This window comes from Alosa pseudoharengus, unplaced genomic scaffold (assembly GCF_046254945.1).
Source record: "Alosa pseudoharengus isolate Yale_2024_CS ecotype anadromous, Long Island Sound unplaced genomic scaffold, YU_APseudo_1.1 YU_APseudo_1.1_scf_5, whole genome shotgun sequence".
NCBI lineage: Eukaryota > Metazoa > Chordata > Actinopteri > Clupeiformes > Clupeidae > Alosa > Alosa pseudoharengus.
This window is the reverse complement of record NW_027468837.1, coordinates 11,810,664-11,954,842: the sequence shown is the minus strand read 5'-3', so window position 1 is coordinate 11,954,842 and position 144,179 is coordinate 11,810,664. Positions and strand designations below refer to the sequence as shown.

The following is a 144,179-nucleotide window of genomic DNA, read 5'->3' as shown; positions in this document are numbered from 1 at the left end:
ATTCTTTATCTTCTACTGTCCTTACTGCTTAGTTGTGTTATTATATACTTTAATTACTCTTTCTGCTGTTAAAGAATGTGTTTGTGTTGTATGTATGCTGCTGAGACCTTGAATTTCCCCTGGGGATCAATAAAGTATCTATCTATCTATCTATCTATCTATCTATCTACCTTCCTTACCTTCGAAAAATAGCTCCGTAGGCTACAGTTGAAGCCCAGTCTGCCTCAGTGAGAATCCTAAACTTTGTCTGTGTTCAGTCTTCGATCCTGATTGGCTGCATTCGTGCTAACTAACAAATCAGACAGTGTAGTGGGCGGGACAATGCGCTTGACCACAGAGTAGCAAATGCAGGGAGTGAGGGACGCTTTACAGACAAAATAGCGCGTTTCATTCTTTATCCATTTCAATATCGGCTTATCGGTGGAAAAAATGACCGATACCAATTATTATAAAAATGCTAAATATCGGCCCTAATAATCGGCCAGGCCGATAATTGGTCGACCCCTAATAGACGCCTGTCTCTAATACTAGCCGGTGCAGTTTGGCAATTTGGGAAAATAAAAAGCCCGGGTTATTATTTTGAGTTTTACAGTAAAAACAAACAAAAACATGCTGTTCATTGACTTTAGTTCAGCATTCAACACGATAGTACCTCTCGCCTTGGTCACAAAGATGAAGGCCTTAGGACTGAACACCACCCTGTGTCACTGGATATTTGACTTTCTCACCAACCGTTCACAGGTGGTTAGAGTGGAGGGTCTGACATCTGACACATTAACCATCAGCACTGGTGCTCCCCAAGGCTGTGTTTTGAGTCCACTGCTGTACAACATCTACACACATGACTGCAAAGCCAACAGTAGTCATACCTCGATCATCAAGTTTGCAGATGACACAGTGATCTTGGGCCTGATTAGTAACAACAATGAACAGCTCTACTTGGATCAGGTTGATGAGGTGGCATAGTGGTGTCAATCTAACAGTTTGACACTGAATGTCAATAAAACCAAGGAAATGGTAGTGGATTACAGAAGGCAGCAGCAGAACTACAGTTACACCCCACTAATGATCAGCGGGCAACCTGTAGAGAGTCACAAGTTTTAAATACCTTGGTGTCCACATTACTGAAGACTTAACATGGACTGTTAACACTCAATATGTTCTGAAGAAGTCCAGACAACGACTCTACTTCCTTCGTCAGCTAAGGAAATTCAAAGTTTCTACATCCATCATGAAGGCCTTCTACACTTCAGCGGTTGAGAGTGTTCTAACTGGTAGCATCATCACCTGATATTCCACAGTTAGAAATTGTAGTACTCTGCAGAGAGTAGTGCGCTCAGCTGAACGTGCTATAAGAACTCAACTCCCTGCTCTACAAGATATCTATTCCAGAAGAGTACTCCTAAGAGCCCAAACGATTCTGAAGGACTCTTCTCATCCTAACAATGGATTATTCCTACCGCTGAAATCAAGAAGACGCCTATGTAGTCACAAAGCCAGAACTGAGAGACTCAGGAGAAGTTTTTATCCCCAGGCCATCCAAACTCTGAACTCACACTATACTGACTTTGCACACATTCACTCCTCAGCACTCTCAAACATTTCCCAACCCTGAACTCACACTATACTGACTTTGCACTCATTCACTCCTCAGCACTCATGACCCCCCCACCCCCCCCCACACACACACACACACCTACATGACTTTTAGCACATCCCTCTCCCTATGCTACAGACCTTTTATTTATTTTCTTATTTCATCACACATCAAAACACACACACACACACACATCTGACTTTCTCCAACTTTTGCACATCTCCATAGAACTTTTTATTTTTGATTTCTCCTCCCATCTATCTACCCATGTCCTTGATTGCCTAGCCTTTCGGCCGTTTTATTTTTAAAAACGGAGGGGATATAGGCTATCAGTTTTTTCCTAATAGCCTACCCTACTACGTATCTCTTAGAAGAAGGATGGTTCGTGTGTTTTCTTCCTACACCTCATGGTAAGCTATTTCATTGCTCTGATTGGTTAGGTCTATCCAATTGAGTGCAGAGGCATTCCCCCCCCCCCTGTATCGGTTGAAACACGCCCCATAATTACGTCCCAATGGAGCAATATCAGACTCATATTCTGACTAGAATTGAGTAGGACTACGTCAGGCTATAATAGATGTGTCTGGCCATAGGTTCTGGACAAAACATTTGTATTTATCTTGAATAGTTTTTCCTACAACATGGATTGTTATCACATTACTAATTCATGGTCTATTGCTTGTCAAGGTGAAAGGTAATAGTCTAAGGTAATCTGATCAATCATGACTACACACACACGCACACACACACACACACACACACACACACACACACACACACACACATTCATATTCATATCTTATTCCTGATGGCGTCATTCATAACAGGAACTCTTTTACCTCCCATGCCAATACCATTCCCTGTCCACTGATGTAAGCTGCCTGGTTCATCAGTGTATTATACCTTCGGTACTGTTCAAGGGGGCTCCATTCTCTAAAATATCAACTCAATAACACTGCAAGGATGAAGCACATTTAGGTCAGAGAAATGGTCTATCTGAACTTCAAATCTGTAAACAGCATGGGGGACAGGCAATCAGGGGAGACATCAGGATTAGAATGAATTGCTACATGCAGGTAATACAATAGGGACGTCTAGTTTTTATGTCCATAAGTTCTCATTAGCCTGAAATGGTAAGATTTTCAAACCAATTTCCTCTACAGGTTCCGAGTAATGGGAGAGGTTTAAAAGCATGATTAAAGGAACGTTCATGAAAAGTGTCTGGAAAATCTCTTTAAAAAAACAGCAGGTTATTTCTACACTTCAAAAGTGTTTCCATTGGATGAAATAAGACAATGGTTTTGCTAGCGGATTATGTTTTTATATGAGATGTTTGATGTTGTGGAGGTTATCATATAAAGTAGGCTGGAGTGATGAGTTATTAGAATGGTGAATGGGCCTTTCAAATGTTCTCGTTCATATGGATGAGGTTAGCGTATGCGTACAACACACAATAATACCACCCTGCTTCGCTACTGATCCAAATCAGTGAAACATTTTATGTTCTGCTCTAATCAAAGATGTCTGGGCCTTTGTAGCACATGCATCTCTGTGCCCTGTAATATGGTGCCCTTTACCGTCTAACACAGACCGTCTGCAAAGATGATGAAAGGTACAACTGTGAAACACACATAGCAGTGAGAGCAAGCTTTCTGGTGTTAACACAAAGTTGGTTAAGTATTAAAATCCATGTCTTAATCTTTGAGAATAATAATTCTCAATGTCACTTTTCAATAATCATAGTATTTCATAATATAATAATACTTTTCAGCCTCTTATCTGAACATAGTTATTCGCCAGGTGGCTGATTTGAAATCCAAGAAGCCTCTTTGCGAAAAACATGGATTATGTCTTCAGAAGATTTGTTTAGGTGTGTTTGAGCCACATAATGAGTGTGAAATACCTTCATTCGTGATAACAAATGGGAGACAGTCTGCTGATAACATATAGATGGTCGTGATTATACAACTAATCAGAAACATCAGTGAGTCCTGGCATCCATGACAATGAGGAGACTCATGTAGCATTTTGATAAAGCAGGTGTCAAAACAGTGTGGTGTTTTCATTAATATGCAGGTAATACCTTATATCCCAAGAGTTACCTGTCAGAATAACCAGTCAGAGTCATTCCATGTGGCACGCAGATACTAATTACAGGATATCCACCAGCAATGGAAATGTTCATGAAATGAAACAGGAGCATGCTGGCACTTGGTAGTGTGCAAGTTGGGATAAAAAGCAGCGTGAACTGAAAGGGGCACGGAAATAATGGTAAGAATAGTAAAAGCCTATGGTACTGGCTTGAGTGACTCATTTAATAATAATGCACTTTTAGAGAGAAGTAAAAGATTTCCTATCCAGATAGAAAATGACATGATTATTGCAGGCTTACTGTCTTCTTGGTTTAGTTTATAGCACTTTATGGTACATTAAAGACAAAACCTGAAAAACAGTGTTTTGTGAAGCTTTAGGTGTAAGCTTTTAAGTTAGCAAAGATGCTTGAAGACAACAAATACAACCCAATGCAACATATTAATTGGTATGCCTCTGCCTGCTATACCTCATATACCCTGGACATAACTCAACCTTGACCTTTGATTCCATGGCATTGAGCTCTTCATCACCTCAACGTAGCATTTATGATGAGAAAATATGTGGACAAAGTTGAAATCCCCAAACATGGATTGAAGATTTTTAACAGAGTTGCTTGAGCAATATTGCATGCAACCTTGACCTTTGATATTATGACCTCAAGTACATAATCAGTTCATTGAGCCCTTAGTAAGCATGCCAGCTTTGATTAGGATCCCTTGACCTGCCCAGATTCACAGCATGGACGCACACAATGCTTAGACAGATGACCAAACAGTACGCCTCCCCCTCCTAATTGATAAAGAACTGGGGAGCACTCCGACCATAGGAACTCACAAACTCAGAGGGGGGCTTTCTGAAGTCATACCTGGCACAAAGCCAAGTGCTCCATTTTTATTTGCAAAACAATGAAGCAAGACCACATTCAATGTCAACAAATTATCCCTTGTTTTGAGTTATATATGATGAAAGTGGTGTTGTGCACGTGTGCCAACCTGCCCCATGCACGGGGTTGGTTGGCACATGTAGTCGGGGTTGGTTGGAACACCTATGTTATAGTCCTTTGCAGTACCCCTTTTGCTTTTGTTTGAAGGGCTCATCTAGATCACTGCCTGTAGGGCTTTGCTGATGTCTTTCCTGTGTGTTTTTCTTCAGTAGGGCCCACCGTCAAGACCAATTTGGTCCCTACCGATTTTTTTTTACTTCAAATGTTTAAAAATGTCTGAAATACTTCGAAATGTAAAACTATGTTCAGTAATTACAATAACAATGCTAAAATAAAGATTGATGATGTTTTTATGTGTAAAATACAAAGTTTATAGATTTGTCACAAAATAGCCATAGGGAATGTATGTGCCAACTAACCCCAAAATCAGTGTGCCAACCTGCCCCGCCCACATTAGGTCAAACTTTTTTGCACAAATGCTGTTAGCCTGCTAATATCAGTCACCTCAGGTTTTCAAACTTCATTTTAATATATAGATGAGTCCCCTAGCAATCAATTATAATGCATATTTTTTATATATCCCTAACTATTACCCTTCTAGGATGTATTTAGTGGGAGGTGCATATTCTAAGTTTTGACACTACAAAATTAAAATGTTGTTCTCACCTAAAGGGTTAAAGGAATTATCCGGAATAAAATGCACTTTAGATCGATTTCCGGATGATTTGGGGGTACATACGTTGAGTTGACATCATTGCCATTGCCGCCACCTTGAGGGGAAAGTCCGTAGGAGTCTTATTGCTGAGTGTGTTGTAACTCGCTCTGGAAATTCACAATTTCGTCGCCGTTTTTTTAAAAAAAAAAAACATAGTCCAGTATTTCTTTCGAAATTGAAATGGAGTTGTATGGACTGGACTATGTTTTTTTTTTTTAAAAACGGCGACGAAATTGTGAATTTCCAGAGCGTGTTACACAGCAATAAGACTCCTACGGACTTTCCCCTCAAGGTGGCGGCAAAGATGGCAACATTTCCGGAAAGGTACTGGCTTGATGAAATTCATTCTGGACTCTCTATTCGACCACATAAAGACCTCGGGATACTTCGGTTTGGCTTTAGTGACCCTCTACTCACTACCACGTAAGTGTTATGTTGTTTGGAACTGTAGAAGAGGTATAAAAATAGCGTTTTGTAGCGGCGCAATTGAAATGCCCCGCTCACTTCCAGGCTACGAGTTGTGACTGAAAACGGTACAATCGAACTTTCTCAAAACACATCCGAATGACATAATTTTTATGTCAACTCAATGTACCCCCAATCATCCGGAAATCGATCTAAAGTGCATTTTACTCCTGATAATTCCTTTAATTACCTGGAGACCAGTTACATACGTGAGTTTACTCTACTCAATAAGGCTGTCAGTTTAGTGTTGGAATTTTGTTGCAGCTCCCTCTAGTAGCCTGGATATTAATAGTGTTTCAACCTGCCCCTGTTCCAACCAGCACCGGTCTCCCCTACAGTAGGTGTTAGCAGAGAATGTCTAATAAGGGGAGAACCGCCACTCTCGGGAAACTTCCGGTTTCTGAACTGGTTGCAGTTCCTGTTCTGGTTCCACATGAGGGCGCTCACGAATAAGTGCAGAATGAATGGAGGTCTATGTAGCTGTACCCCTCAAATCCACTTTTCTCGGGATATAATTTTTTGGCCAGAAATTGGAATGTTGCATGCGAAAGAGGGGGCAGAGAAAATATACACCGCTGAGTATTATATTTTTTGAGTCACTTATTTGTTCTAAAAAGCCTTTCAAATGCGTCAATGACGTCATTCATTAGCAGCAAGCTAGTGAGTTGTGGGCAACAACGACCCAACCTGTAAGAAATCGAAAGGACGTAAGTACTCGTTCATTCAACTTTTGACCTATAATCCATATTGATCTTGCAGAAACCACAATCCAATCTTCGATTTGTCAACGACAACCAGGTGAAAGAGACACATTTAGCCGTCTAGCTCCATAGACCCCCATTGTTTTTGCACTTATTCGTGATCGCCCCTAGCGGAACTGCAGCAGATTGCAGGTACAATGGAGTTAATAGGGAGTGATCCGGCTCTCCGTAAACGGGCTCTGGTATTAGCCTCTAATTATGAATTTATGAGTGTATTACAGTGAGAATGCTTGTTGGTAGACAACACACTCCTGCTGGACATCTGAATTTCCCCTGCGGGGATGAATAAAAGTATTTATCTATCTATCGAATTTGAACTCTGTTATTTACCAGGGTGCCATCTCAATTTTTACCCTTCACATTGGGTGCACCCATCCACCCATTTTAGGATGTGCCTTGTGCAGAGTGGTTGGCCATTGAGCAATCCATTTTGAAACATTTTAATTAGACGAGCAACAGGGGACAGACTCTGGCTCATTCTAGTGGGGATTCGTCCACAACTGGATAATTAAACTTGGAGAAAGTGTGGCTAGAATTCACATCAGCCCTTCCGCCAGAGTTGCCAAGCTGGGGCGAGTCCCATGAGCAGTCAAACGATCATGTCCTCACCCGTGGGACACAGATGGTGAGGCAGTTAGCATAACTGCTTCTCTGAATGTTTGATTAGCAAGTGCTAAATAATTTACCAAACAAATACATGTAGGAACACAGTTCATCTCCCCCATGGCCTTGTGTAGGAGGAGGGAATGCAAGTTGTCTGGGTGGTGGTGGGTTGAAATCAATATTTAAGATGCCATGAATGGTGGATGCCTAAGGTCTAAGAAGGATGATCCTTTAAATGCTTTTGAAATTTACCCTTGTGCTAACTTGCTAAGCTAACCACGCTCAAGTATCCAGACAAGCACCTAGTGCTGCCCCCTGCATGCCTGGAGGCTTCCAAGGGTAGTCCACTGTGAAGTTCATTGTGAGGTCATTGTGCACATCTCAGGTGCAGAACAAAAAACTGTCAAGAAATACTGAAACAGAGGGGCGCTGTGGCACAACTGGCTACATGGCAATACCACAATTTGGCCCAAGTACCCATCGGAACCCGGGTCATTTCCCGATCCCACCCCATCTCTCGCGCGCTCACTCGCTTCCGGTCAGTCTCTCTCCACTGTCCTATCTAAAATAAAAATAAAAGTCTGCACACTTCTCGATTCTTATCTTTTGTGTGTTATTTTGTCATGCTTGGCTTGGAATAACGTCTCAAATTCACCACTGTGAAGACACTACAGCTGATAATGTATCTCTTGTTGCAGTCTATATAGAATGCATGCAGTTTATGGATCCCAGTAATGAAAACGCCATTTTTCAATTTCAGAAGTATACTCCTACTTTGTCTTTAGGAACATGCCTTGTAATAATGGTATATAGCCTTGCATGGATACTTCTTCAATATATGGACTGAAATGTATCCACTTTTGACTTGAGAGCAGAGCGCGCTAACCCAACATCACACCTCCCACCATCACAGTCTCATCTCTGTTCCCATTCTGTAAATGATTCCAAGCTCAACATGGTCTATTAAAGGAGACATCAGAGGTGATACATTCTTTGCCGTGTGTAGTTCCAGGTCCTAAATGCCTTTGTAATGAATTCCTTGAACACTTCATTCATTAACACTGCAGACCTTCCTGGCCCTTTAGGAGTTGCAAAGTGCTGAAACAGGCACCGGTAATGTGCTCCAGTGCATTTGGGGAGAGTATTAGGTAGATTTGGCCTGTGGGCTATGGGAATGATGAGGGCCATTTATGAAGAGTTTTAATGCTGCAGATAGTGCAACTTCTGAAAAGACCAAATCAAATTCTCTCTCTCTCTCTCTCTCTTTTCTCTCTCTCTCGAAAAGGAAGAATGCTGACCTGGTTAAACACAAGTTATAACCTCAAGTTAGTTTAAAACTTATTGAGAGTGCAATAATATCCACGGTGATGATGATGATGCATGGTCTGAGGGACTGAAAGTGGAGATGAATCAAAATTGAATACGGCAAATAATTATGCAGACACACCACTCTCACACCACAGAGATGGCTGCACACACAGCACACAGAGTCAAATGAAATAACTTTCAGAACCCTTCAAAATGCTAAGTTTAAAGATTACATGTCAAACCAAGAACAGAGGAGGGCATTTTCTCTGTTTCATCATTCATCTGCATGCTTTGATAACAGGGAAGCATAATGTGGTTTTCACAACTATTGATAATTGGAAATTAATGAACCTTAAGAAACCACATTTATAAACCATTATGAATGGATGAACCTTTCTACAGCAAAAGGGGACAAATTTGTACAGATGAACATATATGTTCTATTCACTCCCACAATCCATTTGTCAGAATGATCAGCATGCTTTCTTAAGAAATTAATACATTACACCATGCCTAACTCACAGGGTATCACAAGGCATTGCCTGTTACATACATAATTTTTCTGTACGCTTCAATGAGGCACGCTGACACACATTTGCCAACATGAGCAGAACTGAGCACATCATTTATTCTAGAGTGCTAAGGCATTGGTTGTTTGTTTGAGAAAAATACAGAAACTCTGTCATAACAGCATGTTGCAGGATGTGTAAGTATATTTACCATATGACTTTGTGGGATATGAAGTGGTTTTATTATTTCCTTGAGCGTCATTGTGAGTGCCAAATAATTTGCATTGAATTGAACATTTTATTTATTTTTTCATTATTTTAGGTCAGTGTGTTTTTTTCAATGTGTCTTTCATTTTGTACAGTATGCTCCTACTGCCTGTCGGCTGGGAAGGGCTTGAGTGACCTTTCCCACTGCTATGAATTTCACACAGATTTACACTTCTCTCCCTAGTCCACCAACACTTGCCGATTTCCAATACAGAAAAGGTCACAGCATGAGCCTTTGAGAGTTACACATTCTCACCCTGCAACTGTTTGTTGCTATATCAGATGTGGTCTGGGTAATCACAATTCATGGGATCTCAGAATCTCTGTAGAACCAATCTGAATGCATGTCAAACACGGCTACATTCCACAGAGCTCAACCGCGTTGCCGAGGGGAATACCTTATTTATAAGGCGAGGAGACAATGGATATGAGAATGAATCATGCAAATAAAATATCAAAATAATACATTGAACATCCAAATGCATCACCATTTTATTTCTCCAGGTTCTTCACAAAGAATATTTGATTAATTCATACTAATTCAAGGTCCTCTTTTAATCCAGTACACACAGATGTTTAGTGCCAGGAGTATTGTGTAACTCTTATGCAACGATAATGTCTTTTTCCTCTCACAAGTCTACCATTTCATGTTGAAGGTCCAAGTTTGTTATTGTTGTAGTGCAAAGTCATGGAAGATTTTAAGCAGTTCCCATGTGACTATCTGGAGTACGCTGTGTGTGAGGATTACTTTCTCCTCTACCCTATTGTGGTGGAAACAAGCCAACCAGAAGCTTGATCAGTTTTTTTGGAACGCTGTGAAAAAAAACGGTTAAATCCGGAGAAGATATGAAGGAAAAGGAGCCAACACCCCAGTTTGAATCTCGTTAAGCCACAAATTCACTCCCAAAGCCAAGGCTGAAAATAAAACAACAGCCTTTTATCTCTGTATGCAAGGAGAGGTGGGACAGACCATAAAACAAGGTAAAGCAGAAACATATACACTAACAGTTTGCACTGGAGTGGGAGCAGAATTTTTAACAATCACTGCAGGGCTTTATGTTTTGTGAAAGAGGCAATGTGACCAATTAAAGTTATTTGTATCTCCCCAAAATAAAGTAGAGAATTGCAAATTGCACTGAAAGCAAACAAGAGAGTAGCATTTCAGCTAAGTAATGATTCATGAAGATAAACCTGGAGGCCAAACCAACACTCAGTTTACAACAGCAAAGTGTTGTGATGTATGTAAGTGATCGCCACAACATCTCTCTCTCTCACTCCCTACATATGGGATGCTTACATTCTCAGCCTGATATGATAAAAATGCACAAGATGCAATCTCATTGCCCACAGCACATCACTCAAGGGGACAGTGCTGTGGCCTTTCTGGAAGCTAACGACCCACAGCTTTTAGCGTCCTGCAACCATCAGCATAATTAGGTTCAATGGCGGTGTATGACCCTCCTTTTTTACATGCCCTTGAAAGTAGTGACGCTTATTGGTATTGACAAATGAGAGAGGTGGATAGAAAGTGATGCAGTGGCTTGGATGCATGGCATCGAAGAGTCTCTTACACTTATGATTGTATTCCTTTTCTACGCCCTTCCTGGGGCCCTCCTAAATAAAATAATCTTTTTGATTGCCTTTCAAATCTGGCATGCTTGCCCTGTAATTGCAGGAGGGAAGAAGCATAATGTCCAATAGGATATTGATACTGTTCATTTACTAGGACTGCTTTGCAGCATGTTCTCCTTAGTGTGTGTGAGGTGAGGTGTGAGTATCTGGAGGGGAGCCCACAGTTCAGGCGAGAGCTTAATCTAGCAAATCAGCCTAGGGCTTTCCGGGTAGAAGGTATTCATCTACTGCTACTCGGCCGACAAGGACAGCATTGGTGCAGTCCAGTTTTTAATTTTCTGGTGCATGTTCACCTCTACTTACAGATTCCTCGAGCAAAGTAAAAGTTATTCCTGGGCTGACCGCTACCCTGGCCTCTGAAATTCTGCACCTGAGGATCCACTTATCCTTGATTTGGTGCTCGTCAGGGACAACCCCAAGACCCTCATCCATATGTATTGGTTCATGCATGCAGCACTTTCACCAAACCATCGTTTTAGGCCACAGAATCTGCTTCCCATGAATATAATGCTAGGAGGGTGGCTTTGACTTGAAATGTGGTTAAGGAGTCAGTTGTAAGGGACTGTACAGAGTAACAATACAAAAGTAGCATGTTTTATCTAAAATGTCGGACATGAGAATAAAAGACAGAAACATTAAATGCAAATATGTGTGAATTTACAGTAGGCTAAATATGTGTAATATTTCTATGTAATATTTCTATGTTGTATGATTTGCATGTTATATTCACAATGTTTGTATGGCTCTCTATGGCTCTCATCTCCGATTGGTTGAATTAGACTGTTGCATTCGTTCTAAATAATGGATTCTGAACCTAAGTTGGGTTTCCCATCTGGGTTCGGAAAGCAATAACAACTATTAACACCTCATGCACAAATAAGAGTGAGATCGCTTTGGGGAAGACAGTCACTCACAATGAATATTCACAGGTGGTAAAAAAAAAACCAACAACCACGCATTTACAAGACCGTAGCATACACAAGAAAGAAATCTTGCTTCTGTCTGATTAGCAGTGCTGCTGGTAGTTCTTGAGAAAATGCTCCTTTTCAACAAGTGATAGTTCATTAATTATATGAATGAGAAAGACATCTCTTGAACAAAAGGAACTAAACATATAGTTTTACCAGTCACATAGGATAAGCACAGCAGTACAAGCTTGAAAGTAATTTGAAGATGGAAACAATGGATGGAGTGATAACATGGCCACTGTCTGGGGTTAGGGTCTGGTCAGTCATGGTTGAAATAATCACAAATTTGACTAAATTTCCATTTCATGGAAAATATATGTTCATTTTGAATTTGATACCAGCAACACGTTTAAAAAAAGTTGGGACGGGGGTAACAAAATGCTGGAAAAGTTGTGCAATGATAAAGAAAGCAAAAGGAGGAATGTTTCATGACTAATTAGGGTAACTGGCAACATGATTGGGTATGAAAAAGAGTATCCCAGAGAGGCAGGGTCTCTTAGAAGTAAAGATATAGGGGTATTTACTCTGTGTAAACCTGTGTGGACAAATGATGAAACAATGTCATTTGAATGCTTCTTAACATGAAATTGTGAAGTATTTGGAGAGTTCATATATAATATCATTAAAATATTCAGAACCCAACATCTATGACGGTGTGGATGTGCATTAGTGCTTACAGCATGGGCATCTTGCACACTTGGCAAGATACAATCAATTCGGAATTATGTATACAGGTTTTGAGCAACATATACTGCCACCCAGGCAATGTGTTTTTCCAGGGAAAACCTTGAACATTTCTGGGAAACAATGGCAAATGGCATATTTCAACAGTATTTCTCCATAGTGGAAGAGTCCAGGTGCTAAAATGCTTTGTCTGCAGTCCAGACCTGTCAAATTACTGTAGGTGCGAAGAAAAAACATGATTAAGAATACCTCATACTGTTGAGAAAGTGAAATCCTATATCAGGCAGGAATGGGACAACATTTAATTCTCAAAACTCTAACAACTGGTCTTCTCAGTTGCTAAACATTTACAGAATTTTGTTAAATGAAGAGGTGAAGCAGCACAGTGGTAAACATTCCCTGTCCCAACTTTTTTTTAAACATGTTGCTGATTTGCTGCTAAATATGGGTTGCTGATTTTGCTGCTAAATATGGGTTTATAAGACTTGTATGTCATATTCTGTGTTTTTTTTGCATTTTTTGCATTTTACACATGTTGAAATCATTGGTTATTCCATGTTTAATACAAATTAGACTTTGATTTTTACTTGTCAATCAACAGAATAAAACAAATAAAAATGCTTCTGTAACTCTGAATGCGACTTCTGCATCTGTCAACAAGTAGTGTTGCCCACTCTTCCTAAGCAAACTGCTTCAGCCGTCTCAAGGTTGAAGGATGTGCTCTGCAGATTGCATGCTTCAGGTTTTTGCAGAGATATTCAATGGAGTTTAGGTCTAGACACATATAAAGCCATTTCAGAATAGTCCATGTTTGTTCCTTAACCATTGTGGGTGTTTTTAGCAGTGTGTTTGGGTCTTTAACCTGTTGGAGGAAGCGTGACCTGCGACTGGCACTAAGCTGTCTGACATTGAGCGGTACGCCCTGCTCCAGGATGCCTTGTAGTGTTGAGATTTCATTGAACCCCATTCAGATTTAAGGCCTCCTGGGCCAGAGGCAGCAAAGTAGCATCAAAACAACCGAGCCTCTTCCATTTTTCAAAATAGTCATGGCGTTCTTTTCTTGGGACACGTTCACTTTTTCGTCTGTGGACAGAGAGCTGGTATGACTCGCCAAAAAAACACTTGCGTTTCATCAGTCCAAAGGACATTTCTCAAGTCTAACATTTTTCCAGTCTGGCTTTTTTATGTTTTTCAGTGCAGTCCATCACTTAAATTCAAGAACACAATACATCTATAATACCAATGAATAAGTTGAAACAGGTAGTTTTAAACATCACTATTATCCAGTAATTGAGCTTTGTTAGGGGTACCAACAAATCTGTCCAAGCCATTTTAGAATGTTTTGTCAAATAAAAAACAAATGATACATGAAAAAATTGCTTTGAATTTCATCACCTTTACTGAAGAAAGGAACATTTTCTTCAATAATCTTTAAGGGTACCAACAAATTCAGCCATGACTGTAAAATACTGGTTATTCATACAGTTATGTAACCTGCTCGAAGACCACATATCCTTGCAGTTTTATAACAAATGACACCTTGACGTTTTTTTTTTTTCTTAATTTCAAATAAATTGTCTAAAAATGTACACCTCACTCACAAGTCATATCTGAACACATAGAAGCCTTAGTAACAACAACATGGGAAAAATAAACAAGTGTTTAAAGCGTTGAAAATAAACTAAGGTTAAAGGCTTAACAGGAAAATTCTAAACATATGCTGTTGTAAATATTCTGCCACATTGCAAGACACATTGCAAGAAAACATTCAAAAACATTCAGACATACTCACATGTTCATGGCATCCATCACAGTTGTGTAACATGACAATGGATTACAATGCAGCTAGTGGTACCAATTGATTTCCATTGCAAACAACAGGGCAGGGAATGAACAAGAAAGTAGACAAAGGCTGATGGCTCTTCAAAGACAAATGTTGAAATGGGTACTGGACAGCACTGGCAAAGGGTCAGATAGATTTCAAAGAGGCAGCAGGATCCCCTCTCTCTACTCAATTGTCCAGATGGACCATTGAACCATTAGCCAGTCATTTCTCATTCCTTTTGTTGTGGTCACAGTCAACTGAAGCTTCCGGAGACCTGGGATCTTCCAGATTATCACAGGTGCTGCTCGGAAGTCAAAACAGGCATGCAAAAAAACAACCTGCTCAGTTGGCATCCAACGGTTATGGGCCGTCTACACTTGAGTTTGTATGCATGCAGAAACTATAATATGGATATGCAACCTCCACAGCCTGTGCATTGTGTGGATCTTCCTACCTGAAACTAGAAAGTTGCTAGGCTGGTAATTGCCTACACAGGGCCACTAAGACAATGGCAGAAGTGCCGTTTGTCATGTTATGATTTATGTGCGATCAAAATGATTTTGGAAACGTTATGTTAAGGTCAAAAAAACTGTTAAGGGTGCCTTTAAGTGCCACTGAAAGCCTTCTGTGTTCACCTTTCATATTTTGGCCTATTTAGGAATCTGAGGCTGAAGGAATAGCCCAATTCAAAAATTCAAAAATGCACAGATGTCAATTCCTTTCCATTTATTCAGTCCTGAAATTCACAAATATTTCTGCTTTCTTCAACAGAAAAACAACATGACAAATAATGAAAGCACAGTAAATTGGCAACAACCCATACTATTCAATGCAATGCCAAGCATTTTCATATAATGCATATTCTAGCAATATGCAAACATTTCAACACAGCAGCACAAAAAATAACTAATCAGTTGCCATATCAAATCAGCTAGGCTACCTAGTGGTGTCAAATACATTTTTGAAAATATTCTTTCACTATATTTTCTCCAATTCATCTGTGTATTTTAGACAGGTGTCAATATCGCAAAGTGTGAAAATATTTATTTTTATAAAGTGAAAGTATGGCAAAGCAACCTGCTCCAAGCATATGGCTTCTGGCAGGTTTAAAATTGAAAGACAAGGTGATATTTCACTCCATAGTTCTTCCATTTGGCAAATTCTGTGTGTGTTCCACTAGGTGTTGTTTACTTGTATCTCTTTGGGAAGGTAAGTTATTAACCCAGGCATTCCTTTCAAATGGAGGAGTAAAGCTACAGGCAATTTGCCCACACAACACTCAGTTAAAACACGCACTGTGTTTTATTTAACATCTGAGAAACATGATTGAGGTTGACCCCCCTGGTATTAATGCATTGTATTGCGCATTGTGTGTCGTAAATTAGAGTGTGTTGATTGTGAAGCAGACAACTATCATGTTTTGCACCACACTGCCAAGTGGCCTGCAGATAAGGCAACAAAACTGAGGTTTATTAAACCATAATAGTGGTAGGAAGGCTCAGAGAAGATATTTTGCTATTTAGACAAATGAGCAACCACTTCAAGCTATGTGTCCTCATGTAGGCCTAACATTGACAATACCAAGGTACTGCACCATCAAACTGACTACAGTATAACACCTTACAATTACGCTGTTGTCAAGCTATCAACATGTTCTTACACAGCTTGAAGTGTATATGTCATTTATGTATTTTTCATCGGTTTGCCTTCTTTGATCAGCCACTCTGGTTTTATGTCAAGCTAAAATTCGACTGAAGTTTTTTAGGTCCACTTGCAAGTCCTTCAAAGTCAGGCTCCAAAGAGGAGACTCTGTCGACATGTCTTTGTTGTGACACTTCTGAGAGTTACGTTGGGATGAACCACATCAACCTGCTTAGATAAAAATGACAATTATTGGCTGAAAGAACAATAGGTTGTTTTTTTTGCTTTTGGGAGTCAAACAATAGGGCATAATCAACGTTTTTTTCAACATTCCTTTCATATTGTTGTGTTTGTAGTTTTTGTTTGTCAGATGACGACCCAGTCCCTAAAATCAGGGTGAGGAAAAGTTGGCTTTCACACGCCAGCTTCAAAACAATTAGCAATTAGTACTTCTTTGTCAGTCTTCCAGGCAGCAAAACAACCTCATAAATGATTTGGTAATGTTTGGCAGAACATGCATCTAGACTTCATTTCACCACTGAAGCACTGTATTTCAATTTGAAAGAATGTTTTAATATCGACTATAATAATTTGTATCAGACAGCTTAACTTCATGGACTGGAGTGTAGGACATCACCGATTGCATTAAGAGTCTTCTACAGTACAGGCTGAGAGACAAACATGTCTCTTAAATGAAGTGATATGTGTGAACAAAAGAAATGTTCTCTGTGTTATACTTGACCTCTCTCTGCATTTGCATTCATCATTTGAATCTAATGTCTGACCTCTGGACCTAGCCTGCATAATTGTGTCTTGAAGGCTGTCTCTCGCTTATCAGTAAGGACATGAGCTTTTTTTTCTCAGAGATAGACTGTTCTTCCTTGTCTTAGCCATATCTGATCTTCACCAACCTCTTTGAGATGTCCTTTCACTCAAGATACCAACCTTAATCTAATTTCAGACACTGAAGCCTTTATGGAAAGTAATGTGCTGACGCAGCATGTCTAACATGATTTATGAGCAGGGTTTAATTGGGTGTTTTGCTTACCTTTACAATATTGAGAGGTTGACTCATTTTAATTAGAGAGCAGGGATGAGAAACTAAACATGTCAGAATTCCCACACTTTGCGTCAGACAAGTCAGACATCTTTCAGGCATGTATGGATGCTGTATATCAAGGCACAGGCCTACCGTAAATAGTGATGAAAAATGTACAGTCAAAAAATGAAAGGACTTCCTGTCGCATACTTGTCCACCCCACACACACACAAACACACACACACACGTTAGGTTTCCCCAGAGGATTATGCAACAATTAGCTATTTGGGTCATGGCGAACTCTATGAATATGTAACTTTTACAGTAGGGCCTCTCATTTTACAGTAAAATAATGGGTGCCTGGAAGATCACAGGCATGCGTCTGCCTCCATTCTGCACTCGTTTGCATACTGCATATCCGAGGGGATAACATGAAACAGAGGGATATAAAAAGGAATCAACGAACGGTTTCTCAGACAAAGATTCTTCTTAAACATGAGCATGAAACTAGAGAGTCAAGTGAGAAGGTTCTCTTTGTTGGCTTCAGCAAGGTGATGTTAAAGGTTTTAATGGCCTGTTGAAACGTCAGTGTGTGTGTGCACAGTCTGCCTAGGTCAATTTGAAATGGTCATCACATCAAATGCCCTTCATAGCCAGTCAATAGAGCACAGCAAACGCGGGGCTCTGGGAATCTGGGTCTTAATGACTCTCCCACCCTCACTGAGGATCAGCAAGACTTGAAAATAGCCGCCCATGTTTTGCACAACTTTGTTCATTCTTTTCTCCCAAGCAATGGCCACTGACCACAAATGAACCTGTTAAATACAATTTCAAAACCTCAAAGGAATTTCTTATACTACTGCGAAAATTCTGAAAGCAAAGGAGCAATGAAAGCGATATATTCTGCGTCACAGAAATGTTTGACATGATTGTGAATGCAGCAAGGAAGTAGGCCAGTAGAGGTATTGACATAGTTCACGCTGTATGGACATTTCAACTAAACCAGTGAAATGAAGCTTTTTAGTTCATGTTGTCGCATACTGTATTCAATCAGCTCAATTGGTCTCCACCAGAAATACTTACTTGCAACATAAGAAGACATCTGGGTTTTAAAGGCATAAAGGAATCACATACCTGTCATGCTTCTTTCATGTACGACTGCTACAGTGCAGAGCCTTGCTGTTATTATTCTGTTTAGGCTAGAGAGAGAGAGAGAGAGAGAGAGAGAGAGAGAGAGAGAGAGATATAAGCTGTCACTGAGGTGTTATTGACTGTGCACAGCAGTGTATAAAAAAGTTTTGCAGACTCTATCAAACCAGATGTCTTTTAAAACATGATGCTCGCAGCTTTTCACACCCACAAACCTTTAATTCTTTCATTTTTTATGAGAAAAGGTACTGTGCAGCTTTTTCTTTTTTTTGGTTAATAGATTCAGACTTTGGTGTGATGTTTTTCCTCCTACCATGAAAGACTGCCAATAACACAAACAGTTAGAAGCACTCTACTAGGGGAGTAGATAGGACACAACCTGCATGTGGTATTCAATATATGAGTGTTTGAAAAAATACAGCTGCAGTTTGCAATCATTTATAACTACTTTTGATATTAATAATACTGGTGTGAGGTACAGTGTAACATCAGAATTGAACTATGACGAGACTGCGGGATAATGAAATAATAGGCATTTTCTTGCATCACATATTGGTTAAAAGGGCAGTCTAGTATGCAGAATGTAATTATTTTTGCTCAAAGAGATGTATAAATAGCAATATTTATTCTCATGAACTTAGATGTGGACATCAAAGGACACCCAATATAATAATAAAACTTAAAAGACACTTCATATCCTCCACTTCAAAGACAGTGGGGGTTTATTAGCACTTCTCTATCCTCTTTGCATTAAGAGACTGAAACACTGAGCTGGTCAGCATTCTTTAAAAAAAGAAAAAACAGCATTTTGGGAATTTTCTTCTTCTAAAAGTTTCTTAAGCCCTGTAGCCTACTATGACTAACTATTAAAAATCTCAGTTTCTATGGCAGACACTGGATGAATTTCAACAGATTCAAACACCAGACACCTTCAACCTAGCTCAGCATGTACAAGGGCCGACACACTCTCCATGGCTACACCCTCAAACTTGTCATCACAAAGCACCACAATGTCTCAGTAGCCATTACTATTTCTGTGTATTCTTTGATATGTCTATGTCTATGTCTATGTATATAATAATAATAATAATAATAATAATAATAATAATAATAATAATTATTATTATTATTATTATTATTATTATTATTATTATTATTATGTCCCCCCACACTCAGAGGTATGGAAGTAGGAAAGCAAAATATTAATGATGAAGAACTCTCTTTCAGCAGGAGCTTTCACAGACCTCAAGTCAACTATCAGACGCAGTAGATGATCTACCAGGTCATTTTAATTATAAACATTATGGGTGACATTGCCCCATTACAATTCAAGTCACTGACAAACAGATACCATGGAAACCTAATCCAACAGTTAACCCTTAGAACCCTAAGCTGTTTTTAGGGCATTTTCACTACCTTTATTCATAAGGATTTATTCTGGTCATTGTAAGTGCCACACACACATATTATATATTGTTTTTTTCAGCAGAGTCTAGGCTATCCAGATAATTTCATGTATTAGTACTAGCATTGATTTTATTTTGATTTTTAAAATATAAAAGCGTATTATAAAAATTCTTATATTTCGACATGTATCTCACTACAGCATGCTCATAGCTCTATGTGCATTTCATGTGTGTGTAGGGCAGACTGTCCTGAATCGGGCAATATAATTGCCATGTTGGAGGGATACTCTGGGGCTGAGCAATTTACAGAAATATGTGGTTGTGATTTACGGAAATAAATGCCATTTTTTATTTAGTGATGAAAAATGACTTTTCTGCGCTCCATATCTGTGACACAAACTGATCTGACCTAACTTGACCCGAGGTTGTGTGTTAGCCTGCGTGCCTATGGTGTATGCACTCATAATGATTCTCAACTTTTTACTGCATTGCCATGAACAAAGTAAAGGCAAAAAAGGTGTTTCTTTGTTGAACAAATTGGGATGCAGTGTGAGCCTTGAATTGGATGCCATGCAGGAAATTGCTAGGATCTCAAAACCGGATTATGAACATGCTTTGCCATAAAGAAACACCTGATAGCGTTGGATTATAAACATGCTTTGCCACAAAAACAGACAAAAACGTGGGGTAAGTCCAGCTATATGAAGTTATTATTTTGCTGTCACTTTGTTTGTTTTAGAACCCAGAAGGATGTACTTGGTATCAAATGATAGCTCTGAGTGTCCGCTTTCATCTGACATGCGTGGCATATCTATCCGATCACAGGTCCGCGAGTAATTCAAACGAGATGGGTGTGCAGCGTTGATTTGTGTACATGACGTTATTATTTTGCAGTCACTTCGTCTGTTTTTATAAGACAGAAAGATCGATATACATGGTACCAATGGATAGCCCTAGACTAGACGAAACCAAAACTTATTGTGAGGGGAAGACGAAACCAAAACTTATTGTGATAAACAGAAGCAGCAACACCTGCAAATGTCAAAAATTCAGTTGGAAAAATGCAGAAATTTATTTACAGCATAGGTAGACCCACATACATTGTATCCTGACTGTTGGTGCTGTTTATTGTCAGTTTGTAAAGTTTAGGAGTAGGAAGTAACGTTAGGAATCTCTGATCAATGTGATTGGTAAGGCTGAACCAATGATTTCAAAGTTAGTGCCTGTCGCGATGCAAGTGTTGCAAACGTTTCCCAATCGAGAGTTACCAGACTCTATTCACTTTGTGAATGAGTTTGGATATTTCCAGGCTAGAGAAGCTAACAACCCCATCATAAAAAGCACCTTTTCTTAACTACAAAATGCAATTCAGTTCAGCAATGCGCTTTCAGTTAGGTTCCGGGCCCATCATAGCATTGAAACAGCTCTTATCAAGGTTTTAAATGAAATTACCTCTGACAAATGCAAGCAAATCTTCATTCCTAGAATTACTGGGCCTTAGTGCAGCTTTTGCTACAGTTGATCGCAACAGTTTTCAACACAGACCAGTGCTTGGGCTGGGTTCTCAGGTACAGTTATCAACTGGCATAGGAAAGGAGCTTCTCTATTGCCATCGGGGACTGTATTTCTACTCCAACATCCTTAACCTGTGGTGTCCCCCAGTTGTTGATTTTAGGGCGACTTATATTCACCCCCCCCCCCCCCCCGACCCATGCTCCCACTAGGACAAATTCTCCAGAACAACAATCAGATTTCTTATTGTAGCTACGCTGATGACACCCAAACCTACTTAGTCCTGTGGCCTAATGACTACTTTCTTCAGCTAAACAAGAACAAAACTGAAGTAATCATAATTGGGGGAAAAAGGAAGAAAGGCTTATGGTTGGCACTCTTCTGGAAACCAAGCATCTTAAAGCAAAGGACGCTGTTAAAAATATTGGTGTCATAATTGACATTGATCTAAACAGCCAAATGAAAGCAATAACCAAATCATCTTTTTACCACCTTAAAAACATGGCCAGGCCAGCCACAGGGCAAGATCAGACAGGGGGTTTGCAGCTTGTAAAACTTAAGATGCACTGTGTTTGAATAAAAACGCAAATGACGTTGGGCACTTTTCTGCTTCGACTTTAACTTCTTTCAATTCGAGCAGGCAAAAACGCAACAGGCACATAAACCACGAGGCACCCAGTGCGCTGAAGCCGCATGCAAAACACCTACAAAAACAACAAACAACAAAACAACAGAAAAAAAGATGCCTCTCACTGCAACAACAGTGTCCTGTCTGATCATGCCCTCAGAAGTCTAATGGCACGACGCGACTTAGAAAAAATGATTCATTCCAGTAGGGTTGACTACTGCAATGGGCTTTTTACAGGATATCCCGAAAAGACAATTAAGCAACTCCAAGTGGTTCAAAATGCAGCATCGAGGGTCTTATGACCTCTCAGATCACATGAGAGACAATTGTAAGTAAAAACCCTCTGTCAGAACAAAACGTGGTGAAGCAACAGTTAGCCAACGTCCAGAAGACATAAAATATGCTCCAGTTATGCTACCAATTGTAAATTAAGATGTAAGACAGAACTATTCACAGTTGCTTTCTCCTAATCTGATAAAATGTATTTATTTATTTATTTTTTATCTATTGTTTTATTTGTCTCTCATGCTTTCATTTCTTATTGTTTGCTACTATCTGTTTTGTGACGGTGTAAAGCACATTGAATTGCCTTTGTGTATGAAAGCACTATATAGGCCTAGGCCTATATGAATAAAATGGCCTTGCCTTGCCTAAACAAAGATGCTGAACACTGTCTAATGAACTATATAAGTGTGATGGATGGCTCTCAAATGTATTAAGTGATAGAATTGACATAGCAAATTACATAATTTTTCTTCATTTAACTGAGTTATTCAACCATAGTGTGAACACTTACTTGAAAATTAGCATGTTTAGTGCTGACATAAGTAGTGGCGTAGAGTAGAGGCCGGAGCAGATATCTGCTGTGAGAATATAGTTGTGGTGTCAAGGAGTATTGAGGACTGATACTTGAATAAGATTAAGCAGAATCTGTTGCAGAGAAAGAATGTAAGTGAACTTTACAGAGAAAGACTTCCATTTTTGCTTTTCTATAAAGATGAGATTACTGGGTGTCTGTGAATCTGAGACATTGTTTGTTACAACATAGTGTGGGAGGGAGGGGTCGAGAGTCACACACACACACACACACACACACACACACACACACACGCACACCTAGCACATACACACACACATAGCACATACACACACACACACACACACACACACACACACACACACACACACACACACACACACACACCTAGCACATACACACACACACACACACACACACACACACACACACACACACACACACACACACACATACACACACACACACACACACACACACACCTAGCACATACACACACACACACACACACACCTTTCATCATTGAATTATGTTTTTTTGTCTGTCAAGTCAAGGTTAAAGGGTCAGACGCTTTTCTTTAGATTAAGACGTTGTACATTGAAGAGTGTTTTTAAAGTGGCACATAATTAGCAACAAACCAGCCTCACAGCTGAATCTTTGCGCATGGTGTCTGTCGTTAGATTTCTGAAAAGATGTTCTGCCTTTTCATTCCTCAGTGTTCCGTCATTATAATTTGATGGATTTCTTTTTCTTTTTCAAACAAAAGTACATTTATCTCTGCATCAACATGATTCCTGTTTTCTTGATAATCAAACCCTGTGCACCTTTTGACAACTTGCTATGGTAAAAACACACGTTGTTATTGGCATCTCAGCATTTCCATACCAAATGATTTGGGCCCCGGTTTCACCGGAATTTGGCAGAAATCCAGAATCGTCTGTGGCTTGCTGTCAGTGTCTGAATTAATAGATTCATCTACTTTTTACTCATATACATTTGGTTAATGACTACAGTAAACATATATGGGACTAGACCATCTGGCCTAATTAACATTTTGTTTCCAACCATTAAGTGTCACAAGCGCTACATGTTTTGGCTTTGGGAAACCGAGATATTTGTGAATGTGGAGGCTGTTGTACGGAGTTTAAATAAAATCTTTATCACTTGGGAGTTTTCTCGATAAATACCAGCTGCATATGGTCACCGTCAGCCTTGCCAAGGGAATTCACGGACTATCAGACAAGCCCAGGTGCAGAAGCTCTATCTGTAAAGATGAACAGCTTGGGCCTTACCTGTTCAGCAGATGGAGAAGAACTCTCTCTGGGTAAACAGGAGAAACTAACAACAGCCATTACAATCTGGAGCCTCCTCTTACGAGGGCTTCGAGTGTGTAGGAAACAGGTGCAGATGAGCATCTCTGACAGAATCAAGACAAAGCCATCTCATCAGCTTCCTTTATGGTGCCATCATATTTCTCCTTATGCAGAGTTTCTTTACTCATCCATATGCATACCATGAGAAAAGACAAATGCAGGTGAATCACTGACGAGGCTGTGCAGTGTGCACTGGCCCCTTTTTAAGGGAATTCGGCCAATATAGCAAAAAGGAAGTCGACATTGCCCACTTCAGTCAAAATGTAACAGCAATCCAATAAACTGTAATTATAATGGCCAATTAGTAATTAGAAATAGTTTCACATATTTTTGGAGTTGTATTTCTCTTTTGTGTTTCTTGAACAAGATTTCACAGCTTGGTTTGACACATTTTCAGACTGCCCCGGCCAGTGATATGGGAGCATGCGGCACAGATGAAGTTGCTTCTGTTCTAATTGGAGTATTTCACTATTTCACAAATCTTTTTCATTTGAACTCACAAGGACAAGATTAAAGCTTTTTTTCAATTGTAAGTGCTAATCAAAAGCACTTGGGTTAAATAATCCCAATAGTCATGTTAACAGATTGAATAAGTAGGGGGTAGATTAACTTAATGAGCTTCCCAAATAAGCACACTGTGCACAGATTTCCAAGATTACACTCTTTGATGTATAGTGAGTCATTAGAAACAGGTAGAGGGATACTTAAGCTCATTAAGTCATGGAGAGAGAAGCTTTTCTAAACTATTAATAAACCAGCTTTTTTTCTAAATAGTTGCGGAGCTTCATCAGCAGGTAGGTGTGAGAAGTCAGGTATGCTTGCCTTTCTTGTACTAAATCTTTCTGTCATAAATAAATTGTATTTCATGAAATTCTCAATGGTTATATAGACCGTTTGAACAGCATTAACAACCAAAAAATGTGTGTTCCTACAGCATTTCTGATAGCACAGAAAACAACATTGAGCTAATGGTACTTGGGGACAAAAAACAAACAAAAAAATAGGGTGACATTTTATAGAGCATTTTGCTAAAGTCTGATGCAGTTTTTATTTCAAAGTATCTGTGTTTGGTTTGAACATTTCACAGGACGCAAAGGCTCGACAGGAGCAAAGAGGAGGTCAGAGATGGAAACTCTAGCTTCAGAAGGCCAATTATGTGTTGGTTCTACCCAGAACTTCACTAGTTAGCTGATCTAACTGGTTGTAGAATTGTGCAAATTAGAACCAGCTGGTTTAGCGAATGTGTGGAACAAATACAGTATGTCGTAGGATTCTTCTTTCTGAAGCCCGAGGTTTTCACCTCTGAGTGAAATGCTGTGTGAAATGCACTTTTCTACTGCAAACTGATGCACTGCAGAATGAACCCTTTATGTCCTCCACCCTGTGCCTCATGCTCTGCCTCTGGTGATTGGATCCATGGGCTCTAACGCAGATGGCCTCTTCTGTTTCACAACAGCCGCTGTCCAAGGTCCTGAAGCCGGCTGGAGGACTGCAGTGCTGAGCCTCCCTGAAGTGAGAAAGGAAATGCTTGAGCGCAGATGACAGGACTCTTAGGCACAAGGAGTGTTGTTGACCACTGAGTCCCACCATAGCCGTGGCCAGAGGGGGGACGCGGTGGTTCGGAGTGTTCCGAGGGAACTCGGCAGGACTCAGCGACAGCTCTGAGAAGAGACACTGAGAAAAGTTCCCATTATCATCCCACAGGCGCTCAGGAAAAATGGTCCATAACAAACGAGTGTGTGACTTGCCCTGATATATGGGCTGCGTAAGGAGGTTATTTATCTGCCTAAGAGAATGGAGCACGGTGTGTCTTTTGTGTGGTCGTTCTTGGGGGTTCTGCAACGAAGCACTTAATTCACAATGTGCTGATTATACAAAACATAATGGTGCCATCGGGAAAAATCATTAATCATCCTTTTACAAAGCCAGAAATACCAGCGATCTGAATTACATTGAGTTATCTTAATCACCTTTAGCTAGCTGTCTTATGTATTCCTGTATTTCCAGGTGAGGACCTAGCTCTGCATTGTTGCAAGTAAATCTAAGCACCTCAGTGCATTTGTGCAGCAGCAATTTATAGATTTTTATTTATCTCTGAGCGTCGTCTCCCAACTTTACATACTCTTTTTGTTTCACAACGTTGTTTCTCTTCAGCTTGTTTTTGCAAAGTTTGGTAAGTAGCTGCATGAGCATAATACAACAATAAGACAATGTAATGAAAAAATGCTATCTAATCCCCTCAAAGTATCTTCTCAAAATATCTTCCATCTTCTCTTTGTGTTCTCTCTCTCACGGAAATGAACCAAGATGATACTATTCCACACTAATGCATATATAAAGCATGATTATGTGAAATGTTTTTGTTTTGGAAGACTTTAGTTTAAAGTGATCCTAGATAACAAAAGAATTATCTTATCAAAACAAATGCAAAAAAAGGGAGATTCATTAGTATGGTAAGCCTATTTCATGCATGATTATGTGACCGACTCAACATGTTGCCATGGTGCTTAGTTACGTGATCATGTCTGAATGGATATTTATTTCATTTATTTTCCTTAATCAGGACGTTCTATAACAGGCATTCTCCACACTCTCAGGCAATGTGTACTGGGGACAGAGTGCTTGAAGGGCATTCATGGCCACTGATAAAAGTGATGACCAGATGCCGCATTCCTAAAGCGGGATAAGACAGATTGAAGGGCAGGCAGACAGACAGGCACTCATGGACACGGATGGTCATTTCAGGGAAATTTAGATGACATGGTCAATAGGGCTGCCCCTCACCCATCGCTTGTCCTTTAAAAAAAGAAGAGTATGGTCAGGACAGTACAAGTAGAAGATTACTGGAAAAGGTTGTTTTAATCTAAGCATTCAGTTTTTGGCTCCTTGTTGCATGACTACATGGTGAATGGTGAATGCCACTGATGCATGAGGCGGTAAGCCATCCATTGACATCAGCCTTCATTAATACCCCAACTCTACACATCTCAAATACTTTTATTTCACAAAAATGATATCATTAAAGAGAATAAAAACATAAGGGAGAGAATCATACAGTGCTAACTCGTCAGGCCTTTTCCATTCGTAAGAGAGAAACACATGCATATAGTATGAAGCACTGTTGGTGATGCATATTGTTTTATTATACTGTTATGAATTAGGGCTGTTTTCCATGAGACTATTATGCAGAAAAGGCTGTATCCACCGCCGGCTCAACCTAATGTACAGTCAGCCTCCCAAACGGCTTTTCCTGCTGTGAGTTTGTGATTGATGGGATACCACATTATGGATGCATCACAATGCAGAACACCCATTTCAGAAGACCAGAATCTGTATTTTTTAAAATTTACTTTCAGGAAACGGGAGCTAAAAAACTTTTATGTGTGTGTGTGTGTTTGTGTGTACAAGACCTGCCATCAGCCCACATTCCATATCCTATGGCCACTTTATTCAGGTATAAATAACATGTATAACCTCAAAGCTTTCATCAACGTTCTCCTTGTCTTAAATAAAATGATTTGTTGTGAGGTGACTGTCCGCGGTGTGCTACCTGGCCCTCTCGCCTTTATTGACTGGTTGTCCTCAATGAACTGGAGCTCTGATTGATGCTAGGAAAGTGGCTGCTGTGTTGACTGAATGCGTGCCCTTTGCATTCAGCTGAACTAAGCCAAGGTTGAGCGAAACGCGTGCTGAATGCTGCTTCATCTGCCGATGGTCACGATTCAACAGCAGCTTTGTTCTCATAGAGGCCATGATACAGTTCCACGTTGTTGCCCAATGAAAGGAGTGGATGCTAAACAAACAGAGACAGACAAACACTCTGCTGCCATGTGATATCATCGGCACTGGATTCATATTGTACATCCAAGAAAATGCTAAAACATATCAACAGCTCAGCATTATTCATGCTGGGGGATTTCTGTTTCTCTGTACTTCAATATGGCAATGGGATGCTTATGGGATTCCAGTTGTCACAGTAAGGGTTTATCAAGAGCAACAAACAGAATCTGTCACATAGCCTATCTGGTCAAATTAAATGTTTATCTAAAAATATAAATAAATACTAATTGAGGAAGAACGAGCCAGCAATGGTCCCTGATTTGTATTCAAAACAGAATCTTATAATGACTCATAAACCACAAGCAATCATATCCACAAGCACGTCTTCAAAACCCAAGGGCATCTCAGAAGCAAATACAGTAACAGGAGGTCTCTCACTGCTTCCCTATTATTTTTTTTCTATACTGGAACAGCAGCATGGAGAACAGGCAAAAATGAAAAGACCTTCAATGAAAAGGTCTCGCTGTAGATGTCATGTTGATGGTCTGCAGAATGCAAAAACAAATACACAGGGTCAGGTCCATGGTGGAAGGCCACAGGCTCTTCACATCTAAGGTACAGCTAAAGGAGAAAGCTAAAGCATAAAACCTACCTAATATTTGAATAGTTAAGGACCTGGGAAACATCTAAGCCTCTAAATGCGGTGTGTGTTAAACATGAACGCGATAAATGATTAATAAGGCAGACAAAAATATGATCTGATAAAAAAAAATACAAATCCTTTCCCCCCAAACAAGGCTAATTCTCTACTGCATTCTCAAATGCATCTCCAAACATGCCTATAGACTTTCTGGCTCTCGGTTTCAGACAGAGAGGAGATTAATTTCAGTCTGTTTAATTCAGCTGTTTTCAGGCAACGAGCGACTACAGTGTCCCCTCTGACTCCTCCACACACCGATCACAGTACCTTTAAATAATAAACACTGCGAATGGAAATCATCCCCTGCCGAAATTATGCACTGCCTCTGAAAGAGGGGGGGGGGGGGGGGGGGGAGAGAGAGCCCTGTGCACACTGCAATCACAATCTGCATTTAGACACATCATTGATTACACAGGCCTGTGGATAGTTGATACCACCGGGAATTGGGGGCCGGAAAAAACGAAGAGTGAGAGATGGAACAAACAAGATTAATAATAGCCTGGCAGTAGTAATCCCGTGGGCCGGGGTGCTAACTACTTTTGACAAAAAGGAAGGGTTCTTAGCTGCAAATGAATTGTCTATAGAGGTGATGCATGCTGGAGAGGAGGGTATATGGGGGCAATAATGAGCTGAGGGAACAGTGGGGCAGGAGCATGTGCTCTCTCTCTGGCTACATAGACCACACAGGGGAGACTGACATATGCAAATCAAATCAGCTTGTGACAGTTCTCATCCACACCTTTACATTGTGTCTCAGTTAGGAGAGAGGACATCCTCGGGGGACTATTTTTTTTTTTAGATTAGATTAGATTGCGTATGTGATTGAAAAAGGAAAAAGGAAAGACAAATGCTCACATGGTCTGATCTCTGATGTCATGATGCAGACTGTCTGCTTTTACACAATAAAACAGATGTTAGGTTTAGATTGAGTCATTTCAATTTCACACATGCACACCAGTTTCCCACCACTGGCAGAACAAGACTGCAACCATCCATACAAGATCATGTATACATAATGCATTTGCATTGTTGGCGCTCTGTTCACTGTGCATGCATCACGAACATCAGAGGGTAACTATACGGTGTAACAACTCAACAAATAGCTCAGCAGCTGCATGAAAATACTGCAAATGCAACCTGGACCCAGGAAGATGTATAATGCTTGACAAATCTGTCATGATAATTACATACGTAATTGGACCAGCCATACACAGGTGATTTGCAACATTACAAAATAATGCAACTTGTTACATTACATTAACGTGTTACATTACATTGTTACATTAGGTTAAAGTAAAGCAGTACAATGCTTTGGCCATGTTTTTCATTCAACCATTGACTGCAAGGTCCTTCCCAAGATATAATGCTCCTGTATTCTCTGTAGATATTTGTTTTTGTGTGCAGTTGAAATCAATGTCTTTGCATGGCTGACACAGTTATCACTCAAACACAGTTTTCTTTTTGTGAGGTACTCATTTTCATGTTGTGAAGGCTACTGTCTCTGACATTTCGACATGAAGGACAGCTCAAACCTTCCAGAGTCTCAGAGGGCAAGGCAAAACAAGTTTCGATCGAAGATTTCATATGTGATTTGATTTACGTGAACAAAAGCGAAAGAAACTTTAGAATTGTATGCCATTTGTTGTACATGTGTAAAGTAAAATCATGCACCACTGTAAACCCAATGGGTTTTAACACTACAACTCCAAAATTATTGAACAAATCCAAAATGGGCAAGTCCAATTAGTCACGATCATGTGTCAAACTTTCAAGCTAAACTGTTGTTTTCTCTTGTTTTGCCCACCTCCAGGTCCCTATATGTAAAGCCTTGGGGTCAGTACCAACAACTTTTCAGATTGAGCCACAAACACAGATATAATGCAGTTACTCCATGCCGCCTTATTTTAAATCATGGTCTGTGACGTTGATCACCAATGATCATTGAAAAATCTGAAAATTAGTTGTGCCCCCAAATGCACTCAAATCAAAATCTAATGAGACATTAATACTTTCTAATTGATTGAACATCATCATGTATTTATTTTACGAGACTATTTGGCCTATTGGCTGTGGAGTAAACAGACTCAGAGCGCCTGTGTTGTGGATCAAATTAAGAGATCAAACCTCCGGCCAATTTAGCCATGCAAATGTGCACTCAGGAAGCAGATCAAACAGCATAAATCAAAATCCGACAGCACTCAGTGGCACGTTGGCTAGTTATGTCACATTTTAGCAAAAATAAGTCTCTATTCATGGGAAATACACATTTCATCCACACATGGAAAAAATCGGAATTTTGACCAATTTCATGTCTGACACATGATGTGAACTTCTGGGTACTCAGATTAGTCTGACACAGGCCTGGTGCCACTTTATGCCAAGTGGTTGTTCTCTGGGTATTTCTCTTTGATAAAGGCATAGCCGCCAGTGGAGTGAATTTGTTGATCCATCCTGAAAAAAATTGGCTAGAATAATACAAATAGTGCAACAACTGTTCCTCCTGTTAGGTGTTTAGAGCTAATGTAAAGGATATTTATCCCCATTGGTCATTTAGCCGAAATTAACACCAGTTCATCATCCTCTATGGCTGAAATATATGGGCTACATCTGTATTGCTTTATGACGTTTGTGCTAGTTGCATGTGTAGAGTTCCGAGGCTATTTTTGTTTCCATGTTTAGAGGCTGCTGTAGATGTACTGCTATTGGTGTCTGCCTCGGACAGAAATGGCAGCTGGTGAGTTGTTATCAAAACTCGACCTGTCAAACTCATTTAACTAAACTGAACCTTATAGGCCCCACCACGGACCTCTGTGTACACATTCAATTTAACTGCATGCAAATCATGCTTTTATATAAATACACGCTGTTTTTACAAATTTAACTTTATTCAATGCTTGTTACTGATTGTGCACAATGTTTCATAAGTATATTGGCTCTTTGTTGATGAGCAGCTTAAATTAACTTAATTTTGTTGAGAAATTCAGGAGTTGCTATGCTTTATGACATTAGGTGAAGTCAAGTGCTCAAGGCAAGAGATGCATATGTCATGCTGACGTCTTATCAAGAACAAAAGAGAAAGTCCACAAGGTTGACAATAAAATATACAACTACCACTTATGAAGAGTCTTCTAAAGCTACACTTGATGCCAGTGGGAACAGTGTGAATCGTGTTATTTCGGTGTGATCCCACATTTTCAATTAGCATGCAGTTTGGATTACAAGCTAAACTCTATTGTACCTCAATGCACAGCTGGTTTCATAACTTCAAACCGCTGAGAGTATATCTGTTCATACGGATCAATGTCCACTGTGGGTAATTTAAAAAAGTTGAGGTTTGCCACTAATTAAATGGAAGTGCTGAGAATTATGAGCTCAAAAGGTGACTTCACGTGAAGTCTCACACAGGAAATGGAGCAATTTCACAGAAAGCTTTCTGTAATTTTAATTATGCAACAGTCTGGATTGGCTTTGTTTGACTGCTAAGTAATGCAAAATGCTTTATTTATCTATGGAAATACCGCTCACACATGCAAACTAACTTACCCCTTGCAGGTGTGATTTCACAATGTTCTTGCTTAAAATGGAATGACTACTGGACCCATTGCAGGTAAAATATCTTTCCTGTTTCACTGCCTCTTGAGAAAAATATTATATATGAGAAATATTTTAGTTTCTTCTTGAAGAGCAAGTTGGTGAGGTAACTTAATGAATATTTTATCCTCTGTCCCAGTTTTACATTAATGCAAGTGCACTGTACACTTATCTAAAATGTGCATAAAATAGTACAATTAGCATACAGTATTTGGCTCTTTAGTTTAGGGGCTCTATAGCGTGGATGTTTTTATTCTGTCTTTATTCTGACCGAAGTATTTCTGACTCACAACATTTCATTTCATTAGATAACTCATATATTTTGCTGCTCACCACACATTAGGCTATGCAGCCTCATATGTCTAATACGTTCTTGGCTCCAAGTCTAGTAGGTTCTACACTCTCAGAAAAAAAGGTACGCAGGGGTACAAGTATTAAACCTTCAGGTACCAAATTGTTCCTTTCAGTTTGTTGTACCTTGAAAGATACAGGACTGAACCTCTGTGATACAATGTTGTACCTTTCAAAGTACAAGATTTGTGAAAGTACATGTTTGTACCATATGATTTTGTACCCATGAACTAGAGCTATTAGTCATGCGTCAGCCAATCAGATCGCCAGTCCTGCTAGAACTCTCGACCTCGCCAAAAATAAAAACATGGAGGATGATTCTGAGAAATGGTAGAGGATTATACATTTATTTAAAAAGTTGGGCTAGATTATGATTTTGTTTTGAAAATGAGATGAGAAATATGGATTGAATAGTCTAAAAATCCTGTTTTTACAACAAACAAATTTGTCAGGAGTGAGGTTGACGATGTGTGTACTGTACCAGCTAATAAGTTAGCAAGCTATCGTCAGCGGTCATCAGTCAACGCAACGGACAGTGCTGCGTACTGCAGGCGCCGTAGCGTCGGCACGGGCGTCAGTGTTTGGAGTGTTCCATAAAGATTTTAACGGTCGGTGCCGTGGGTCGGGCTGAGCTGAGGCAGGGAATCTGAATGATGTCTCTTGCTGCGCTGACAACCGAAGACCTTCTGCAGCAACTTTCTAAAGGTGGATTGGACGTAACCGTAAATGAGAGAAAAAAATTCATAGGTGAGTAAAGTAGCTTTTTTAATAATTGTCAATAGCGTTAAACTTTTAACAGGACTTCGTGTGGTATAATATCTATCTAGCTAACGTTACTAGATGGAACCTAGAAGCTAGGACGAGCTGCTAAGGTCTCTTAGCTCCCTGTCAATCTGATTTATGCATGCATTAAGTAACATTACTTAGTGCTTTGGTGACATTTTAGCGGATTTGGGATCATGTCAAGTGTTAATTTAAGCCAATGTTAGAGCTAGCTAGTTGGCTAGGTAATCAGTCGTGGTCAATGGTAGAAAAGTTATAGCTAACTTGGGAAGCTATAGCGCTACATTGGCTACCAGACTGGTTAGCTAGCTGACGCCACATGCTTTTGGTAGAATTAACGTCAACTTCCCAGGCTTTATGTAACGTTAGTTTCCTGTTTTGGCTCTCATAAAGATGTTGAAATAACTGCTATACAATAAAAACGGTAACACAATGGCAATATAGCTGCTAATATTGTTTAGTTAAACATCAGTCATACATTGAGAACTTATGATTGCATTTGTATAACTTAGTGTTGGTAGCATCAAGGCCGTTTCAGTTCATCAGTTAGCCAGCCACGTGGTTGGTGAAGGCTAGCGCTGACCTTGCTGACTTGATGGTTTAAGTTCAATGGTGAATTAATGGTAATGGTAATTTTTCACAGGTTAGTTTAGGTTCTGTTCGTGCAAGGGATGTGAGTTTGTAGTGTCTAACTAGTTATATTAAATGCTGTTTTGTTTTTGAAATTGTTTTGTTTTTTCTTTTTCAGAATATGAAGTGGATGGGGAAACTGTTAATGGTGGCCTGACGAACCTTATGATTTCCCAGCTCTTTGAGGGGTTCTTCAAAAAGCAAGTAGCAGTAAAGTTCATCAACCTGATCTCTCAGCCGAAAACAGAAATTTGCGATGTTGCAGCTCCTGCTTCAATGTCTGAATCAAGGTGGGTTTTTAACTTTTTTATCTTTGGATTCTTTGCAACAGACTGGATTTCAATAAACATATTAACTGTAGAGAGCAATAATTGTGTCTAACTATGGTGTGGTGTATTTACAAGCCTTGCACATGCAAAATGGTGCCCTTTTTTGCTGTAAACACCCTTTGTTTCATTGGTTTTGTTTGAATGCAGGTATTTGGATGTATGCAGTATGATCTAATAACTTTGTGCAATTGTAAACATTTTAAATGAATTTGTTAGGTATCCTTCCGGTGAAGATTATGTGAAGGCTGCCAAGGCACTTGTTGCCAAATACCCTTTCTTGAAGGACGTGGAGGGGAATGGATATGTAAGTGTTTGACATTGAAGTGCTTTAGGAATGCTTTCAATATATTCTGATGTTTTCTGTTACTATTCAATAGTCTGTTGTCACTGTGCTACTAATGAAATGATATGTTTATGTTTACGGTATATATATATATATATATACTTGCAACAAAATATCATCTTGTCATGCAATGTAAAGTAACCCTTGACAATCATGGTTTTGCATAGCATACGTTGCACATGTCATTAAAAAGGAAGTTCAAAACTGAACGATCACCTCTTGGATGAAGAACAGGTCAAACAGTTCAAAGCGAAATTTGGTCATCGCAAGGGCAAGTCCAAACAGACACTAAGCCAGATAACATGTGAAAGAAGATGCGAAATGGTAGGCCTCCTGTGGTACAACAGTATTTGCAGCAGTGGTAGGACTCTAGGTTATAGAGCATCCCAGTAATGTGTGTGTTTGTGTGTTTGTGAACTTGTACACAATAGGATCATGAGTCTGAAGGTCCTGTTGGCGAAGATGCAGTCTCAAATGATGCCCATGTAAAAGTCTCAACCAGATAGTGCCATTGTGGAGGAAAAAATGAGGCGCACATTTCTCTGGAGAAGATGCGAGTTGCTACAGGGTGGAATGTCAGCTGTTGAAGCCGCCAACAAGTATCCCTTCCTGAAAACACCTTTTGGGGTATGTTTGAAATAGTTTGGTCCTTCATACACTGTGCCCTATAACAACTCTTTTGTAGTTCACTTTAGAAGTGTTAAATATCTGAAAAGGAAAAGACCAAAAAGAGTAAATAACATATAAGGAATGCATTAATAGTAATATTTGAAAAAGATCGAAAATGACATCGAATCGAGGATTTGGAGAATCGTGACACCCCTAAAAGTAACCTCTTGTCATATTGTGTGATATGTTTGCCATTGTTAATCCATTGTATTTATACCTCTTCTCGTTTGTAAAACCTAGAATTCTGAGCTGCCTTGGTGCTCTTACCAACCATCTTCAGAGAAAAACTTGAGCACTACATTTCACTGAATGATGTAAGTTTTACCATTCATCTTCATTTCCGAACTTTCAGTTGTACAAAGTTAATATGAAATTCCAAAAGGAGAACATTTTCTTTACTCATTTTAGTTGTGTTGTGTTTTGTCTGTTTAGGGAGATCCAGCTACACCTTATCCGACTGCAGATGCCTGGCACATCAAACTGGAGACAGGTTTTCAGCGAGCGGCGACTCCCTGCAACTATCAAGGTGGATGGAACGGAAGTCTGCACTCTCCACTCTCTCGCTCTCTCCACACACTCTCGCTCTCCACACTCTCTCTCTCTCCACTCTCTCTATACACACTCTCTCTCCACTCTCTCTATACTCTCTCTCTCTCCACTCTCTATACACTCTCTCTCTCCACTCTCTCCACACTCTCTCTCTCTCTCCACTCTCTATACACACTCTCTCTCTCTCCACTCTCTCTATACACTCTCTCTCTCTCTCCACTCTCTCTATACACTCTCTCTCTCTCTCCATACACTCTCTCTCCACACTCTCCTCTCTCTCTCTCTCTACACTCTTTTTCCTCTCTCTGTACACACACTCTCTCTCTCTTTCTTTCTTTCTCTCTCTCTCTCTCTCTCCCCACACACACACACCAGCCCTACTGTATCAAACAAAATTAAACTTGTTGTAAGTAAACTTGCAAAATGTATGTCTTAATGTCGTAAGTGGCCAGAATGCATCTGATTTAAAAAAAAAAAAAAGCTCTCTGTCTGTACCCTGTGATGAAATCAGATTTACTGTTTTGTATTTTTATACAATAAATCTGTTTTTTTAAAGAAAGTGTTGTTTTTATTATTTATTTACAGTATGTCCAGTAAGGGAACCTATAAGTACCTTTAAAGGTACAAATCCACTTGTCTAAGGGAACTTATAGGTACCTTTAAAGGTACAAATGGACTTGTCTCTGTGGTGGTACCTTAATGGTACAAATACTGTACCCTCAATGATACAAACCTGTACCATAGAGAAAAGGTACAAAATAGTTCCTGAAGGTACAGATGGGACCATTGAAGGTACAAAACATGAGGGTACAAATATGTGCCCCTTTTGTAAGGTACTGCTCTGTACCCTCTAAAGGTACTGTCACAGAGACAAGCGTTTGTACCTTTTAAGGTACTGAGCGGTACCATTTTTTCCGAGAGTGTAAGATCTATGTCTAACTTCCACGTTTAGCCAAGTTTAGCTAAGTTCAAAGTCAGAGAGGTTCCATGTTGATAATGGCATGCTATGATCTTTTCAAAGTTCTCTTGAAAGATTGAAATATAGATCCATCAGAAGGCTCTATGACTTGAAATCTTTCCTGCCTTACTGAAGACACTCTTTGTAGAGAGGAGACTATGAACTATGAATATCTCTAGGCTAGCTGTCTGCATTTTGACAACTGGTCCAGCTGTTGATATCTCATATGTTGCTTTCTACCACTACCACAACTGATCGACTATCAAACCCGATCAAAACCACTAGTTTGACATACTTAGTATTTCAATTGGTATGACTGTAACTGTCTGGATCTAGTTCAGTAGTCACACTCACTCAAGGACACACTCAAAATGCTCATGTTTTTGTAAGTTTACCAATTCTAAGATGGCTCAGTATTTGGGCTAAAACATCTATTGGTTTGATTGTCTTTGGCTACATATCCAGCACTAAACAAAAGCATTTTTGAAGGGAGGCATAAAATGGTATCAATCAAGGAAAGAAACACAAGTAAAGGGACTAATCCGCAACTGAAAGGCTGGAAGAGAGACAATGTGTGCTTTCGCTGTGCATTTTTCGAGCTGAGCCAGCACCACATCCCAAGTGACCGTCGCTTCCCAGAGCCCAGTAGATAAAAACTAGAGGCTCATTATCACTCCAAAGTTAATTAGACTCTTTCAAATGAAGCTTGGCATGCCAGACTGTGATGGGTAATTGTGTATACTGATTAACAGATATTGTGCATGCCAAAAACAAACACTGGATCATTGGTGTGTGTTCTCTTGTGCATATGTGTTTTGTGTGTGTATGTAATGATAATAAAAAACATCTGATAAGAGGCCCTAACAAAAGAAAATTTGCCACATCATTAGCAGCTTGATTTAGATCAGGTAGCCTCTTACAACACCCTTTTCATGCGTTTAATTTGTAAATTAAATTGTGCATTGGGAATAGTTTACGCTGGGAACTGGGAATTGAATCAGCACTGTAGTTGTATGATCTGGGCTTTAAATAAAATAACATTACCGGTACATGTCGCAGTGAAGAACTCCACTGATGGCTCATCAAAAGGAATATGAGACATACAGTGTGTGATTGTGGTGTTATTGTTTATTAAACAATAAAATTGGCAAGGTAACCTCATACCTGATATAATACACTGCTGCTTCCAGCTAATTGAATGTATTCACACAACCATACAAAGTGGAAAATGACTGGGCATGAACACCAACAGCACTGAGCTGCTGCTGCTGCGATTCTAAAAAAACTCACAGCGTAGACCTCTGGGAAACGGAGTTGCTCTGGTATGTCTGATATGCTGTTTACCATGTGTGGATGCAGACAGAGTACTAGACAGAGGTTGAGAAGTGCTGTCGGATATTTGTGCCCATGGGAGGCTGTGTTCACTTTAAAACTAGAGCAAGATTGTCCCTCGGAGTCATATTGGGTTTTGTCATTTTCAGGGCGATTTGTTTATTAAATGTCACTTCCCATTATTTTCTATGGCTTAATGATCTACGACAGCAATTAACATACTGAATTTAGGACAACAATGTATATGCAAAAAGGAATTATGTCTCCATGTGTGTTTTTGTTCGGTTGTGGCGGGTGTGCTTGCTAGTGTGTGGTCACAGTTCATTAAGGACTATGCAGACACGTTTTTTAAAAAGTCAGTCTCAACATACAAAAACAGAAGAAAAGCAGATGCACTGTGCAATTAATGCCACCTCCCTATCGCAACACAACGCTACAATGTGAGTTTGGGAAAAAAGCAATTGTGGGTGGTTTTCATAGCCCATATTCCCCAGGACATAGATCAAGGCATATTCAGCGGTTCTCTGTTCGCACAGAGAGCCAAAAAACAGTAATGAAGAGTTGATCAGACTGGCAGCATTTGCAGCGAGGGTTGGCTGTGGGTCACATCACACCATTCTAGTCAAACACACGCCTGCCTGGGCCTCAGCCACACAGACTGTGCCTCACACAGACCCACTCAACAGACATGAGCACTGGCAGAGGCTGAACCAGAGGGCAGGACACACACACACACACACACATACACACACACCCCTGCATTCTCTTTGGGTTGAAGCTGTCACAGCCACCACCAGACAGGGCCTTGATGAGTCTGCAGGGAGGAGGAAGCTCACAGCCAAATTAACATAATGTGACAATAAATAAATTATTTTCTCATAAATCACATCCTATTCAGGGCATCACTGAATGCATCTACATAAATTGTTTTACACTGGTAATGATGGCCAAGTGCAAATAAAGCACCTAATGGGATATCTTTTTAAATAACAACAATGTCTAAACAAGTACAGTAGCCTGTGTGAGGTGCTCATTTTTGAGTCAGACATGTTAATTGTAGTATCATTCTAAACATCACAACAGTCGATAAACAATGAGAGCCGAATGTACTTTAAAACCAAATGGTTAGCATTTGGCATCTCTGCTGGAGAAACAAAAAAAAATCACTGATAATTATCTAACCTGCTGCCATGAAAGAAAGTCTTGTAAAGTAGAAATGTAATGATTTGTGACACTGTCATAGCCAATGGCTCAGTTAGAGTCTTCTGTAGCTCAAAAGCAAGACAGACGGAGATGCAAACTTTGAGCATATGCTTTTTGTCACACCCTATCTCATCCTGAGCACCTTTCTTAGCCTGGATGGCACACTAACAGACTGAACCAATTGACAAAGGGATGTCCACTGTACTGTAGACCTGCGCCATAGACATGTGTTGATGGAAACAGACATCTAAGCGACTGCATGGACTGTTTGTGGCTCTGGGGATGTGGTAGTCCTTTGGAATTAAGGGGTTGTGAATACTTTAAAGGGAAATCTAGTTATTATTCATGAGGTACATAGCACCAGGAGAATCAGTAAGAGGGCTCTCTCTCTCTCACACACACACATACACACACACACACCACGCACAGACACACTCAATAAATGCACACACAATACACTGATGACGTAACCTATCGAAAATCAGACGTGTTACGGGGTTCTCATTCGACAGTCAATCAAATCCTCAAGCGAGCGGTGATGTAAGAAGACTGTAAGCTTGCTGTGTTGTGTTTTATTCATTCATTTCTTCTGACGGCTTTAAGAAACCATTTGGTTGTATTGATGTTGCCTCTTTTTTGACTGCACATCCATTACGAAGTGATTATATGCCAATATGTTCATTCAGCCGGGGTGGAGATAGATTCATCCCACACATCATTTCATTCTTTCTTCCAAAATATTTGATTTTATTGACAGAAAACAATCAAAATCAATTAACAATATAAAATATGCAGAATCAGTATTACCGTATTCTAAACTGCAAAATAACCTAAACATATTTTAAGGCCTGTTTGTATGTTAACACCATGAGTATTCACACAGCCTTTGGAATATGTTACATTCACCATAACATTAATAAGTATATCTTTTCCATAAATATTCATTAATAGACAGATGACCTCTAATAAAACAATAACAATGTTAACAAAAAGCTGTGTGATTTCACCCATTCCCAACCTGATTTTGATGGAGAAATAGAGAATCAGTTGGTTTTGTGGTGAATAAAACACTCCTTTTCTCCAGGCTGTCATGGCAGTATGTATATGATTTGGAAGGATAAAGGCAGTAAATAAAGGGCAAAAGGCCCATCCCTCAGTAGGAGGGAGTAGTGGACACAACGGTGTGCACAGTGTACCTGAAGAAAGGGTGAAAGGTTTCTGTTGAAATAGGCCACTCTCTCTTTCTTTTTTTCTTTCTCAGTCTCTCACCCTCTCCCTTGACTACAAGCCCTGGAGGTCTGCAGTCTGGGGAATTAGTCATTGTCTGACTGGAAGAGTGGGACGCAGACACATGACGGTGGCGGCGGCGAGGGGAGGGAGTAGCGGGTGAGAGGAAAGCCCCTGCCTGCAGCGCTGACTGATGGTGCTCACACTTGACTGAGCTTGCAACAAGACGTCCATGCCATGCCATTTCCTAATGCACACACACACACACACAGCTCTGTGTTTTGCCAACAAGTCACATAACTGTGCCTCCCTGGGGGAGTGACTGGGTCACGCTTGGTAAAGAGATTTAATTCTCTTGGAGGTCCCTCTCGTCCACATTTGTGGATTTCCCTCTCACTGGGTTCAAGTACACTCATGTCTGTATTTCAATGTGACACAACAAGTTAAGCATGAAGTTTTTTAAATATGTGATACTGATTTGCCATGCATGTTTAAGCATGGATTTATTTACCATGCTGCATGCATTATAGAAAAACATTACATTGCCAATACCCAATGTGTTTGTATGAGAACCAGGAAATTTGGTTGACATGCGTCTGAAATCTACTTTTTGGAAATTCCTGTGCTGCATTTCACTGCCAATACAAGTGCAGATTCATGCCAACTTTTCCCAGCTACCGTGTATATGATCTTATGGACGATCACAGAAGTCTGTATGCAAATTATAGGATTTACCAAAGCCAAATCAAAGGATTACTGGTTGAAATGTTGAACCCCCCTCCTTTCCTTAATGTAAAACTTACCCACAGTGTGTTTAATATGATAATGCATAAATTCCATGTAGCTAAAATGAGCAATGTTATTGCTTTATTCGGTAACACTTTACTTGACAGTATCGACATAAGAGTGACATGACACTGTCATGAACACATGTCACTGTCATAGCACATGAACCCTAACCCTAATCCTAACCTCTAACCCTAACTTGTTATGACAAAAACTGAATGTCACTTAATAACAAGCGTTATGTCATAAACATTTATGACTTGTTTATGACATGTTCATGAAAGTGTCATGTCACTCTTATGTCGATACTGTCTAGTTAAGTGTAACCCTTCATTCTTTCTTTCATTTGATTATTACTAGAGCAATTTTAAACAGTCAAAGCAACACATTACAAAATTGACAAAGCATTGTTAATTAGAGGAAATGACACAGTGATTGTATGTACTGCATGTTAACATGCTAAATAGACATCATCAACAATGCACTCCTTGATCCCCCCTTCTATTTTACACTCCAAAGGCAAATTACAAAATGGCCATCCTTATAAGGGCATTTAGCATTACATCTGAAATGTGGCCCTTTTTATGTAATTCTTTGGGCTGAATTATATTTGCAGAGAGATTCTACCTAAAGGTCATATTAATTCACTCTGAGAATTCGTTGATTAATGTTTCATCTATCTATTGGCTTTGGGTGACCTTTACAGCATATTCCTCCACTCAGACAGCCTATTTACTGTGGTATTTGATGAATCATTCTGATATACATCCCATGCAATAAAGAGACATACAGTACATACACTGAGTCTGCACATATGTGACAGTGTAAATAAAGACATCTATGGCAGGAAGGTAGGAGACCTAACTATTTTGTTTTTGTCAAAATAATGAGGCTTCACAAAAAGTACCAAATTACCGTTAGAGAGCCACGTTCTAATTCCTGATGACCTGATGAAAAGAATATGGTGTCTTTAAATTATACATTTAGTTTGACTTTTCAAACATAACTATATTGCCTTATCTTTAACGAAGAGAATATGCCCAACTGTATTGCGCTCAGTAAGGGAAGCGACAGTCATCACCATCATCAGCAGCAGCAGCAGTTGTCTAAATGAGACACACACCAGCTCAGCGCTCTCCCATGCTCCACTCTGTTCCACGCCACAGCCCTGAGTGTCGCACCGCATCCACGCTGACCCTCAGTGACCCCATGTCCACGCGTCACCTCTCCCACACACTGCTGTCAGCGCACACAAATCGTCAACACATCTCTACTGACAGTCACAGAGGCAACACTCCGCCACAGCAGGGCACCACACACTGGCCTCGCTCTTCACACACCTCTGTCAACAGCCCTTCACTGAGCTGTCTCCCACAATGTTTCTGCCAGTCTCCCCTCCTGAACAACATGGGGGATTGTGATCAGCTTTTGAAGTGACTTCTCCACCGGAACAGTTCGCCCTGATGACTGTTGTGGACATACAACGTCCCAGGTTCCCCAGCAAAAGAGCTGTCTCACAGCGAGTGGATCTTGTTGTACTTCACTTATCCACAGGCGCAGGCATCCATTCAGACATCTTAGCATTGTAGCTGCTCTAGGATTGCTTGAGTCTTATGCCTCGAGCAAATCCTGAAGATACTTTGGAGATATATTAAGTCTGCCTCATAGGAAACATCTTGTGAAACTCAAGCGTCAGTGTTTGACCCATTTGCCTGGGTCCAGTTATCCAGTTACAACTTTTTTGATTTCACTGTCCACTGTGTCACATTCAGCCTGTAATTCACCAGCATCCTTTTCAGCATCCATCTCAAAACATTTTGTTCTAACTCAAGGCATGCTACTTCAAACATAGCTTATTAAAATTGCCACCTCTTAACATCCTGGTAAGTCCTTCAGCTCAGCAAAGCAACACTGTTCAGCTAATATCCTAATTATAACCACCATACTCGCTTGTGACATCCATCTTCAGTGCATGCTGTGTCATTAATTGACTTCTTTGTGGAGAACACCTTATTAGCACTTGAATACCATTGTTGACTACAGCTGTTTTACTTCTCCCCTTCTAACACTGAGGCGATATATCTGGTCTTGGAAATGGGGATTGCATTACAGGGACACATTACAGTAGGCTCTTTTAACATCTGGACAAAACTGTTCTCCATCTAGTGAGTCTGAAGAAAACGAAAACAAATGTATCACATGACACCAAACCTTCAAAGCTACATTGTCATCACAACAACAAAGGGGTCAGACTTTTAATATTACATCTGTATGCTGTTATATTGTTTTTTAACAATTTCTGGTTGAGAAGCAAGAGAGTATTTGTCTAATTAAATGCATTTGTTTTACAGTGTTGCAAGGTCGTATTTTGTATAGCCCTTTGTAAGGATTTACAGTTTACCCTGTCTGAGAACATCATATTGCACATATGTGAACATGATGATCTTATCAATATAACACTCAAAGGTCCATGCTGTGACCTCACCCAGGGGCAGGAAACAAACTGTGGTGCAATAACACCAATCAAGTGTAGTATCGGTATGGGGGTAGGCCACTGAGAGCCATCCCAGGCAAGGGGGATATTTAATTGTCATACAGAACAACAACAGATGGCCAATTCATTTAAATTTAGAGGAGGGACTTTAAAACAATATATATGACAAGTTTGAGAAGCTCAGGGTTCAGTCAACAAGGTCTGTGCCCGGAGTATGTTTTTCACAAGCTCCGTGACTGCTTTTTAATGAAATAAATATTGAAGGTGCATTAACCTTAGAAACATCATTTTTTTCTATGAACACCCTCCTGTTTTCCTTACACAGCTTCCAAAGACTCTGGAGATACAATACATTAATACAATCTTGTTTTTTATTGCCAATGCTTTCAGAATGTGCTTTGTAAAAAAAGCAAAGCAACACATTATCTGCCAATTATATATGGAAGGATATGACAGGTAAAAAACCCAGGGCATTCAGTTTAAAGTACAGATGCTGGTGATGATAGCAAAGCAATAGTATTCATAATTAGGTGCCATATCAAAAGCCAGGCTATTTTCACTATGGAAGCGCTACAAATGAAAGCCTTCTAAAAATGTTTTTCAATTGTCTTCATTTCTCTTTATGTTTCTTCGATGGACACATGATGATATAATACGTATCTACATCAAACATAAGCTATATGTGGAGGCAAATCATTTGACAGTCATTATGTGGCTTATTTAGCTTATTTAGCTTGTGTGCTTTAAAATGAATTAATTTACATTAGTATATAACAGTCTGGATTACTGTATGTACGCCATTACATTTATACACTTAACTGCCACACACACAAACTAAAGCCGTAAAAACAGTTATAATTCTGTTGTTCAAACACATCTGCTCAAACTCTCTTCCATCTAGTGAACAGTGGAAACACTTGAGCTGTCTGTCTGACCTAAAACCACTTTAAATCCACCAGAAAATTTATGAAATCTGAAACATCTTGTAAACAAATTAAAAGCGAGACTGAACCCAAATTAAAATGCAACGTTAACATTATTAGATTATGTGCATTAGCTCCACAAATCCACATTAATCTTGATGATTTTACATTTCTGCTGCAGTCGCTGAGACATAACCACATTATAACCTAAAGATGAAGTCAATCCCTCACATTAATATTAATCAGATACCCACAAAAAAGTATTATTCTGGTAGATGCAGCCAAGCTGTGACAAGCAGATGTTTAATCACAAAAACCTTAGAGGCCTTGGTAAAGGAGTCTGTGTGGTGCTTGATGATGTGAACTAGGGTGCTAACAGGTCTATAATTAAAAAACTGACACATAAATTTCTCTTATGCAAAATATTAAAGAACATGCAGCATGAGGCGAGATGAGACAGGTAGACATATGTTAAAAGAAAACATATAATACCACAATGCATGCAGAAGCACTGCAGTTGAACAGAAAGAATTAGAGAAAAGGAGAGTGAGCGAGACAGAGAGACATGATAATGATAATTGCAGACGATGTCACAGTGTGACATAGTGCTGAAAATGAAGAAAAAAAAAGCCATTATGTTTTCACCCCTGTCATATGAGAGAATGTTGATTAATTTCTCAGGGGAATGCCTGTCTCAAATTAGTACAATCTCAGAGAATCTGAGGTAGGAATAAGACCTGCCGGTTTGACGGTGAATAATTTGCATCAGATTCATCATTACAGGCTGGTGTGAGATTGGGCAATCAACTGACAAGCAGGAAGTGAAAAAATCAATCAAGTGAAGTGAGCCTCTTGCTTTCAGTAATATTTGTTAATTTCATGAAAGAGGTTCTTGCTATTTCTCTGTTTGGATATGTTGCTGATCGGATCATAAACGACCACTGCACGAAGAGGATTGTCTGAAGAATTAGTTGGAATTAGTTGGGTGCCTGCATCAAAGGCTTGCGGTTTGTCTGGTTATGTTGCTGATCGGATCATAAACGGCCACAGCAACGAAGATGATTGACATCAACAATGTGGAGGGTGGTGGGTCTAGGACACCAGACACCACTGTTGAGCCTTCTGTTATTGTGTGCTTCATTCAATAAAACACAGGTAAAGGAAATTGCCTGTTTGATAACCCCAATGAAAAGCTCTAAAAGGCTGTTCTGTTTGTGATGTTTTTTGGCCACAAATGTTTCTTTGTTGACAATCTGTGTCGGATGATAAATAGGCTTAGTTGATGATTGGCCACTGTACATAAATGGTCCAGAAATGGTACGTATTAGCCTAGTACATTGGGGCTCAATTCTGATCCAAGTTACAGGGCCAAAAGTGGTACCTTAGGGAACAAAAATGCATACCCCTTTGAATGTATAGACTACTAAGTGAGTCCCAGGGATGGGCACAAATACATCAAAATGTATTTCCAAATAAAATACCAAATACCCACCTTAAAAATGTATCAAAATAAGCTACAAAATACAGCAGCCAAAAAATGTATCAAAATAAAATACTGTATTTTTGTATTTTTAAAATACTACAAAATACTTCTTTCTAAAAGCCTTTTTTGTCTATCCCTTCACTTGTACACTACCTGGAAAATCATCTGAAAGCAAGAGACTCCTTCCATAATCAGTCAACAGATTAGATATGCTGACCCCTCATGTTAGACATCCCAATATAAACCTCTGCCAGGGTCGGTGCCAGAGAACAACGGGTGGGGGGGCACCTCACCTCACTTTTATTAGTTATTTTTCCAAAATTGCCATATAATAAAGAGCATCCTTCGAGCCTTTTGGATAACTGAAACAATATCATGGGGGAAAATAGTGCAAGAACATAGCGGTCATAGTGTTTAATAGACTATAGCACACAGTGTTTAATAGAATAGTTGCATTGGCTACAATACAAGTAAGCAGACTCACCACTAGCAGGCCTAGGCTAGAGCTGAGTGCAAAATCTCATCACTGTGTCTTTCCATTCATTTTAAAATGTTCTTATAAGATCCTGCTCAAAAGCAAATTGCACATAGGGCCTTCTGATAATACTGCAACATTGAACGTAGGCTATGTGATCGCTCGAAATGTTCTTTAAAGTACAGAACTAATTCTAACACATTTATGAAGTGGCTAGGCAGAGGCACCAAATGTGATGGAAAGTTTAAAAGCGAACAGGACACTCGGCATGGCTTTTAGTATTTTGTGCTGCTCTGACAGTCCACTTTTATTGACTGTTAGTCTACTGTTTTTAAGTTTGGAGATGTATTGTTTTGCAGCGGCATGGAATGCCGACTCCACAACTGTTGCACTTTCCAGCCAGTTGGTGTAATAGATTGCCAATTATGAATCAGTGACAATAACTCAAAGACAAATAATCTAAATAGATGACTTATTTAGACATTTAAACTACTGTAGGTAGCATTTTCACCTTTTAAGTTATTTAACACCATCACTACCACACTTATGGTGAGTTTCATCACAGTTGAATACTTTTGTATACACCTGAAACTGGTGTGTGCACAACCTCTATCAATGTAAATACAAAAAAAGTAAAAATAAAAATCAGGTTGTCACATTAATACCATTCAATCAGTTGAGCCAATTAGATGCCAATTATTATGACATTATCAATCATTTCTTATTTAAAATGTGCAAAATTGGAAATATCCTTGTTTGAGGTATCTTGTCAAGTTACCATAGCACTGAAATATTTCACAGGTCAGAGAACATAGACAAATTTAAAGTCTAGAAAAAAAAACTGTAAAACAGAAAAAAGAAAGGAAAATAGCAAACTCAAGTGTTGCAATATAAACTTGTGAACTCAAGTCCTTGTGTGAGCAAAGGAGTGTGTGTAACCTTAGCTAGTCGTGTCTCCTCAGTTGATGCCTTTAAGCACAACTAACTTCTCAAACAGTGTTGCATTCAGACTATTTTTTTTATATATAAAATATTTGTTATATTTTATAGGGCCTGTTAATCATTCCAGCAAAGGAAAATAAACACTCTACTGGAGCAGAGGGGCTTGACCATGCAAGGGTGCCACAAACAGACAGAGACAGACATTTCGTGCTTTAAAGTATAGATAGTTAGATAGATGTCATCACAGTGTTTCACAGAAAGTATTTTACAGTATTTTGAAAATACAAAAATACACAACAATTTTGATACAAAATACAAAGGCATTTTCATCATCTCAATAAAATACAAATTACAAAATAGCATTTTGTATTTGAAATACGTATTTGAAATACATGTATTAGAAATACTGCCCATCCTTGGTGAGTCCTAAAAGTCAAGGTGAAGGAGAAGTAGAAAATGCAACACTGACCTTTCACAGCAGCCACAGTTGTCCTGCAGTTGTTATGCAGTCATATGGCATCCATGTAAGGTGAAAAAAAAAACATCAAAGTATTAATACATAAACCTCATACCCTTGGAGGTCTATAACAATAGGTCACTGTGACTATACAGCCTTGTGTGAATGATTCCTGAATAGCTGAATGGAATAGGCCTAACGGGCAAGTTTTTAAGATGCATACATTTATATTTTTCATATATGCCTAGCCTTATCAGCTTTAGCCACTCTTTCATCAGTGTGTGCCCATAGACTGTAAAAAAGTGTGCCCCATGTTTCTGAGTGCTTGCTCTCACTGTGTCACATAGCATGTCCAGATAACCTTAATACAAACCTTACAGAATTAATGATCACATACGAAACGTTAGCCTTTATGGTACTTTCTGAAGAATCTGCTGCTGCCCATAATAAAAGTGAATAGTCTTGCACCTTCACTGTTGTTCACCAAGCACAAGCATAACGCACAAGACACATTCACGCGTGCGCGTGTAGATGTTGTCTTGTTGCCTTGACGACGTCCAGCGAATGTTTGAGCTTCCATGATTAACCTCACCTTATCTAACTTGGAAACAGTTTTACCGTAAAATCATTTTCATGCAACATGATATCCTTAACCTAGCAGCATTCCACATTGGACTTGGCTGGTCGAATTCAGGTGAGATTTACAATTTAGTCGAGCTACCATTAACTTGTGCACTTGACTTTACACGTGTTAGGGTAACTGTTAGAGCTGGTTGAATGTGTGAACCTGACATTAGAAGCTACATTTTAGTCCGCCAAAAAGCTCGTTAGCAATCACGTCCTTGCTGTCTGGTAGCGTCAAGCACAGTAGCCTACAACTAACTGTAGGAACTAATATTTGTCATTCTGAAACCATAACATTAAGATCAACTACACTAATCTCCAAAATCAAGTTCAAGTTTCACTGAATTCTAGCCACCTTCTCATTCGTTGAGTTTCAGAGCAGAAAAACAGCCTAACAAGTCTCATTTAGTAGCCTATTATGTGATATAGGCCTACAACACGGATAACATTAACGTTCATGTCTAATGTTGTGTCTATATTTCAGCAGTTTCTTGTGAACCACACACATGACCTCGGAAGAAGTCCAAACATATCTTCAAAATGTTTAAAAATGAATACCAGGTGACAAGTTATGACGTAGAAGCTAGGCTTTTGACTTGTGGTGCGTTCATGGGGTCTGGGAATAATGGGAAGGTTCTCAGTGATGACATTTAGGTTATTTCCCCCCGTCCAACGAAGTCAAAAGAAGCCCAAATCTGGCAACACTGTCCGTCAGACGCTCATCAGAAGACTACACTGAGCGAGAGGGGATGTAGAGCTGGATCATGGACTCCAAATAAGGTGCAGATCCAGTAGGCTACAGTACATGTTGTCTCTTTTTAGACTCATTTTAAATAAACAAATAGTTGCTTGTGAAAGAAGGATATAAAAGCGTCTATGCTTTCAAGTGATAAAAACTGTAAATGAAGTTAATAGGAAAATGGCAATTGAACTACAAAGTGACAAGTCAACAAACTAGAAAAATCTTTCCCAAGTTTGGCATTTGGCGGAGGTTTTCCCATTATTCCTAGATCTAAATGCACCACTGGACCACTAGGCTATCTAAATTGTCATTGGACAATAACTTCAGTTCTAGTAGTCAAGTCACCTTTTTTTAATCACAGGGAGGGCCTGTGGTGGAAATTTTCAGTGCACAAGGAAAAGATCCTGTGGCAAAATGGAAACTCTCTGGCGGACCTTCAGGAATAAGTAAAGTATGATTGTACACATTGCTTTTTAAAGTATGATTATTTGCTTTTTATGATGAATTGAGACCTGCACAGCTGTTAAACTTCTGTCAAAGACAGTCAGAGCGGGAAGCTCAAACAGTAGACTTCGTCATATTTTGCACGGACATATTTTGTTGCCTAATCCTGCAATACAATACAATTCAGGGTATCCAAAGTGCACAATATCATATGGATGTTAAAAAGAAAAAGAAAGTCCAGTACACCACTTTTGTCCAACAATCAGTGAAGGACATTGTAAATAATAGTGAGGCAGTGGTAGGTTGAATTTAGCATAATGACTATACCAGCTTGGCAAGTCAGTAACATTTATAGATATTGTCGCCATTTTCACAAAATGTTTTACAAGATGAGAGTGTTATATTTGGAGCAATTAACACCAAGACTAGGAAATAGACAAATGAATAACAAAAACTGGATAATATTTATCTTGGGTCAGTTCATTTATCCACAAGGAAACCATGAAATACACTAAGACTAACTGGTCCAAACCAACCCTAGCGTTTTATTGTAATTATACACCGTTGTAGCAGATACAGAACCTCAGATAGAAGTGGTGGTTTGAGGGAAATCTAGAGCATTATTTGGATACTTGTTTACTAGTATGCAAATGAGAGTTTATTTACTCACTAAATTAACTCTCACTTGAACATGCGTATACAGCGGAGAAAATAAGTATTCAACACGTCAACATTTTTTTCAGTAAGTATACTTCCAGAGAGGCTATTCGCATAAAATTTTCTACAGACATTAGTATTAACTTAGGTAATCCAGACATATTAAAAAATCCAAACATGAATGTCCCTAAGTAGAGTTATGAGTAAAAAAGTGGAATGGCACAGGGAAAAAGTATTGAACACACTAAGAAAAAACAGTACACAAAGGCAAGGAATGGCAAGGAACGAGCTGGAATCTATACATAGTTAGAGAGTAATTATCCCTCCTATCTGTGCAAATTAATGTAAGCTGGGTTAGTACATATTGATGAGCTATAAAAAGGTTTTTCGTTACCAAGTTGTCACACAAGAAACATGTCATGATGGGTAAAAGCAAAGAGCTCTTCCAAGACCTTTGCAACATTATTGTTGCAAAACATATCAATGGAACTGGTTACAGATGCATTTCAAAACTTCAGAATCATCCAGTAAGCAGTATTGGAGCCATTATCTGCAAGTGGAAGGAACATCACTGCATCATCAATCGGCCATGCACAGGATCTCCTCACAAGATTTCTGACCAGGAAGTCAGAAGGATAGTCAGAAGTGTAGTCTAAGAGCCAAGGACCACTCCAGAAAGACTTGGAGGCAGCCGGTTCAATTGTTACAGAGAAAATCATAGGTAATGCACTCCACCGCCATGGCCTCTATGCACGCTCACCCCACATGACTCTATTACTGAAGAAAAACATGTCGAAGCTCATTGAATGTTTGCTACACAACATTTGGACAAGCCTATGAAATACTAAGAGAATGTATTCTGGTCAGGTGAGAGCAAAATGTAACTCTTTGGATGTCATACTACACACTATATTTGGAGGAGAAATGGCACTGTGCATCACCCTAAAAATACCATACCAACAGTGAAGTTTGGAGGTGGAGGCATCACGGTGTGGGGCTGTTTTTTCATCTCATGGTACTGGCAGACTTCATGCAGTTGAAGAAATGATGAATGGAGCCATTTTCTTCTGGGAGAATCTTGCCATCCACCAGAACAATGAGGATGAGACATGCCTAGACCTTCCAGCAGGACAATGATCCAAAGCATTCAGCAAAGGAAACTCTCAATTGGTTTCAGAGAAAGGAAATTCAGGCCCTGACTTAAATCCAATTGAGCAGTTTTGGAAGTTACCTAAAGATCAGGATTTACAAGAGGGACCCCTGGAATCTTCAATATTAAAAGACTATCTGTTTAAAAGAATGGGCCAAAATCACACCTGAATACTGCGACTGATTAGCTTCGTCATAGAGGAAATGCCTTGAAGCTCTCATTACAAATAAAGGGTTTTCTACAAAGTATTTAAGAAATTTCAGTAGGCGTGTTCAATACTTTTTTCCTGTGGCATTCCACTTTTTTACTCATAACTCTACTTATGAACATTAATGTTTGGATTTTTTTATATGTGTGGATTACCTAAGTTAATACTAATGTCTGGTGAAATAGCCTCACTGGAAGTACTGTATACTTACTGAACAAAATGTTGACGTGTTCAATATTTATTTTCCCCGCTGTATTTCTACCTAGTGTTTGTAAACTGCCATGCGTTTATGGCTAGGTTAGTGGTTCCCAAAGTAGGGGTCGGGACCCCCCCGGGGGTCGCAAGATGATTTTTCAAAATAAAATGTTTTTTAAAAAAACAACTATTAGAAATAGCATATTTTAGCCATAATTGTAACAAAAGATACAATTGTAGTTACATTTCAAATAAAATATTTTCTATTGTGGTATTATGCTTGTGTTTCGATAGGCCTATTAGTGTGTGTGTGCTGTTGCGCGCAATGTTTGTATACTTCTACCATCTCCAGGGATAGTAGGGGTCGCAAGTCACTGGCACCGTTATTTTGGGGGTAATGGCCTGAAAAGTTTGGGAGTCCCTGGGCTAGGTGGTAATTGTGTTTGTGTTGTGGATAGGAGTTTGGAAAGCCCTGGGCTAGGTAATTGTGTTTGTGTTGTGGATAGGAGTTTGATAAGGAGGTGAAAGGATTTGTCTACTGCTTGGAGGGCAGCAGTCAGACCAACAGGATGCAGATACCACGTGATAGCAAAATGGGTCGTGAGTATATCCAACAGCTATGAATGACAATACTAATCAAACCCAACAGCTATGAATGACAATACTAATCAAACCCAACAGCTATGAATGACAATACTAATCAAACCCAACAGTGATTTAATTGTTTTATTAATTTTTTTGGTTTCTGCTTTTTTTCTTTTTTTTTTAGTTGGACTGGTTCAGAAGTTCTTAGTCCTCCAAGTCAAGGTCCCCCTTGGTAAGGATTTTTCTACAGAGCTTTTGTAAGTATCTAGCTACCTATCTGCCCCTGTACACACAAGTGAAATTGAATCTAGATATGTTGTGGATAGCCTGTAGAATGTAGATATATATATGCTTATGATCAGATTGTGTCGTATCAGCACTGCAATCACTGATTAGTCCTGTATATAAATTGGTCTCTTTGAGTAAAAAGAAAATTCCACTGATCTCTCTGTATGTATTGGTCTGATTAGGTTATGAGTAACATTTTGGCATGCTGACTCTTGCATAATGAAAAAAAAAACAACCTCTTGTTCACTTAAGACTATCGTTCATTACAATGCTCTTTGTATGTAGTTAGATTTAATATTGTCTAGCCTACTTTGGAATGCTGTGTGACCATAACACTGTGATTGATAAAATGATCAGTGGCTCATGTAGGATGGTACTGTGGCTGCTAAGGCTTTAGGGACATATTACACTTCTAAAAAGGCAACAGCTGCCCCCTCAGTCACATCCACGCATCTAATGATGATATACTTTACGCAAGGAAACCGAATGAATCAGGAGAAAATACTGAAAATGTTTTTAAACCACGTATAACAAGAAGACCGGAAATAACGTTTTTATAGATGAGAATAAAGGACTTCTCTTGACTAAATTACATATTCGCTATTCATCTTAACAGTCATATAACAATCACCGACACACAGTAGGAGGATTGAGTTGTCCCATTTATCTTCTGTTTGTGTTTTTTTTTTTTACCTTGAACACTTCTTTAGTAACTCTGGTTAGAGGTGTGATGTTGTGTTGAGAATTAGCATTCATCATTGAGGAAAGACTAATGCTTCTCTCTCTTTATTTGACTTTAAAGGGGATGTAACTAATCCAAAACTAATCCATCGCTGCCATAGCCATTAATTCACCATCATGACGAGTTGATCCTTTTTATCCATTCTCTAATCTAACAGATTGACAGTTAGCATTACGTTAATTTTCTTTTGAAATCTCACAAACACAGTAGGCATATAACCCCCATTTTACTGCAAATTATTCATGTATTTCCTCTCATTTCACCTGGCATAATCCTAACACTGAGGACCTTAACGATTTGCTACAGCACTAGTGTCAATCTCAATTTTTATGGGTGTATTAGATAGTCTGGTTGAAGTTTACTGTTCAACATCAAATCTGCTAATGTCATACTGTTTAAGCAATGGAAATATCTGTGTGTGCATTACATTTCTGGATTTAGACAATTGTCTTATAGCAGAGTGAGTTGGAGCTCAATGAGCATACACATTTCTCCTAATGTAATAAAATTGTATAATAGATTTTATCCCAATTCATCTCCAGTTTCAGATCCATTAAGAACCAAATTTATTACTGAATTATAGATGAAATGTAAACCACTCACCTAATACCACAGATTTTTGATTTTTGCAGGATAACTGATGCAGGTCATCTGAAGAGAAGACTGTACTTGTCAACAGTACACAAGGAGGTTTCTGCAACCCCCCTTCATGCCAGAATACCTCTAACAAGTCTAGCCCATAATGTTGTGAGTGTGAATGCTTGGATTATCGGAAATTAAAATGACAGCATCATTACTTTCAAAAAGATGCCTTGTATTGTACAGTCATGGTTGAATTTGTTGGTACCCTTATTAAAAAAAGGCTTACATTTTCCCGGAAAACTGATGAAATTCAAAGCAATTGTCTCATGTATAGCTGCATGCCTTTGGTGGCTCTTCTCCCACACCTGCTAGCCACTCAGCCGGTATTGGTGTCAGGCTTGTCTAATGCAGTTCCTGGGAAAGTGAATGTCTGGGATACAACTGACCCTTACAAACACCGGTAGGGACCAGACCTATTACAATGTCTGCATTCTGTGCGTGTGCTGCGGCATCCTGCAGTGAAATATACAGCCTAGCAACAGAACGCTCAGTGTCAGTCACAGGTCATTTGTCCTCCAACAGGATAATGACCCAAACACACTGCTAAAGGCACCCAAGAACGATTCAGGAAGGAACAGTGGACTATTCTAAAGCGGCCTTCTATGATTCCAGATCTGGGGCCTCATTACAGAAACTTCCTAACTATGAAATCCTATCTTATCTCAGTTTAGGATGCTATTTAGGATTTTTGGTATTACAGAAGCATGTTTCCTAACTGCATTTAGGGAAAAAATCCTATCTTAACTTAAGATAGGAATTTGGCCATTACAGAACCATCCTAACCATCCATCAAGAATTTCCTAACTTACAGTAGGAATCCTAACTTCCTAAGTCCTAAATTCAAAATAACTGCCAAAACTGACTGCAACAGTCTTGTTGGGCTGTTGCATGACAAGATGAGGAACGCGACTGTTAGGGACACAAAGCATATTTCACTAAAATAGTTAATTAAGTGAAAACTTTGACAAGCAATATACAATGTATAAGCTATGTGTTTTAAAACATTTTTAACATTTATAACAAATAAATAGTAATCATTATAACAGAATATTAGGCTAATATGTTTTTGTTTTTCATCATTTTATCCTGCACATTAAATTAATCAATATTAACACACTCTCTTGTTTCCTACATGAATATAGGCCTAACCTATTTCTCTCTGATATTAGGCGGGGATCACATTAGCAAGCGGCAGGTTTCCTAATTGTTCTCTATGGTTTGGCAACGGAACGGTGGCAACGCTGGCGTAATGCTAGCATTGAACAAGCTGAGCGTTGAACTTGGTTCAACTTTCAAAGCGCAACGCGAGCGTATTCAATTGACAAACTGTTTGTGTTGCTTAGGAACAATATAAAAGTTATTATGGTCTGAGCGTTGCGTTACGTTTGCCGCTGCCGGTTGCCGCTGGCTGATGTGATCCCCGCTTTATGGTTCCCATCTTGAGCAACCAACTGTGAAGAACACCATCTTTGCAACCTGACATTCTTATCATAGATACAGGCAGTCAGGTATACATTCTAATCATAGAAACAGGCATGACAGGACGATTGCCGATTTAAAAATCTAACTGACAGTTACAGTTAGGATTTCTTAAGATAAGATAGGAGGTCTGACATAAGATAGGACACAGCCTTGAGTTTAAGAACTGCTTCTGTAATAGGAAGATACAGTAGGACTTTTCCAATCTTTGAAACTTAAGTTATAGGACAAGCAGTTAAGATATTTTTCTATAATGAGGCCCCAGAATCCCATTGACCATTGAGAAAAGGGTTTTTGATTTTTGATTTTTTTTTTTACCAACAATTTCAGCCACGACTGTATTATGTTCTACTCTGCAACACTGTCTTTTATACTGACTGTTGTGTTGACATATGGACATTTTCCTGTAACAAAAAAGTGTGTCATTTCCATTACCTCCTCAATGCCATTGTTGGGGTTCCTTGTTTTACAGTGGTGTAACATGTGCATAGATGTGGGTTCGTTCACCCAAGAGATGTTCAAGGGAGCGGTGTTTATGCATTTGGATTCCATTAGCATATCAGCCTCATGCAAGGTCAGGCGGATCTTCACCATGAAAGCTGAGCCTGCGGACTCGGACAGAGGTGGGATGCATGGTCTGGAAGAATTTGACTAGATGATGAATGGAATGTATCATGAGAATATCTCTGGAGTGTGTTTTCATGGAAAAACCCCGGTGTCTCAGTGCCTGTTTTTCTTTCTGAATAAGTGACTTTGTGAAATTGGTGAAATCAGTGGTACTCCCCTGAAGGTACACAACCAGACTAATTAAATGAAGGACATTTGGGATTTTCTAGTAATTTACGTGTTGTTAGTGTAATAACATCATTGTATTAACTAAATTCTATCGTGAACACATTCTCACCTACAGTACAGTCTGTCCATACCCTTCATATTAACAAATAAAAGACCATCATGTCCACAGTGAAGAGCAGCGAGTACTTTTGAAAACACTAAAATGAGACACCATCACATGCCATTGGGATTGATATCCCTCTTTCTATCAGTGCATCAAAATTAAGCGTGGTTTTGAGTTTCTTGTGAACTAGTGTAAACCGCAGGTCTATTTAGCTATCTCTTTGAACTGCCAATGAAGTTTGGGTATTTGCATTTTCATTATAACTGATGGCTTACTAAAGATCATGAACATTCCTAAACTGCTATGTCAGTAACTCACAATAGCTTCATCACTGCTGTCTGTCTGGATTTATGTTTTTGTTATGTAACCACCACTGAGTCTCTGGAGAAAGCTAACTTTTTAAACATGAAAATGTCTTGCCTGAACTTCTCATACCACACTGGTGCTTCCTTTCATGCTCTATTTTATATTGTACATCTGTTTTGTCCTGCAAAATAAACTCATTATTAGTTATTAGTATAATTAATCATTATTTTCATTGTATGTCTCCCAGATCTCTACATCTATAGACATGGCAGACTGGATGAAATACCCAGGGCTTGCCAGTTTCCAGTTGAGGTTCAGCACATCACCCAAGTCATCAGCATGAAAACCGCGCCTGCGTCTGACGTTAGAGCTGGCTCTTGGAAAACAGATTCTGGTAAATCAGACAGAAAATTATAAACCAGGCTGATGTTGCTCTGTTTTACCTTCACCCACTCATCAGTGAGCAATTTTGTTGGGATTGGACTTTGTGTTAAAATAGGAAGCAAAATTGGGCTGGAAATGAGTTTTTCTCTTGTAAGAATAACAGAAAGCAGCTCCAGTGTTCTCATGTTAAAATGGAACAGATAGTTCCTGTGAGAGTTTGTGAAGAAATTACCAATTCTACTAGCATATGTAGAGTTTTCCATTTCAACAACTAACTAATGTTGATGTGATTCCAAATACTGCTTTGTGTGTAAAGTTAACTTTTCTTTTTCTTTAGTCTCATGTAATGGTGGCAACCCCAAGTAGTGCAATGTTCAGGCGCCAGGCAGGCGTATTTTCCTACCACAAAGAAAACCACCGTCAGCTATTTTAAATAAAATAAAGAAAAAATAATGAGGAAGACTCAAGTGTTCGTTTTTAAGAGTTCACAGTAGCACTCGTTTACTGAATTATAACAAAATAAACATCACATTGTAGTTAACTGCTTCCCCTTTTAATCTTGTTTGCAGCATAAGCATGTTTCAATTGAACTCTGAAATTCATCAAAAACACGAAATATAACAAAACAAAAACAAATGTTTGTTGGCTTTGTGTGAGCCTGTGGTGTGTTGTGCAGTGTAGCCTACGTATAGTGTGTGAGACTGGAGTTTGGCGTGAGCAGTTTAAAGATGTTGAAAGGACGAGCATGGTGCGGTTTTGTCTGTAACTCACAGCTGTTTTCCAAGATATTCTGGCCAGGTCCTATGAAGGTTTTCAACAGAACAACAATTCCGCTTGGCTTTTGGATATCCTAATCCATAAGAACTAGTGTGGATATTCTGTAGAATGATAATTCCTCTTAACGTTTCAAGTAACCTACTCCATGAGAATCAGTGTGGATATTCTGTAGAATGGTCATTCCTCTTAACATTTTTGCGTATCCTACCACGAAATACGAATCTTGTGTGGCAGGCACGCTACTGAAATGTCTCTAAACATATAAGGCTTAAACGAGTCAAAAGAAACTTTGTGAACTCGCAAAACAACAACTATTATAAACAAAAATCCGCTCATTCAGGCTCGCTCCAATGCTCTTTGCGTCTTGCGTCTCTCGAATCTGTCTCTCTCTCATTTTGAATGTGTGCGCACTTCCTATATACACAGGAACCACTCCCACATTGACGTGACGGGAAAGAGTGAGTTCTGTTTCATTCTGACATTACTAAACCAGTGTGAAAAATACTCTGAATTAATCATTCTGCTACACTCCCCCTTCCATGGAAAGACAACCCATGGTTGGTGAAGGGCAGAAAATGATGCTAAAAATGAAAATGAGCTAAAACCGTAAAAATCCTCCTCTTCGGAGTCTCATACAAGGTTTGCTTTTCTTGTTTGTCGACCTCATCCGCAGTAGGGAAGCAAGGTTTGAGGTTGTTTACATGTATATTGCACAGATCTTCTCCAGTGTCCACACCCTATCTTTTGGCAAGTAAGTTACATCTTTTCACAATTAACCGGGCCTAACTGCCGTAAGACTCGGTAGGGTCCTTTCCACTTCGGGGCCAGCTTTACAGAAAAGTGTTTTGCTTTGCAAGATTGAGGATGGTTGCGCTCCCACACCCTATCTTTTGGCAAGAAAGTTTCATCTTTTCTGTTTTTGTTATAGTTTCTAAGCTGTCTTGCCTTTGCTTTCTTACTGCTGATGTGTGCTTTATTTTGCAGATCTTTGATGTGTTGTGTTATGTATTGGCCGTTCCTCAGAACTGCATGAGAGCAGACAGCACAATGTCACACACACACACATCCCCCATCCACAAGGGGCGCCAGCTACTTTCAGTCTTATTGGTGATTGACTATAAGACCTGCTTAATGGCAGTCAATCGAGAGAGGCTCGAAGAACCGAGTAGCTCAGCTGCTGGGCCGATGCAGTGAACCTCCAGGCTGCTTTGCCGGGCGGCACGTGAACTTTGCACCTTTTCAGTATTCTGTTTGGTTTATTGGAGAGACTGGAGTGAGGTGGCCCGTCGGGACGGTACGCTGGCCGCCCCCTGGCTTCTCATTCGTCTGCTAGCTCAAACATACTGACTGACACGTCCTCTGCAGTCTGCACACATTCAGATAAGGGGGTTTAAGGTCTGAGGAACGTAGTAATTTCCCCTAGACGTGTAACGCCGGCTGCTTGACTAGAATTCCCTAATAGTTGCAAAACATCATAACCAGAGGTGTCAGGGGACTTTGACCCTTAAGTACAGTAGTTTATCCATAGGACCCCGAAGCTTTCGTCCCAGGTGCAGAATTTAGGGCGAATCGAAATTCAGGTAAGTATTGATTCAGGTAATTAATCCACGACGAAAGGATGAAATCATGCACTTCAAGTTCCGGTTTACCCTTTCCTTTAAGTTTGTTTGTGGATGGTAAGCTGTGGTCAGTTTGGGGGTTACTGTCCAGGTCTGACAAACGGACTTAGGTATTCTCTAAGTACGTTGGACACAAATTGAGAACCTCTATCTGACAGGAGGAAATATGGAACTCCACAGTGACTGAGAATTTCCTTGTGGAACAAGCAAGCAATGACTGGTGAAGATGCTGTATGCATAGGGAATAGCTCTACCCAGCGTGTATAGTAATCAACACAGACGACAAAGACGAGCAAGTATTAATTTCTTTTATGGACTACATGGTAGAGGCCCCATGATGTCAACTCCCAACATTTCATATCTTATATCCAAATATTGTATATCCAAATGATGGAATTTGGATATAATGGTCTGTTGGAGTTTGCCATTAGGTTTCTTGTTTTCTCCTTTGCAAGTCGGACATACTACGCAGGCTCAGACATAACTTCTTACGGCATCCCACATTTTTGGCCAAAAGGCCACATCATGGAGTCGTTTATAAGTTTTAAACATACCCTTATGGCCATACAAAGGGGAGTCGTGGTAAAGTTGCAAAATGGAAGGTATGAGTTTCTTTGGCATCCACAGTCGATAATGATATTTGTTATCTGACAGATGAATTTTACTGTAGATCATATCTTCGATCATGGCATACTTTCCCTTTGAAGCTTTGCATCCCTCAGCTAAGTCTTTGATGACTTTCTGTATCTCTGGATCTTTGTGTTGTTCCTCCCATAAGGTGGTACTTGAACATGGAAAGTCTTCTAACTCTTTCTGATTTGTTGTCATCGATACAGGAAGGTCCAACAGGACTCCTAGAAGGAGAGTCAGGAGCAACATTGAGTTTTCCTTTCCTGTACTCAATGACGAAGTGAAATTTCTGAAGGCGAAGTGCCCACTTCAGAAGACGGCTTGACATTTTAGTGCTATTTAACACCTACTGCAGAGAGGCGTGGTCAGTCACCACAGTGAACAATTTGGGTTCTAAGTAGTGCTGCCATTTTTCTAATGCTCAGATGACTGCCAGACATTCTTTTTCAGTTGCTGTGTAGTTCCGTTCTGCTTTATTTCAGGTTTGACTCGCAAAAGCAAACTTCCTCATGGCCAACTCCCTTCTTCTGGGCTAGCACTGCACCCAGCCCTACATCACTGGTATCAATGTAAACAAAAAAAAGGTCAGATCAAAGTGTCCCAGGATAGGAGGTGAGGTGGTGTTTTAAGATGTTAAGGGACTGTTCGTTATTTATTTAAGGGGCCACCGGAGGGATTTTGAGTGCTTCAGTCAAAATTTGCATGACCCTCCCTTGCCTGCAAGAAATTTTTCAATGACCCTCGAACAGAATTTTCAAAAAAGACATGACCCTTCCCTACCTATTCTCGATGTCTTAAGTTAACCTATTTAAGTTAACCTATTTAAGTTAATGGCGTGGTTGTCGTGAGAGCACGATTCATTGGCGCTTGCATAGTGTTTGGCGGTATGTCTACGTGCGCACCTGCCTACCATCAGGCTACTCAGCTACGAGTAGAGAATTTCCCCTTTTTGTATATTCACTCCAAGTTGGCCTACCATAATTTACCAACTCTGCACTGTAGACCATAAACTGGCCATTTATATTTTTCTGTGAAATAACCAAATGTATTTGTTCAAATTTATGAAGCAGAATTACGCACTAGGCTACTTGGAACGTAACACATTTTTGTTTATGCAGGAGAGAGAATGACAGCGATTAACAAATTGCACTTGTTGCTGGTTACCAATAAATACTATATATTTTTGCAAACAACAAAACCAGAAAGAATGGAGACAGCAAAGCTAGAAATGGGCAGGAACAAGGTCAATTGGTACATATGCTTGTCAAAACGGAGCTGGATGTGTGGATGAGTGAAGCACAATTATGCTTTACTAATGTTAAGCATGCACACTGTTTAAAGTTACACGGTAAACGTAAAAAACGTGAAAGTAAACCAAAGGTAAATTTAGCCTTTTTAGGGCTGTATAATTTTGACCAAATGAATATAGGCTGTTAGGCGTGAATAAAGTAGGCTACTTTGTTGCTACTACTGCAACCCTTCCAACGTTAATGGGGACATATGTTGACATTTTCTCGTATTCTGGGTGAGAAACCCGGATAATCTCCCTTATTTTGAATGTTCAATGTTGACAGCTATGGAATGAAAGAGAACATTATATGGCGCCAGAAATCACATTCGCTCTAGAATCTTTGCTAGTGCCTAGATGACCCTCAGTCTCCACTGAGTCTCTATAAAAAGCCACAGCGCAAGGCCTTTATTTTATTCCTTAGGCTACTCTGCAAGAAAGAAGGAAATGAGGGATAAACGTGGTGTACAGAGGGGTTCCCGAAGTGTGAAGACAGACTGTGAGTTACATGGAAAATATGCACCAAACAAACAAGTTATTCCGCTTGGACTTGCAGGTGAAGCCGGGAAAACGTCTCCCAGACCGCAAAATGCGAATCTTGTGTGGCAGGTACGCTGCTGAAATGTCTCGAAACATAGGCCTAAGGTTTAAACGAGTCAAAAGAAATGTTGTGAACTTGCAAAACAACAACTACTATAAACAAGCTCCTTCAGGCTCGCTCCAATGCTCTCTGCGTCTTGTGTCTCTGACTCTCATTTTGAATGTGTGTGACTGTGCGCACTTCCTATATACACAGGAACCACTCCCACATTGACGTGACGGGAGAGAGTGAGTTCCGTTTCATTCTGTCATCACTAAACCAGTGTGAAAAATACTCTGAATTAATCATTCTGCTACACTCTGCTAAATCATCAACACTGGGGGAAAAAAATCACTGGATTTACTTGATTTTATCATGTACATCTGTTGCACATGAATTAAATGTCTAGAATTAGTCCAGCATTTCTTTCGGTTTACAAAATTGATTCATGCTGTGATAACACAATTTGATCAAGTAATTCCAATAAAATTGATTAGGCTTAGGCCTACAGTACATGAAATATGAATGTAATGTCAACATGATTGTGCTATACAGGTGGCATGTACTAAGAGTAGGCATTCAGATGTACTTAGTATTGCAACATCAATGTTAAAGCTGCAGTTAGCAAGATTTTTTTGATCATATTCACTGAAACCGACACTATGCTCCGACAGAACAACATAAATCAGCCGGTTTTAGAAAAAACCTGCACTTCTACCTCCACCTAGAGCCTGTTATTTGTTTTGCAAAATTCCACAGCTCCCGGTTCTTCTGGTCCAATCAGAGCAGGGCTGTGTGAGATCTGAGTGTCAATCTCAGTCTGGTGCAGTCTGGTGCGCACTGACGAGCACAAACTCGATGAGAGGGTGCTCGATGGTAGTGGGGGAGGGGCTTGAGAGCTTCAATCAAAAGTTGCATGATCCTCCCCTGCCTGTAAGAAAAATTTTAACCACCCTCCAGCAACATCTTCTAAAAAGACATGACCCTCCCCGACCAATTGTCGATACCTTCCGCCCACGCTCTTAGACGCTATGAAAACACATTGACCTGAACTACCGTTTTTAAATCAACCTCTGCTTTCTGATCTTACACATCACACTTCACCAAGATGGTGGCCATTTCAGTAGATTTACTCACTAACATTGTTGTGGAAACACAATAAGCATGGAAACTAAATGCACACTTCCTGCAACTGCATTAGCCTACTTGAAGTTACTCCTCTAAGTATTTACATGAAATAAAACAATAAAACATTGAGACCATTCAACAAAGCACACTGGGTAATAACAAATTCAACACATGAACTTGTTGCTATGGACTCGTCTCTAGGCTTCCTCAGTCATTGTAAGCTACCGAAGCTGAACATTATCCAAAACTCAATTTCTCAGACGAGCGTCAATGTGGGAGCTTGCTACACTCCTTCTCAAATGAATTGAAAAGGCCGTTTGCACAATTTCACAAATAATCACAGGGACCGACAAGGACTTACAACTTTTTCCGGGTTTATAATTTTAACTTGTCCCCGCTGTCTTGCCGTTTTAATATTTTCCCGTAGAATATCCCATTGTAATACTCTATTAGTCCTGCATTCTGGCCTGTCTCTGTGTTGTCCTGTTGTACCCCTTGCCCTTCCAGTGAAACAGATGTATTCAAATCATTTTTTTTTGCTTGCTTGAATGCGAACTCAGAGTGACGTTAACCTAGGCCTATTTAAGTTAACGACGTGGTTGTCGTGGGAGCACGATTTGGCGCTTGCAGTGTTCGGCCGTAGGCTATGTCTACGTGCGCACCTGCCAGGCTACTCAGCCACGAGTAGACAAAGAATTCCCCCTGTATATTAACTCCAAGTTGGCCTACATAACTTACCAACTCTACACTGTAGACCATAAACTGGCTATTTATGACCAAATGTATTTGTTCAACTTTATGAAGCAGAATTACGCACTGCTAGCGAAGAACAAATTGCACTTGTTGCTGGTTACCAATAAATACTATATTTTTTTTTTGCAAACAACAAAAACAGAAAGGATGGAGTCGAGACAGCAAAGCTAGAGATGGGCAGGAACAAGGTCAATTGGTAGAAATGCTTGTCAAAACGTTAGGAGCTGGATGTGTGGATGAAGCACAAATATGCTTTATGTTAAGCATGCACACTGTTTAAAGTTAGGCTACACGGTAAACTACAAGTAAACCAAAGTTAAATTTAGCTTTTTTAGGGCTGGATGAAGTTGACCAAATGGATATAGGCTGTTAGGCGTGAATAAAGTAGGCTACTTTGTTGCTCCAACCCTTCCAACGTTAATGGGGACGAATGTTGACATTTTCCGTATTTTGCGTGAGAAACCCGTGAAATCTCCCTTATTTTCATTGTTCAATGTTGACAAAGATATGGAACAAGAGAACGTTATCTGGCGACAGAAATCAACAATCAAACAAGCCACTTTGGTTTTTTGCTGTTTTCATTAATACAAAAGATGGGTGACCCCCCCTCCTAGACAAAAAAAAGTTAGGCGACCCTCCCCTCAACAAAGAATAAAAAGACATGACCCTCCCCTATTTTCCTCCGGTGGCCCCGTTTATAAATAATGAACGGTCCCTAAGTCCCCTAAATCTATCAAACTTGCCAACTGCAGCTTTAAGGGAAGATAACTTTGGTATTTAAGACTTCAAGATGAAGTTTTAAAATGAAAATGTGTCATGACACCACTGATACTTTGTGCATCCTCATTGCCTAACACACTCATGGTGGGAACAAAGCATGATTCATCTCAAAGCATAACAAGATACAACTCAGCTCCAAATTGTACTTGTCTCTAGGCATAATCCTCTTTAAGAAAACTCCAACACTGGTCAACACTGTTAGCTGTGTGATTATCTCAGTGTTCTTGCAAAGACTCATGGGAACACAATGAAATGGGGACACCAAGGCATTCTATGTGTTCATTTGCCTTACTGGTTCAGTACTTAGATGCTTCACATTGATCTTACACGATTCTGTTGGATAAATTCATTGGTGTGACTATGTATCAGTTCAACATAATAACATTGTGTTTGAGAGAAAAACATGAGCTTATTTAATTTCATGTTTTGTGGTTTAGTAACTGTGACAAACCATCTTTTCCTTTCTTCCTTACCTTATGTGATCCAATTAGAAAAATGGATTACTCAATTAAAATGACTATTTTTGTGTTTCATTCAAAACGAGACTGTTTAATTGTAACATAATATAGTTTCATAAATTGGACAGCCCTGACTTTTCCTTTTTTACAGTGAAGATGAAGTGATTTTTCAACTGGCAACATTTGTGCTTTGTGGGAGTTAGAAGTCCTTTATGAAACATTGCTTTGTATTTTCGGTGTAGCAGTGTGTGTTTAGTTTACTCTGACCTTGTATGCTAGTCTTTGTAGCTCCTAGCACTCTTTGGGTTGTTTGTTTTCTTTGATCTACCCTAGAAAGAAAGCGTCTTTGAACACGCTGCTTGTCTGTTAGTGAACTTTTAATTTTCCTGGTGTTCTTCTGATTGAGAGCCTGCCAACAGAGACAGCACACAGTAACCTCACACACCCTTAAGCTCTCTTCTAGAGAAAAGATATGAGCCCATTCATTTCTTTTGTAATTCTGCTTTCATTGTCAGTTGTATTTCTTACGAGCATCTGTTTATTTAGGCCTGTGTGCAGTGTTATCTCAGCCCTCTCAGCGGATGGTGAGAGTACGTACAGTCAGACGAGGGATTGAAGAGAAACAGCTGTGTCAGTTGACATTGTGCTCAGTTGTTGATAATCAGGAAATTATATGAAACTATAACGTTTTCAGAGCATCATATTTGAATTGACAAATAAAGAGGAATGCATTTTTTTCACAAAAAGAGCAAAAAAGTGTGGATAGGATTTTCAAAATGTATCAATAACAATGACACAGCTGAAGTTAGTTTTGCTGGCATTGGGCTTGTGAGAGCTAGATTGATAATGATCAAAACTGTGCAGCATAAGTGTTTGGGGAAAGAGTCAACACTGATGTTGGAAAACAGAAAGACAGTGCTTATGCATGTTCCTGTCTGACCATCACTACAGAGCAGACAGGCCCCCCGGCTAGTGCACGCAGTACCAAGAGCCACGACTCTTCCCATGTGGCCTTTGGCTCCAGAGTTGCACGTCCACCCCCACCCATTGGGAAGAAAAACAACCCAGCACCCAGCAGGCAAGGACAAGAGGACAAAGGTACGCACCACAACAGGCTCTCAGGTACCCTCCGAGGAGGACCCTGCAGCTATATCAATGCTGACCAAATAATGTCATAGCGTTTGGTGAACGTCAGGTGACTAGCTGGTATCTTGCGGGGTCAGTTTTTGCTGTAGAATACTGGCTTAGATGATATTGATTGGAACAGAAGATTCCCTATGTGTTGCATTGAGTAGCTCAGAAAGTTGCATCTGAAACCAGATCAGAAAGTTGCATTGAATTGATTTTGTTAGTCTTCGCCAGCTCCTGTTGCCTGCACTGAACTGAGCAGAGCTGAGATTTATGTGTGTTCCTCTACTTCCATAATTTTCAGTTTGCCAAAAACTAGAATCTACCCTCTAGTTAGTGCTACTGGATAAATGATTTTGTAGCACAGAAACTTTGTAGTGTGAGTGAACATTTAAAAAAACTTTTTTCTTTACCACAGGCTCAAAAACCCACTCTGTTTTTACCCATTTGGTGCTTTGAAGAGATGTAGTGCAACGATCACTTACAGTATGTTTCCATGGATACAGGCAGATCTTGGAAGTTGCAGCCTCGTCCGCCTCCAGACAGGCCAGCATCTGAACAAACTCAAACCAGGAGGCCTCAGATGCACAGTGCTGGGAGGGAAAGGCCCATCTTAACAGGTTACATACCGGATCCCTAATGTGCATGCTGTATTTTTCACTTTCTCAGATGTCCGGTTTTAGCATTTCAAATGTGTTCTCTGTTTAACATGCATTAATGTAGGCCGTACAAGAGGCACTCCATGTCTAATTTGGAAAGGGCTTGATCAACGTTGAATGTTGTTATTATAAAGCTCTTTTGAAAAGTGTTCCCTCTCATCAACATTTAGCTTTGAGCAGGGAAACACAGTTATTATTATTTTGCTGCTATTCTACCTTGCATACAGAGTTGCTCCAAATAAATAGCCTGTCGTGGTGCATTTTCTCTTGATTTGTTATACCTTTGTTTTGTTGTAGAAAGAGGAATTGTACCTCAGAAATGGGATGAGGTTGAACAGGCCCCTACTCTTCATCCTGTCCAGCCTGCCATCGGCCACAACAGAGCAGACGCTTCAGAAGGTAGGAAAGAAGTAAAGTTAAGGGAAAAAAAATGGGCCAAGAGTGTGTAGCCTAATGTGTTTTGAGACCATGTTGTGTAAGGGATAATGTATAGAACGCCGGTCATTATTGGGAAAAAATAAGTCCCGACAGGACGACACGCCAGCGGAGGGGTCTTGCTTCGCCCTGAAGGGACTTATTTTCCCAATAATGACTGGTGTTCTATACATTTTCCCGCTTATTATACAGCTACATTATAAACTCTTTACATTTATTTGTTACCGTTTCGTTGTGCCTTTTGCTGAGAAACAAATAGTTCGGAACACACGCTGAACTTGAATCAAACGTTCTATAGAACACAGCTGATCAACCGTCTGCCTTCACTTTTGAATGAAAATCTGTTGCCATTGACAGCGGTCATTATTTGGAGGTAGAACTTTGGGAAATCCCAATCAAGTCAACAGATCGTTCTACTTGCATTGTGAAGAGCCGTATAATAAATAGTGATAATACACTATGAATAATAAATTGATTGATTGAACAAAAGTCCAGATCCCTAACCACTACCAGCACCACCTTCTATTTAAGATGTTTACATACTGAAATTAGAATTTGTGACATCTATCTACCACAGACTGGTTACAGCAGCAACAGAAATGGGTGGTCTAGTCACTGAATGGCAGAGACTGAGAAGGTGTTTCTTGAACATTGGCTTGCTGTTGAGTTCAGGGACTATACTCTGAAAAAAATGCATCATGTCAGCAGGTGTCATGATGTGCACTGAAGAGAATATTTGCACAGCTGTGAGAATGCACAGCTGTGAGAATATTTGTGACAGATTTAGCAAATGATATTTTGACATTTAAGGAGGTCAATAAAATTATGTATTGCTTGTGAATAATAATCTCGCAAAAATCAGTCAGGTCATGCAGGTACAGTAGGGTCAAAAAACAGGTTAATTTTTGGCCTCCGTTCTCTATATTAAAATCTGCGAACTGAGCCGAGCACTAAATTGGATAAGCTGAGACATGATGCATATGGATGAGGAGCAGCAGACTGCTGTAAAGCTGCCTGGCTGTAAATGTAGGCACTGTAGCAGCACTGCTGTAATATGGGTGTAATTGCTGGACATTGTAAGCGCCCCCTGTGTTTAAGCCCCCCCCCCACCCCCCCCCCCCCAGCCTTTCCTCCAGACCCCCTCCTCCCAACCAGCCTCTCGAGAATGAATCAGAAAGCACATTAAGTTCACCCTCCATTCCAGGAGGCAATGAAAGATTCCTCGTGCCGTCTGCCGAAAGAGGGAAGTTCATTAGCAGTAATGGGACATTAAGTATACTGTGTAGGTCATAGGGAAGTCTCCAGGGTTGGGGTAGAGGGAGGGGTTCACGCACGCTGTGAGTAATTAGGAATGGTGATTATGGCATGACGTTTAAAAAAAAGAAAGAAAGAAAGAAAGAAGCAGAAAAAAAAGACGTGCGTTGAATGCCTTATCAATCCGAGGAGCTCTCAAATGGCTGGCTGCGGCTAACATTGTGTGAAATGAAACAAATGACTAAAGTGCTGTTTTATTTGATTTCTTTTTTTCAAAAGTTCATCTTTTTGTCCCAGAGTTTATATATCTATCATATTATGAAAATACTTGAAAGATGTTGGAGGGACTCCTGCGTCTCCCTGCGATGCTGTGTATTTTTCAGCAGAAAAAGCCCATCGTTGGGCTGTGCATAGTGACACGGAGCTCTGCTGGCTGTGGCTGTGACTGAGCCATAGTTATCGGCTCCCTGGTCTCTGGTGAGGCTCTGGTTCGGTTCCAGGGTATTTTTGTTCTTTAGCGCGAGGACACACTGACCCCAAAGTCGCATACATCCACACGACGCTCCCATTGTGATTCAGCTGCCGCATCGCACCCGCTCTCATAATGATGTTATTTGTGTGCGGATGGGAGAGCTGTACAGGAACACCAAACTGCCGAATTATATCCTTCCCCATCCACCCCCAATCACATACATACACACACACACAGACACTCACACAGACTGTAGCAATATAAAATATGTTCCTCTCCAGTTTTTCACTTTTGCTTATGTGTTTTTTGAAACACTCATTGTTGTGCAATTACGTTACCTTGGATTGATTATCCTGCATTTTTTACATGTGGTCATGAAGCCAGAGATGAGGAAGCAGATGTTTTTTCTTGTGACACGAGTTGCATTATCTTATGCACTGCATTTAGCTAATCCCATCACTGCCATTGGTCTGTGCCGTGTTGCCAAGTCAATGATGGCCTCTCAGAGAAGGAGTTCTGCAGGCTTTTGTGTGCTGTATCCACCTAGGTAGAGTGGCCATTGTCATTCTTATTGGCTAGAGCGGTGTTTGTGTTTGTGGTTATTTTTGAAGTTATTTCGGAGCAGTGTGGGGGGACGTTTACAATAATAAATAGAGGAACATAAGATCATAGAGGAACATGTTTTTGACTAGTTCAGTGAGATTGTAGCTATATTTGCGTATTTGAGCCAGATTGCTATGCTTCAGTTGTAGAATGAACGTGGTCTGGGATGTAACTATTATTCAGTGTTGGCTAGTTAGTTTTTTCATGGTTTTGCAGGGATTTTTTATGTGTTTTCCTCTGCCTTCATTATTTGATGTAATTGTATTAATTGTCTCATTATCAATTTATGACATTCTTCTACACATTGTGTGTTAGCTGCCTAAATTTCCATTAAATGCAATGCATGAATACAGAACAGTCAGGAATGATAGCCTTGGTTCATATGTGTCTGTTACTTGGTTTACTGTTAGCTGTATAGGATTGCTCTAGAGTTATCCCCTAAGGTGTTGGCTACACAGTCACTGTAGTGATCAATAGAGACAGGCAGTGTGTCTTTGTCTTGTTGTGTCAAGAACATAAATACTCACAGTCCTCTTTCTCATTTCGGTCCCACAGATGAGGTGACATCGCTTTGCTCTTTAGAGGACGGCTGTCTGGATGGCTCTGACCAGGAAGCTGGCCAGCTCGATGATGAGCCCGACCCGCTGTCTGTCCCCTGTGAGGCGCTGGCGCCTCTCTCCGCCCCCCTGGCTCCAGGGCAGCGGGGTGACAGTGACGTGAGTGACAAAGAGGAACCACTGCTCGTCTTGGAAGAGGAGGAGGAAGAGGAGGTGTTTACTTTCTCTTCGCGGCCACACTCAGCCAGGCGGGGGCAGGGCCTTAGTAACAGCGTCCAGGACATGACCTTTGACCCGACCGCTCTAGGTGAAGATGACGGAGGCATGCGCAAAGAAGCGCGACCCGAAGATGACTTTATTGGCAGTGAGAGTGAAGAGGTATGTGACTTAAGATGCAGTCTAGCAACAAATCAATCAATGAGCACTTCCTGTTGAATAGCATTGTGTAGGACTAGAAACTTGGAAATAGGTAAATAGGTGACATCTGAAAAAAATTGAGACATGGTTTATAACTCTGGTTATAATTCTTTTGGTTGTTCTTTTAAAAGGATACACTGGTGGTGACTCATAAATGATTAGCATTAGCACAGGGCAAGCTATTCTCCTGTGTGTCCTTATGTCTTGCACACCTGAGGCACGGCTGAGGTGCCCTTGAGCAAGGTACCCAACCCCTCACTGCTCCCCGAGCGCCGCTGTTGTTGTTGCAGGCAGCTCACTGCACCGGGATTAGTGTGTGCTTCACCTCACTGTGTGTTCACTGTGTGCTGAGTGTGTTTCACTAATTCACGGATTGGGATAAATGCAGAGACCAAATTTCCCTCACGGGATCAAAAGAGTATACTTATACTCAGGGTTTAATTTGAGCCGAAACACGCCGGAACATGTTCCGGCACCTCCAACGTTGGATCCGGAACCTTTTTTATTGGATCCGTCAACTCCTACGTCAATATAAAAAATAAATCGGCTAAACGAAAAATAAATAAATTACTGTTTGTGTAGTGTTCAATGTTGATATCTTTCTTATTAGTCTTTAGAAATAGGGGAAAGACCAAACAGGCCACTCAGCCCACTTTCTCTGCATCCGTCGTGAAGCATGGTGTGGAGCACCATCTCGCCACTACTGGTCCACCCGTCTACGCCCGCGCTCGGCACCTCGATACAACCAAGCTTGCCGTTGCAAATGCTGAATTCGCAAACATGGAACGCCTGGGTATAGTCCGTCGATCCGACAGCCCGTGGACATCACCCCTCCACATCGTCCCCAAACCGAGTGGCGGCTGGCGCCCGTGTGGCGACTACCGGCGGCTTAATGAGGCAACGACACCTGACCGATACCCAGTCCCGAACATACAGGATTTTTCAGCTCACCTGGCAGGTAAGGGGATTTTTTCCAAGGTGGACCTCGTCCGATATCATCGGGTACCGGTGCACCCACTGGACATTCCCAAAACAGCCGTGATCACGCCGTTTGGTCTTTTTGAATTCCTGCGCATGCCATTCGGCCTTAAAAACGCCGCCCAATCTTTTCAACGCCTCATGGACTCTGTTTTACGGGACCTACCTTTTCTTATTGTGTACTTGGATGACATTCTCGTAGCGAGCACGTCCAAGTCTCAGCACCTGGCGCACCTCCGAACACTTTTTGAGCGTGCGGGCAACACGGGCTAATAGTCAACCCCGCCAAGTGCCAGTTTGGTCTCTCCATCGTTAACTTCCTGGGACACAGAGTCACTAAGGACGGTGCAGTCCCTCTCCCATCAAAGGTGGAGGCAGTAACACAGTTCCCACGCCCGCTCACTGTCAAATCCCTGCAAGAGTTCCTCAGAGAGCAGGGACAAGGTTTTTGCTGCCACTAAGGCAGCCCTGGCGAATGCCACCATGCTGGCGCATCCTTCTTCAACAGCCTCAAAGAAATTGTCGGTCATCAATTATGACGCCAAAGTTACGTGCCAATCTAGCTGGGGTCAGTGAAGAGGAGTCAAACTGGATGTTAATCTGTTGGGGAATAGCTGTTTTAGCTGGAAACACCAAAAGCTCAGTTTTTGAGAGATGAAGTTGAAGGTGTCGGTCTTTCATCCAGACTGAAATATCAGGCATGCAGAAATCTAATGGGAAACAGTCCTCAGGTGGTAAAGACAGGTAAAGCCGTCCGCATAGCAGTGAGTCAAATCCATGGGAGTGAATGGTCTCACCCAAGGAAGTGGTGTAAATAGTGCCCTAATACTGATCCTTAAGGCACACCTGTGGTAAGGTCATGATACTTTGATACAAGACACACTGAAAAAACGCCCTTTAAGGTAGGATTCAAACCAAGATCTTTCCCAGAAATGCCCTGTTCAGACAGTGTAGAAAAGAGAATGTCATGGTTTACAGTATCAAAGGCTGCAGATAAGTCTAGTAGAATTAATACTGATGACTGAGCAGACTCCTGATTTGAGGTGCTGCTGTTTACGGGTTTGAGTCTGGGCGTGTGCAGGGCTGAACCACACAGGTTAAACAGTAACAGTAAATGTAAATAGGTTACATTAGCTACTCTCAATGCTTCAGTCACAGACAGAGCAATTTCAGTAGAATGACCACTCTTGAAACCAGACTGCATACGGTCTAGCAGTTTGTTCTGATACAGGAAGTCATAGACTTGCTTGAAGAACACTTCCTTCAAAGCCAACAAGAATGTATTTCTTCATCAATTGTATGATTCAGAATAAATTCCGTAAAAATGCATGGATTCCAGTTGCTGCTACTGGAAGCAACTGAATCCATGCATTTCCACTGAATTATTTTTGGAATCTGATCCCTTATCATACCTGTTCGTTCGTACTCGTCGCTCGACTTATCGTGACTAAATTCAAGATGGCGTCGAACGGTAAAATTCCTTAAGGTACTGTCTGTATAAATTGTCTTGTAAATAAACTACCAGTGCTTTTTCAAAGTTCTCCATGTCTCGTTTTAACCACACTGTGTTGGTAGCATTGGCTAACTAGCGCCAGATTTCTGAGTGCAGGGGACAAGCCGAGGTGAGCTATGAGACATACGTTCACACTCGGTATCATGTTTCAACACACTTTAGGTCAATATCACACCGGAATTCTCCTTTAAAGGCCGTGTTGCAGGGTTCATTTTCCAACGAATTTGCACAATTTGCTTGTTGATAATAAACATTTAAACTGTTATCCATTGTATTTGATGTTGTTGGGTATCACAAAACGGAATATAATACGAAAAAGCAGCTACTATTTCACAGCGTTTGAAGTGATTCTCCTTTCCCCCACAATGCATTGCATTACGTCACCTTGGGGAGACTACAGACCAAAGCCCACCTTGAGACCCTTGAGAGTAACGAGAGAGGAGTAAAGAGAGACGAGTAAGGGATTGTTCAGCAGTAGATAGCGCAGATTATAGATAAATAGATAGCCTAGATATGTATATAGACAGGTAGATAGATAGCTAGATAGATCATGTCATATGCTGGTCCTCGACCAGCGGCCAGCGGCCAAAATGCACTCGCTTCCCTAGTTACTGCAGCTCTCCACCACAGTTTCCATCGGGACGGCACAGCCCATACAAGCACCTGCAAAACTGCGACTTGCCCATATTATCTCCCTCTTTGGTAAGCCGTACCCTGACGATGTCAATGGCAATCAATCACGAGCAGTAGTTTTCGAAAATATTCATGCTGAAGACACGACCAGCCTAATCGGCGGCGGCTAGAAGCTAAGTAACTGGGGTGGCTCACAGGTGGGACTAAAAAGTTAGCCCAGCTAGCTATCATGATGCTTCATATTCTGATCTTCTGACTAAGTTTGCCCGGTAGCCTACTTATCTGAACTAACGACATAATCACTATCACTAGATATAAAGAAAATGTTGACTTTCATTCGGTGCTGTTCACTGACAGTAACAAAAAAGTGTCGTAATGTTATAAGCATAATACATTGAACTGAATAGGTGCATTAAATGTAGCCTCATAACGAGGCCTCTCAAATTCAGAAAATTGCATTAAACTAAAATCGGAAGATATTGTTATCTTTGTTAGACCATAGGGTCGTTGTCATATAAATGCTGTAACTAAATTCGAAGTGTAAATATACAAACTTTATGTTGAAAGTGTAACCGCGACCGTTTCCCATAGGAATGAATGTAAAACATACCCTCCAAAACGAGACCTCCCGAAATTCAGAAAAATTACTAAATTGATATCAGGCACCGTTATTACCATTGGTAGATCATAGGGTAGCTGTGATATTAATGGTGTGACGAAATTCGAAGTGTAAATATACAAACGTTATGTTGAAAGTGTAACCGCGACCGTTTCCCATAGGAATGAATGTAAAACATACCCTCCAAAACGAGACCTCCCGAAATTCAGAAAAAATACTAAATTGATATCAGGCACCGTTATTACCATTGGTAGATCATAGGGTAGCTGTGATATAAATGCTGTGACGAAATTCGAAGTGTAAATATACAAACTTTATGTTGAAAGTGTAACCGCAATGTCCATTGAAATGCATTGAAATGAATGAAGCGCAGATCAAGTAGTCCCCAAAGTGACGTCATCACCGAATTGCGTACAAAAAACCTGCTAATGCTAAAAACAACAAAAACTGGCATTTAACACCATTTGGAGACATTTTTAAAAATGATATACATAGATTGAGTGCTTTATGTACCCATTAATCAACAGTGGTGGTTAACCTGCAACACAGGCTTTAAGCGAGTTGTTTTGTGGTGGGAACCTCAAAGTCGCAACCTCCTGTAACCTCGCCTTTGTTGCCTTCATGGTTTCCGTTTAAAAGTTTCTTATATTAAAGCAACACCAAAGCACTTTTCCTGTTGCACGCACGCTATTTGTTTATCCAGCACTGGCTTTGGAAATAACAATGTCTACAGACAAGGTAGAGTACGTTGCATGATTTTATGAAAGTATGATGTATTGCGACATCAGAAGCAAGTCAAATTTGTAGTTTCTTATGTCTCATTCCATCGAACTACAGATCCGCTACCCAATCTGGCAAACTTGCATAGTGCGGTTACAGCCCCCTAACCACACCTTACTGGAAATGTACACAGCGCCGCGCAAGGCGAGAGTGAAACGTAAAAATGAATTTCCTCTGTTTCCGTTTATGATGTGATGTAATAATATCTTGAGAATGCTGTTATTAGATCTGTGTTTTGTTTTTCAGGCATTTTATAAAATAGTTATAAAATAACTACCAGCACAGAGCCAAAATACATCAATGTTCTTTGATTAAAAGAAAAAAAACACTCAGCCATCAAAAGCAATTCCATTTCCAAGTAATTATAAATTAACTTTGTTGTGCGCAAACAAAGCAGCAACAATAGAGTTATTCAAATTTCAACAAAAGTCAGGCAAGTTTGTGTGTGTGTGTGTGTGTGTGTGTGTGTGTGTGTGTGTGTGTGTGTGTGTGTGTGTAAATTGTTTGTGCTGTTGCTGAATAGTCAACTCAGAGACTGTTTGAGCATGACACGCATGCACTTCATGCAGGCACCTGTACAGCAGGCCTGGCAGTGTGGCCTCGTCCTTACGAGAGGAAAGAGAGGGGCTGCTGACACAGTGTACAGAAATACTGTATGTTGAACCAATAGGGATCTGGAATTATTTTTTAATACCTTGCAGTTACAGACCAGTACCACCATAAGAGCAATTTTATAGCAATCTTTTGTTGTGTGTCTGTTGTCCACAAAAAATAAAATAAAAATCAAGCACCTTGGAGAATATATTGAAACTAGCACGTTAACACGTCATATTCAGTGTTGTTGCTGTGGTTGTAATAAGAACTTAATTCAAGGATAGAGAAAGAAAAAGTAGCCTTGGCACAAATACTGTTGAACATGAAAGTTGGTTTGGAATGTGCTATGGCCTTACAAATGTAAGAGGAAAGGAAAGGACTGGTTTAAATGAAATAGTCACTCACAGCTGCCACCTTCTTCCCCATAGCACGAGGAACAAATTTGAACATGTCAACCAGCATTAACTCTTAAAACTAAAACCCTTATTGTATAAATTGTATGCATACAGTTTGAATATCCTGTGCTTCACTGCTTATACTCCTTTCGGTAAGTTTAAAGATACACAATACCAGATGTTAAATCCCCTGTGCGAGCAAGCAAACAAGTAAAAGACAAAAAAAATGTACCAATGTCAAGACAACCTAATTACTTCACCATAAAATGGTGAATCTTAGGAAGCGTTGCAACTGCTGATGAGATGATGTTTTGTTGAAGTTATCCTTTTAAAACCAGTGGTAATGACCCCCAAAAAAAGACTCAGAATGCCTTCACTCTCTGACTCCCTACTATCATTTTCACAAACCATTAATTCAAGACTTAGCAATATGGTGTGATATTGAACACTAATAATTAATTTGTAAAGATATTCCAAATGAAATATATTAAAAAATCAGCCTAACCAGAGTCTAATTTTAACCAGATATTAATTATTTAGATTAAGGACTTTAAATCATTAGTGGTCACACACTGAGGGGGAAAAAGAAAGAAAGAAAAACTGAAAAAAAAGTAAAAAATATAATGAGGCTCTTTAGGTTTCCCTTTTTAGCTTGGTTTGATGTATCCCACTCATTATTTCTTTAAGCTTGGCTCTTTCCCTCAAGTTGTGACTTTGTCAAAATGCTGGCTACTTCTTCTTCTAGGTCAGTGATTGAAGCAGACTATCAGGTTCAAGGCTTTGAAACAGCATTAATATGCTCAGAAAGTGATAGTGTGTGTCAGCCCTAACAACAGATCCTGACACAAAGCCCATCCGTGTATCCTTTCTATGGAAATTCATCAGCTCTGTCCAGGAGTTCTTTTTGGCTAGCACAAATCAAAAGCCACTGCTCCTTTTAAAGGATTAACATAGCCTCATTCAGTTTTCATGGTTACTTCCATTGTCCGGCACATCGATGTAGACTTGTGATTTTTTACTGGATCTACTTGTTGTGTGTCATAGGAATATTGGACTCCTGCCAAGCAATCAGTACTATTGTAGTAGCAGTAGTTTTTCCACTGAAATAGCCTATGACTGCAGCTCTCCTGTGGAGCAGTGCCTGCACCATTCACGGCAGTTAGACAGTAGAGATTTATGTGCGCGTTGCCAGGAATGTTGCAGTATTTTACTTAAAGTCTGGATCTGTTGTCTGTTGTGGAAGAATCACTTAGTCCTTTTTGCAGTTACTTTTTCCCCAAACAAGACACTGAATCCACCCTCTTGTTTTGTGTGTGTGTGTGTGTGTGTGTGTGTGTGTGTCCTCAGGGAAATCAAACCCGTCTTCAGGATACATATGTTCTGCACCAGTTAATTAGGCCACTTTGATTGATGTGGTTGACAGCTTGATGCATGCTGTATAGCACCTCTGGCTTCTTGCTCACTGTAAATACTACCTCTATATCTTAGATCAGCTTTTATGGCCCAGTGCTCCATGCTTTAAAGGCATAGTTAAAAGAGTAGGCAGCGATGCTAAGCCAACACACTTCCTGCCAGATTCAACAAATAGCTCTGCATGCTAGCTGCATTCTACTTGCACACTAAACAGCCTGGGTTCTGTAAACTGGAAGTAAACAGAGAGAGCACATCCAAACATCAATAGTGCACTGAACGGAGGGGTAAAATTGGCAAAATTGAGGCTCTCCAAGAATGGTGTAGATTCACCAACCACAACCAAAGATACAGTATCTGTGCAGTCAGTCCCACTGAAACTAGGGTTTTCTCTTCAGCAGTGGTAAACAGTAGTATTTCACCCTAGTTCTGACAAAAGTTTGGATTTTACACATCTGACTTGAGAAGTTTTGGCTTGTTTTTTTTTTTAACCCACCACCACCACCCCTCATTGGGGGACTTAACTTTTTGTTTTGTATTTTTTTTTCTTTTTCTACAAGCACTATTCAATAACAATTCATAACAATTCAAAAATCAAAACAAAAAGACATATATTTAAAAAAAAAAAAAAAAAAATACATATTTAATTTAGTTTGCCCCCACACGCACATTTTAAATTATATATTAACCCCTACCAAATCGCCCCCCTCCCCAGGAAGAGAGTATAATTTATGAGTATACTTATATAAAAAAAAAAGTTTTTTTTCGCTTCTATATATAATATTCCTAAGTCCACCCTACTCTTTCTTTTACTTTAACCCATCTATCTGCATATAATGTTTTACCCATCTCATGTGCCATTATACATTCTGTTTTACAGTAATATCTAATATAATGTTTAAATCTTCTTATGTTCAGTTTTTTTGCATCTGTCATTTTCTTGATAAACATTTTACCTAGCAGAAAAATGATATTTTGAAGTGATTGACTGCCACTTGTCAAGTCACCCAGAAGTACTGTGGACAGATCTAGGTGTAAGTTTATATCACATTGCCGTAGCCAGCTTTGAACTTCAAGCCAAAATAAAGCAGCTGGAGAACAATACCAAAATAAATGATCAGTAGTTTCCTCTTCTTCTAAACAAAAATGACAATATGGATTTGTCTCTATACCCCAAATATGTAACATCTTTTTAATATTTAGATATTTATAAATGAGCTTATACTGAAAAAAACGTACTTTTATGTCTAATGAAGAGTCATACAAAATTTTAAAGATACATTTCCATGGAATTGGACAATCTATCATTTTTTCCCAGCTATCAAAAATTTTGTGTGGAATTTCCACCAGTTTATCTGTTTGTAAGTAAAATCTATATATATATCTTTATGAATTTTTATTCCATTAAGCCATTTATACTGCTTTATGTTTGGTCTACATACTAAATTACTTTTACAGTTGGCTTTGATTTTTTTTTCCCAATCTAAAGGCACTGATGCAATTAATTGATTGTACTGTTGTATGGTACCTATATTTCCATATCTAAGTGTTATTTGTTTATATGACAGGATTGCACTCTTTTCATTAACTATATCTTTAATAAAAATAATTCCTTTTCTAAACATCTGCTTAAAAAAGATTACATTTCCTCCCATTTGTATATTTGAATTAAACCATAACATTTGTTGTAATATCTCTTCATTATTTTCCGGTGGGTAATACTGAAAATGTAGCCAGCTTCGTAATGCTTCCAGTAAGAAGGCAGAAATATTAATAATGCTTTCTATCTGAACAAAGTGTGTTGGGTGTATCTGTAAAAATGGGTATAGTTTTTTTTCAAATAATGGATGAATCCTTTCTAGCAGCTTACTTGAAAACCAGTCTGGATTCAGATAGAATTTTTGTATGAGAGACGCTTTTAATGATTTATTCATAGATTTCAAATTCAAGAGTTTTATACCACCTAACTCATAATCATTATAAAGGTATGTTCGCTTAATTTTATCTTTTTTGCCATTCCAAATAAACTTAAATATTTGTTGTTCATATTCTTTAAAGAAAGCTTCAGTTGGTGAAGGAAGTGCGAACATTAAATATGTAAATTGGGACACTATTAGAGAATTTATTAGTGTTACTTTACCATAAAGAGTCAGGTTCTTTCCTTGCCAAGGTTGTAAAATGGCATAAATCTTATTTAGTTTAATTCTATAATTGATTGTAGATGTTTCTCCAGTGTTCTGTGGTATATGGATACCAAGTACATTTATGGCTCCGTCTACCCATTCCACTGGTAGATCACAAGGAAGTTTAAAGTTAGTACCCTTCAAAGGACCAAGTCTCAATATATGACATTTGTTATAATTGGGCTTCAGTCCTGATATTTTTGAAAAGTTATTTAAATCTATAATAAGATTTTCCAGGGATATATTGTCTGGTTCAAGCATAAAGCTAGAATCATCAGCATACATAGAAACTTTAATGTTAATACCATTTAATTCCAAACCTCTTATCTTCACATTAGACCGTATTCTCATTGCCAAGATCTCAATTGCAATGATGAAAAGATAAGGGGATAGAGGGCAGCCTTGTTTGACTCCTCTTCCCAAGGGTATTGGTTTTGATAGATAACCATTATTTAAAACTTTACAAATGGAATCGCTATACATTGTTTTGACCCACTGTATTAAAGAGTCCCCAAAATTGAAAAACTTTAAGCATCTAGTAATAAATCCCCAATCCATTTTATCAAAAGCTTTCTCGAAATCAGCAATGAATATTAAACCAGCTTTCTTTTTTTGATCATAGTTTTCAATTAGCTCTAAAACTTGTCTAATGCTATTTGTTATATTACGTCCTTGTATAAAACCTGTTTGGTCATTATGTATTATTAGTGGTAATACTTTTTTAATTCTTGTAGCGATGCATTTTGCCAATACTTTTGAGTCATATCCCTGCAAAGTGATTGGTCTCCAATTTTTAAGTTGGGTAGGGTCTTTATATTTACCATTTGAGTCTTGTTTTAATAATAGGGAGATTACACTTTGTTTTTGTGAATCTGCAAGCATGCCTTTCTTGTAAGAGTAATTAAAACAATTAAGCAGTGGTTTTCTTATATATTCATAAAAAACTTGATAGACTTCTATCGGGATCCCATCCAGACCTGGTGTTTTTCCTTTTTTAAATGATAATATTGCCTGCTGTAGACCCTCACATGACTGTTTTCGGACTTCATCAATTTTAACATGTTTTTGAAAGAATATACAATTTTCACATTCTTCCAAAGATTCTGGTGAGAAAATGTCAACAAAATATCTTTCTATTTCCTCCATGATTTCCTCTGATGTAGTTTTTATATTATTTCTATTATCTATTAGTCTATGAATATTCTTTTTAGAATTATTACTTCGTTGTAAGTTCAAAAATAATTTGTTACATCTTTCCCCCCTTTCCATCCATTCTGCTTTATTCTTATAATATATATTATTTGCATTTTCATTCAATAATTGTTCATATTCTTGTTGTTTTTGTTCAAGTCCATCCAATACATCCTGTGAGGCTTCTGATTTGTCCACAAGTGCTACTAAAATATCAATTTCTTTTTGAATATTCCGTTCTTTTGATTTATTTTGTTTTTGTCTATAGGAGGCCATTTGTATTGCGTGCCCTCTAAAAGCACATTTGAAAGCTTCCCAAACCATTTGTGTGTTTGCTGATCCTTCATTATTCAAGAAAAAGTCTATTATAAATTTTTTAGTTTTCTCTACAAATATCGGATCATCCAGAAGTTTCTGATTAAATTTCCAATATGACCTACCCCTTGGATGTTCTGCCATATCTAAGTGTAAAGATATCAACTGATGGTCTGACCTGATCTTATCTTCGATCATTACTTTTTTAACTTTTGATACTATGGAGAAAGAGATAAGAAAATAATCAATACGACTCGCTTGATTTTGTCTTCTCCATGTATAATTTCGTAGTTTGGGATTTTTTAACCTCCAAATGTCCACCATGTCCTTTCCATTCATTATTGCTTTAATTTCTCTATGACTTTGGGGATGATAATCACATTTGATATCTCTCTTTCGATCAATCTCCCCATTTTGAACCACATTAAAATCTCCTACCATAATATAATCATCACTTTCAAATGTATCTCCCTTCATTTTATCATGTATTTCTTCAAAAAAAAGTGCATCATTTTTGGCTTGTTGCCTGTTTGAAATATGCAGGTTCTTTCAGGTGTTTTTACAACCATACTTTCATGATATGCATCATAGATGGAGGATTTGAATGGGAGCCGATAATGTTACATTTTTAATGTGTTCATCAAACAAAGACATCTGATAGCAGTAGTATGCACCTTGGAGTATGGTGTAGTGTGTGCGCAGCTCTTTTTAATGAGAAGTTAAGACAAGGGCACACGTTTCTGTTGCTAAAATAGTGAGCAGGTTTTTTCAGTAAAATAAGTGTTCGTCATAAGTGGAACACCATGTGAATTGCCGCGTCTGCAGTGTTGGTCAAGTTACTTGGAAAAAGTAATCCAGTTACTTTACTGATTACTTATTTTTTAAAAGTAATTAGCTACTTTACTAATTACTTTACTTAGTTACTTTTCAAAAACACTAGCTATACACAACCTGAATACGCTTTTTTAAAACTTGGCTTATTAGTTTCAAACTTAACTTTTTGGTGTGTATACTCCTTTATTCGAATAGATGTAAATAAAATACAGCAATAAAATAATTAAAACCAAAGTCTCTATTAACATTTACATCTTTTAGCAGTTGCAGTGCAGAGAGGAGTAATGCATTTACCAAAACAGAAAATGCTGTTGCATGCCACATTTAGGCTGTTCTAATGTCAAATAAGAGTATATGTTTGAACTGTGTGTGTGCAGTGCCGCTGCTGGGTATTTTGGTGCCCAAAGCACAAATAAAATGATATTGTAATATATATTATTTAAATTATAATAATGACAGTCATTTTAGTTTAAGAAATACTACTAATTTGATGCAGTTTAACTCATTTATAAATGGTGCGCTGTCACTTTAAGAGCGTCTACACAACTCTCATAATGATCATCAGCTCCATTCAAATATAAGCCATTGGCTAGTCCACAAACTCCACATTTAGCACAATATTAGCAATAATGATGACGATATTAAGTTGGTATAAACAGCTAGCTAGACATTTTCTGTTTGCAATTAAAAGTGATAGCTATCTGAGTGGAATATGTTTCAATCGGCTTAGGCTACAGTGCTTCATGTAAATGCTTAGTTTAAGGGAAACAAATTATTGAGGACTTCAACACTCACCAGCCCCATTACAAAACGGCAAAGACCACATTATATTTTTGTCCATTGTCCAAATCACAGTGAATGCAGCCAAAATATTATAATGCCCTGGCTCCTTTTATAACGGGCCAGTAGGCTACAGGGAATCTGTCACGTGTTGATCTAAAGTATACCGTTGCCAAAGATGGTTGATTACGAAGATACTTCATGAGAGGCCATTTCCTGTCCCTGGAAATTTATGCAAATAGGGTAGCAGTACACGCCCCCGCACATTTATGCAGTGATCGGGCTCTCTTTTTAACATTGAGGTCTATGGCAGAATCCAAGAATTTCCCAGAATTTGTCAAAGCTTTATTTTTCTGAGCAATGGATGCACATTTCGGACACGGTATCATGATCTCCAAACCCTCCTCCCTATTTCAGTAGAATATCGTGATAGTATGACCCTCCAGTCGGGAGAAAATCAACATTAATGAAGGTGTACACCAAGTTTATTTTGTACTCCGGTTTGTCTGGCGTGGAACCGAGGCGTTCAAACGTAAGTCATACGTCAGTGACACGCCCCTGTGCAGGCGGGAACTGAACCAGAGCCCGTCTCTGACTGAACTCCACTTTGCCCTCATAGACATGAACTAGGACGACCCATCTTGCTACGCATTCATTATCTTTGCCGTTGCCATGCATACTTGACCTATAGTGTTGAACCGGAAATAAACTTGATTCATTCCTGCAGGGGCGTAGATTTGCGTGAGAACCGAAGGACGTGTCCACAGCAATGTCAAATTACGACTGAAATGTCCCCACCAATATTCAGGTTGAAATGGGGGGGGGGGGGGGGTACCGAAACATGGTCTTTCGGCTTTAAAAATTTCTTAAAACTGAACTGTGCTTACATCGCCTAGATATCTGTAAATATTAGAATCAGAGAATATACATGCAGCTCACGGTTAATAGTTTGTCAATGTAGCCTTAATGATTTGTTTTCACAAAATGCTAAGCATGCATGTATTTAAGTTCATTAAAACTGAGCTGTGCTTGAATGGGTCAATGCGTGATTTCATAACAGACCAAATAGAAAATAAATGTTAAATATAGCCTACATATCTGTACATATCAAAATCAGATTATGTAGGCTACACAGTATAGTTAGATCAAGTTGGACAGTAGCACATTTTAATCATGGATAGTTGGACAGTAGCACATTTTAATCATTTTATATATCTATAGTGGCTGGTGAAAGAGTTGAGTGGCTTTTTTTTCGGGGGGGGGGGGGGGGGGGGGCGGGGCAGTGGGTAGTGTCCCCACGAAAGCTCAGACCAAACCTACGCCCTTGCATTCCTGCCCTGTACAAGGCCTGGCGTGCATGTGACATGGTGTCAGAACAGAAGTAAAACTAGTATCGTTAATTGAATTCAAGTGTTAGAACATTGAACAGTGGCCGAAGATTTTGCTATGGATGTTATACACTATAAGCCACCTGAGCCGTTTGACTTTGACTGTCCTAATGTGAGCGCCGCATGGAAGAAGTGGCAGCAATGCTTCGCCCTGTTCCTCACAGCATCGGGGAACAGTGACGCATCTTTAGCGAAAAAGGTTGCTATAAAGGTTGGGAGAGAGAGGATATGATATATACAGTAACTTTAGGTGGGCACCGTCTGAAGGCGATAGAGACGCAGAAAATCGTAATGACTTTGACATTGTGCTCAGAAAATTCGAGCAGTTTTCCAACACGAGGAATCCAGTAATGGCTCTGCGTGCACAGTTTTGGGCATACCACAGACCCGAAGGCCAGGGTTTGGAAGCATTCGTGAATGATCTCAGGACGATGGCAAGTAACTGTCAGTTTACTGATTTAGAGACCACGCTAAGAGACAAATTATTATTTTCCATAAAAGATCCGGCAATGAAAATGAAAGTAATGGGTGATGACGGCAATGCATGTAGTGACACAGCGAATGCGCACGTTTGAGAGTGCTAAGCGAGAACTTGATATGATACAAGGCAAGTCGTCGCAACCCCCTGACAAGTCAGTTCACACTTTAAGCACCTACACGCGAGGCAGAGGACGTGGACGTTGGTGGTATGAAGAGGTAATTGTTAACGAGAACAAGATTAAAATGAAGCTAGATACAGGAGCAGATACAAACTGTATGCCACTCCCACAGTTCAAACAGCTAACAGGATACACCAGCATCCCTGTTTACAAGTCTACAGCTAGACTGTCAGGATATGGAAAGCACAGCATAGAGCACATAGGAAAAGTTAATCTGAAATGCACAACACGCAAGGGTGCTCAAGCAAGCTATGACTTTTTCCTCACTACTGAAAATGGACCAACTATCTTAGGTCATCAAGCATGCTCTGGTCTTCAACTCATTCAAAGAGTGGACAACATTGAAAAATCACTAACTTAAGAAGATCTGATTGCACAGTACCCTGATGTGTTTAGTGGTCTTAGAAAATTCACAGAACCATATGACATTAAGTTGAAGCCCAAGGCGTCACCTGTAATTCACCCACCGCGCAGAGTGCCTCTGAGTCTTCACAGACTGGGTCAACAGTCTTGTGGTAGTAGAAAAGAAAGATGGCTCACTTCGTCTATGCCTTGACCCTAAAAACCTGAATCGCGCCATTAGAAGGGAACATTTCATGATCCCACCAGCTCTGATGTGATCAGCCAGATGTCAGGGAAAATAATGTTCACTGTGCTTGATCAGACAAGCTCATACTGGCAAGTTCCACTTACTGAAGCCAGTGCAGACCTGTGCACATTCAACACTCCCTTTGGACGATATTCCTTCCAGCGAATGCCATTCGGAATATCAAGTGCCAGTGTCCTACAACGAAGAAACTAGATGGTTTTTGGGGACATTCCAGATGTGCACATTATAGCAGATGATTCGATTGTCGCCTCACTAGATGAGAAACAACATGACAAGACATTAAATGATGTGATGCAGCGAGCTAAATCCATGGGCTGCAAGTTCAACAAAGAAAAGATCAAATTCAAGAGGATCTTCTAAGGATCATGGGCATGATCAATTACTTGTCACAGTTCATTCCTAATCTGTCAACAATTACAACGCCACTGCGTAGTCTACTCAAGAAAGATACAGCATGGACATGGGAACCGCAGCATGCAGCAGCTCTCAAGATGTGGAAGACACTTATCAGCAGCAAGCCAGTGCTCAAGTTCTTTGACATAACCAAAGACACTGTGATACAGTGTGACGCGTCATCAACCGGTCTAGGAGCCTGTTTGCTGCAGGATGGTCATCCCATTGCATATGCATCTCGTTCATTGACCACATCGGAACAAAATTACTCAGAAATTGAAAAGGAGCTGCTGGCAATCTGTTTCTCAACTGAAAAGTTCAACCAGTACGTGTATGGCAGACCAGTGACAGTACAGTCAGACCACCGCCCGCTCGAGATGATCACCAGAAAGCCACTGCACAAGGCTTCGCCAAGGCTCCAGCAAATGTTGTTACGCCTGCTAAAATACAACATCGATGTGAAGTACCATCCTGGAAAACATATGTACATTGCGGATACCTTAAGCCGAGCGTATCGGACCAGTGATGCTACGTCTTCCAACACAGGATACACAACAGCTACGGGTACAAAGCGTTACTGAAGTACTACCTACGAGTAGCCAAAGAATTGAAAAGATCCAGCAAGCATCGGCCAGTGACCTGACTCTCCAGGCAGTAAGAGCAGTAAGTCAGAGAGGATGGCCGACTCACAAGGCAAGTGTACCTCCCCTAGCGCAACAGTTTTGGCAGGTGAGAGACGAAGTATACATTGAACATGAACTTGTGTTTGTAGGAGACAGAGTAGTAATCCCAGAGTCTCTGCGACAGGAAATTATTTCCGCCCTACATGACACTCATATAGGCATTGAGAAGTGCAAAACCAGAGCCAGAGCTATTATGAATTGGCCTGGGATGTCTAGAGACATTCAAGATGCAATTGCTCGTTGCAGTGTGTGTGCAAAATTTTACAGAAGCAACACCCAGGAGCCAATGTTGCCACATTAAGTTCCAGACCGTCCATGGGCTAAGCTGAGCTCTGACATATTCACCTTTAATGGAACAGATCACCTACACGTCATTGATTACTTCTCTAAGTACCCCGAAGTGGTGAGTCTGAGAACCAAGACAGCACAAGAGGTCATCAACAAGCTGAAGTCTCTCTATGCCAGGCATGGAGTGCCGGACATGCTGGTGAGTGACAATATGCCATATGCCAGTCATGCTTTGCGCCAGTTTGCCGCAGACTGGAACTTTAACCTGGTGACGTCAAGTCCTACATATCCTCAGTCTAATGGACAGAGTGCGAGGTTTGTGCAAACAATAAAACAGCTAATGAGAAAAGCAGCAGAGGATGGCAAGGACATCTACAAGTGCCTGCTTGATCTCCGAGACAGTCCTATTAGCGGACTCCAAGTCACTCCAGCACAATTGCTTATGGGACGCCGTCTCAAGACTATCTTGCCTGTAACCTCACGTAAGCTGATGCCTCAAGCCACAGTCCAAGGTAGAGATGAGTTGGTGGCTCGACAACAACAGATGGCACACTACTAAAACGGGGAAAGAGAGAACTGCCTTCCCTGCAACCTGGTGAAAGCTGCCGTATCAGACAAGGCCGTGTGTGGAACCGAGCAGTTGTGGTACAACCTCATACCACCCCTCGATCATACACATGACAGAAAATGGAACCACCTACCGACGCAACAGAATTCACCTGTCTGTTGATCCTGACAAATCAGCACTTCAAGTGACACCGGACATTGGTGACCCAGACTGCACACAGAGCAGATGGAGACACCAGTGCCCCCTACAAATACTGAGACCACAAGGGCATTATCACAGCTGCCAGTGTCAGTCTGTGAGCGCCCATCCAGGACAAGATGTTTACCAAAGAGATTTGATGACTATGTTATGCTCAAGTGAAGCTGAAATATTGTACATGTGTTCGTAGATGTATGTTCAAGTCTTAGCACTGTGATTAACAGGGTTCTCAAGTCTCACGCAATGGGCGTGAGACACACGCAATTCAACAAGTTCACACGCTCACACACCACACCTTGCATTTCTCACGCAGAAATATTACTAGGGGTGTCAAGGTATCTGCATAATTAGTAGAGGAGGCGCAGGGATACGAGAGGATTTCTCGCAGGTTCAGAACTAGCGCACCACTCACCAGCAAAATCAAAAAAATAAATAGCCACCGACATCCAATCAAAAAATAGTAGGCTATTCGTTGTATCCGGGTAAAATTCCAAAATAGCACATCCCCTCCCTACAACCACGTTATGCTTGTGTGGGGTTACACGTTTAAGATTTCAAAACTGCACCAACATTCTTTTTATTCAGAAATTCAACTGTCTGTCATTTGGTAAACCAGCCTACTTATGGTACTTTACAGGGTGTGTAAATCAAGCCTTTTCACGAACATTTGGCCTAGCCTACTTTATGGCAAACTTATTTCTTATCTATAAACTAAACTAAACTGTCGGTCGTTAAGAAAACCTAATGATTGTGTCGTTATAGCTTTGTGTAAGCCAGACATCAGCAACGTTCATTTTACACGACCAATCACTCTCGTGGCTGCCTGCACTTTCCCTGTCGTCACGGCTGCAACTTTCGCACTCGTTTGTGCTTTTTAGCGCCGTGTTCATCAGGTCCCGGGACACCCATCTGATCCTCCATGGACCATGTCAACAATGAATGAAAATTAGCTTATTATTAACGAGTGTTATCAATTTGAGCGAGTATGCTACACATAGGCCTACATTTTTTTCTAAACATACAGGACTGCTGCCAACCACCATCATGTATAATGAACTTGCTGTCCTCGGTTTCGGCATGCACATGCTTAGTCTAATGATTCAGTGACAATATAGGCTACTCAAGTGAATAAAGCAATTAGCCTAATAAATAAAATATTTGTCTCACTCAGTACATATAGGCCTACCTCTCGTAAATTGGTGAGCCATAGAATATCCCAGCGTCACGATTATTATATTTCAAGATTCCAATCTATCCCACCTAAATATGAAAAGTTATTTCTACTGACGTGCTTCCTGGTGACATAAAAAAACAAATGGTTTCCCTTGATAAGGCTGACATAAGAGACATAGGCTATGCATTATACTTTCCCAGACAAAAACAAGATATAGGATGTATAGATTACAATGACAAATTCAAGGTCTCAAAGGGTTAATGCTTCTTTCCAATTTTTTTTTATAATTAGTGAGTGATTGCCATCTAAAACGGAATGAAATGTATAGTAGGCCTACCTGCAAACAATGTAAGAGGCCTCTGCTGACTGCATCAGTGCTCAAAGTATTCTAAAAATGTATCAATTAATTGTTAATAACGAACTAACTTCTATTCAAGTCATAATTCTGGAACTTTCTGGTATAATTATTTATATTTTTTATTCACTCGTTCAAATGTTCATACAGAGTTCAAAAAGTTCTCATCAGGTGAGTGAAAGTTAGAACGGTGGTCATTTCAGATGTTTCTGCCACCACTTCATAAAACTCATAGTTTGAGAACTTTAAATTATGTGTAGGATATTGCTTGTTCACAACTTGAGCTGTGTAGCCTTCGCAAAGTTCAGAGTTCAAAATATACTTTTGGGACTCCCTGCTTATAGTTTTGAGAATGCTATTATTATTATTTCATTTGAGCTACATTTTACACTGATATGGCATGATGGCAATATAAACACAGATAACAATGGTATTAAATTGCAATAGCCTATAGATTAAATGTAATGGAATATTCAACTAAGGTAGACTGCCTTTGTTCACAGCGCTAAGCTATTTATGGTTACTGATATACTCCGAGTCTCTGGCCCTCTCTTAGAGCCAGGCATAGTGAGCTGGCCCTTGGAAGAAAAAGTTTGGGGACCACTGGTTTAAAATGTCAGTTACAAGCTCATATTCAGTTCGTTAATCTTAAGTGTTTTTCCACAAATGGACCACAATTTTAGGCATGTACTTAACAGTATACAACACATTAATAGCCTAAACAAACTATGCAAGCCATTTCGAAATCTTGTTTTATTTAAACTACTCAATGCAATCTCAAATCCTCACCAGATACACCAACAGTCAATATATTCATCCAAATCCTAGTTTCGTTTGTTTTATGGACTACTAGGTGGTAGTGGAAGAGATCGTTAAAACATTATTTGTCTTGTAAGCGGAACCAAAGTTTCACAGGCACCGTTGTGGTAGAATAAAGGACCTACAACATCGTCCTTTCATTGGAGAGTAACGCAGTAACGCAGGCTGCTTGCAGGAAAGTAAAGTAATCTCATTACTGTTTTTGCAATTGTAATCCCTTACTTTACTCGTTATTTGAAAAAAGTAATGGGATTACAGTAACGCGTTACTTCTAATGCATTACTGCCCATCACTGCGCGTCTGTGATTTTATATGCAGTAATTTCATTAATAAGGACTATTTCTAGAGCTGTAAAGTTTGGTGCTTTTAGAAATGGAATCCTCTAGCTACCCTGACATGATAGTTATACATATAGTGGCCCATCTCAATAAAACCGCACACCACTTTTTGTCTCTTTCTGTTACTGGCCTGCCTCCCATCTCCAGCAAACTAGATCATAGCTTTGAGTTCCATCTAAGCCAAAGTACTAACAGATGGCTTATTACTGACTTTTAACACACTCGTATGGCTCAAAAGACTGCAACTGATACCAAGCAATGAGGCTCTGAAAAACTGCAGGAAGGTTTTTGTTGGAACTCTATAAAAGGAGGAATCTGTCCAAGTCCGTCTGCTTTATCATCAGCTAGCCGGCCATCATTAGCATGGTAGCGAGCTGGCTGTTAAAGGACATTAACATAGATCAAAGCCAATTCAGATCCTCCTTACTAAGCGAGAGGTGAGTGAGGCAGCGCCTTGTCAAATGTGCTGTCGTCACCGCTAATTGCAGGTGATATCTGATGTAACTCAACCTCTTAGCAGGCAGTCACACTCCTCTGCGGTGGTGGTTTATTAATATGTTATCTTCTGTGACCGTGTCGGCATTTGCTGCCTCCCTCGTGACTTTCATTGATGTTGCATCAGACTCCACCCGCCCACCCCATCTCCCCCCACACCCATACTTTGTCCTCTTACATTTTTATCCTGAATTGAAGGCTTCGTCTGAAAAAAAAAACTGATACCTGTTCCAATACGAGCTGAATCAGGACCCAAATGAGTAAAAGGTTAATAAAGACTAATGGTTAACATTGTTATTTATGACATTTCATGTCTTAAAGATTTGGTCTTTTCTATTCAGAGGATATCTGTGGATTTCTGTGGGTTTGCTGTGGTAATTGCAGAACATCTACAGAGACTTGATTTGCATCACATTGTCTCTTTTTACTCAGTATTAGGCATCAAAAGCAGTGTTTGAAACGGAGCTCTTATATTCGCTGGGTATTATTCGTCTTAAGGCTCAGAGTGTGTTGAGCTCTCATCCAGCTAGAATGTTCTCACTTTTGTGTTATCATATGTGGGTTGTTTATTGTTTGGTTGGTGTTCTATATTCGATCCTGGTATACATTTTTGAAGAGTGGGCAGATATATGTGTATGACTTTCTGACCTTTCCATTTTGTGACCTTTCCATTTTGTGGCCGTGTAATAAGAGCTAATCTCCAGTTGTGGTCTGCCTCAGGACGATGCCTACGCCAAGTTCCTTCTTCAGAGAGGTGCCGTGCAGTCCAGCCCAGCTCCCTGTACCTCTCTGGAGCCGTCCCGCTTGGCCTCGGGGTCAGGCTCCCACCGCAAGTCTCCTGGCGAGCCGCGCCAGACGAGTCCCAAAGCAGCAGGACCAACTTGCTCGCCTGGGGTCAGTGAGGGGTCAAGAAGACCTGACCACGGCGGTGTGGCTCCGACTCGCTGCCTGTCTCCTGGGGCTCCCAGGCTAAGCTCCCGGCTGGAGCGTCCAGGAGCAGGGAAGAGTGGCCCGGGTGGGGACTGTAGGATGTCGCTCAGCAAGAGGTCTCTCCGAGAAATACCCCCCGAGGACTGGAGGATTCAGGTAAGAGAGTAGCAACTCGTTAGGATAACAGTGACCCTGTAGCTGTTGATTGAGTGGTGTTCTCATTTGCTAAATGGGTTTAACCTTACTTAACCTTACTCACATTGATTATATCCTGGAGAATGGAAAATTAGGACATTTAAGCAACATGCTGCTGAATAGTGGAATAGTTTCACATACAGTATAATAGTAATAATAGTAAGTGATGTGATTTGAAACAAACTGGAGGGAGGCTGAGATAATTCATTAACACTGAAGCACTGTCTTTTAACACACACACACTCACATACACACACACACACACACACACACACACAAACACACACATACACACAAACACACACACACACATGAAGCATGGGTCATTTTCTCTCACACTAGAACATCCATGTTCAGGACTTGACTGTGCATTGTGCAGTGCATTGTGCTCCTTCCATTTCGTCTGTCAGAGTAAATACAGCATTTTGCTGAGCTGAATTTCAAACAGCTAGCCAAAAGAGATGGCAGGATGGAAGCAAACATGACAAAGAGGGAATGGCTGGATGTACAATAAGGTAGTACTTGTGCACAATTGGGTCGCCTTGCAGTTTAATAATCGTAGACTTACTGCTGTTTGCTCTAGACTGTGGTTTTTAAAATTTTCTTTAAGGGCAAGCAGTGAGTTTTTATAGGAAGTGATTCAGAAAAGCTGTCAGGGTAGCATTGCATTGGACTCTGGCTTTAAGATTGACACTTTTATCACAGCGGAAGTGGCCTTTCATACATTGAATGGAATAGTCCTATGTGAACATACCCTAATAACTGTGTTAGATTAAATTTTTGGCCGCTTCAAGTTCAAGGGAGCCTTTCTGAAGGGAACCAACTGTATCAACATCAAGGAGCTTGACTCAGCATGTTCCGCTGTTCTTAGCTTATTTTCCACTCCTGCTGCTCTTTTGCAAGACACTCGCCCACAAAGCTTTGTCTGCAAACAATGTACGGCCAGCGTTCTACTTTGTCACTATGCAAGGGCCCTGCAGGGTCCAAGTGATCTATGTCGCATACATACATCTCCGTACCCTCCAATTATAAGTGACCGCATGACCACAACTCTACAAGGGCACCATCTGGGCACGAACAGACTCCAAGATGACTAGAAGATCATGATAACAACTACTGTACGTGTCCGTGGTTTACCCAGCTGTCTGTGCCCGCATCCGCAAGGGAGTATTAATTAAAGCCTGAAGAAGACTTACAGACACAGGATGAGAGTATCGCAGTGAAACACAATTGTTACCGAGGCCCGTTTGATGGGGAGCTACCGCTCACCTCCTAGTGACCTTCTTAAGGAAGCCAGCACTGTAATTAAGTCTGAAAACATCAGGAAAGGTTTTTTCTCCCATGAGCTAGGAGCTCTGGAGGAGGAGAGGTCCTGAGTGTCAAACTGCTAATTTGACGGTGCATATGCTTGGCTACTGCTAACAAGGTGTCAACAGTTTCAAACCCCTCTAGTGCCTTTCGCCACAAAAGCCTTTTTAAATCCCTTTCACTCTTTCACATCTGTAACAACGGTTAAGAGCGGTACTTGATGTCAATAAAATAATTACAACAAATGTTGCCGTTAATTGCACCTTATGTTTCTGGCAACAGATTTAAGCGGCTCTGCAATCTGTTGTAAATGGGTGGCTTTTGCCGTCGCAAGAAATGCTAAATTGTTTTCACGGTCAACTGTTTTTTGTTGGAAGCAGATGTAGCTGTTGTTTTTGCAGACTTGGTATTGTAAGATGATCTTTATACCAAATGTAGAGGATGTGATGTAACAGTGATCAAAAACAGATAGTAGTATCGCCTCAATTAGAAATGCTGGAAGCATTGAAGTTCACCTCAATGGGAGTCACTGCTTTTCTAACAGTGGGGGATGCTCATATAGAATACTTGGCAGGCAGGGATGTTTGTACCTTTTAAAGCATTATTGATGAAATTCTGGTTTCTCATTACATAGCCAAAGAAGGTCTTAAAAGCATTTTGTTCTATCAGTGCATCTGTGTTTGTGATATCATAGTGTAGAATCAGTTGTCTGACTAAGAATGCAAAACCTTCCCCCTCAGCTCTGTATCGGATCGCCCCCTATTACCACCAGTCCCGTGTTTCCGTCCTCTTACGTGTATGTCACTTACTATTAATTTCTTTACAAACCAAGACGGCGGATTCCTAAAGAAACGCAAGCACCCACGCCATAAGTGTATCTAAATTAGCTATGTATCAAAAATTACATATTACCGTGACTCGAAGAGCTATAAACAGTCTTGTAAGGCTGCGTGTACAAATCAATAAAAATCGGATATTTCAGGCAGTAAAAGCACCGGTAACAACCAAACCAGACTTTGTTCAAATCTACACACCTATGGCTACTAAAAAATGTACGGTTCATTTATCAAATGTTATTTTGAAGTATTAAAAAACATTGTTGTTTTAGAATTTTCGGACGAAATGGGTGGTAAATGGAGGTGTTACGATAGCATGACATACACTGGGCATCTTACACAAAACCTATGAATGTTAACAATTTTTATGCACTTCCCCGCCCCCCCACCCCTCCATACACACACACACACGCACGCATATTCCGCATATTCTGCCTTAAGGCGGGCGATGGTGGCCGACGAGCTGCCCTGGTCTTGAGTGGCGGTGGCCTGCCCAGACCTGGGGACGCGGAGGAGGAGGAGCGGCGGATGTTGGCCAGCCTGTGCCGAGAGCAAACGGAGGATGACGACGGCAGTGGTGGTGGCGGCCTCAGTGCCTCCCAGCGGCGCCGCTGCAACGTCAGCCTCAGCACCAGCAGTGATGACACTACCACCTGGACCCAGTGCTACCCTGTGGTGAGGAGCCACATCACGGAGGGCTTATAGAGGCCCCTGTACAGGCAACATGCAGAATCAGCTCCCACTCCCTGGCCCCCATTCCCCCTTTCTGCTGTTTGTCTCTTGGCTTACATGCTGTACAGTGGTAATTCTCCTGTATGACTCCTGTATGACTGTATTATGTTCTGTATTAAGGGTATTTTTATGTAAGGTAGCCTGATATAAGAAATCTCTAACATATAGTAAAAGCAAAGCTCTAAGGCCTGATATTGAATTGAATTGCTATCTATCAAAGCCAGCAGTTTAACATTAGATTGATGTATGAAAGCGTAGCTCGTTGAACAAGGTCAGCTCATGTCATCACCTTTCTGTTGACTCTAGCAATGTTCAGTCGATCCACTAATAATTCATCAATACAGTCAGTGCAAGTGACAATGCATTCAGCTTATTTTCACCATCTAGCCTTGAGTGACCATTTGTCACTAGACATGTCTCAGAGCAATGGCCAATGTCTGCAAATACTGTAATACTTCAATACAATGAAGTCACAACACAAACTAGTTAAGTGCTTTATCAGATCATGTGAAATTGAAAATAACCAAACATGTTTTTGACCAGCTTATTATCAGAATTCAGATGGCAAGTTTGTGTCCATGATCAGCTGGCATCCTTTCACGGTATAGCCTACCCAAGAACTCCTGTGCTATAAACAAGGGATGCGCCATGACCCATTGCTCATACTTACATATAGCAAGATAGGCTACAGTGCTGAAATTTGCCTGGAAATATACCAGATTTATGCCATGCAGACCATTGTGTCCATAAAATGGACAGATGCTGGTATAGTTAGTGAACTGCTTAATTTTGCCAGAAGATCAAATAGAAAATAGTGGTGAAATATCCACTTACTTTATTTTGCCAGACGTTGGTCAGTTGTCCACTGTCATGACTTACTGAGGGGGAATTACAAAGAAGAATGGCTTGTAACTTGTATGAGCAGCTTCTTATAATCCAGCACCATTCAGACACACTAATTCATATTCTGTCGGAAAGGGACTGGAGACTTGAGTGAACTTCATTTACATCGTCAAGTATCCTAATGGACATATTCATGCAAGTCCATCAAAAATAATCATTACGCCCACAAATTTAATTCATAACCCACAATTCATGCAGCTCACAAGTTCAAAAAGAGAAATTAAAATTCATTCTCCCCCGTAAGCCATCATAAATTAATACCTATTATGCTTGTCTTCTTAACATTTCATGTGACAAGACATTTTTTAACGATCCTTCATCTCCTTGTTCTTTTGGAATTACTGTGCCTTTTCCATAATGTGTGCACAGTGAGTTTGAAGGCATTTCTCTTTATGAAATGGAAAATAAATCTACATTTTCATTATGTGCAGCAACAGTGCCCCCAACAGGTGAGCACTGAGATCTGCTTTGAAGACGATAGGTTTTGATCATCATGCCTGTGAACTTGCTACATTTTGTGTGAAGTGTCCATCTATATTTAGTTGTAGTGCAGAAAGACGGATAATATTGTGTGTAAAAAAATGTAGCAGGTAAGGTTAGGATGTCTATAATCTAACAGAACTGTAATCCTAATCTGTCAATAATTTCCAGCCCGACAGCCAGGGCCAGTACTACCAGAAGGAGATGAATCCTCTTCTCCACTCCAATCCCAGGTAAGTGCTGCCCCATAGATGGCCTGTGAGTGGCAGATTCAATTTCACCAGCTTCAAGTTATTCATTCATCATACAGAATCAACTACACCTCTGTTGGAAAACAAATGTACGATAGGTGTTTGTTTTGAGAGTGTTATCTTGGCATTGTCTGACTGTCTTATTTCGCATAACCAGACAATATTTTTCTGGAGAAAAAATAACTTTATGAAAAAAACAATGTGTGTATTGGTGTGTATTTCAAGCATATTGACTAGCACATGTTTAAACTAGAGCCAAACGGAGGTGTTTACCTAGACTGTCGCAGGTGATTATATGTTGTGGTGGGTAGGGGGAGTGAAATACCCGTGAGCGGAATACCCGTGAGGTCTGAACTTGTCGCCAAGCTGTCACAGGTCTCAGCGCCACTCTCCGGGTGGTAGTCAGGGACGGCCCTCCCCTTAGCGACGGGGATCCTATCTGTTGTGGTGGCAGTATGACTTGTGCTTTGTGCGTTGTGCTCGGGTGGAGGGGTATAACCTTTTCCTCTGATGTAAATGCATGTCAGAGTGGAGCAGTGGGAGACATGTGCTCTGGACAAGAGGAAAAAATGGTGGGCTACATGTAAATTGGCTCTGTTCTCTGATAGAGGAGAGAGTGAGTGAGAAGTTGTAATGATTGTGTTTAATTGTTTTGTTTCATTTTTCCAATAAAAATAGTACAAACACGACAAAAGGAAATGTTCTGAAAAGACAATTTGGTCGTTTAATTATATTGTTTCTGTAGAAAACACATCCATGAGTCTCTGTAAATGAACAAGCATGTCCACAGGATCATTTTGGTACAGGAAAGGGACTGTATGGGAGACAATGGTAAAGGACAGTTTTGTGTTTCTCAAACCAAGGAAGCAATTAGGAGGCCACGTATTTACATAGTTAGAAAATTAGCATTGGGGTTGTGCAGAATGGAAACAATGTGGAGGGGAAATACAAATTATTTAGTCAGTAAATACACATTTTGTTAAGTTCCATACAGTTAAATTGGTGGCAAAAGATCTGTTCTAGAAGCAGAGAATGTATTGTTTGAAGTGGTGGGAGTGTCAGCGAGTTTTTCCTTTTTCCAGTTGAGTTGGTGGCAAAAGATCTGTTCTAGAAGCATAACATATATTGTTTAAAGTAGATTTGAGTGGTGGGAGTGTCAGCAAGATTTTCCTTTTTCATTTGTCTTTGTAGGGAATGGATGGATGTACTCAGCCCTCCCGTCATCCCTCCGAGCCAGCAGAGGGTAAAGTGCAAGGATGACCTCTGCAAGGTCACAGATGAAGGTATTGGCTCATCATTGTCTGGCTTGTTGGTTTAGTTACACACACACACACACACACACATAGATAGAGACACCACAATCACATACCTTGGCCATTGCACTCCTTGTTGAAATGCCATTTGTTTACTTTGATCACTTTTACTCAGAGCATTAGTTTTAGCTGGTCCAGGGAGTTGATTTATTTGTTTATAACTCAGCATCATGCACTTTCAGACATTTTTTACTTTTGAAATTTTGACATTTAACTAGTTGTAAAATTTTGTCATTTATATTGACATAGTGACAAGATTTCTTCTAATTGTTGAACTCTGCAATTTGGAGGTTATTTCATTTGAATATTTTGCATCTTTGTCTTGCAGGGGCTGATAATAGCTGTGATGGTGAGGAGTTTCTCAACTTGCTCTACGATCCAGGTCTTAGCTGTTACTTTGATCCACAGTCTGGGAAATACTATGAACTGGCCTGATTGTAACTCTACTGTTTATAGTTTGTATCATATTGTATTGGACGGCATGTAGTCTCCCCATACTGTAGAAATCCAATGTTCACACTGATACTGATATAAAGTTACGAAACACATGCTGAGTAACTGAATTGTATCAATTCATGATCAACTTCATATCAAAGGATAGGAAGCTCTTCCTTTCATAATTTTGGTTTGTAACATTGGGCTGGATTGTTTTTCATTACTGTGTTGTTGTAAAGTGTTCAACTCAAGCAAGAGCACCTTTCTGCATGCTGTTGTATTGGATCGTTGTATGGGTTGATCACCCAGCGGGAAGTGTTTTACATAAGAACTGATTTAAAATAAAATGTATATATAAAACAATATTTAAATGTTAAAATGTTGAGCTAATAGGTTAAATAAAAGTGTTTAACTCTTCAAATGAAGATAGTGTTTAATAAAGGCTATAGCTGTGCATCTTTTTTTGAGCATCTTTATATATATATATATATATATATATATACATACACAGCAGCCGTGGCCTACTGGTTAGCGCGGAGGGTTGCCGGTTTGAACCCCGACCTGTAGGAACGGCTGAAGTGCCCTTGAGCAAGGCACCTAACCCCTCACTGCTCCCCGAGCGCCGCTGTTGTTGCAGGCAGCTCAATGCGCCGGGATTAGTGTGTGCTTTACCTCACTGTGTGTTGAGTGTGTTTCACTAATTCACGGATTGGGATAAATGCAGAGACCAAATTTCCCTCACGGGATCAAAAGAGTATAGGCCTATACTTACTTTACTTACCTATACTTGAAGAAATGACTATAAACAGCTAAATAAAACACATAGTCTGTTTATATTTAATGTAATATGTTCATTATGTAACTCGTTTCACAGTAATCAATGCCCAAACAAAGTAGGGTGGCTGTGAAATAATTTGAAATAATTATAGGCCTACTATAGCTTCTTGAAATAGGCCTGTTGAACTGGCCTAAAGCCATACGTAAAAAGGTATCATCAGAGAATGTCTATATCATCCAATTGCTATACACAGCGGCAGTGACGTAGTCAGCCAAACGAGGAAGTAAACAATCATGGCTACTTTTGCATACTCAGAGAAGTCGACAGAAAAACTCATAATATCAGTTTCTTGTGTGTATGTGTTAGCTATTTTCTTGGGCACAGTCGATGCCTTTCCATCGAGTTACCACAGTCTTCAGGATACTTCAAATAGTCGACACCAAAGAGACATTAGCCCGACTGCAACAACTCAACAGGTTGGTGTGTCACATGATACCAAACATGAAAGTGAACTGTAAGTTACTAACTAGTAACTTTCCTTTCCGCCCAGTTAACGTTACCGTTAAGTCAGTAGTTTTAGGAGCGTGAAAATGGAAGTGATTTGTTCGTTGTGGTCAGTTAGTAGCCTATAAGGTTTTGTATAACGTCGTGGGTTACAACCATAAACAGTAAAAGGTTAGGCTACAACAACATGGATTTTTGCAAATGTTTACTATGATTCAATGCAGTTGCCGCCGGGTAGCCTACTGTGGAAAAATAACTATTTTTTACCAACCAGGTCAGGCTTCATCCGGGGGTTGTCGCAGCGGTGGTTATCGTTTCATTAGCTGCATTGGTGGCTGCAATATATATCATTCGGAAATACTGCTTCCCTCAAAAGTAAGACATGCCAGTCATCAAACTTGTGTGTACCACGTCTCTGAACTAATCCGTGACATTATGACTGCCCAATTGTTGAGAGGTATGAAAAGTTATGGTTGGTTTTCAGTGATGCCGTATACAGGTATTCAGTCCTGAGACAGATGGAGGAACAACGCACAAGTGCTACCGAGGAGAGCCGACTATCAGAGGAGTCTGACGAGGTAAACTTGTTTTTGGATATTATGGATTCTGAATCTTGATGAACTTGGAGATTAACTTGCAGATGAGTTTACACAGGCTTTCTTATGTCGTCTCTCAGGACCTCTTGGAGTAGCCACCACCTATGCCTTCACTCCAAATGGTCTCCACTCCACTACTGGCCTTGTTGAATGTGTTCCATTTCATCTGTTCCATTTGACATGATGTAGGCCTACGGTTGACAGGAAACACATGCTCTTGTTACCCCAGCAGCTGGCATTTTGAAAATCACACGGCACTGGTGCTAAATAATGCAAGGCCCACACTTAGACGCAGCCTACACTGAATTGAGGAATTTTAAGAGGTTCAGTATGTTGAAAATACGTAGTTATACGTCTGTGGCTTCAAACGTTTCTGATAACTTCAGGCGCAAAACTTTTCCTCACTTCAATGGAAAAGGTCGCTTTAATAGAAGAAATGAGTATAAGAACAAACCGAGCAGCTCCTGACTATACAAATAAATGATTATTACGTGTGATGGTGTGAGGATTTGTAGTCTTATATAGTGGAGATACAAACTCAGGTGGAATGTACTGTGTCGACGAGTATTAACTGCTGTAGGTGTGTGTGTGTGTGTGTACATGACTCCTACTCAGAATTAAGGTATGTCACCAAGTGAGATATCTCAGGTGTAGGTCACTTGTGCTATATGGTACCCTGTTCACACTTAAAAGTGTGTGACAACCATTTTAAGAGCTTATTGTTGATGCTGGATGATGATTACTTTGGTTTTTGCTACCCACACTCCTGCTTTGCATGAAAGGAATATTACCATTATCAGTGTGACAAAATCAGTCAATATAAATGGGATGGTGAGGGGCACTTGTTTGTGTTTTGTTTTGTTTGGATTTCATCTAAAAGGACTTTGCTGCACTTTTGTTCGGTTTTGTGGTTTATATCTGTGACTCTTAAGAAAAAGTCCAATGTGTTTTTGTTTTTTTTCGCTGATGGAAAACAGTAATCAGATCATTGAAAGCATAAGCTTTGGCTTATGGTTTTAGTCAGTGTCATAATTATTACATATTAAATGATACATAATATGTTACATATTAAATGAGACCATTAGTTTTCATACCAAACACAGTTTTGTAAGAGGGCAAACCTTTATGTTTTTATTGTATACCTCAGTCCACACACACCATTAAACCGCTCAGGGTAATTGTTAGGTTATCAAGTAAACCAAACTAAATATTTTACCTTGTAATAAATTCAAATTGAATATGGATTGACTACTAGATGAAAAATACCTTGTTAAAGAATATAAACCATTAAAGGGAAACTGTACATCAGTAGGCCATTGTAAAAATACTGAATTTTCCTCAACAGTTTATAACGAAAAGAATGTGAAATTTTACCTGTTGTGCAATACTTTTGTCATTTCTCATTATAACACTGCATTGTTGTGACATGGATATACATGATCAATAATGACTATTCACTTCACTGCATTTGCGGTTGATTTTGTTGTTGTTGATTGTTTCTAATATGTGCCTTTGTTGATATTGTCTGATGTGTGCCTAATTGTTACTTATTTTCTCATTTTAACTTTTTAATGTCTCCAATATGTCAATACAAATGCTCCCACTTAATGAATGTTATTTTTAACCCAAGAACCTTGTTGTCAGATTACTGCCTATAGGGGGGGATCAAGGCTAGTAATTGGATCTGTATGTCTGTCGGTGCTCACATAACCCTAATTAGGTCTAATTTACATTTTTCAAGATAATGGTAGAGAGTCACCATATATCGGATCCGAATACTGGATTTTTTTTCTTTTATTTTTTTCAGTTCACATTGTTCTCATTTTCACTGTCTTTAACATTATGAGATTGAAGCCTTCAAAACATTAGTTGCACATCTCAGCCACCAGGAGGCGTAGCATTACTAGGAAATCACAGGTTCACCTCTCTTTCTTGTTTTTTTTTCTCTTTAGAGAAAGTCGATTGGGGGAGGCGTTTAACACACATGTGACTGGTTTGTTTTATGGGAGGTGACTGTTTTGTATCCTTATTGAGCACTATACCCTGGCTTTGAGATCTTTGGAACACCAAACCAACCCATGGCAATTAGTTGCCTAATAAGTTACTTAAGCTAATTTAAGTAAAACAATTAAATATATATATAAGAGTATGAAAGGTAAGAGCACATTTTAAACATTATCCTCTGTTTATAATTGTTATATTTGTCTGTTTAATCATGCAGGAACCTTGTCAATGACAGTTCATATGTGTTTACATGTGTCATTCTCAGGGTTGTACTTAATCACTGGAATATGTTTGGTCCTTTTTATTGCCTGTTGCATGATTTATGTGCAGAAACCTGACTTACGGCCCGTACACCTGCAAGGTATCTGTCTCCATTTGATTACTGCACACTAAAGAAAGATATGACTGTTTTAAATGGCATAGAATAATTGTTTTAGTTTTGTGAACATCTACTGAAATATTTTAAAGTTATTGTTACTTGAATTTCAGTGTTATTATTCCAGGCAAACTAACTAATTTTGGAGCCAAAAATAGAAGTAATTGTAAAATCATTTCTATGAGGTGTCCAGAACAACATACTAAAAGTCCTAAGAAATCCTAGTTGAGGAAATATGTTTAATTCTCATTAATCCCCCAATGGGGCTATTTTATTCCCTTTACTCCTATCAAAACTAGATGTACCGCAGAGCGGTACAAAATATGACCGCCGCCCAGTCCAGCACATTTTTTACACAAAAATAAATCACGCTGAAAGGCCTACATGATTCTAACTGTCTCACTAAATTGCATTATCCACACTCAATTCTCACTGATATCTGCTAGACAACAAGTACCAAAACATGATTAGTTCATAGATTTCACATGTAAAATTCATTTTATACAACCCCACCTCCATCTTGCATGTTCATAATTCTGAGAAATTCTTGAATTGTGTGCATGTACATGTTTATGTTATGTGTGTGTGTGTGTGTGCGTGCTTGTGTGTGTGCCTGCGTATGTGCCTGTGAATGCAAGCGTACATATGTCTACTGTGTGAGTATGTGTCATACGTATGATTACTGTGAATGTATGTGTGTGTGTATATCTGTTTGTGCACATGTGTGCACATGAAATGGGTTAACATGACCCCTGGAGGCAAACATACGGAAAAAAATGGTCATCCTAGTCCCTACAGTTCTCAAGATATTCACAGAGAACTGTGTCTGCCCTATCCTCCTTTCGGGGGGTCCAGTCCAGCGGGGGGGCTACAGATCAAAACGAAAAACGACAGTTCCATGCTATCCATGTGGGGTTACATGCCCACCAAGTTTTGTGTACCCCAGTCTTTCAGTGTCCCGGGAATCCTTGTTGGTGTACGTCACTAAATGTACACATACATTATTTTATTGTAAGGCCCCCCATGAACAAAAGTACACAAAACTTGGCATGCATTCGGAGGGTGTCATAATGATCCTACACTTTTAATTTCGTGCAGTTTTGACCTTGTCAGCCAGAGATATTGTGATGAAAACACCTAATTTTTTGCTTTTTAATTTTTAACTAGGTGGCGCTATACATGAAATAAGTGGTAATGGGATGGGTTGACATGCCCCCTTAAGACCAACATACATAAAAAAGGTGGACCTCCTAGGCCCTACGGTTCTCGAGATATTAACAGAAAACTGTCTCCGGCCACCTACAGGCCAGTTGGTGTATAGTAGTTGGTGTGTGGCCCCCCATGAACAGAATTCCACGAAACTTGGCGTGCATACAGAGGGTGTCATAATGATCCTACACTTCCAATCACAGATACCTGCGATTACAACACCTCATTTTTACTTTTTTGTGTTTAAAGGGGTGGTTCAGGATTTTGGACATAAGACCTAATTTCCAAGTAAGCAAGTGTGATATTTATCAGTGGAGACCGTTTTCAACACGTTTCATCCAGTCCTTCTAATTGCAGAGTTCGCAGGTGCTAGGCTAGCGCAAGTCAACGGTATGTGCTAGCCTGGCACGAAAAACAGTTTTACCCACTCCACAGTACACCCGAGGCAAATAAATTATAACGCCAGACTATCGATGTAAATGTCTGTATTGATACTGTTATTTCTAACGTTATTCTATCCTTGCATTTCAACGATTGCATTACATTTTGAGGGACTAGTTTCTTACCACGACGGAATTATACTTGCTCCGGTTAGTAGTACTGGGCCGAAAAGTAAACAGTAAAGCACACTCCAATGGGGATACTTAGTAGTAGCCTTGGTAATATCAGTCCGCTGCTGAGATGCAAAATGACTACTACCAATTTCAGGGACCAAAGTATAAATATTGCAACGCGATGCGAGGGTAGTTGTATTTCTTACACTATTCTATCAACACAGACATTTACATCGATTGTCTGGAATTTGCCTCGGGTGTACTTTGAAGTGGGTAAGACTGTCTTTAGTGGCAGGCTAGCACATACCGTTGACTTGCGCTAGCCTAGCACCTGCGAACTCTGCAATTACAAGGACTGGATGAAACGCGTTGAAAACGGTCTCCACTGATGAATATCACACTTGCTTACTTGGAAATGAGGTCTTATGTCCAAAATCCTGAACCACCCCTTTAACTAGGTGGCACTATACATGAAATGAGTGGTTATGGAATGGGTTGACATGGGCCCTTGAGATCAACATACAAAAAAAAAAGGTCTTCCTAAACCCTACGGTTCTCGAGATATTCACAGAAAACTGTGTCTGCCCTACCCTCCTTTCGGGGGGTGCAGTCCAGCTGGGGGGGCTACAGATCAAAACGAAAAACGATGGTTCCATGCTATCCATGTGGGGTTACATGCCCACCAAGTTTCGTGTACCCCGGTCTTTCAGTGTCCCGGGAATCATTGACGGAAATTTGGGCATGCGAAAAAACAAAACAAAAAAAAAAAACAATTCTGACTAAAGCTTCGCTGCGCGGCGGTCATAATAAAACTTTATACAATGAACATATCCATGAAAAGTAAATTTTTTGTATTACAAGTTTCTTGTACATTAATCCAATATAGGCTACCCAAAATATACCCGCATAGGCTTAATTTTTTCCTTTACTCCTACCACAATAAAACTTTACACAATGAAAGTCTACATGAAAAGTAAACATTTTGTATTAGAAGTTTCTTTGAAAATGAATTTGAATATGTGAGCAATATACTAATCGAATATGCCCAAAATACACCCTAATGGGCTTATTTTTTCCTTTACGCCTATCACAATCAATTCTCACACAGTGAAAGTATACATGAAAAGTAACATTTTTGTTGTACAAGTTTGTTGGAAAAATCAATTTTAAATATGCAAATGAGCTTAACACTAGGCCTAATTGACTTATGGCAAGTAGAAAAAAAGTTACAAAGATGAAAAACACATAGCAGCTTTGTCCTATAGAAGACCTACTTTTCAAAGTTGGAATAAAGTTTCTACGTGAAACGGTTCAAGCTGAATAGCAAAAACCAAGTCATCAGCGAAAGAAGCCTAGGAAGAACAGAACAGTGCATTTTCATGCACTGTAAAAACAGGGACCAAATAACTAACACATTCATGTCCATTCAAAGTTAACCTATGTATAAACACAATAAATTTGAAGTCTCTTGCCACACTTACCTGGGTCAGGTTGAAGTCCTTGCCACAAAAAGACTTATAGTGACCTTAAAGGAGAATTCCGGTGTGATATTGACCTAAAGTGTGTTGAAACATGATATCGAGTGTGAACGTATGTGTCATAGCTCACCTCGGCTTGTCCCCTGCACTCAGAAATCTGGCGCTAGTTAGCCAATGCTACCAACACAGTGTTTCGTTGTGGTGCCTCGGGCATCGGCCTAGCCATGCAAATAAATCACTGTTTTACACCATTTACGAGGCTCAAAGTAGCTCCATACTTCATTGGTAGACTTCCGAGGGCCTTGACATTTAAAACAAGACATGGAGAACTTTGAAAAAGCACTGGTAGTTTATTTACAAGACGATTTATACAGACAGTACCTTAAGGAATTTTACCGTTCGACGCCATCTTGAATTTAGTCACGATAAGTCGAGCGACGAGTACGAACGAACAGGTATGATAAGGGATCAGATTCCAAAAATAATTCAGTGAAAATGCATGGATTCGGGGGGGGGGGAACTCCATATTTTTTTATTTATTTTTGTTTGAAATATTTTCAAAAGAAAAGACCCCCCCCCCCCCCCCCAATTTTTTTTATCAATGTAGCCTATTTGGAGCTAAGAGCTTTCCACCCGACACGCTATACTGAAGAGCCCCTTGATTAATGCAAAAGTAAGGGGGAAGTTCTATTAGCCTACTGGGTCTGTTTTTTATTCCATCATGACATTCCTAGACACTTAAAATCAAAAGCCGTCTCTGCCAATAGCCTACACTAAAAGTGGATCATGATCGGATCATCTGTTAAGTCAAAACAGATGTCCAGATCAACACAAATGGTTTACAGAACACAAAGTCAAGCCTTCACTATACTCTTTTGATCCCGTGAGGGAAATTTGGTCTCTGCATTTATCCCAATTCGTGAATTAGTGAAACACACTCAGCACACAGTGGACACACAGTGAGGTGAAGCACACACTAATCCCGGCGCAGTGAGCTGTCTGCAACAACAGCGGCACTCAGGGAGCAGTGAGGGGTTAGGTGCCTTCCTACAGGTCGGGGTTCGAACCGGCAACCCTCCGGTTATAAGTCCGAAGCGCTAACCAGTAGGCCATGGCTGCCCTACCACTACTGCCATCTCAGTCCCCTAATCTAAACTCCAGAAAACTTGTGGGGTGAGCTGAAGTGGAGAATGCAGTAGAAAGGCAGTGTTTCCCATACATTGACTAATCAACGGCGGGGCGCCACAAAATAAAAATAGGCCGCCACAGATGAATATATTATGTGTAAAATTTAATTTAATTTAAATTAAATATAAGGTCAAATCCTTGCATTGCCATTGAGCTGCGCTTTTTACGCACGCAGCCTTTCCTTGCCCCGCCCCGCTCTCTCTCATAGCCTGCTGCCACTCCTCTGCATGTGCATAACAAAATATTCACGATTGTTGACGTCTGGCTAAATTGCTATTAAATCCGCTTAGCATCGTGACCATGCTGCGCAAATTTGTTCAAAACTGCTGCATTGAAGTAGCCTAGGCTAGCATTGAAGTGAACTATGCTAAGGTCTTATCACAACATAGTAGGCTACATTGAAGAGACTAAACTAAGTTAAGTTATGAAATAATACAGTATCTCAAAGCTAACGTTAGAATACTGTTTGGATGTCGAATTTAGCATTCTTAGTCTACTTACAGCTGCTTGTCAATTTCATTGAAGGGCTCATTTTATTGACTCTGACACTGAATGTTTGCAAAATCCCGATGTAAATGGAAAAGTGTTTTCCAAAATTCAAAAGTGCTTGTCCCAAGGAGACCCCCGTTGTCAAAGTCAGCTACCGCCACAAATTGAATCCAATTCCGTGGGAAACACTGAAAGGAATCTGGATTATCTGGACTGGAGAATGCAATGTATAGGGATCTCTTGCTGTAGGCTATGGCCTATGTCATGTCACAGGTGAAAACTACAGGATCTGTTTATTGGCCTCTTGATCAGTGGCGTGCACAGACACTTACATGTTGAATGGAATTTGACTTGTGCTGCAATTAGTAAATCAATATACAATAAAGAGACCAAAATGTGTTAATTTATGTTGCCTAACAAAACCTATACAACAGAAAACGTTCGTCTTAACACATAGATTTGCAAAAACGTGATATAGTCCTTGATAAATAACCAGGCTATGAACTCATAAACAAAAGCATTTTGTCACCGTTTCTCATTCACCGTGCTGTGAATACAGCATTAATAGAAAACATAAAAAAAAAACAGTAGGCTACTGCTCCTAACTGAAGAAACGTTTACGTTACTGTAAGGAAGTTATTATTATCATTGTATAACCATTTGTGTAAGCAGAAATATTGTTGTGCTGAGTTCTAAGAACAGAGAGTTCAAGTTAAATGTTGTTGTGCTGAGTTCTAAGAAGTGTGCACCCAGACAGACAGGAACTGCACCCTGTCTCTGTGTGTGTGTGGGTGAGATAAGAGTATGTCACAATGAAGTCCCTATGTCTTGCTTCCTATTTTCTGTGTGCATCTGTACAATAAAAGACACAGCTTTTGGGCTGCAGAGACTGATGGTGTGAGGAATTCTTCCTTACATTAGCAGGCTCTCCTCTTGGTACTAGAGTTTGTGGGCAAAGCCATACTACGTGTTGTGGTTCTTGTATCTATTAGGGGTTTGCACGGCGTGTCATCAGATCTGGACGTTGCCATATTGGAGATACTCGCCTCATTAGAAAGCATTAGGCACTGAAGTAAATCCCTAACATCGTCAAGGAAAATGGTTAATTATTGCCGTGTTTTAGGTTGTACCAATAGGTCAGACTGAGAAAAACATCTGGTGTAGGTATCGACTTCCAAAAGTTATTAAAAAACCAGGGAGAAAGGAGAATAATGCCAGAAGTTATCAGAAGAAGGGGGGCGCTTGTGGTCTTGGTACTTCGTCTCCCTCACCCAACTCATATGGATCTGCGCTGCCAATAAACTGTAATTTCTCGAAACATCGCGCATTTTCTTGTGGTCCAAGTCCTGCCCTATATGCCTTTGCATCTTAGACTCATTTTGATGAGCTTTTCTGTTGTTTAGACACGGCTACAATCACGTAAGATATCCAAAGTGCATAATACTCCATTGTACTTCATTCACCGAGTACCGCCAATATGGCCGCGCGTGCTGGGTTACCATGGTTACCGGCCAAAACGTGACGTCCGTGCAAACCCCTAATATGTTGGGGTTAAATTCCCTGACAGTTACCAACAATGTTAACCACAAACTCAGCTTCACTGCTGCAAACAAAGTTGGCTATATGCTTCGCCATATAACGAACCAGCTAGCCTTGTGATAACAAAATCTTTACCTTTTGTTTAGTCCACTGAAAGTTATCCACATATCAAACGATTAAATACACAGTTATGGAGGAATTATTTTGGGGAAGCAGTTGCACTATATCCCACTTTTGCTGCCTTTAAGCCACTTAAATCCATAGCCTAGATGAGCATTGCGCATTGGCTACATTACAACTTGACGTGATGGTGAAGCTAAATGCCCAAGAAACGTCACGTCATAAAAGTTGTAGGCCTACTAAACGCAAAAACTTAATGACCGCTTGTCCGTGGTGGTGTAGTGCTGCCTAATTGAAATGGGATAGGCGGTTATCTTATATTCGGCTATTAGTGTGGCACATTTATTGGGCTTTTAGACTCTTTTAATTTATTTGATGAGGAACTGATAAAGACTGAGCAGCAGAAAAGTCATAGTATATACATCAATCGTTTATTATTATAATTAGGCTATTGATAGCCTACTATTACTTTACTACTATTACTGTTATTATGACCGCCGCTAGCGAAGCGGTCATATAGGGATTGTCAATGTTTTTTTTTTGTTGTTTTTTTTTTTCCCCGTCATCTACTTCCTGAATTTTTGGTCAACGATACCCGGGACACCGAACCACCGGGGCACATGAAATTTGGTGGGTATGTAGCCCCACTAGACTTTTACGGAAAAATTTCGTTTCGTTCCCGGGGGCCACTCCCTCCCCGTGCTGGGCCCCCCGAACCGCAAAAAAAAAAATTTCCTAAATAACTACCTGAACCGTGGCACTGAGGATGAAGAATCTTTTATGGTATGTTGGTCTCAAGGGCCCACATCAACCTGGCCCATAATCACTCATTGTGCACCCCCCCGGTAAAAAATGAAATGAATCAACTTCATCCAAATAGGTGCTTCAAGATTTTAAAAACAGTACTTTGAAAATTAGATTTTTTGAATGCAAAATGGCACGTTTTCGTAGAATGACCCACATGCGTGAGACTGAGACGCCTGTTTATTTTGTTTTAAGTGCGTGCAGGGTGTGAGAGGGGAATCGACGTGCTTTGATTCCAGCTTGGTAGTTGTAGTCTGTGAAATTAAAAAGCACGTGTGTGTGAAGTATCCAAACACCTTCATTTCATTATGGCTGCTTTAGCAACACACCTTAAGCTACTGTGTAGTGGGTCCCTTTTAGAAGTGGCTACTTCATTCGCGCTTTCCTTGACTCATGGAGCTGCGTGAATTTTATTAAAACTTTTCGCCACGATATGGCAGTTTAAGTCCGCTTGATACTGTAAGGCGTAAGGAGACCGTATAAGCCTACAAAAAAAAAAAGCCTATAAAAATGTAGCTAAGAATGCAATGCAATCAAGCATTTTGGACGATATATTGTCACAAGCTGGCAGAATAGGCAACAGGCCGATGTGCGTTTTATTTGGAGACTGTTTTGCGCGACAAAGACTGAGTTTGCTGCTGATATTCTGGGGATAGGCCTAGCCAATGTACGACTTTTGCCTTTTAATATATTTGCTGCATTAGATCAGTCTTTCTAGAACAGGCAAGGGCTTTCTAGCCTCACGTCAGCAGCGCTGCATCACCCATATAGCCTACATTAAAACAACCAGCGGATTTTGAAAATTGGTCAACAAACTTTGGTGCTGATGGATGGCTGATGGATGATAAGTTTTGCTATGCAGTTATGGTTGAAATAATAGCCCATCAGCGCATCTCTAGTGTGTGTGCCTCTCTCGCTCAGAGGGGAGGGAGAGGCTGAGGGTCGATCCAGCATGGATTCTAAACTCTGTGGTGGATAGGATCTACAATTAGGTGTTAATAATATTACCACGCTAGGTCGAAGTACTCCCAAGTGCTATTGCGCCACACATTGTAGTTCTCATGTTTATTCGCTTGGAAAATCGTCACGTTTCATGTTGTGTGCCCTAACCTTTTTCATCAACTACTCGTGCAACTGTATTTAAGTAGGTAAAACGTGGAGGTGTTTGAATACTGCTATGTGCCTCTCTCTACGGCCACGGCAGAGCCCGCTAGCATAGCAACATGCTAACACATTCGCGCCGCGCGACAGAGCGTTTGAGTGCACCTACCGACGTGGGAGAGGTACGACTCAACTCGTGAAAGTTACGGTAAGAACATATATCACTACTGATTTTGGGTGGCGTGTTCCTTGCCGTATTGATCAGTTAGAGATGAAGCGCCCAAACCTGTGACGTCACATGCAACTGTAGTTTGTTATCACCATGTTACGACAAAAACTCAAAACAATTCAACTGATCCTAAAAATAAGGTATGACCACTTGAAGCAATAGAGGTGACCCCAGTGCCTAACATATGTAAGGCATTAAATTAAGATCCCAATGTGCACCGAGATATATTTTTTCTAAAAAAAAAATCCCATCCCCTCCGCTAAACTCTAGGAACGCAACCACTGTGACCACGATGAGATTACTTTCCCTCCCTATGGGACCTATCTTTAAAAAAAATTTGAACGCCAGTCTATGGCGAAAAAGAAATTATTTTCTGGTCCCGGTTGACTTGTGCCTTGAATTACCCATATGATGTTTGTCAATTTTAAAGACAATTTTTCATGTATAGACATTTGCAGTTTGTTTCGTAACTATTGAATTACAACATTGTGAAAGATCGTAATTCCAACGACTACAAACCCATCAGTCGCGCTGACGTTAGCTCATTCACAGCCACACTAGATTGTACAAGCATACCAGCAACAGGTCTTATTTGGGCTTTCCTTGCCGATGAAAATACCATGAGTCAGAGGATTAAACACATCAGGTAAGTTGTATTCGTCCATAGACTGTACATTAGATACTGTTAAGTGACATAGCAGGCAGCAAGATGCAACCGTTAACTAGCATAACCGCTAATCTTATCGTTTCATTACGTTGTTGACGTACATCGTTCGAGACGAGAGATGTAGCTGCTAGTCCACTGAGTGGATTCGCACAAAACCAACATAACTTTTGAAGTCTATCGAACAACAGTACTTTCTTGACGTGAAAAATTATCTTTTAAATTCACACACATCATATGTGAAATTCGTGGCACAATTCAAACTGGACCAAAAAATAATTGTTATCTCTCCATTAACTCCCGTTCATATTTTTTTGAAAGCTAGGTCCCTTGTAGCAGAAGTAAAACGGAAGTCACTGGGACACTCTATACTTAGAACCGGACCCGCGTCACACAGAGCAGGTTGTTTGCGCCATGCCCCTTTTGAGGGGAAAACATTCCCTCAGAGCCAAAGTGAACCGGTAGACATGCCGAAAAGTTGCAGGTGGGTTAGGCTACAGCTTTGCTGGCAAATAAATATTAGCCTAGTTATTAAATATTTATCAAATTATAATATCGTTCATTAGTCTTCAAAAGACAAACAACTAACGTTACACCAAAAATGAATCAGACCAAAGAAAACAGAAATCTAGGCTAACACTTAACGCAGGGATTAAAGTGAAAAAAAATCGTTTGACTGAACTTTTTTCAGGCCATAAGTCATACATTCTTCATATATACCTATAGAGATAGCACCCCTTTTGCGGTCGCGACCTATTGGTTTTTAATGTACAAAAAGATGCAAACAGCAAAGTAAAGGGAGTATTCGCCTTATTCACACGACGGCCATTGTTTAAACCAAAACGAGGCTACAGGGTACACTTACTATATAATTAATGCCACCTACAGGCAGTGTTGGGCAAGTTACTTCAAAATCGTCAAAGTAATTTGTTACATTATAATATTACTGTCTCTGAATTGTAAGGCATTACACTACTATTGTATTACTTTTAAGTTACTTTTACCAAAATATCTAGAAATATGGATTTGGAATTCTAAATGCAGTTTATTATGCTCAATGCAGCTCATTGCACTTCTAATGGAGGGCGATGTGGTATAACATAATGACTAAGCTAGGCTTAAGGCTAACAACAGTAGAATGCAATAGGCGCAGTGATGGCTCACGATGCAATACAAGGAACAATCATAGCCAGAATTTTGTTAAAAGCAGACAAAAGGTCGAAGTCTGGTCAATTGTGATAGAAATGCTGTAACTTTAGGCTTAGGCCTACTCATTAAAATCAACAGAGAGCCCACTACCTGTATATTGTAACCCAAAACTTGTCAAGATAGGCTACGCAGTGCCACTGCTGGCCATTTTGGTGCCCTAACTGGTGAAATACAGTATTAATCAGTATGTCATCATATGGTCAACTATAAAGATGTAGGCTAATCTGCCTGTTCCCAGGGATGGGTAGTATTTCTGAAACATGTAATATGTAATTCAAATACAAAATAGTATTTTGTCATTTGTATTTTATTTGGTTGAAGGAAATGGCTCTGTATTTTGTATCAAAATACTTCATTGGTGTGTATTTTTGTATTTTAGAAATACTGCAAAATACTATATGTGAAACACACTAAAAAAAGTAGATACTACACACAGGTGTAATGAATAATTGGTAATTAGGCAACAATGGTTTATTTTTATCGCAATCAGCTAATGTGAGAACAGCTGTGTTCAAAGACACTAACAGCTTTTCAGTGACGGCTATTGTTGAAGCATCAGCTCTGGTCTGAAGCACTGGTGTGAAGTCGTACGCAAGTAAAGATGAGCAAGTTTACCTGTGCAAGTTCACATAAGGGCACCGACAAAGGCAACCATGTCCTATTGTCTCCATGCCAATCTTTAACAGAAAAAATGTCAGATATCTCAATGAACCACAATGACATCAATAGATGGTAAGGTGTTGAGTGTGTTTGAATTCCCTTCCTTGTAGCATCCATTTCTGCATTCTACAGTGGGGACAAGTTCACCTTGTTTAATTAAATAACAATTCTATTTCCTTATTAGCTGCATACTTGAGGTTGGAGATATTAAGGTATATCAAGTTTCTCACATACTGGAACTTCAAGATACATAGCCTTATGATTTTCTTATTCAGTTCTGCACTGGACTTGAATTACGAAATTCGGCACAGATACACAATTATGATTTTGGCCTATTGATTATAATGTGGTTAATTGTAAGCTATGTCAGTCGTTTTGGATAAGCATCAGCTAGTTGACTAAATGTAAATGTAAATTCTTGAATTATTCTTCTGATCACACTACATGAACTTGCATACGGTATACTATTTGGTATGACGGGCCAAATTGTATTGTTTTTTACTATATAGTTTTAATAGGCTAAATGTTTGGGGATATTAAAAAGCTTTTTTTGCAGTGCTTTCATACTTCCTTGAAAAAAGTATTTTGAGTATTTTCTAAATACAAAAATACAGTATTTTATTTTGATACATAATATGGTTACTGTATTTTGTAGTTTATTTTGATACATTAAAAATGAGGGTATTAGGTATTTTATTTTGAAATACATTCTGATGTATTTTTGCCCATCCCTGCCTGTTCCCAGCATCAGAACACTTTGCGATGGTTAGCGTGTCGTAATTCAAGTCCAGTGCAGAACTGAATAAGAAAATCATAAGGCTATGTATCTTGAAGTTCCAGTATGTGAGAAACTTGATATGCCTTAATATCTCCAACCTCAAGTATGCAGCTAATAAGGAAATAGAATTGTTATTTAATTAAACAAGGTGAACTTGTCCCCACTGTAGAATGCAGAAATGGATGCTACAAGGAAGGGAATTCAAACACACTCAACACCTTACCATCTATTGATGTCATTGTGGTTCATTGAGATATCTGACATTTTTTCTGTTAAAGATTGGCATGGAGACAATAGGACATGGTTGCCTTTGTCGGTGCCCTTATGTGAACTTGCACAGGTAAACTTGCTCATCTTTACTTGCGTACGACTTCACACCAGTGCTTCAGACCAGAGCTGATGCTTCAACAATAGCCGTCACTGAAAAGCTGTTAGCTGTTCTCACATTAGCTGATTGCGATAAAAATAAACCATTGTTGCCTAATTACCAATTATTCATTACACCTGTGTGTAGTATCTACTTTTTTTAGTGTGTTTCACATATAGTATTTTGCAGTATTTCTAAAATACAAAAATACACACCAATAAAGTATTTTGATACAAAATACAGAGCCATTTCCTTCAACCAAATAAAATACAAATGACAAAATACTATTTTGTATTTGAAATACATATTACATGTTTCAGAAATACTACCCATCCCTGGGAACAGGCAGATTAGCCTACATCTTTATAGTTGACCATATGATGACATACTTGGGTTAATACTGTATTTCACCAGTTAGGGCACCAAAATGGCCAGCAGTGGCACTGCGTAGCCTATCTTGACAAGTTTTGGGTTACAATATACAGGTAGTGGGCTCTCTGTTGATTTTAATGAGTAGGCCTAAGCCTAAAGTTACAGCATTTCTATCACAATTGACCAGACTTCGACCTTTTGTCTGCTTTTAACAAAATTCTGGCTATGATTGTTCCTTGTATTGCATCATGAGCCATCACTGCGCCTATTGCATTCTACTGTTAGCCTTAAGCCTAGCTCAGTCATGTTATACCCCATCGCCCTCCATTAGAAGGAATGAGCTGCATTGAGCATAATAAACTGCATTTAGAATTCCAAATCCATATTTCTAGATATTTTGGTAAAAGTAACTTAAAAGTAATACAATAGTAGTGTAATGCCTTACAATTCAAAGACAGTAATATTATAATGTAACAAATTACTTTGAAATGACAGTAATAAGTAATACATAATACATTACGATTTTGAAGTAACTTGCCAAACACTGCCCCTGGCACTTTCATTTCTTTACACCATGGCTTGTTAGTTCTCCCCCATTTCCAACAGCTGCCCATCTCCATTTATTTTTTAGCTTTTGACACCTGCCTTCCTTTAGCAACAACGCATCCATGACAGCTAGTGGCCTTGCCAAATAGACGCAAATTACGCTAATATGCGAGGTTCTGGTAGGCATACTGGTTATGGTTTTGTGCTATAAATTAATAATATTTTTTAGCAAAGTTTTAAGTTGACTATTTTGATTGCATGGTTATTTTTTGTCAACATACACTCACAACCTACTGTCGTTATAAGTGAGGCCTAAAGCAAAATAGGCTACAAGGCTGCCTGTGCGTCACAAACACGACTGACCCCCTTACTAAACAGTTCGCGATGAAGACAATATTATTATTATTTTATGTTAACACGCTGTCAAAACCTTCCGTTGCAAATTGTGAAAAACATTGTTGTACATGTCATAACAGACGGGATAATACATTGCATACGGTTTATATTGCGTCGCTTTACACATAATGTTAGTTGCATTGATTAAAAACTGTAACAATAATAGTAGCCTACATGGGGTGGCATAGCAGGCTATCTGTTCAAGTCATAGGTGACACCCAAAATGAATGACCTCCCCTGACAAGAGTTCGCGATAGTAAGAAATTGTCTACATTGATGCACGGAAAGAACAGCCTAGGCCTACGCTTCTTCTCCGAATTCGCACATAGAGCTCACAATATCATATCCAAAAAAGTTAAACGGATTTGCCAACCTCATCAGCTGTCTCGATTGTGTCACTATAATCCAACTTTTAGACCGTTATTAGTCCTCCATATGTGTTCTTTTTTTTAAAGCAAACGCCCCAGGCCAACGAGACAAGCGTGTAGCTAACATAAACAAAGCGGAACTCATGGCTGATGTAGGCTAGGCTATCTTCTTGAGCAGTCACTGATTGAGACACAGAAAGTTCTCAAGAACACTATTAGCAGCTAGGTCTTTAAACATTTATCATCACACACATTAATTCATCGGACCTAATATTTGTAGTTGCCTTAAAAAAAGGAAAGGAAAAGAAAAGGTGATAGCCGCCCCCCCCCCTCCTATTTTTTTTTCTCATCGGATCTGCATCGATCTCAAATATGACATTTCTAAAATCAAATTGACGGAAATCCGTCCTACGACGGAGAACTTTAATCCTTGTTAACGGCTATGACAGAAATTATCATATCTCGGAATTATCTAACTAACATACTTTACATCTGAGCCTGTGAGTCAACTACACTACATTAAAATTCAAATATGAAGGCAAAAATACAGGAAAACAATTTAGTTACTTACCTGGAGACTCGATGAGATAGGCTACGAGTAAATGTCCGGGTATGACTGAGTGGGGTTGTTGCACCACTTCGTACTCGGGAGACTGAAGGGACATGTTTTTTATATTAATTGAATTAAGCTTTTGTAGGTATCTTTCACGGTCAACGACCGGCAAAGTGGTTATGTATTGAGTGGTCATATTGATTTCTGGTATTTTTTGTTATTATTTACTCCTGCGATTTCTGTACGAATTACGTTTATTGACCCTAATTTGCGTTGGGGTTAATGAGAGGGGTTGTTTGTTTTCCCCCCGAAAGGGGCGGGAACGTTTGTCACGAGTCAAGTTCCCGGATGTGCCGGTCTAACGTATATGGCTCTGCTCTGCATTAAGATAACATATGGAATGTTAAAAAGGAAGTCGTCCCCTTAGAATTATAGGGTTCTATCTACGTTCTGAGTAGTTCTGAGATATTGAGCTTCAAAGTCTTAGAATTCCATAGACTTATACTGATAAGTGGAACAAACCTCTTCAGATATAATGTCCAAAAATGTATACAACTACAAGAAACACCTCACCTCATCTTCTTAAGGTGTCACAGAATAAGATTATGTAAATAACTAAATTTTGACAAAAATGTCAGATAGAACCTTATAATTCTAAGGGAACGAAGTCTTGTGGGGCCAACTATGATGCTGATAATGGAACTCTCTTGAAAGGGTCCATAGTTCTGTTATTTGGTCTGCAGCAGGCAATTCTTACAATGTTGCAAACAAACTTTGGTCCAGGTCCAGTTCGTTTTCACACACAAATTATTTCTAGGCGGACGTGGGTATTGAGCAGACAGCTCCCTCAGGTCTTTCTTCCGACTATTTCGTTGTAGGCTAGGCTACCCCACAAAAAATACTTGTAGCCTACTTCTGAATAGGCCTAGCCTGCTTCTGTATTTTTAAAAGCAAGTACTTCAGTACTTCAACTTAAGTAAAAAGTAATATTTGACTATAGCCTACTTCCACTTAAGTAAAGGAATTGTGTAGTACTTCGTCCACCTCTGCACATGATAGGAATGTGGTATGGACATGTTATGTCCTCCACTCCACTCTGAGTTCATTAGAACTGCTGTCATGGTAACAGGTGTATAGGTTGGGAAACACATAGTTGGAAGTTGGAGAAGTCATGCAGAAGTACTTCACTGCTCAGCAAAATAAAAGATACTCTCCAGATGCATGGATTAAAATATGATGCTGTTGTTTCGTCCTGATTTTCATTTTTGTATTTTCATTTGACTTGTTCTTCCAGGCAATGTAAATCCAATCTTGAAATGCCCCTCACATAAAGGCTGCACCTTCGACCAGTTTGCATTTTACATCAGGAGTGGGGTGGCTAATGTGGTGCCACCAAAGATCTGCTTTCAAGGCAAAGTGTAGGCTTACATATTGCACTACTACTAGTGACATTTCTATTATCATATGGGTTCCTAGGGTGACTTTTTGTAAAGACATTAACACAACTTTTTGTTTCTCTTAGCATCATAAGTGCAGCAAATATGAACACAGGCCCAGGTTTAAACATTGCGCTGTTGGATAGTGAGTGCCTTAGATTCCCTTCTCTATAAATTACGTGAATCCTATTTGCTGTGCATTCAATTGTCCGAAGATTGGTGTTTCCACTGTAATGGTCATCACCCGTTACTGTGTGTTGTTAATTAAATATAATCTAGTAAATAAAATAGTAATCCAGATTTCAGTTGATTATCACAGTTAATATACTATCTGCCCTTCACCTCTGTTTTTATGATTATCCTAGTTGAGGCACACAAAACTTCTGCAACTTGCTGAAATTCAGTCATTTCTGTTTTCCTTAGATAAAACTGGCAACGTTGTGAGCAGTGAGTTCCACTTCCAAGGTACTAATGCTTTTTTCTATCTGCTTTCTTTATCATCAATATACGTAAAGGGAATGCAATTGTCCCATACAAATTGATGAACAGATGTTCATGTTTTCTTTTTTGAAATAGTGTTTAATAGTCTTACATAGCCCTGTTATTCCCCTTTTTGTGTTATTCTATCTAATCTAACTTAGTCACGTCAACACAGTGCATTTCCCACCCGCATTAAATTCAAAATATAGCAACAACCAAAACAACCATCAGTATTTATCTGTATGTCATCTAGTTATCTACTTACTATTGACTTCTAACATGGTTTCAAGCCCCTTACCTGTGAACATAATATAAAAATGGCAACAGGTGAATAAATCGTGCTCACTCCAATCTCTATCAGCTATGCATCTGAATAGCGCAGGAGTGAAGCACAGTTGACGTTCCCATAGAGGTCATAGGTCAGAAAGTACTTTTCAAAAATAAATAGTTTACCCTTGTTCTATTATTTATACAGGTTAGTAATCTTTCTTTTCCTAATCCATTCTACTATTTGTAATTTTACCATTTCTACTGTCATGAACAAACAATCAACATTTTTAACAAAAACAATATTTGCGGTTGCTACATGTGACCTGCAAACTTTACAAAATGACCAGATTGCATTGTCAGTTCAACTTGTATTCAGTGATCAAATTATAATAAGCTGTCCTTGTAAGGTCTGTCTCGTGGTCAATGCGTGAGACTTGAGAGATCCCTGCACTGATAGGACATCTTGTATCTCTGTGAACCCCACAGACAAAAAGCAGTGAAATGCATTCAGCGCACAAGAATTTAGCTATCAGGCCAATTGGAAATGTGTGTGGGTTAGTTATGACGAAGAATTTCTCTATTTTTAAAAAAAAATAATAATATTAATTATATATATAGAACAAAATTATTCATACCCCTGGCAAATATTGATTTAATGTTGATTTTCTCTTGACCAATATGTTTGTTATGTTTGTTCTAACTGAAAATGACACTGCCACATAGCTAAAGGTAAGACAATGTGGTATAAACATGGAATAAAAAAAAAAGGGTTTTCATCTTTTTTTAAAATTTTTATGGAAAAACAGTGGGATGAGTCAAAGAGGAGAATGCACAAGTGTGGACTTAGGAATCTGGACAATCTGGGGAGATGTTGTAAAGACGAATGGTCTTAAATCCCTTGCTTTGTATTCTCCAACTTTATGGGGTGTCATAGGAGAAGCTGTTTTATTGGAAAAGGGAGGCTTAAGAAGGTATTACAAGCAGGGGTGCCAATATGTGAGCAACACGTTTTTGTTAAAAATATTTATTTCTTTATGAGATTTTCCTTTTTCTCAAAATAAATGTACTTCCCTTCATTTGTTTCATTGTGAGATTATTATAAATCACCAACAGATTATTTTTCATACCGTTTTTGTCAACTTTAGCAGAGGTGCCAATAATTCTGGAGGGCACTGTACATGAAGCAACTTCTTGAGCAATGTCGCTGGAGCAACCACATAACTGGTTCCACTAAAGTTCAATGGGAAATTGGCAAACCAGCAATACTCAAAACAGCAGTATTGCCCAGCATTGTTCAAAAAAGTAGCTTGTGTATCATTAGCTTTAGAATTAACATTTAGCAATATCAATTAGTACTGGTAATCATCGTCACTTTTGTTCCTAAAGGATCAGATTTGCTGGACTTTCTGAGAGGAATTATGCCGGGACATATCATACTCATCGCTTCATATGACAATCCAGCATCCATGCAAGTTCTATACTCTTATTTCTTTTTGCTAATTCTCTCTAACTTACAACCATGCAATTATTCTGTGTTAAAATGATCAATTTCTTGTCGTTTCTAAGGCTGACAGGTGAAATCCGTGAGATCTTTATGGGACTTGGAAGCTCCATTATTCAAAGAGTAGGAACTTGTGATAGTTGGGTCTTTGCGGTTCAGAAGGGTTCGAAAGAAAGGCCATTTGAAAAGGTACATTTCTCATTTTTCAATTATTTCATTAGTTTCATATCAAGCCTTCTAAAGCCATTGTATTCATTGATCTCTGTAATCACATCAGTTTTTTTCTGAGATGTTTTTGTTGCCTGTTTAATAGGCTGCCAGTTAGTTCATTATTTCATTATCATGATCTTCATCTTCACTGCATTGCAGTACATTCCTAATGATGAGAAGACCAACACATACAAGGAGTGGCCCGACTATATAGAACTGTCAGGATGCCTTTCCAAGAGGATCTGACAGAACTTCCCTTTGGTGACGCCAACATCTATTATAGCTTCCAAGCATCCACCAAAATAAACTGAAATGGACATTGTTTACAAACTTGCAAAATGATGAGTGCAAAAGAAATGTGAAAAATACAAAAAAAGAACGCGCACATCCAGATTCAAACAGTTGCTGGACCTGAATACTTCAGAAATAAAAAATGACGTTAGTCCGCACACTGAAAACTCCTTCTTTATAAAAAAGATTTTAATCACCACATGTGACGTTTCGGGCTGAATGCCCTTCCTCAGACATGAAGACAGCAAGAAGACAAGGCACATACACACACCAATCAAAAAGTCATCTGACAAATCACCTGTTACAGGTTATTATCTTAAAGTGCAAAGTGTCCATTAAAGTGCAAAGTATCCATTAAAGTGCAAGTGCAGACAAAGTCACATGACAATACTGTGTACTGTACATAGTGCCCCAGACAATCTTAAAGTGGTGATAAAATACAGGCACAGTTAAGCAAAAAAGCCACAGCTTATATCACAGTAACATGACCTAGCTTAAGAAGTCACAGTGACATGGCCTATCTTAACAGAGTAATGATGAAATACAAGCCCAGAAGAGAAAAAACAAGCGAACAGGCCACAGCTTATACATCACAGTGATGTGACCTAGCTTAGGAAATCACAGTAACATGGCCTAGCTTGAGAGAGCAATGATCTGATACAGTTAGACCCAATCAGTGACATACAAACAATAAAGTACAGAGAGCCTCTGATAAATATTAGGCCTATTTGAGCCTACAAAAAAGGTTGCAGATCAAATTCCTCATTCATTCCTTTGGGGGCTAGTGTGTCAAGCGTATATATCCAGAAGGCCTCCCTCTTTAGTAATAGCGTATTGATGTCACCCCCCTAGTGGGTGATTTGACTACTTCGATCCCCCAGTAGCAAAGTGTGGACAGATTGTGGGGGTTGAGGGTGAAATGAACTGCTACAGGGCTTTTGGAGTCATGATTTCTTATGTTGGATCTATGTTCAGATATTCTGATTTTCAATGGCCGAGTGGTCTTGCCAATATAGGCAAGACCACACGGACATTTCAGCATGTAAATGACATTCCGTGTGGTACAAGTGATAATGTCTTTGATAGCAAAAGACTTCCCTGTATGAGGATGGCTGAAACAGTTCATTTTGTGTGTGAAATTGCATTGTGTGCATCGGCCACATCTATAATTCCCAGGGGGCACTGCTTGTAAGAAGTTGGTTGGAGTTACTGGTGGAAGGTGGGCCCTCACCAGAGAATTACGCAAGTTGGGTGGTCTTTTGAAAACTACCCGTGGGGCAGAAGTGAAAACGTTTAATCCTGGATCAGATTCAATGATATGCCAGTACCTATTGATGATGGATTGAATCTCTTTTCCAATAGGGGAATATTGCACAATACAGTTTACTTGAGGTCTTGTTTTTTGTACTCTGCTGTGTTGAAGACATTCTGCTTGAGAAACAGAATCAAAACGACTTTGATCCAGTCTAATTTGTATTGTCTCTGTGCAAACCACTTCTCCAACTCCGCAGCTTGTGTCAGATAGTCCTCATCAGTGCTACAGATGCGGCGAATACGACTAAATTGAGAAATCGGAAGGGCCCTCTTAAGAGCAGTCGGGTGGAAAGACTGGCCGTGTAGAATCGAGTTTCTGTCTGTACTCTTCCTATACAAATTAGAGCCAAGTGTGGTACCATCTATGTATATTAAAATATCCAAGAAATTCATTTTTTGTGTGCTGTATTCCATGGTAAATCGAAGTTGTTGGGTATTTGTGTTAATGAACTGATGAAATTGTCCTAGTTCAACTTCAGACCCTTTCCACACAAAGAATATGTCTTCGATGTACCTCTTCCAATGTGAGATGTTATGCAAAAATGGATTACGTTGTTCGTTGAAGACTGTTTGGTGTTCAAAAAATCCACAGTAGAGAGAAGCAAAGCTGGGGGCCATTTTGGCACCCATACTTATCAATTTGGAGTCTTTCACATACTGTAGGAAGGTAAGTGCATTACTAATGACTGAAGGAAGTGGTCCACAAAAGCTGATATATTTTCTGTCAAAGATCCGATAGCTGCGACAATGGGTCGACCAGGGTCTTTTTTATAAAGGAGTTTTCAGTGTGCGGACTAACGTCATTTTTTATTGCAAAAGAAATGTGCTCAAATGTGAATGTTTCATGTACATTTATTCATTAGGCACACACTTTTATCCAAAGCCACTTACATACACTGCCTGGCCAAAAAAAGGTCACACACTCTAATGTTTCGTTAGATTACAGCACACATTTGCAGTGGCATCGCAAGCTTCTGCAATGTCACAACATTTATTTTCGTTCAGCGTCGCGTAAATTTTTCGCCAAGATCTTGTATTGATGATGGGAGATTCGGACCACTGCTCAGTCTTCTCCAGCACATCCCAAAGATTCTCAATGGGCTTAAGGTCTGGACTCAGGGGCAGCCGTGGCCTACTGGTTAGCGGTTCGGACTTGTAACCGAAGGGGTGCCGGTTTGAACCCCGACCAGTAGGCACGGCTGAAGTGCCCTTGAGCAAGGCACCTAACCCCTCACTGCTCCCCGAGCGCCGCTTTTGTTGCAGGCAGCTCACTGCGCCCGGATTAGTGTGTGCTTCACCTCACTGTGTGTTCACTGTGTGCTGAGTGTGTTTCACTAATTCACGAATTGGGATAAATGCAGAGACCAAATTTCCCTCACGGGATCAAAAGAGTATATATACTTATACTTATACTCTGTGGTGGCCAATCCATGTGTGAAAATGATGTCTAACGCTCCCTGAACCACTCTTTCACAATTTGAGCTTGATGAATCCTGGCATTGTCATTTTGGATATGCCTGTGCCATCAGGTAAGAAAAACTGATGGAATAAGTTTCATTCAGTATATTCAGATAGTGCTCTTACCTATTTGCTTAGTTAAATCCAGGTGGTGACCTTTTTTTCGGCCAGGCAGTGTATGACAATTATGTTACAAGGGTTTCAGTCCAATTAAGTAATATAAATTATTTTAGTAATCCTTTTTTCATCCTTTTGTCAGTGGAATACTAACTCTTGTTGTTCTGCACATGAAAGATGTGAAACCATTTTAGACACTAACATGATTTGATTTCTTCATGAGCCATGACCAGTACAGAGTGAGACATTTGGATTATTATTTAGTCCATTTTGAGAACTACCTATATATCACTGCCACTGACCCACTGAATTGAGCTCTATTCCTCTGTCATCTTTGACTGTAATATCCTGATCATCACTGTTAATCATCAGGTTTGCCTCTCCCCTCTTCTCTCACCCCCTCCTCCCTCACTCTCTTTCTCCCCTTCTGTGTTTCTCTCTTTACCCTTCTCTTGCCCTTCCCTCCTCTCCCCCCTTCTCTGTCAGTCTGTCTATGTCTCTCCCCTTCTCCCTCTTTCTCTCTTCCCCTTTACTGTCTCTCTCCGCTTCTCTCTCTTTTTCTCTCTCTCCCCGTCTCTCTTTCTCCCCCTTCTCTATCTCTCCCCTTTTCTCTCTCTCCCCTTCTCTTTCTCTCTCTCTCTCTCTCTCTCTCTCTCTTCTCTTCTCTATCTCTCTCCCCTTTTTCTCTCTCTCCCTTCTCTGTCTCTCTCTCTTTCTCCCCCTTCTCTACCCCCCATTTTCTCTCTGTGTCCCTGAGGGGCAGAGGGGTTGCCTTTCATCTCTGGGGCTCTCATCAGATCCCACCCTGGCAGCAGCCAGTCTAGAGTGGTCTGGGGAGATATGGGAGTCACCCATGGGAAAAAAGTAAGAGCCTTTCCTTACTTGTGTGACGGTTCTGTGTGTTGTGGTAGTGGCCACCGTAGCTGAGCCCCTGGAGGGTCCCACTAGGGAGATGTATGCAGGGCAGAGAGGGGGTCAAACAGGTGTCTGTGAGGTACGCTGAGTTGCTGTACATCAAAGTGTTTGTGGTCTGGTTAGCCAGCTGGTCAACCCAAAGTGTGGCATGTGCATTTTTGATTTTGGATTTCATTTTTCATAATGATGTATCCAGAGATTAGTATAGCATTCACTTGTCATGAAAATGAAAAAAATATGAATGCTCATAAATCACTAAGTTGTGTTTAAGTTGTACATTTTAGTTGTGTCAACACCGGCTAATGAAACAGAATAAAATGATGGGATCTATACAGCACAGTCAAATTCCTATTGCTCCTACTACTGCACAACGGAGGAGATGAGATTGAAGTTCAGAGGCTGGTTAGCTTCAGTTTGTTTGAAACCTATGTAAGGTACTTTCATTTAGCAATTAAATTGAAGTGTTGAATATGTATTGTTATACGTATGGAAGGTTTTGCAATGTTTTGTTGTTTATGTAGATTTTGCTATATATTACATTCAATTGTTCTATTAAACCCAGACACTATGTTGCTTATTCGTTTCTCCTTTAAGCTAAACTTTAAACATTGCTAGAGTCTAATTTGGCTTTTACTTTAGTCATTTGCATGTTTGTGTTTCTTGATATGATGCTATATTTCCAGTGCCGTGTCACGTTGTATTAACTCATCTGCCTTGCAAATGACCCCCTAGAAAGCCTAAACCAGTCAAACAGCATCCTATCAGCAATTATCTCATGGAGAACTATCTACATGTGAGCAGAAAAAAGGGGGTGGGGGGGGTGGGGGGCAGAATCACAGGCGTATAAAAGTGCAAAAAAAAAATATCTTCTAGTAATGATGTGGCAAAACTCCAGTTTGTCCTAGAAGCTTTTTCATCCGGCTTTGCTTGACCCAACATATCGCTCAGGAACACAATGGCTCCCTTGTGTTGCCGTAGCATTGCCTCCCACACACTGGCCCATTGTCCACTTAATCACTGGCCTGGAGAATTAGAATCCTCGTTGAGAGGCCAGTAGAGTGATAAGGGAAATGTTTGGTGAGGTGAGGCTGTGCACGCTGTTTATTTCTCTTATCATTCTGCATGAAAAACAACTTGCAAAAGCGTAGTACTTTTGTCACACAAAACCATTTTAAACAAAAGTAAAATTCAGGAATGCTGTCAAGAGTGTTGCGACATTGTTACACAGGTTAGCTGAAGCTGTTGAATATGTTCAGTTCATAGATGGACGAAGGCTGTTTTGATATTGGTGATTTTTTTTAAACGTTTTGTCTTTTTACACTCTCACGTTGGATTTCTCTCCAAAACACTGAACCCTGACGCTTTTAATAGAGCCAAAGATAGTATTTTTTCTTCCCTCATAGGTATTATTTGCGAGTAAACATGTAATGTGTTATAGACTTGTTTTTCCTTGTGTGTAACTGTGCAAATCTTTTGGGCTTTGGCATAACTTTGTCCATATCTTCTAGACAGATCATGACCTTCCATATTCATGCTCAAGTTATGGAAAGCCTCTGAGCAGGCCTGGTAGGTACAGCTCAAAGCAATATAATTCTACTACTCCCTAAAGGGCAGTGCTGCATGTTGATTTAGTAATTCAACTCCTGTAAGCTATCAATGTCAGTATCAGTTAGTCATTCTGTCTGTCACAGCTTGCCCATTTGTTTATTCCAATGTAAATATGTTGAGAATAGATGACCTATTATTACTACTCCCCATGTTTACCATATCAAATGTAAATATTGAAACATTGCACATTCAACAATACTGTTTTCATTACACCATGCCTTAACCCATTCGCGCTGGATGCTGCATGACGCAAACATTGACCCTCCCGCTGGATGCTGCGTAGCGCAGCATGCTTTTTATTTCATGTTTCTAGGTGCTACAGAGGCTTAGATATTAAATTTTGGTAGACGTTGACAATTTTTAGTATTTTTTCAGAAAACCCTCAGGAAATAAGGTTATTTAGTCTAGAATGCCATAGGATTCTATAGGCGTTTTTAGCAGGCATTTTAGGAGTAAATGGGTTAAAGCAACACCGAAGAACTTTCCCTCTGTCGCACGCACGCTATTTGTTTATCCAGCACCGGCTTTGCAAATAATGATGTCCCCAGACAAGGTAGAATATGTTGCACGATTTATGAAAGTACGATGTATTGCGACATCAGATGCAAGTCAAATTTGTAGTTTCTTATGTCTCATTCCATCAAACTACAGACCCGCTACCCGATCTGGCAAACTTACATAGTGCGGTTATAGCCGATAGAGGGCCGCAAAGCGAATGCAGAAGTGCCGTTCACCCTGTTACAAGTTGATGAACCACTGAAACGATTTTGGAAACATTATTTTAAGGTACAAAAAACTCTTTGGTGTTGCTTTAAGTATATTTTGTGTCCCTTTAGCTGTAGGCTACTAATGTAAATTCATGTCCATGTAAATTCTTTAATGGGTCACAGTGCCAAGGCCTGGGCCGGACTCGCGCGAGTCGTCGCGGATCCAGAGGGACAGGGCACTTGAGCTGCCCGGCAGGGCCTCCCCATCCCTCTCGACCCACTCACACTCCTCGGAGCCGGGTCAGGAGGCGCTGATCCAGCCCAAGAAGCTGGTCAATCCTGTCAAGGTATCCAGGAGCCACCAGGCCCTGCACAGGGAGCTGCTGCTGAGCCACAGGTGAGTAGGCTATATGTTGGGGGCAGTCTAGAGCAGATTTAGTGAGGGATGAGAAGAGTGAGTTGCAGTAGTTTATGAGGAGTTTCTACTCTCTTCTGGTCTCAATTGGCTTACGTTTCTTAGATGGAAAAGATGATTGGTCAAATACTGTATAACCTCTAAATTACATAGGTTTGGATGGTCAAAAGAGGATAGAAGAGTTTTATTGTGGTCTTGCAGCAGGGTTATCCATCGCCCAGTCCCTGATGGCAGAGACATTTAAGGAGGATAGCTTTCATAAAACAGAGAGTTGGATATCATCAGCAACCAAATGATCAGCAAGCAATGTTAAAATGATAATCTGTAATCTGTGTAATCCCCCTGGCATTGTGCTGTGTCTGTGTCTGTGTGTGTGTCTGTGTCTGTGTGTGTGTGTCTGTGTGTGTGTGTGTCGGTGTGTGTGTCTGTGTGTGTGTGTGTGTGTCTGTCTGTGTGTGTGGCAGGCGGCCAGTGGCAGAGGAGAAGCCAGAGCTGCAGCGGGTCCTGGAGCACCGGCGGCGGCAGCTACAGATCAGGCAGCGCAGGGAGGAGGAGCAGAAGAGGAGGACCTCACCACTGGAGCAGGAGCTGCACAAGAGGCAACAGAAGCTGGACATGGTACACACACACACACTACACATACACTACACACACACACACACACACACACACACACACACACACACACTACACATACACTACACACCACACACACACCGCCGTAAGCCTACTGGTTGGGGCAGCCGTGGCCTACTGGTTAGCGCTTCGGACTTGTAACCGGAGGGTTGCCGGTTCGAACCCAGACCAGTAGGAAGCGGCTGAAGTGCCCTTGAGCCCTAACCTCAGTTTGATAGTTTGTTGTTATTTCCAGTGAGAGATGTACAAGGCCATAGAGTACATATTGAGATACCACTTAAGCCTTCATCATCTACTGAATATTAACCTTCCTGATTTCTTCATTACTTGCATGCTACCTACTGTAACTCAGTGTGTTTCCCTGCTGTTTCAGTTAGAGAGAGAGCTGGACAACCAACGGGTTCTGGCTGCGAGCGAGCCCGAGTTCATCAGAGTCAAGGACAGCCTGCGGAGGAGCACCAGCCTGGTATAGAGACACAAAGAGGGAGACGCGGAGAACCGACTGCACGGATGGACGCTGTGTATTGGGTGGGCCAAGAGCTCTGTGAGCTGTGATACTGTAGGAGATTTAAGGGTTACACTTTCCTTGACAGTGTCGACATAAGAGTGACATGACACTGTCATGAACGTATTCATAAACAAGTCATAAACGTTTATGACATAACACTTCTGTTATTAAGTGACATTCGGTTTTGTCATAACAAGTTAGGGTTAGGTTTAGGGTTGGTGTTAGGATTAGGGTTAGGTTTCATTTGTTATGACAGTGTCATGTGTTCATGACACTGTCATGTCACTCTTATGTTGATACTGTCAAGTAAAGTGTTACCGATATAAGTTGTGCTGGGAAAGCTGGCGTATGGCGTGACACTTGAGAGAAGAGTAGCGAATCAAGAAGCTGTGCGAGAGAGAGCAGTAGTTTGGTCTTTCAGAACATGTGTTCATCCCCTTTGGCTTGAGCCAGTAGTACTGACACACGCACATGTAAGTTGTGTTAACATAGCATCTGTCTACAGGGTCTGTGTATGTGTAGCCAAGCAGTTTTGTTTGTAGAGTGTGGAGTGCTTTTTCTATTAGTCTTGACATGTAACTACACAGAACACGTAGACAACAAACCAAGGTTGGCATGTGATATATGTGGAATAATTGAATCAGTCCATATAATAAACACGGAACTGAGACTTGAATGGGCGGGAATGAGCGGGTATTGTTTGGTGTTGTTGTATGATGTTTGTTTAAGGGAGGGGAATTCATCTCTTTGAATCACCGTCATCTCTCAACTAACTTCCTGTATTTGACGTGATGCATCCTCTTCTTGGACTACTCAAGCAAATACTGCAATGTTTTGAAATAGATTTTGTATTATGAAAGAGGGAATAGGTGTTGTAGAAAGTGAACAACAATAGAATGTAATATCTACATATGCAATACTGTATCTGTAGATGATGCTTAGCTCATTCACATATTAAGTATTCAGTCATCAACAGTGCCTGTAACAGCACACTGTGCATGTTTTTCTCAGAATCACTGAGATTAAATCGATACACAAATTATGATAAATCATCTATTTTAGAGGCCATGTTGGTTATTTCCATGCAATACTGTTCATGTAGGCTACAAAAATAAAAGAAACTTGAACTACAGCTGTGCATTGAGGCTTACAAAAACTTTTTTGGTCAATCTAGTGCATATTTCATTGTCAAAGGAGTTGAAAGGAGGCTACCGCTCTGCAATGGCAAAATATTCAGGCAGCCAAAAACAGTTTTTTGTTTTTTTTTGCCTCGGCTGCAAGTCACTCAGGCTAGGAAACTCAAAATAGCCACAATGTTGTTGTTGGTGGTGTGTGTGTGTGTGTGTGTGTGTGTGTGTGTGTGTGTGTGTGTGTGTGTGTGTGTACAACACCATCTGTTCATTAAATAAGCCTGTTTACAGATGCAACAGAACACGCAATGCATAGACAAGGGATTTTTATTTCAGATCCTGCTACCATATCTCTAAGCTTACAAGTCAGTGGCCTCTTGAGTGTTGATGCGTAACCCATGATGCATTGCATCCATACATTAGTAGCTCAAAACAGCTTTTACAAAAAAGGATATACAATATATATAAATATATATATATATATATATATATATATATATATATATATATATATATACATATATAATATAAAATACACACTTGTGTATTGAAATAACCAGTGCTTCTGTGCTGACTCATCACAGTCAATTGAATAATTTACTCAGCAAAACAAACAAACGAACAAACCAAACATGTATAAAAAGATAGACACTGTACTTCACCCAATGAAACATAACAGCCTGGTTTAGCTGAAATGGACACCTAAGATAGGGACTAAGATAGATGGAGCCCTTCACACATCATTTGCATAACCGGCCAGCTCAAAACATTAATGAACAAAAATAATAAATGTTACTTAAAAATGTTGAACGCCCCATGACCTTACTACATTGCCATGTAGCAATTCTACATGCTGCAATATCTGAAGCTTCATTGATAAAACCATTTAACACATTTCTTCATGCTAGGGCTCAGTAATTAATGACTTTTTGGTGGACGCATCACTGAAGATATTCCACATCCTTGTTTTGCCATTATTACTGCGCTGACTGGTCCTGAATCTATTATGATAGCAGTAAGTTTGTTTTATCTATTTTGAGGGACATAAACTCTTTTCTGTAGTGTCCTCAGCGGTTAAGCCATTATGACTTGGGAAGTCAGACCCAGCAAGGATAGTCTGGTTGTGCAAGACCCCAGTGCTCCAGTGTGCCCCCACTGGCCTGAATGACCAAGCAGCCTTCCCTGCCCCCCTCACCTCCCACTGAGCCGTGAAGGGAAACCAAGCCTATCGATACAAATCAGTAATCAGGCCAATCGGCTGCTGAATGACCGCTGAAAGAGGCCGAAAGCACCAAGGCCGTATTCCAGAACCAAAAATTTGCCACTGCAACTAAACAAGGCAGGAGCAAGCAAAAAAACTAGGCGAGAATTAAGACAGCAAATGACGGCCCCAGCCGTGGCGCAACTGGCTGGGGCACCTGCACCGTACGCCAGCGACCCCGGTTCGATTCCCGCCCCATGGTCCTTTCCGGATCCCACCCCGACTCTCTCTCCCAATCACTTCCTGCATAAAAGGCCAAAAAAATATACTTAAAAAACAGCAAATGACTCATCACTGTTTAGAGGCTTTTCCACCTTAGCCTGAAGGATTTGCACACTGTTCAGCTCGTTTCTCCTGGAAGTGGAATTGTGATATGTTGCACAGCAGTCTGTTATCTTCTACTGTCAGTGTAGGATCACAACGCCTGTTTGTGCCTTTGGATTTGTGTGTATCATAAGGTCATACCCAGGATTACGGCTGTCTGATTATAATTCACTTTTCTAAGGCCCCTCACTCTCTGGATTCTCTCTGCTGTGCCGGTGACACTCTGGCTCTCCCATTTTTAGCGCCATGTCCAGTTATTCAAGGACTTCTGGTTGTCTAGTTATATGTTTAATTGAGGAGCAGTCTGAAAACCCCCCTATAGAGTCCCTCTAAGTGTCCGAACACACTCAGGCATTGTTATGCTGGAGACCCCCCTATAGAGTCCCTCTAAGTGTCCAAACACACTCAGGCATTGTTATGCTGGAGACGGTAACAGACGGTGGTGGTCTGTTCTATGAGGAAGGACTTTGGAAATCTCACTTCTGACTTCTGTGACTGACTGAACGATATCCTTCTCTTGCTAACTGAATTCGGTGTCAATCTGGTGGGGAGGCATGCAGATGTCATGTCTGGTGGTGCTGGATTAGCGTGGAGGAGGGTACCGACTTAGACATGCCCAGTTCCACAGAATGTGCCATTTTCTAACAGGGTATGTAACTGGAGCATTCTGCTGCAACAATTAGCTTTGACTATAATCAATGGAACTGGCTACACCAGGCTTGATAGCAATCCGTACATTCAAACAAATTAGTCTTCTAAAACTATTTTTACGTTCTGCAAATGGAGCACAGACCCAGTGTAGCCCTGACCTACGATTTTAGACTTGCAGGGACCTGGGTTGGGAGCCTCCAGTGGAGAACTTGCCGTCTCCAGTGAACTTAGTGAACAGAGCTCCTCAGCTCCTTAGCATCACGGCACTAGGGAAGAGGCAGCACAGCTGAGTTAGAGGTCACGTTAACTACTATGCGTAGGTCACCTTTGGCAGTGAAAAAAAAACAAAACAAAAAAACATTGTGTTGCCCACTTTATACTTGGTTTTAACAGCAAAAGTGTGTACTGTCTTGGGGGAATAATAATAATAATGATAATAATAGTAGTAATATAATGTAATAATGACATATTTATATGTACACATGTGTATATTTAAATGTTTTATAAGTTGTTCATCGCTCATCGCTTACATGTAAACATTAACCAGATCATGCAAACATTGGACTTCCTCTACGGAGGTGCACAGTACAGTAGACAGAGAGCACAAACGTGAGATCCCTTCCCTCTGTCTAGAGAGCGAGCGAGCGAGCCAGTGAGCCAATGAGAGAGAGGGGTAAACAGGACAACAACGATTCCACTTGCTCATCCTGTGCCAAAGCAAAACTGTGGAAATTCAGAAGGGAGACTACCTGCCAGAAGTGTTTTCCTAACCTACCATTAACTGCTGTAGACATGTTCTCTCTGGGCATGCTTTTGCCTTCATGCTTGCCACTTGCGCTTACTCCTCACGTCAGAGACCGGGATGCTGGAGCTCCTTCGGTAGGATGGAAGGGTCTATGCATCACATATGTATGAGCTGTTGTCACGTCATGTGGCTGCTGTGTCATTTGGGCCTCTGCGAGTGCGATGTGTGAGGGACAGTGAGGGAACCACAGACGACAGCTCTTTCTCTCGCACTCATGTCTAACAGGGCCGTGGGGCCCCAAGGCTGGTGCTCATGGGATCTCAGTTTGTGCCTCAGAGAACAGAACAGCCATTAGGCCCCCATCTCCACGTCCATAACATTTTATATTATAATCCCACTTATGCATGCAAACCCTCCTCACCAGTACTGTTACACAAATCCAGTCTGACATGGAATACAGAGTTCAAGTGTTGCAATTATCCTGATTCCTCCCTAGTCCAGGCAGGGGCCAACCCAGAGTGCATTGTTCCAAGGGTGGAGATCCAAACAGATAACAGAAACAGAAATAATGTCTTAAAAATGAAAACAAAAAATGCCAAGTCATTAGCATAGTGTTTTAGGATTATTTGGGAGTGCACAATTTTGTACAGTTTGCTGCGTGAAATCTAACGTATGTATGTGAGTGCAAATGGAATTTAATGATTTCAGAGCTGAATCTAAATTGGAATCTTGGAGTTAGAAGGTTCATACACACTACTTTCCTTCCCTTTTCTAATGCTATGAAAGCCAATGAGTTGGATGAAGACTTTGAGCCAACAATATGCCTGAATCCCTTCCTGTGCTATATTGGTCCTCCCGCACTTCTTTCTCTGGTCTCTTGGGGCCAGACTTGATTGTGGCGATTACCTTACACATCAGATGGCAGCTTTACATTTAGCCTGTGAAATGTGTCTCTGTGAACAACTGACTAGCTGGCTTCTAAAGCCTGCTTCACAAGAGCTCCAATCTCCGCTGGACTTTTCTGTGGCTGTTCCTGTCCCAGCTCTATAACTTCTTCACTGGCTCCGTTCCAACCCACATTCAGGGCCCATAGCTGTGTCTAGGCATGTTTAATAAAGCTACATCTGGCCCCAGGAGACCACTTTCTCCCACTCTCACTTATGTCGACACAGCTCCTTCTAGTGGACGCTGGTGGGATAACTCTGTATTCCAAGCCAAACTGGTGGTGGTTTTAAAGGGGGGGAGGGGGTGCTTGGGTGATGGGTCAGATTCTGTGTTCTAGGTTCTAGGTTGTTGTACTCAGACCCGACTGGACGGTCGACAGCAGTAGGTGCAGCTCCTCAAGCTGTCACGGTCTGCGCTGCCCCTGCGTTCCTCTCCACACTGAGAACCTGTCCAGAGAGAGAGAGAGAACCACAGTTATATCCACAGTTTATCTTTAGGCCGAGACGGAAAGCACTTCCCTTACTCAAGTAGAAGTAGAAATACTTGTGTTAAAAAATACTCTAGTAAAAGTAGAAGTAGGCCTACTGATTTAACTTCTTTACTCAAGTAAAAGTAACAAAGTACAGGCTTGGAAATGTACTTAAAGTATAAAAGTAAAAGTAGTCTTGTGAATGACAACCATTTTTTATGCAACGGTACCTGGACCACACAATGTTACTAGAGTGCAAGAGTGCCAGTCTATGACTATAACTAGGCTATGAATTCTGTGAACACGGTAAGGTGGACTGCACCATGCGGTATTAGATTTTTAGAAAAGGTATTCAGAACATGTTTGATGATGGTGGAGGTTATTGTCCAATGTTTATAACAATACAAGTGGCATTAAGTGGTTCATAGGGTGTTGATGAGTGCACATATTGTTATTGTGGATAATACAGTGTGACTTTTAAATATAAACAAATATAATACAAATATTGGTGAATAAACTCTTTTGAGAGGTGAATAAACTCTAATAAGAGGTGGATAAACTATTTCTGAAATTTCAGAGGTGGGTACTGCGTTTAGCCTCCACTATATCCCTGTTCAAGACCCAATGCTGCATCTACTTATTGCTAAGAATATACAGTAGGCTACACTGCAGCTAGAAGTTAAGCGGCAAAAGGCGAGGAGAGGAGGAGGGCATTTTTGACTTTTGACATTTTTGACATACTACTAGGCCTACGTGCTAACGTTACTGCCATCAAGCTGCAATGATTTGCCACGAATGAATGCCTCCCAAATCTGTCAAGTCATCTTTGGTGCGTCAAGTGCAACGTATATTCCCATCCGCTATTGATGACGCGAACAATAATAACGGTAACTCCACTGAAATTATTTGAAATTAAAGTAACGAGCCATTTTGTAAAATGTAAGGAGTAGAAAGTACCGATATTCGTGTTAAAAATGTAAGGAGTAAAATTAAAAAGTCGCCTCAAAAATAAATAGTAAAGTAAAGTAAAAATGATGTAGTATGGGGGCTCACGGACATGCCCCGGCCCAGAGTGTAGTGCTGTAGCTGCCTGGTTGCTTTAGTTGCTGGAGCTAGCAACTCGAGCTAGGTAAGACCTGATTGTTTTTGTTTGTTTTTTCGTACCGACAGTACTCGTGACCTTGAGAAACGGAGATCTATGTGAAAAATCACCGGATTTCTCCTTTAAGACTGTTTGGGACTATTTTGGTAGGCAAAGGATAAACAAACCAAAATGAACGATAGAAAACACAATTTGATGTCTTTAAACTTGATAAGTTGTAAGTGTAACTGTTGTTTAAAAGCAATATGGTAGCCTACCCGTGATCGTGGCGTTTGTAAAATATATACTAGTGTCCACACGGCACTATGTCATATACACTGCACTATCTGTCTACACGGTTCACATTGCACTTTTCTCCTTTTTTAGACTTCTGGTTAGACACTAACTGCACTTCGTTGTCTCAGTACTTGAGTTGCACATTGAGAATAAAGTTGAATCTAATCTAATCTAATATACCCACAGCTGTGACTTAATTATTCAATGTCTTTCTAGATGACCAAGCTGGTTATACCGTTCATACACACGATGATGCTGGTCATCCCAGTTTAAATTCTAGAAGAAAACAAGATCTCCGGAAGGAGGCCACCTCCACATCACCATTCCCTCACCAAAAGCACCAAAACCCACCATCTTCATCGTCTTCCTCCTCCTCCTCTGCCTCCTCGCCGACATCCTCGGTGGGCAGGAGTAGGTGTCCATGGCAGGGGCTGGTGGGGGTGATGTGACTGGTGCCCTCCAGGCTGGTGCCGAGCTGCAGCCGCCTCATGTGCCGCACCACAGCTGTGGCATTGAACGCTTGCTGTGAAAGAGGACAAAGATGAAAGGTGGGCACAAGATGATGGGGAGGTCTAAATGTTGCACACTAATGCACTGAGAGTGTCAAGCAGGATGGGCATTTGAGCATGCAAAACATCCATACCTGTATTATGACTGATATAAAAAAAGTATTAATGCTTATCTCTGTTTTTCTTTATGAGATCAGCATATGTAATTTTGGTGTACAAAAAGTAATGAATATACTGTATCTGTGCTATGATACTATATCTATGCTATGATATTGTATTTATGTTATGATACTGTATTTATATGGAGACCATACTGTACCACTCACCTTCCATTTGCTTTTTGCAAAGTTCTTCTTGATCTGAGCACTGACAGATTCGTGGATATTCTTATCGAGAGCGGTATCGCCAGAAATCCTTCGGGGAAAAAAAAAAATAAAAAATAAAAGGTAGAATCAGAACAGGGATTACAGTGACAATTTGTGTGAAATGACTGAAGGATTTGTACATGGAGAGGAATGTGTTGAGGAACAAGAGCAGTGATTTTGAAGGTCGTACCAGGGGTGCTGTAAAGCCTGCTCACATGTGAACCTCTCCACAGAGTCCTTCTCCATAAGGTGGCAGATGAAATCTTTGGCTGCAGAAGATTACAGTCAAGGATTATTGAGAGAGGCTAGATGAACACATTTATTCTTAGCAGAGAGAGAGAGAGAGAGAGAGTTGTGCGTGTGTGTGAGAGAGACTGCAAGGGGGTGAATGAGTGTGAGTGTATCTCTGTGTCTGTATATGCAGGAGAGAGGAAAGGGAAAATGAGGCAGAAACATTGAGATTGAGTGACAAGAAGAGAGCCAGTGAAATTGGAGTAAGAGCAGGAAAAACAAGGTACCTGAGTCAGATATGTCATCCCAGTATGGAGAATCAAACTCATACTCTGCCTTGAGGATCTGCTCAAACAGCTTAGAGTCATTTTCATCATAAAATGGTGGATATCCGCATAAACTGAAAGACAAAAAATGCCATTGCCCATGACATTTACAACACACAACTGGTCTTCACTAAATACAGCTTGCTGTCCAAGACAATATCCATGGCCTGCAGTTGTTTCACAGGAGCTGTTAAGCTCTAAACAAATTAACATTGCCTACAAAAGGTATTATGGTGCCAGTCCTGGTAGGCAGAGGGGAGATTTGCCAGGAAATTTGGACCCTTTAAACTATAGACTGTTCTATATATACAGTCTATGCTTTCAACTGCATAAACAAACATGTGTGTTCGTAAGTCATTCCCAGTGGCACAGAAAACAACACTGAGCTAATGGTAACTTGGGGACAAACAAACAAACAAACATTGGCATTGGCATTAAAGGAGAATTCCGGTGTGATATTGACCTAAAGTGTATTGGAACATGATACCGAGTGTGAACGTATGTCTCATAGCCCATCTCGGCTTGTCCCCTGCACTCCAAAATCTGGCGCTAGTTAGCCGATGCTACCAACAGCTTTTTCAATGGTGGTGCTTCGGCATCGGGCTAGCCATGCAAATAAATCACTGTTTTACACCATTTACGAGGCTCAATGTATCTCCACACTTCATTGGTAGACTTCCGAGGACCCTGACATTTAAAACGAGACATTGAGAACTATGAAAAAGCAATGGTAGTTTACTTACAAGACGATTTATACAGACAGTATCTTCACGAAGTTTAGCGTTTGCAGCCATCTTGAATTTAGTCACGATAAGTCGAGCGACGAGTAAGAATGAACAGGTATGATAAGGGATCAGATTCCAAAAATAATTCCGTGGAAATGCATGGATTCCAGTTTCTTCCAGTAGCAACAACTGGAATCCATGCATTTCCATAGAATTATTTTTGGAATCTGATCCCTTATCATACCTGTTCATTCTTACTCGTTGCTCGACTTATCGTGACTAAATTCAAGATGGCTGCAAACACTAAGAGTCTGTCTCAAATGGTGTACTTACGTGAGTACACTTTCGTGTAGTACACTATGTGCACTGTGTGCTTACTGGCGGAGTGCGCAAATTTTAACAAAATAGTATTGTCTCATATCAAACACTAACTCCGTGCACTTCACGGAAATGACGATCGCAAACATTTTAATATAACTTTATTGGCATCCTCAACTCGACAGTGACATGGTCATACTGTGTCAAAACATGAACCGTTTATGTTATAACTTGCTTGTACCTCCTTAAAGTCTGTTTTCCACTGCTGCTGCTTCAGCTTTCTCAACCGCGATTTCCACGAGTTTGAAAACGCTCCCTCCCCTTCCGCTATCTGGCCAAGATGGCGTCCGTTAAGGGCGAAAAGTGTCCAGCGTTGCACACTCAGCTTTTTGACCGTTATGAGTGCACCATCCGGGAACTTGCAGCGCCCTTCGTGTCGTTGGAATTGTCAGTGTGAACACCCTCATGCACTCAAATTAGGTATTGTAAGTGCAGAAGTACGCGATTTGAGACAGGCTCTAAACTTCGTGAAGATACTGTCTGTATAAATCGTCTTGTAAGTAAATGACCAGTGCTTTTTCAAAGTTCTCAATGTCTCGTTTTAAATGTGAGGGCCCTCGGAAGTCTACCAATGAAGTGTGGAGATACATTGAGCGTCGTAAATGGTGTAAAACAGTGATTTATTTGCATGGCTAGCCCGATGCCGAAGCACCACCATTGAAAAAGCTGTTGGTAGCATCGGCTAACTAGCGCCAGATTTTGGAGTGCAGGGGACAAGCCGAGATGGGCTATGAAACATACGTTCACACTCGGTATCATGTTTCAACACACTTTAGGTCAATATCACACCGGAATTCTCCTTTAAGGAAGTCCTATCCCCATTTTTTAACTACATAATGACAAGCCTTATACAAACATACACACACACACACACTCACTCTTAACTACATAATGACAAGCCTTATACAAACATTCACACACACACACACACACACACACACACACACACACACACACACACACACACACACACACACACACACACTCACATGACTTACAGAATGTAAGAGATGACGCCAATAGACCAACAGTCAACTGCTTTGCTGTAGGGCTTCTGCGCCAACACTTCAGGGGCTGTCAGGCACATAGCAGACAAGCCACAGTTTATGGCAGAGAAACAGATAAAGGGTGTGTGTGTGTGTGTGTGTGTGTGTGTGTGTGTGTGTGTGTGTGTGTGTGTGTGTGTGTGTGTGTGTGTGTGTGTGTGTGTGTGTGTTTGTGTGAGAGAGAGAGAGGTGGAATACCTCTCTGGTCTCTATTTAAGCTCTCATTTAATTCTCTTTGATTAATTTATTGGCTTTGCGGGGCCTTGGGTAATGTCACAGAGAGAGGGAAAGAGAGAGCACTTCTGAAGTGCTAACTGTTGACACACGGAGCACTTGAACAGGTAGGCCAGCTCTCCAAGCACCTGAGGGACCAGTATGCACTGGACTGAATATAAACAACAAGATTAATTACCAGTAGCAGAGAGAGAGAGAGAGAGAGGACAAAAGAGAGTGTATGGAAATTCCCTTACAGAATAAAAAAACAGATTGAAACTGAAACTGAGAGAAAGAATGCATGAAAGAAAGGATGGCAAAAAAGTACATGCTAAGCGGGGTGCCATTGCACCGCGGTGGTGTCAACGTCTCATACCATGAACAGACCCCCATGCCTACAGGACCCATGTCGGACCCTGATCTGAGGTCATTTACCGAACCCATCCCACTCATCTCTTGTCGTCTCTTCACTGCCTGGTAGCCTGGAAAATCCAGACCCTGATAATCTAGAAAGATTAAGGGTCTGGCAAAGAACAATGTAATGGCCCAACTCGAGGGGCGGCAACAAGCATGCATTTAAAATTCTCACTGCACGCAATTAGATAACACTAGACCATGTTTACTCTGAATGATTTCGGACTTCGACACAATCGGATAACACTACGACCAATGTGTACTCTCCTCCAACGTTGCAGTGCTGTCTTCATCAGTTTAGCTGGTTCCCCAGAATGTTAGGGTAAAAGTAACGTGCATCATTGCTCTTTGACAGAGTGTCTCGCAGAGACAATTTCATTGTGCTCTTGCGAGAACTCTGGATTTCCAGGGTAACTGCCTGGGCTAATACAGACTCAAAGTCCCCAAATACAACTTTTAAATGTATATGATCTCTATGTGATTACCATGTCATATGACCTATGACTAACTGCTACTAGATTACTTACATTAAATTGATAGATACAAGATGCTAAAAGAAAGAAAGAAAGAAAGAAAGAAACACAGAAAGACAGAGAGTAGTTCTTGTTCATGTGTAAAACACTGTACTGACCCACATATCCAGGGGTACCGCAGGCTGTAGACATCACACTCCCAGAGTCTTCAATCTTGGACAAGCCAAAGTCACTGATCATGATTTTGGAGTCCTCCTCCATGCTGTAGTATAGCAGGTTCTCTGGCTGGAAATGAAGAATGGATGAGTAAGCACATCCCATAGAGATTACTGTGAACAGTTCAAACAGGAGTCTAACTCTTCGCAAAGGATTACAAGGTTTAGAATGAAATTAGGTCCTGAAAAGTGAGACTACTAAACAACTGAAGCACAACTAATATTGAAACATGCCAGCCCTGGATATTTTTTATGATTATACAGTATGCATTACTGTGACAGCAACACAAACACTTTCACTTGAGCAGTTAATAACTGAACTGTAAGAAATATATGAGTCATGACAGTCACATGACTCATACACTATTTATGTATCTCAGAAAAGAAAAAAAAAACACTAGGCAAAGACGAGACAAATGCAGACACAACTTCCAGTACCTTCAAGTCCCTGTGCACAATGCCCATATCGTGGAGATACTTGACCGCATCCAGGATCTGACAGATGAGTTTACTGGCATCTCTTTCTGTGTAGAAGCCCTTTTCCACTATCCTGTCGAAGAGCTCCCCCCCTGACACCCTAAGAGGCAAGCACAGAAGTCATCTAACACTCAGTCATCATGGCTTTGAAATAAACACACACACAGACACAGACACACACACACACACACACACACACACACACACACACACACACACACACACATATATATATATATAGAGAGAGCAAGGTATTTGAAGAGAACTTACAGTTCCATCACCAGGTACAGGTGGGATTGACTCTCAAAGATATCTTCCAGGGTCACAATGTTAGTGTGCTTTATTCTGCAAAAAAAGTCCAACATTATACATGTATCTATGATATGCAGCACAAGACTTGCTTAGCTGTGAGGCTTCCACAGTTGACTTTATGATTAACATGTTGCTTCTCTCTTAATTGTGTGCCAAATCTCATTCCCATCTCATCAAGTCATTTTACAGTGATGGAGCAATTTTAGATTTCACTGATATGTCTCACAAATGCCATATGGACTTTATTGGGTGTGAAGGCCAACTGTAAATGTACATATTAAATTGTGTCACTAGATGGCGATGATGATGCAGAGACACAACAAGGGTAACTAATTCAAGTCTCAGAGAGAGAGAGAGAGAGAGAGAGAGAGATGTATCTTACATTATTTTACAGTTTCTCGATTATGCTGGGTGGTATAAACAACCTTGACAAACTGCATCGTAAAAACTTCATCATTATTAGCATGGCTGACTATGAGGTGAACCGAGTGGAAAAAAACACATAACCACAGTGGATGAAACCGCATCTCTATCTTTATTTTATTACCATGTCATATGACCTGACCACGAGTACATTAATTAAATTACAATAGACACCGGACTGCACAAAGTCTCAAAGTAGCCTACGCCATGCTTTTCCTTTATGCTGCATCAACAGTAAAATGTAATTTATGGCGTTAGCAGCTGAGATTTGATTCGGTTATCTCTACCACTGATGGATGCAGCCCGCACAGTAAAGGAATTCTACACAGTAATCCATTTAACATCCATCGACTCCATCGAGTGACAGCACAGCTCTATGACTGACAGAAGTGTGCTTAAACTGAGACGTGCATGGTGAATAACAATAAAAAATGACATTCTCCTGTGCACTATAGCGCGGGAACCCTGGGCGCGTGTCGTGGCGCATGCAGGCAGGCACCTGCCTGACTGACTGATGGTTAGGGGTTGTTCGGGATCATTTGTATTCATTACTGGTGCAGATCTCTCCAGGCACGGACAAGACTGAGAGACCGAACCTGCGCAATTAGCATGTCATGGAAATTAATATCTGTCAGGTTGGAGGGGTTGCTGTGGTGGTCTCCATAGAGAGGCATCTGGTTGAATGTGCACACAGTTGCATGTGCATCCTCTCCCTCTCTCTCTCTCTCTCTCTCTCTCCCTCTCTCCAATCCTTTCCCACTACCAGCCCTTGTAATAATAGGAGTATTACAGTAGACTTAAGTGATCTTCTCAGCTCCCCTCTGTCTCTTTACATCTCTCAGTCATCAGTGCCTCGCTTCCCCTTCATTACTCTCTCTCTCTCTCTCCCCTCCCTCCATCTCTTTAGCTCTCCCTTCTTACACCCTCTCTTCCCTGTCTCTTCCTTTCCTTCACAACACTGCTGTAGGGAACCTCCATAACATCTCCACCTCTGTGTGTGCTGTTGCCCTGGCAACAGGGACACTAAAAATAGGTCTATCTTCTGTAGTCCTGACATTTCCGGCGCACAATTTCTAGCATTTTAGCACACTGATGCCATGCTTTTATCAGCCTAATTGCACACATTCGTTGCATTTCCGCAACCCCACACAGTGAAAAGGGAGGAAATGTTCTCCTGACTTCCTGATCGGTGTGCCTTGGAGGGGGGGAGGCATTGCATTGTGCGGCAGCAACATGCACCATTGACAGCACTGCATGAGCGTGTATGCAGAACGGATCTACCATTCATAAAAGATGGAGAGTGCTCCTGACTTGCTTTCATAGCTGCGGGTGAATTGGGCATACTTCTATTTCATGAATTTCAGAGCTGGATTGTTCGCTAAATAATTCACACACACCAAGGCACCATAACGTACCCCCAGCATACACTGAAATGATAAAACATGAGATGCCCCCCCATCTTCATCCCCATACTTAATTTTTTTGTCTGTAGATTCAGAGAGAACCTTGCTTTTCACAGCCAGACAGGGCATTGCAGCGCCACAGTCTTTCCTCAGAAAAGGAGGAGAAAAGGCTGGTTCATGTCACCTGTGCAGGACTGCAATCTCATTTTCAATGCTGTTCTCCTTGCCCTCCAGGGCCTTCTTTGGGATGCACTTGATGGCCACCAGCCTCTGGGTCCTCTTCTCCTCTGCCAGGACTACCTCGGAGAACGCCCCCCTGAAAAGACACAGCCATGAGAATAGCACCTCGCAGAACCAGGCAGGGGCCCGATTCACAAGCAAAAATAGCCTAAATGTGTTCTGAATTTGTCACAATATATAAAAAGGTGTCATTAACCACCCGGACAATTCTGAATGAATAAAAATATTGCCAAGTATAATAAATCAAGTTTGAAAATCAAACATGAAAAAATGGACGATATACTCTGGCCGCAAATGCTATGGGCACTGGGCTCTACAGTCGGCAAAAATACCTATAGTAAACCTGCATAGTGTTCTTCTAGAGACTACACCTGGGGCC

General features: G+C 40.3%; 4 protein-coding genes across 9 annotated transcripts; 3 read left to right on the top strand and 1 right to left on the bottom strand.

Annotated features, from left to right (window-relative positions):
* The first annotated feature begins 49,105 nt into the window (after positions 1 to 49,105).
* cfap20dc (CFAP20 domain containing) lies at positions 49,106 to 98,399 on the top strand. Its single transcript, XM_076268652.1, has 17 exons — positions 49,106 to 49,126; positions 49,669 to 49,758; positions 52,468 to 52,561; positions 52,731 to 52,803; positions 54,209 to 54,320; positions 55,879 to 55,887; positions 56,170 to 56,320; positions 57,149 to 57,295; positions 66,250 to 66,396; positions 66,933 to 67,046; positions 67,383 to 67,484; positions 70,405 to 70,784; positions 91,737 to 92,102; positions 94,727 to 94,960; positions 96,572 to 96,633; positions 97,843 to 97,934; positions 98,293 to 98,399. The coding sequence occupies exons 1-17, from the start codon at positions 49,106 to 49,108 to the stop codon at positions 98,397 to 98,399; spliced, it is 2,301 nt and encodes a 766-aa protein (XP_076124767.1).
* A 1,054-nt stretch (positions 98,400 to 99,453) lies between these two features.
* LOC143104661 (protein FAM3C) lies at positions 99,454 to 123,175 on the top strand. 4 transcript variants are annotated; one of them, XM_076268821.1, is made up of 11 exons: positions 99,454 to 99,653; positions 99,956 to 100,056; positions 100,166 to 100,259; positions 102,230 to 102,432; positions 102,547 to 102,642; positions 118,576 to 118,699; positions 118,804 to 118,862; positions 119,141 to 119,182; positions 120,854 to 120,935; positions 121,034 to 121,157; positions 121,338 to 123,175. In XM_076268821.1, the coding sequence occupies exons 4-11, from the start codon at positions 102,426 to 102,428 to the stop codon at positions 121,422 to 121,424; spliced, it is 621 nt and encodes a 206-aa protein (XP_076124936.1). In that variant the 5' UTR covers positions 99,454 to 99,653; positions 99,956 to 100,056; positions 100,166 to 100,259; positions 102,230 to 102,425; the 3' UTR covers positions 121,425 to 123,175. The 4 variants fall into 4 exon arrangements, with proteins under 4 accessions (XP_076124936.1, XP_076124938.1, XP_076124937.1 ...); XM_076268822.1 differs by lacking the exon at positions 99,454 to 99,653 and adding an exon at positions 99,670 to 99,852; XM_076268823.1 differs by lacking the exon at positions 100,166 to 100,259.
* Positions 123,176 to 123,286: 111 nt separating this feature from the next.
* Positions 123,287 to 136,352, top strand: LOC143104664 (actin-associated protein FAM107A). Of its 3 annotated transcripts, XR_012983115.1 has the most exons (6): positions 123,287 to 125,222; positions 126,782 to 126,839; positions 127,772 to 127,985; positions 128,468 to 128,621; positions 129,013 to 129,167; positions 136,267 to 136,352. XR_012983115.1 is itself a non-coding variant. In XM_076268824.1 (5 exons), the coding sequence occupies exons 1-5, from the start codon at positions 125,199 to 125,201 to the stop codon at positions 129,185 to 129,187; spliced, it is 621 nt and encodes a 206-aa protein (XP_076124939.1). In that variant the 5' UTR covers positions 123,287 to 125,198; the 3' UTR covers positions 129,188 to 130,279. The 3 variants fall into 3 exon arrangements, 2 of the variants coding, with proteins under 2 accessions (XP_076124939.1, XP_076124940.1); XM_076268824.1 differs by lacking the exon at positions 136,267 to 136,352 and having other exon boundaries at positions 129,017 to 130,279; XM_076268825.1 differs by lacking the exon at positions 136,267 to 136,352 and having other exon boundaries at positions 129,013 to 129,196.
* On the bottom strand, positions 131,787 to 143,767 carry camk1a (calcium/calmodulin-dependent protein kinase Ia). Its single transcript, XM_076268819.1, has 10 exons — positions 143,745 to 143,767; positions 141,693 to 141,767; positions 141,384 to 141,522; positions 140,889 to 141,015; positions 139,583 to 139,658; positions 137,443 to 137,555; positions 137,115 to 137,193; positions 136,886 to 136,973; positions 136,402 to 136,573; positions 131,787 to 134,649 (listed from the first exon to the last, which is right to left on the bottom strand). The coding sequence occupies exons 2-10, from the start codon at positions 141,698 to 141,700 to the stop codon at positions 134,558 to 134,560; spliced, it is 894 nt and encodes a 297-aa protein (XP_076124934.1). The 5' UTR covers positions 141,701 to 141,767; positions 143,745 to 143,767; the 3' UTR covers positions 131,787 to 134,557.
* Positions 143,768 to 144,179: the final 412 nt, after the last annotated feature.

Bases quoted from the DNA above. Each gene is read 5' to 3' on its own strand.
- camk1a (XM_076268819.1), bottom strand. The intron at 137,194-137,442 runs GTACCTTGTTTT...AATCTTCTGCAG, and splicing joins GGATGACATATCTGACTCAG to CCAAAGATTTCATCTGCCAC. The intron at 134,650-136,401 runs GTGGGTTTTGGT...CTCTCTGGACAG, and splicing joins GGAGGAAGACGATGAAGATG to GTTCTCAGTGTGGAGAGGAA.
- LOC143104664 (XM_076268824.1), top strand. From the start codon at position 125,199: ATGGGAGTCACCCATGGGAAAAAA. The intron at 126,840-127,771 runs GTAGGTACAGCT...AATGGGTCACAG, and splicing joins AAAGCCTCTGAGCAGGCCTG to TGCCAAGGCCTGGGCCGGAC. The intron at 127,986-128,467 runs GTGAGTAGGCTA...TGTGTGTGGCAG, and splicing joins GAGCTGCTGCTGAGCCACAG to GCGGCCAGTGGCAGAGGAGA.
- LOC143104661 (XM_076268820.1), top strand. From the start codon at position 102,510: ATGACAGTTCATATGTGTTTACATGTGTCATTCTCAGGGTTGTACTTA. The intron at 118,863-119,140 runs GTGAGTGCCTTA...TGTTTTCCTTAG, and splicing joins AAACATTGCGCTGTTGGATA to ATAAAACTGGCAACGTTGTG. The intron at 119,183-120,853 runs GTACTAATGCTT...TTGTTCCTAAAG, and splicing joins CAGTGAGTTCCACTTCCAAG to GATCAGATTTGCTGGACTTT.
- cfap20dc (XM_076268652.1), top strand. From the start codon at position 49,106: ATGTTTAAAAATGAATACCAG. The intron at 52,804-54,208 runs GTAAGTATCTAG...TGATTTTTGCAG, and splicing joins GATTTTTCTACAGAGCTTTT to GATAACTGATGCAGGTCATC. The intron at 92,103-94,726 runs GTAAGAGAGTAG...TTCTGCCTTAAG, and splicing joins CCGAGGACTGGAGGATTCAG to GCGGGCGATGGTGGCCGACG.